Raw genomic sequence first — 144,179 nt, 5'->3', positions numbered from 1 at the left:
GCAGCAGCATGGACTATCGGCTCGGAGACTATGACTACGGTTACCCATGACGCTGCATCACAGACAAGAGCGCCTGCGATGGTGTACTCAACGACGAACGTGGGTGCACGAATGGCAAACCGCCATTTTTTCCGATGAATCCAGGTTCTGTTTACAGCATCATGATGGTCGCATCCGTGTTTGGCGACTTCGAGGTGAACGCACATTGGAAGCGTGTATTCGTCATCGCCATACTGGCGTATGACCCGGCGTGATGGTATGGGATGACATTGGTTACACGTCTCGGTTACCTATTGTTCGCATTGACGGCACTTTGAACTGTGTTCGTTACATTTCAGATGTGTTACGACCCGTGGCTCTACCCTTAATTCGATGCCTGCGAAACCCTACATTTCAGCAGGATAATTCACGACCGCATGTTGCATGTCCTTGCGGGCCTTTCTGGATACAGAAAATGTTCGACTGCTGCCCTGGCCAGCACATCCTCCAGATCTCTCACCAACTGAAAACGTCTGGTCAATGGTGGCCGAACAACTGTCTCGTCACAATACGCCAGTCACTACTCTTGATGAATTGTGGTGTCGTGTTGATGCTGCCGTTATTACGGCCAGAAGTGGTTGTTCTGAGGTACTGATTTCTCAGGATCTATGCACTCAAATTCTGTGAAAATGTAATCACATGTCAGTTCTAGTATAATATATTTGTCCAATGAATACCCGTTTATCATCTACATTTCTTCTTGGTGTAGCACTTCGTTATGCTTTACCGCGTGGATTTAGTTTCAAAAAAAAAATGTTGAAATGTGTGTGAATTCCTAGGGGACAAACCTGTTTAGGTCATCGGTCCCTAGGCTTACACCCTACATAAAGTAACTTAAAGTAACTTAACCTAAGAACACACACACACACACACACACACACACACATACGCACCCATGCCCAAGGGAGAACTCGAACCTCCGACGGGAGGGGCCGTCAATCCGTGACATGGCGCCTCAAACCACGCGGACACTACGGGTGGCGATAAAGTTTTCGCAGCGAACTAGGTGGTTATAATACTGAGAAGTAGCTATGTGGGAGATATTAACGTCACTACTTACAGTTTCAAATTATTATGTCTTTTCCGTAGTTATGACCATACTTAAATTCTAGCTACTGTGCAATATCTAGGCATAGGTTTTAGGTAGAGGTTTATAATCCCGTTTACGTCGAGGTCACATGGGATGTAATTTATGTAACGTCGTGAACACACAGTGACAGTCTTCACGCTTTCACCTAATATTTTGCGCGATTAAGGCTTTAGTACCTACATTCGCTTACACTACTTACTTTAAGAGGTCCATAAAATAATGGACAATGTATTTTCGTAACCTTTTGAATCACAGCTGTAAAGACATGGACGTGGCCAAAAGAAACTGTGAGGCTGAAGCTCTATGACAGCAGTTGTCTACGTGACTAGTCCAATGACTGAGCTAATTTTCCATCTGACAAGAAATTACGGAATAAATTTATATTTAATATCGGGATCTGTCGGGTGAAATTCGGATATACTATTTCAGGAAAGCACAAAATGTGGGACATACCAACGCGTAAGCAGCGGAAGAATTTTCTTTCAGCTGCTGCAGGAATGCAAACAGACATTAGTATCAACTAATAAAATTTTTGTGTTTCTCTCACGCATTAATACGATCTTCTTGCGTTACAGTGCATAGAATGTTAGAAAGAAGTGATGTACAATATCGTTTAGAGCTGAGGCATTCATTTTATGGACCCAATACCGTTAACCAATAACATTGCTTCACTACGGGGAAAGTAATTCGAATGGCCTTTGTTGACATTGTCAGACGTGCAGTCCACAGTTAATCCTCGCTACGTGTTTCGTTTGAGAGCTACATAAGCCAAATCAATACGCTTGGGACAGCATGCGCAATTTAATATGTACCGAAACGCCGCTAATAAAAACAAGATTGTTCCAATTCTCATACCTCGGCTTCTGTTCGTGATACAAAGGTAGGTTCAAGCGTCTGCAATATTCATTGAACTGGGGACCATTTGTATGTATAACAGAAGGATTGTCTTATTGTAACTACAGTACAGCGTCAGAGTTTTAATTTTACTCGTTTCCAACCGGTTAGTAGAATGAAGCAAATTAGTTGGTTCTTTTTGCAAAAGATGTGGTCTACGCTGCGCCTTAAGGGCTCATGGAGGCACCGTTTAGTTAATGGTCGGTTTGAGGGGAAACCCGAAAAACATTGATTTCAGATAGCAAATTCGAGCCGCGTATTCAAAAACGGCTATGCACAGCGAATGGCTGACATTTTTACGATATATTAGTAATCTCGAATAATCTTGAAAGTTTTGTTAATACCTTTATCCGCTTCAGAGACACTCAAATTCAGTGTTACCCTACTTGTATACGTAAAACAGCCACGAATATCCCGTGTGACGCGAAAACTTACTTTATAAAGTGACATAGCACGGTGAAATATCGTGTAAACTGTATCCGTTGTCATCAGAAGGTTCTTGGAACGCCACGTTGTAGTATTGAAGCACATGGAAAATTGTTTTCTGCGTAAAATCCGGACTTAGGTGTAAAATCAGTTTGGCGTTATTTCAGCTTCACATAAGTAAATTATCAAATTATTGGTCATTAAGTTCTTTTCATATGAGTTACATGCCCTGCCGTAGAAGGGAAGAGACGAGAACAGGCGGAAAAATGCTCCTGTCGGAACACAAAAAAGGCGAATACACTCCTGTATACGAAAAGAGTGACTGAAATGTGATGAACCAGCTGCCTCTTTCTATTTTCCTCAGCAACTTCAAAATGTTCCCAAAAATTTTCGCGTGTCAACGTATTCGCGCTTTATGCGGAGAGAAAAGGAAACAGAAAGAGACGCAAAATTACTACATAGGGTGGTCCGTCGATAGTGACCGGGCCAAATTTCTCACGAAATAAGCATCAAACGAAAAAACTACAAAGAACGAAAGTCGTCTAACTTGAAGGGGGAAACCAGATGGCGCTATGGTTGGCGCGCTAGGTGGCGCTGCCATAGGTCAAACGGATATCAAATGCGTTTTTTTAATAGGAACCCCCATTTTTTATTACATATTCGTGTAGTACGTAAAGAAACATGAATGTTTTCGTTGGACCACTTTTTTCGCTTTTTGATAGATGGAACTGTAATAGTCACAAACGTATAAGTACGTGGTATCACGTAACATTTCGCCAGTGCGGACGGTATTTGCCTCGTGATACATTACCCGTGTTAAAATGGACCGTTTACCAACTGCAGAAAAGGTCGATATCGTGTTGATGTATGGCTATTGTGATCAAAATGCCCAACGGGAGTGTGCTATGTAGGCTGCTCGGTATCCTGGACGACATCATCCAAATGTCCGGACCGTTCGCCGGATAGTTACATTATTTAAGAAAACAGAAAGTGTTCAGCCACATGTGAAACGTCAACCACGGCCTGCAACAAATGATGATGCCCAAGTAGGTGTTTTAGCTGCTGTCGTGGCTAATCCGCACATAAGTAGCAGACAAATTGCGCGAGAAACGGGAATTTCGAAAACGTCGGTGTTGAGAATGCTACAGCAACATCGATTGCACCCGTACCATATTTCTATGCACCAGGAATTGCATGGCGACGACTTTGAACGTCGTATACAGTTCTGCCACTGGGCACAAGAGAAATTACGGGACGATGACATATTTTTTGCACACGTTCTATTTAGCGACGAAGCGTCATTCACCAACAGCGGTAACGTAAACCGGCATAATATGCACTATTGGGCAACGGAAAATCCACGATGGCGGCGACAAGTGGAACATTAGCGACCTTGGCGGATTTATGTATGGTGCGGCATTATGGGAGGAAGGATAATTGGCCCCCATTTTATCCATGGCAGTCTAAATGGTGCAATGTATGCTGATTCCCTACGTAATGTTATACCGATGTTACTACAAGATGTTTCACTGCATGACAGAATGGCGATGTACCTCCAACATGATGGACGTCAAGCACATAGCTCGCGTGCGGTTGAAGCGGTATTGAATAGCATATTTCATGAAAGGTGGATTGGTCGTCGAAATACCATACCATGGCCGGACGTTCACCGGATCTGACGTCTGTGGGGAAAGTTGAAGGATATTTGCCATCGTGATCCACCGACAACGCCTGACAACATGCGTCAGCGCATTGTCAATGCATGTGCGAACATTAAGTAAGGCGAACTATTCGCTGTTGAGAGGAATGTCGTTACACGTATTACCAAAAGCACTGAGTCTGACGGACATCATTTTGAGCATTTGTTGCATTAATGTGGTATTTACAGTTAATGACGCTGTACCAGCATGCGTTCTCAGAAATGATAAGTTCACAAAGGTACATGTATCACATTGGAACAACCGAAATAAAATGTTCAAACGTACCTACGTTCTGTATTTTAATTTAAAAAACCTACCTGTTACCAACTGTTCGTCTTCAATTGTAAGCCATATCTTTGTGACTATTACAGCGCCATCTATCACAAAGCGAAAAAAGTGGTCCAATTAAAACATTCATATTTCTTTATGTGCTACACGGATATGTAATAGAAAATGGGAGCTCCTATTTTAAAAAAAAGCAGTTGATATCCGTTTGACCTATGGCAGCGCCATCTAGCGAGCCAACCATAGCGCCATCTGGTTTCCCCCGACAAGCTAGACAAGTTTCGTTCTTTGTAGTTTTTTTCGCTTGACGCTTATTTCGTGAGATATTTGTCCCAGTCACGATCAATGGACCACCCTGTAGTGGACAGCGGTTACGGTACAGAGAGAGCGGAAGGGACAGTAATACTGTGAGAGAAAGAGAGGGAGACAGTGGTAGTGGAAAACGACTGACAGTGACAGAACAATGATACGAAAAGAGTGAAGGAGGAAGTGCCATTGGAAGAGGAATACAGGAAGGAGAAAGCGGAAGTTGGTGAGAGCAAGTGATAATGACAGAAAGAGTCTGTGACGATGACGACGCGGAAGAGAGAGATAATGACTGTGAAGAGACAGCAGCAGTGGGAAGGAGTGAAGGAGACAGTGCTGTAAGAGAGAGCAAGAGGGAGACGGTGACATGGAGAGGAGACAGTATTAAGTAGGAAAGAACGAAAAGGGCTCTGACTGTGAGACAGGAGACGTTACAATTAGAGAGACACAAAGGGATAATGACAATGAGTAGGGCTGAATGAATGAGTGAGTGACAATAGGCGAGTGGGAGTGGCTGGGTATGAGCGACTTACAGCGATGGACTAGTGGGCGTGAGCGAGTTACAGTTTGGGCAGCTTGTGACAGTGAGAGCGGAGTTACATATTAAAACAAGTGTGAATATGTTCGTTCGCTGAAATTTTAGGGAAAATTTTTGAAGTTCTGAGGAAGGTAGACCGAGGCAGCTACAAACACACTATCCCGTCAGAGTCATTCAAAGCAGGATCGTATTATCCTTCTTAAGATCCGATAGGAGAATTTTTCCGCTAGTTTAAATGTACCATTAATTCGCAACTTCTCGTCAGTCCAACGAAACAGTCTAATGGTAGAATTTGTCCAACTGAAAACTTTATTCCGTGGAGACTGACACCGTCAACAGAACAAGTTACCACTTGATGTCTTCATATTGGCGAGTAACAGATGTACAAAATTTGTTTTGACGTAATTCCATCAGTACTTTGTCACAATTCGTCTAGATGAAAACAGATCACCAATATCTATAAAATGTTATCACGAATTTGAATTGAAAACATTCAATGCCCCGCGTAGCTATCGTCTGCAATAACTTATAAACACATAAATCTGAAATGTCAGTCTGTATCTTTCAAATCATTGAAGTGCTTCTTCAGCTAATATATCACCCGATTCCTGTTTATGCATGTGGTGGAAATGGAAATGGTGTTATACAGACAAATATACTGCACGATCTGGCAACAAAATGTAGGACGGAAATCCATATTCATTTTCCGTTAGTTAAAATTCAAGTTTGTGTTTCTGCTGTCTTGACTGCGCGCAACGGAAAGCTCTTGCGTTGAAAATACACGAGAGCAAAGAACGATGAAAACACGGGTAGTAAAAACGCGCTTCGTAAACACTCATAGAAGATCACCGTATACAGAAGGTCACGTGAAATCTCGTGAAAGAAAATCAAATGGCTCTGAGCACTATGGGACTCAACATCTGTGGTCATAAGTCCTCTAGGTCTTAGAACTACTTAAACCTAACTAACCTAAGGACATCACACACATCCATGCCCGAGGCAGGATTCGAACCTGCGACCGTAGCAGTCGCGCGGTTCCTGACTGAGCGCCTAGAACCGCTAGACCACCGCGGCCGGCTCTCGTGAAAGAATTACTTCTGTGTACGATATGCGAAAAACAGAATACAAATGTGAGATTTCTTAGTTTATTTTGTAAGAAGAATAAGCATCAATTTGCGACTCTTCTTTCACCGTCCATCGTCTTTATAAACAAAGTTCCGTTAAAACGTCGTGGCCTGATGGGTCAGAAGGTAAGATTTAAATGGTTCAAATGGCTCCAAGCACTATGGGACTTAACATATGAGGTCATCAGTCCCCTAGACTTAGAACTACGTAAACCTAAGTAATCTAAGGACATCACACACATCCATGCCCGAGGCAGGATTCGAACCTGCGACCGTAGCAGTCGCGCTGTTCCAGACTGAAGCGCTTAGAACCGCTCGGCCACACCGGCCGGCCAGAAGGTAAGAATCAGTCTACAGATCCGCAGGTGCGGCATTCGATCCGTCAGTGGGCCCTGGGTTCTGTCCACCAGTTTTCGTTCCTCTGTCCTCTGCTAATGATTCACTGTGACAAACGGCAAGATGAGCGATAGTTTGAAGTCTACGTTGAAAAGTAAGTCGTTCTGTAGTGGGTCTGGTAAGTAATATCGGAAGTCTGAGGAAGGTAACGGCACACCACCTCAAAATGGACATTGATTACAATGTGTTGTTCGTAGCAGACTTTCGGCTGGAGGTAGCTCTGATGCTTCAGATGGTGAATGGCATAGGGTATAAGTTACACACTAGCAAAGGACCCAAGTCTCACCATTTAGGTAGAGACCTGCAGTGCTTTACGAGTGAAGAATCAGTACACGAGAGTTCTCTTCTCATTTTGTCAGCTTTCCTCGCCAGCTTGTTAGCATAGCACATTTACATCTTAGGCCACTCCACTTTAGCGCAAGCCAATCACGAGCTGGAGTGCTGCATTCGAATCTGGGAGTGCACCCCTTGCTCTGCATCCACAGATTTGACCAACCAGCGACTTTAAAAATTAACTTGGAGAAAAGGAAAGAAGATTCAGCTTCACAGCCACTTTCCCACATGTTTACGCCGTATCTTTGCTAAAAGCATGACCTGGATGGAACCATAGCCCTCCATAAAAATATTGTTATCTCCCCTGTTGTGCCCATTTCGAACTTTCCAAAGAATGGCCGTTAACTGCCTAAAAGCCTCGTTCCTTCACAAATATGTTTTCTAGCGGAGCCCGGACGTCTGGGCGCCACTGACCAGGCCCACGGAAATTCGCAGAAACTAACAGTCGTCTTATCAGCTTCCTCACTAACAAGAACCCATTCTCTGCTTTATTGCCAGACATCAACGCTTTGCCCATAGCAGAAGCGACTCCTCAGCACTACTCAGCTGACGTGGACGCGGCCGTCGACCGACCGGCGTCATCCAACGTGTCTGCACAATGAGAGCGTGGATGTGGGCAGTCTGCAAATGTTTTCACCCAGGTTCTGCGGAAAAAAACGCTCCCCTCGGCCCTCAGCAGCCTTACGCTTTTACTGCAGTCGTTTAAATCGGCACCCTCTTCCTTTGAATGCAGATAAAGTTTGGCGCTGCTCCTTCACTAGAGCACACAAGCAAGATCATTAACTACTCAAAAATGGTTCAAATGGCTCTGAGTACTATGGGACTGAGGTCATAAGTCCCCTAGAACTTAGAACTACTTAAACCTAACTAACCTAAGGACATCACACACATCCATGCCCGAGGCAGGATTCGAACCTGCGACCGCAGCAGTCGCGCGGCTCCGGACTGAGCGCCTAGAACCGCTAGACCACCGCGGCCGGCTCATTAACTACTGCCTACCATTTCATCATGATGTATGAAGTCAGACCACATCCAGGTATAGCAACCAAGTAATAAAGATCGTCTTCCCTAAGAACATTAAGTGGCATGACATCAAATCAGAAATAAGAGTGCCCTGCTATCTCCCACGATTATCGGTAATTGTTCTTAAATGTTTGCATAGGTTTGTTATAATGTGTCAAGGTCCTGTTGACCAACCTTATCTGGCCCAGTCCTACCACTCCGAGGCAATATTACGCCAGTAGTAGGTACCACACCCCAATAATGCTAATAACAGTCAAGGGTTAGCCGTTCCTCATGTGTCTGTATGGCTTCTTTTCTCACGGCTTGTTTGTTCAAATAATACGGGATTTAACTGCTACTGCGACGGATTTTTACGTGCGTGCGTGCGATACACCAATTGCGACGGATTATACGTTGCTGATGGAGTTGCAATTTCTTTTATAATTTTTGTTCACCTACCTCTTTACAGCGGTAGGTCTTCACACGTAAAATTCCTGACTGCAGCTACTTGCGAGATCACAGAAAAGCAGTGTTGAGGAAACTGTAACCTCATAGCTACACACCGGAGGTCGCTATAAGTAAAATTTGCTGAAAATTTTCTATGTACTTTAAAGAAATTATTCGGAAAGGGGATGTCACTCGTACTTTAAACATGAAGTTCAAATTTAAACCTTCAATAGATCTTTATTGCCGTTAAGCAAGATCATCAGCCCACATTTACGAAAATTACTAAAGTTTCTGCTCACAGTTATCACCATACCAAAAACAGCCAGAACTTTTACCTTCCCAAATTCCGAAACCAATTACTTGTAACACAGTCAATGATCGGCCAAATACTTCTGCACACGATATTCAGTGGTTGTCTTTAGTTAAAGTTTCTGCTCGCAATAAAATACTCAGTAAGAATATACTCAGTACTGCCACGCTATATAATTCAAAGTTCACTCGCGATTTTCGTCGGAACGAATTATCACAACACTCTAAAGTTTTCATAAACAGTTTCTGGTCGCAACCAGATACCATTAACACTGGACCATAACGCGGAAGTCATCCCAAGACTTCATCTCACACATAATGCGAGAAGTCATATCCAGCATAACCGCCTCCAATCAAAGCTACCTCGCGACTCCCCTCTCACTCTCCCACTACTCAAAACTATATCTCCTCGCTAGGGGGCCAACTGTATCGCTTCTAATTGGCTGTCAGCACGACCAATGAGAACTCACTTCTAGGGCGCGGCTCGCGCCAAAATCTTGCAAGCACCAACCACTTCTCTAGGCTCATTGACGTCATCAAATTAAGTAACACAAAACTCTCTAATTAAATAAACAAAACAAAATGAACTATAAGCTTTACTCTACATCTGAAAATTTATTACGTAGCCGCGAATGTTCTGGCTGTCTTATACATAAGCATACATACTTGGACATCCGACATTCACTAGTAGGGGAACCACTAGTGGATTCGTTCCCACGTTATAGAGTTGGAACACTTGCCAGTTCCTGTAGAGAATTACATGAATTATTTTTAATAATGCCGAACGTCCCACATACTCTCACGCACGCATTCTCATTCACAAGCATCCTAACACACAATACACATATTTACTTAGAATTCTTGAAATTATTATTATAGAAAAGTCACAGAGGTTTTCTGAAACTAAAAACTTTCCAAATTTATATATGAACACTGAAAGTGTTATCAGATCATCGTACATAGTCACTGAAGGGGAACTATTACATCACTGTCTTTATTTAAATTCTTGACTGTCGGAAAATTAGGTTTTTCTTATGGAATTTTACTAACTTCCAAAATACAACTATTTTTGATCTCAGACTTTGACATATTGTTTGTTTTCACAACAGAAGGATGTACATCAAATATGACGTTCCTCAGGTTATTCCTTTATTAGTTATTAATATTTTTAGTTTCGTATAATGTAAGTGGCCTGCCAGCGCTACTCCACTGCTTTCACACGCGCAGCTGCAACAGATGGTCGTGACGTCAGTCTGCAGGACACAACTCGTCCGTTACTGACCGTATAATACTCTACCGGCTTACATTGCAGCCCACACACATTCTGAAGTAAAGCTTTTAATAGACAAATGGCCGATCGCGCACTAGTTGCGACGCCACACCTTTCTAAGAACGTTTTCGATGTCCTCCATCAGTCCTACCTGGTGAGAATCCCACACCACACAGTAGTATTCTAAAAGAGGACGGACAAGCATAGTGTAGGCAGTCTCCTTAGTAGGTCTCTTACATTTTCTAAGTATCCTGCAAATAAAACACAGCCTTTGGTTAGCCTTCCCCACAACATTTTCCATGTGTTCTTTCCAATTTAAGTTGTTCGTAATTGTAACACCTAGGTATTTAGTTGAATATACGGCTTTTAGATTAGACTGATTTATCATGTAACCGAAGTTTAACGAATTCCTTTTAGCACTCATGTGGATGACCTCACACTTTTCGTTATTTAGGGTCAACTGCCAATTTTAGCACCATTCAGATATCTTTTCTAAATCGTTTTGCAATTTGTTTTGATCTTCTGATGACTTTATTAGTCGATAAACGACAACGTCATCTGCAAACAACCAAAGACAGCTGCTCAGATTGTCTCCTAAATCTTTTATATAGATAAGGAAGACCAAAGGGCCTATAACACTACCTTGGGAACGCTAAAATCACTTCTGTTTTACTCGCTGACTTTCCGTCAATTACTACGAACTGTGGCCTCTCTGACAGGAAATCGCAAATCCAGTCACATAACTGAGACGATATTCCATAAGGCCTTGTAGTCAGGCAAACATCTCAGGGCGCTTATCACAAATGTTTCTACCGCTTATCAATGATCAGTGCGAAACGTTAGTCTGAATTACGATACAGTATAATAAATTGCGATAATGCACGTAAGAACCCAGTATAATTCTGCTACGTCAGCGAATGGCAACGGCCTTGCAGCAGTGGATACACCGGTTCCCGTGAGATCACCGAAGTTAACCGCTGTCGGGCGTGGCCGGCCCTTGGACAGGTGACCATCCAGACCGACATGCGCTGTTGCAATTTTTCGGGGTGCACTCAGCCTCGTGATGCCAATTGAGGAGCTACTCGACCGAATAGTATCGGCTTCGGTCAAGAATACCATATTACGACCGGGAGAGCGATGTGCTGACCACGGAGCCTCCACCGAGGATGACACGGCGGTCGGATGGTCCCGGTAGGCCATTCGTGACCTGAAGACGGCGTGCTTCTTTTTGTTTTTACGTCAGCGAATACTGACTGTGGCTGCTGTTACTGGGCTTCTGCCAAAATTACCCATTCTGCATATTTCAGTCCTATGGGAAACAAGCATCGCTGATTACGAGCACTCCATAAACTTCGTGCTACTCAACGTAAAATCTCAATTACTTCACAATGTTTGGACAAGAAGAAACCAATCCCGAAAAAGTTTATGGGATGATTACACTGGTCAACTACTCTCTTGTTTGAAGTGAAGAGGTACAACATGATGGACCTAAGTAATTTGCATATGCTAATGCAGAAAATGCAATTCTCATGGAAATTTAGTTTGCTGTTATTAACTTATTATAATACCTATGTCTAAGGGGCTGTGCAAGGAAATCCACTTGAAGGCAGTATTACAGGAAGAAAAGAGGAAATCGATGAAAATGAAATGGGAGGTACGATACTACGTGAATAATTTCAAAGAGCACTGAAAGACGTAAGTCGAAACAACACCCTGGAATGAAAGACATTTGCTCAGAGCTATTTCCTTGAGAGAGCCTGTCACAACAAAACTATTTCACTTGGAGTGCAAGAGTTATGACACAGGCACTTTCAGATGAATTTAATAATTCCAGTTCCACTGGTCAGGCATATTACCGAAATATCAGATTTATAGGCCACAGCTGGATAACACTGACTCGAATTCCATACAGAAGAATGGGGAAACTAGTGGAAGCCGACCACAGGGAAGGTCAGTTTGGCTTCTGGAGAAATGAAGGAACATCTACATCTACATCTACATCTACATCTATACTCCGCGAGCCACCTTACGGTGTGTGGCGGAGGGTACTTATTGTACCACTATCTGATCCCCCCTTCCCTGTTCCATTCACGAATTGTGCGTGGGAAGAACGACTGCTTGTAAGTCTCCGTATTTGCTCTAATTTCTTGGATCTTTTTGTTGTGATCATTACGCGAGATATATGTGGGCGGTAGTAATATGTTGCCCATCTCTTCCCGGAATGTGTTCTCTCGTAATTTCGATAATAAACCTCTCCGTATTGCGTAACGCCTTTCTTGAAGTGTCCGCCACTGGAGCTTGTTCAGCATCTCCGTAACGCTCTCGCGCTGACTAAATGTCCCCATGACGAATCGCGCTGCTTTTCGCTGGATCATGTCTATCTCTTCTATTAATCCAACCTGGTAAGGGTCCCATACTGATGAGCAATACTCAAGAATCGGACGAACAAGCGTTTTGTAAGCTACTTCTTTCGTCGATGTGTCACATTTTCTTAGAATTCTTCCTATGAATCTCAACCTGGCGCCTGCTTTTCCCACTATTTCTTTTATGTGATCATTCCACTTCAGATCGCTCCGGATAGTAACTCCTAAGTATTTTACGGTCGTTACCGCTTCCAATGATTTACCACCTATGGCATAATCGTACTGGAATGGATTTCTGCCCCTATGTATGCGCATTATATTACATTTATCTACGTTTAGGGAAAGCTGCCAGCTGTCGCACCATTCATTAATCCTCTGCAGGTCTTCCTGGAGTACGTACGAGTCTTCTGATGTTGCTACTTTCTTGTAGACAACCGTGTCATCTGCAAATAGCCTCACGGAGCTACCGATGTTGTCAACTAAGTCATTTATGTATATTGTAAACAATAAAGCTCCTATCACGCTTCCTTGCGGTACTCCCGAAATTACCTCTACATCTGCAGATTTTGAACCGTTAAGAATGACATGTTGTGTTCTTTCTTCTAGGAAATCCTGAATCCAATCACAAACCTGGTCCGATATTCCGTAAGCTCGTATTTTTTTCACTAAACGTAAGAGCGGAACCGTATCAAATGCCTTCCTGAAGTCCAGGAATACGGCATCAATCTGCTCGCCAGTGTCTACGGCACTGTGAATTTCTTGGACAAATAGGGCGAGCTGAGTTTCACATGTGCCTGCGTCCTGAATTATTTTCTTGATGTATCAGAATCTCTGCCTTCCTCTACAGTTATTACCCTCTACAGCTCCCTCTAGTGCCATGGAAGTTATTCCCTCATGTCTTAACAGAAGTGCTGCCAACCTGCCCCTCCTTCTTGTCAGTGTTTTCCATATATTCATTTCCTCGCTGATTATACGGTAAACCTAATCATTCCTTACTTTATCTGTCCAACAAATTTTCGACATTCTTCTGTAGCATCAATTCTCAAATTTCAGTTTCTCTTCTGTTTCGGTTTTCCCACACTCCATGTTTCACTGCCATACAATTCTGTGCTTCAGACACACATTCTAAGAAATTTCTTCCTCCAGTTAAGACATACCTGACACTAACAGACTTCTCTTGGCCAGGAATGCCTTTTTTGCCACTGGCAGTGTGCTCTTTATTTCCTCCTTCCTCCGTCCGTCATGGGTCATTTTGCTTCCTAGGTAGCAGACTTCATTAACTTCATTTACTGCGTGATCACCAAACATGATGTTAACTTAGTCGATGTTTTCGTTTCTTCTGCCTCTCACTACTTTCGTCTTTCTTGGATTTACTCTCAGCCTATATTCTGTACTTATTTGACTGCTCAACATTATTCAATAGATCCCGTAATTCTTCTTCACAATCAGTGAGGATAGCAATGTCATCAGCGAATTTTAACATTGACATAATTTCATCTTGAATTTTAATCTCGTTCTTGACTTTTTCTTTTATTTTGGTCGCCATCCATTATGGATGTTTTACAGTCCGTGACTGTTTATAGAGTGTAAATACATGAAACAAAAACGAATCACTTTTTTTGAAATAGTTACTTATTGATTGCATGAACCGGCTATCGAATCTTTTCAGGCTCACCTTCAGATGGTTTATACACTCCTGGAAATGGAAAAAAGAACACATTGACACCGGTGTGTCAGACCCACCATACTTGCTCCGGACACTGCGAGAGGGCTGTACAAGCAATGATCACACGCACGGCACAGCGGACACACCAGGAACCGCGGTGTTGGCCGTCGAATGGAGCTAGCTGCGCAGCATTTGTGCACCGCCGCCGTCAGTGTCAGCCAGTTTGCCGTGGCATACGGAGCTCCATCGCAGTCTTTAACACTAGTAGCATGCCGCGACAGCGTGGAGGTGAACCGTATGTGCAGTTGACGGACTTTGAGCGAGGGCGTATAGTGGGCATGCGGGAGGCCGGGTGGACGTACCGCCGAATTGCTCAACACGTGGGGCGTGAGGTCTCCACAGTACATCGATGTTGTCGCCAGTGGTCGGCGGAAGGTGCACGTGCCCGTCGACCTGGGACCAGACCGCAGCGACGCACGGATGCACGCCAAGACCGTAGGATCCTACGCAGTGCCTTAGGGGACCGCACCGCCACTTCCCAGCAAATTAGGGACACTGTTGCTCCTGGGGTATCGGCGAGGACCATTCGCAACCGTCTCCATGAAGCTGGGCTACGGTCCCGTACACCGTTAGGCCGTCTTCCGCTCACGCCCCAACATCGTGCAGCCCGCCTCCAGTGGTGTCGCGACAGGCGTGAATGGAGGGACGAATGGAGACGTGTCGTCTTCAGCGATGAGAGTCGCTTCTGCCTTGGTGCCAATGATGGTCGTATGCGTGTTTGGCGCCGTGCAGGTGAGCGCCACAATCAGGACTGCATACGACCGAGGCACACAGGGCCAACACCCGGCTTCATGGTGTGGGGAGCGATCTCCTACACTGGCCGTACACCACTGGTGATCGTCGAGGGGACACTGAATAGTGCACGGTACATCCAAACCGTCATCGAACCCATCGTTCTACCATTCCTAGACCGGCAAGGGAACTTGCTGTTCCAACAGGACAATGCACGTCCGCATGTATCCCGTGCCACCCAACGTGCTCTAGAAGGTGTAAGTCAACTACCCTGGCCAGCAAGATCTCCGGATCTGTCCCCCATTGAGCATGTTTGGGACTGGATGAAGCGTCGTCTCACGCGGTCTGCACGTCCAGCACGAACGCTGGTCCAACTGAGGCGCCAGGTGGAAATGGCATGGCAAGCCGTTCCACAGGACTACATCCAGCATCTCTACGATCGTCTCCATGGGAGAATAGCAGCCTGCATTGCTGCGAAAGGTGGATATACACTGTACTAGTGCCGACATTGTGCATGCTCTGTTGCCTGTGTCTATGTGCCTGTGGTTCTGTCAGTGTGATCATGTGATGTATGTGACCCCAGGAATGTGTCAATAAAGTTTCCCCTTCCTGGGACAATGAATTCACGGTGTTCTTATTTCAATTTCCAGGAGTGTAGTAAGCTACACACCTATGTAAGACTTAATGCTGGGTGGTGGCTCTGTGAAAGAAGATGCATTGCTATGAGTGTTGTTTATCTGCCGATTTGGATCCAAAAGTTAGTTTTGTACTTACTGTGACAGTATGGGTGACTCTTGTTCTCAGTAACAATGTCTGCTTCCATTGTGATGGCCAGTTGGTACCGTATCACTCACTTTTACAGAATGTGTATATGTATACACATACACTGTGACAACGACTCTTTGGCAGCATCTAGCAGTTGGTGTAGAACTGTTACTTGTTACAAAGATGTTGACATGAAGATATGACATGGCCTACTTTGCTCACAGACATTACTTATTTACATTTGCATGTATTAACGTCGATGTACGGGAAAATACTTCAATCAAAAGTGGGGTTAAGTACTTGCCTATTCATCGACTTTAATCCATGCAAACCGAAACAAATAATATCTCCGTGCACAGCAGGCCTATTGCATATCTTTGTACCAAGATATTTGTAACAAATAACAATTGTCTACCACATTCTGGATGCTGGAAAATTTTCCAAGTCACAGTGTATACGCCTACATATTCTGTGAAAGTGAGCGATGTGGTACCAACTAGCCATCACGATGGAAACAGACAGATGAATACTAACAACAAAACCCACCCATACTGTCGCAGTAAGTACAAAACTAAATTTTGGATCCAAATCGGCAGATAAACAATACTCATAGCTTTAAAGCAAGGTTCAAATGGCTCTGAGCACTATGGGACTTAACACCTGAGGTCATCAGTCCCCTAGAACTTAGAACTACTTAAACCTAACTAACCTAAGGACATCACATACATCCATGCCCGAGGCTGGATTCGAACCTGCGACCGTAGCGGTCGCGCGGTTCCAGACTGAAGCGCCAAGAACCGCTCAGCCACTCCGGCCGGCGTTAAAGCATGTTTCACCTTCTTGTCAGAGAGCCAGAACACAGCTTTAACCTTGAAGTATCTATGTAACTTCCTGTCCACTATGTGAAGATGAGCCTGAAAAGGTTCAAAAACCGGTTCATGGAATGAGTAAATCAGTATTCCAAAAAAAGTGACTGGTTGCAGTTTTATGCATTTACATTTCCGTCAGTGCTTCTTCGACGTAGACATCTAACAGCAGCGGCGAAAGACTACTTGTCTGTCTTACACCCTTTATAATTCGTGTATTTCAATCTTGATCTTCCGCTCTCATAATTCCCTCTTCGATTCTACGTATTGCATATTACTCGCTAACGATATAGCTGACTGCTATTTTTCTTCGGATTTCGAACATCTTGCAGCATTTTACAATGTCGAACGCTTTCTCCCGGTCAACGAATCCTACGATAGTGTCTCGATTTTTCTTCAGTCTTGAATTCATTATCAACCGCAACGTCTGAACTGCCTGTCTGATGCCAATACCTTTGCTAAACGTGTAATCATCATCATCTAACTAATGCTAAGTTTTCTTTTTCACTTCTGTATATTATTCTTGTCAGAAGCTTTGATTCATGAGCTGTTAAGCTGATCGTGCGATAACACATGCACTTGTCGGCTCTTGAAATCTTGGAAATTATGTAGATGACGTTATTCCGAAACCCTGATGGTGTATCGCAATTCTCATACATTCTACAAATCAACGGTAAAAATTGTTTTGTTCCTACTTCCCCCCAAGGTGGGAATTTAAGGAGATGGGTCCTGGATAAACTGAAAGAACCAGAGGTTCTACTGAGTTTCAGGGAGAGCATAAGGGAACAATTGACAGGAATGGGGGAAAGAAATACAGTAGAAGAAGAATGGGTAGCTTTGAGGGATGAAATAGTGAAGGCAGCAGAGGATCAAATAGGTAAAAAGACGAGGGCTAGTAGAAACCCTTGGGTAACAGAAGAAATATCGAATTTAATAGATGAAAGGAGAAAATGTAAAAATGCAGTAAATGAAGCAGGCAAAAAGGAATACAAACGTCTCAAAAATGATATCGACAGGAAGCGCAGAATGGCTAAACAAGGATGGCTAGAGGACAAATGTATAGATGTAGAGGCTTATCTCACTAGTGGTAAGATAGATGCTGCCTACAGGAAAATTAAAGAGACCTTTGGAGAAAGGAGAACCAATTGCATGAATATCAAGAGCTTTGATGGAAACCCAGTTCTAAGCAAAGAAGGGAAAGCAGAAAGGTGGAAGGAGTATACAGAGGGTCTATACAAGGGCGATGTTCTTGAGGACGATATTATGGAAATGGAAGAGGTTGTAGATGAAGATAAAATGGGAGATATGATACTGCGTGAAGAGTTTGACAGAGCACTGAAAGACCTGAGTCGAAACAAGGCCCCCGGAGTAGACAACGTTCCATTAGAACTACTGACAGCCTTGGGAGAGCCAGTTCTGACAAAACTCTACCATCTGGTGAGCAAGATGTATGAGACAGGCGAAATAGCCTCAGACTTCAAGAAGAATGTAATAATACCAATCCCAAAGAAAGCAGGTGTTGAGAGATGTGAAAATTACCGAACTATCGGTTTAATAAGCCATGGCTGGAAAATAATAACGCGAATTCTTTACAGACGAATGGAAAAACTGATAGAAGCCGATCTCGGGGAAGATCAGTTTGGATTCCGTACAAATGTTGGAACACGTGAGGCAATACTGACCCTATGACTTATCTTAGAAAATAGATTAAGGAAATTCAAACCTACGTTTCTATCATTTGTAGCCTTAGAGAAAACTTTTGACAGTGTTGATTGGAATACTTTCTTTCAAATACTGAAGGTGGCAGGGGTAAAATACAGGGAGCGAAAAGCTGTTCACAATTTGTGCAGAAAGCAGATGGCAGTCACACGAGTCGAGGGGTATGAAAGGGAAGTAGTAGTTGGGAAGGGAGTGAGGCAGGGTTGTAACCTATCCGCGTTGTTATTCAATCTATATATTGAGCAAGCAATGAAGGAAACAAAAGAAAAGTTCGGACTAGGTATTAAAATCTATGGAGAAGAATTAAAACCTTTGAAGTTCGCCGATGACATTGTAATTCTGTCACAGACAGGAAAGGACTTGGAAGAGCAGTTGAACGGAATGGTCAGTGTCTTGAAAGGAGTGTATAAGATGAACATGAACAAAAGCAAAACGAGGACAATGGAATGTAGTCGAATTGGATTAGGAAATGAGACACTTAAAGTAGTGACGGAGTTTTGCTATTTGGGGAGCAAAATAACTGATGATGGTCGAAGTAGAGAGGATATAAAATGTAGACTGGCAATGGCAAGGAAAGCGTTTCTGAAGAAGAGAAATTTGTTAACATCGAGTATAGATTTAAATGTCAGGAAGTCGTTTCTGAAAGTATTTGTATGGAGTCTAGCCATGTATGGAAGTGAAACGTTGACGTTAAATAGTTGAGACAACAAGAGAGTAGAAGCTTTCGAAATGTGGTGCTACTACAGAAGAATGCTGAAGGTCATATGGGTAGATCACATAACTAATGAGGAGGTATTGAATAGAACTGGGGAGAATAGGAGCTTGTGGCACAACTTGACAACAAGAAGGGATCGGTTGGTAGGACATGTTCTGAGACATCGAGGGATCACCAATTTAGTATTGTAGGGCAGCGTGGAGGGTAAAAATCGTAGAGGGAGACCAAGAGACGAATACACTAAGCAGAATCAGAAGGATGTAGGCTGCAGTAGGTACCGGGAGATGAAGAGGCTTGCACAGGATAGAGTAGCATGGAGAGCTGCATCAAACCAGTCTCAGGACTGAAGACAACAACAACAACTCCCCCCAACGATATTAGAAATTTCGATGGAATGTTATCTTTCCCTTCTGCTTTACTTGAGTTTAAGTCTTCCAAAGTTATTCTATATTTTGAATCTAATACTTGATCCACTATGTCTTTATTGTCGATTCCTATTTCAAACATGTCTTCTCCACAGAGAGGAGCTCAGTGTACTCTTTCCACCTACCCGTTCTCTCCTCTATTTTTACACTACTGGCCATTAAAATTGCTACACCACGAAAATGACGTGCTACAGACGCAAAATTTAACCGACAGGTAGAAGATGCTATGATATGCCAATGATTCACACAAGGTTGGCGCCGGTGACGACACCTACAACGTGCTGACATGAGGAAAGTTTCCAACCGATTTCTCATACACAAACAGCGGTTGACCGACGTTGTCTGGTGAAACGTTGTTGTGATGCCTCGTGTAAGGAGGAGAAAAGCGTACCTTTACGTTTCCGACTTTGATAAAGGTCGGATTGTAGCCTCTCGCGATTACCGTTTATCGTATCGCGACACTGCTGCTCGCATTGGTCGAGATCAAATGACTGTTAGCAGAATATGGAATCGGTGGGTTCAGGAGGGTAATACGGAACGCCGTGCTGGATTCCAACGGCCTCGTATCACTAGCAGTCGAGATGACAGGCATCTTATCCGCATGGCTGTAACGGATTGTGCAGCCACGTCTCGGTCCCTGAGTCAACAGATGGGGACGTTTGGAAGACAACAACCATCTGCACGAACAGTTCGACGACGTTTGCAGCAGCAGGGATTATCACCTCGGAGACCATGGCTGCGGTTACCCTTGACCCTGCACCACAGACAGGAGCGCCTGCGATGGTGTACTCAGTCACGAACCTGGGTGCACGAATGGCAAAACGTCACTTTTTCGGATGAATCCAGGTTCTGTTTGCAGCATCATGATAGTCGCATCCGTGTTTGGCGTCATCGCGGTGAACGCACATTGGAAGCGTGTATTCGCCATCGCCATACTGGCGTATCACCCGGCGTGATGGTATGGGGTGCCATTGGTTACACGTCTCGGCTACTTCTTGTTCGCATTGACGGCACTTTGAACAGTGGACGTTACATTTCAGATGTGTTACGACTTGTGGCTCTACCCTTCATTCGGTCCCTGCGAAACCCTACATTTCAGCACGACCGCATGTTGCAGGTCCTGTACGGGCCTTTCTGGATACAGAAAATGTTCGACTGCTGCCCTGGCCAACACATTCTACAGATCTCTCATCAACTGAAACCGTCTTGTCAATGGTGGCCGAGCATCTGTCTCGTCACAATACGCCAGTCACTACTCTTGATGATCTGTGATATCGTGTTGAAGCTGCATGGGCTGTACCTGTACACGCCATCCTAGCTCTGTTTGACTCAATGCCCAGGCGTATCAATGCCGTTATTACGGCCAGAGGTGGTTGATCTGGGTACTGAATTTCAGGATCTATGCATCCTGTAACCTCCCAACAGAAAAGTTCCGAAACCTCCCAACAGAAAAAACAACATAATTATTTATTTCATTTAGTGTAACTGCCCAACAGATAAATTCCGTAACCTACCAATAATACAATATGACTAACCTCTCAATTAAATTGCGACTCACTTATAGACTTTCAATAACTGACTGTGAATTTAAACTGGTAAATTTTCGACGTCAGCAGTGCTGCGTCATGGCCCTGAAAATTCATTATGAATAAATTGAAAAATCTTACCCATTTAGGTCGCCGGACAACGCGTATATATCTGCTCCTATAAGAAATTTTTAGGCGCAGCTCAGTGCAACGCTGGCCGATAGATACGTCATGTATAAAAAAGAAAGAACTGAATTTTCTTTTCAATAATCGGGATGACCAAGGATTCGAGAAATTAGTAAGTTCTTTAAATTCAAATGAATGATTGTCAAAAGTTACTTTTTTTGAGAAAAATTATTTTAAGAGATTTTTTTTAAAACATTTACATGGGACTTGATATAACAATACTACATATGCGCGAGGCTGCTTTTATCTTATACTACAACGCTCAGGCTCCGCCATCGCTCCCCAAGATCGGCCCAGCCAACTCCACACACACAACTGCATGCTACTACAACTACATCTGCTACACAGTTCCTACTGCATACAACACTGCTCTCTGGTCTGAGATTCTCTTACACCTTACATATCGCAGGCAGCACATGAGCAATCCATCGAAATTACATCTGCTCGAGTGCGCTAGCAACAAATTCCTTAATCATGGACCTCTTACAATCCAAACTGCGTGAAAAGGTAATCACATGTCAGTTCTAGTATAATATATTTGTCCAACGAATACCCGTTTATCATCTGCATTTCTTCTTGATGTAGCAATTTTAATGGCCAGTAGTGTACACATTAACAAGAATAGCTGGGCTTCAAGAACTAACTAATTTTATTCCAGGTTCTTGTGCCGTGTGCCGAAACCATCCGCAAAGTTTTGGTATTTTCCGAGTTTGTGCCTCTCTGGTGATATCGCTGATCGTGTAGAATCTCTTATCAGACAGGCCTGTGGTGTGAATGTGGTCCGTGAGGTGGCGTGTGACGGGCAGCAAGGGGGGTGTTGAGTTAGTAGCGGCACGAGGAAGGTGGTGTGTGGAGCCCTATGTTGGGAGCAACCCATGTATGTGCCGGAAAACGACTTGGCCGCACCTAGAGTGATAGCGCGGCCAAGATATAGTTGGGAGCCTTTGTTTGAAAAGCTGTAATTTGGAAAGGAACTCCCCTTTTGCTTGCAAGAGCGCTTCAGTTGCACAATACCGTAGTTGTCATAAGGAGACCGGTGGGTAAAGCAGCGGTTGAGGTCTGTACAGCTGTCAGTGCAATTTCGCTGCATCCTGGTTGCAGTTACACAAGAGTACTGAATAACTTCAAGTGAAACTGAGTAACTTTATTGTTGAAATGTTCAAATGTGTGTGAAATCGTATGGGACTTAACTGCTAAGGTCATCAGTCCCTGAACTTACACACAATCTAAATTATCCTAAGGACAAACACACACACACCCAAGCCCGAGGGAGGACTCGAACCTCCGCCGGACCAGCCGCACAGTCCAGGTCTGTAGCGCCTCAGACCGCTCGGCTAATCCCGCGTGGCAGTAACTTTATTATTGAGTATTTGCCCATCGGTGTGTTTTAGTTATTTGTCTTGAGAAATTGTTATTGATCTGCCCTTGTGGGGAGCCATCAGTTCCATTATTTCGTGACTGGTCATTTGTTTGTTTTAACTGTTCAAGCTGCGGGGTTGTCATTGTGTTTGCCCTTTTGGGTGCCAGTTCTTCGTATACATGTGTGGGCCCACCAATGGTAACAGATTTATGTTTCAGGTTTAATGACGAAGGTTTAATGATGTGTGGTATACTGACAGGAAGAGTGCGCAAGACTGACGTGAGAAACGAAATACGATTGCAAGATTACGGCTCTGTAAACCCACCAAGGTAGCAGCAGATGAATTCTAATGCTGCAGATTTATTCTTGAGTTAAGTAATTACCTTTTGTAACTAAGCAGTTCACGTCTCTTAATTTGGCGGTAATATGAAGGGGTTTTGCCTCTAATCTTGTTTCGATATCGTCCGGTACTCCTGTACAGTAAAAGACAAACATTTTAATTGTAACACGAGAAAAACTGGTGTGTAGAGAACTTGCGATAAGGGAGCCCTGCTGTAATTTGTTGTATATCTCAAGGGCTTTTGCTAAATTGGATTTATCTGAGTATCGTTTTAAGGTTTAATTGCTGTCAGTTTGTTTACTATAAATTTGTTATGGGTTACTACAGGAGTTTTTAAGATATAATTGGGGATTTTATATTTTTTATCGCAAGTAGTTATCGGGCTTGAGTTGAAACTTTTAACTGTTATTATAAATGGTTTGGGCTCAAGTTAGATAATAATGTATCGCCGGTACTTTACCCCTGATATTGTGTCCGTGTAAATATTATCAATTTAGACTAAGCCTTGCAATGGCTACCCTTTCAAAGAAGAAAAAAAGGGGTAGCACAATATGTTTTTTAATAACTGTTGAGTAAGAATTGTGTGTTAATAAATTTGTTTTAAAGGATGTCTGAAATAATGTTGGCCGAGCACCTTACCATTCCAAGACAGCGCCTACCATACCAGTTCTTATAATGGATTAGCTTCCAAATCCGTATACCTATAGAAATCCTTTCTCTCTATTTTGAATCATGTAATTCAGGGAACAGTTCATGTAAAAGCGCCATTGGCACTTCTGTCAAACCACTTTACAAAAGTCTTGATAATATCGAGTTTTATATGCAGTGGCGGGGGGGAAAGAAGGCATTTTGGAAATCCGCCAATGGTATATATTTCACATTATCTTTCACAATCTCAAATTCTCTCGTGTCAGTCACTGTTTAAAAGCATAATGTTGTCTGTTGGATGGGTATGTCAAAAACGAATGAAGCAACAATACTTTGTGAAGCCATTATCGAGACCAGTTAATATACCAGTTACCTTAAGATCACCACAGATTTTCCATTTGTGTATTTTGGAATTAATAGCTTCAAGAATGTCCGAAAAATTTACGGAATTCTCTTTGTCTCTAACGGAATATCCAGCTGGTACAGGTGGAAACTTGGAAACAATATTGTTATTATGCAATAGCGCAGCCTTCGGGCTTGTCTTGCAAGCGTCTGTAAACCCGTGCCAGTCTGCAGCGCGATATGGTATATTTAACTGTTTCATTAAGTCTACTATATGACTAAAATTAAAAATGTTATGTTTGAGGAGTTGCTCACATTAACTGATAGTTCACATTAAAAAACAATGAACGCATTTCAGTTTTTCCCCACACTGCTTTTAAACACAACGATTGTAACTTTTAATCCTGAGGGGATGCTCGTTATCTGATTTCACATTTATGTAACAATACGAAATAGAATTAATTTTAATATATACGTTGTATGTACGAAAACCACTGCTGACTAGTGTTACAAATGAACAGATTTTAAAATAGGCAGTAACTTGCTCAGTGAGCTGCAGTCTTAATGAGACTGATGTGAACAAGAGGCCGATGTATACCCTTCAAACAGCACATTACAGTAATATACTCAGTATATATTACTTCAAGACATACAAATTTCTTTTGGGGACTATGTTGGTGTGTTCTAAGTAAAACTACAGCTGCCAGAAGGAACGTCCTATTCTTGAATAAACGGCTAGCCTTAACCAAAGAAAAAATAAAGGTAATACCTCATTCTTGATAATCCTAAAGAACAACAACGTTCCAAGTTCAGTTAATGCACTCTGGGTATAGGTATGGAACATAATAGTTGTTGTTGTCGTAGTCTTCAGTCCTGAGACTGGTTAGATGCAGCTCTTCATGCTACTCTATCCTGTGCAAGCTTCTTCATCTACCAGTACCTACTGCAACCTACATCCCTCTGAATCTGTTTAGTGTATTCATCTCTTGGTCTCCCTCTACGATTTTTACCCTCTTCGCTGCCCTCCAGTACTAAATTAATGATCCCTTGATGCCCCAGAATATGCCCTATCAACAAATCCCTTCTTCTAGTCAAACTGTGCCACAAATTTCTCTTCTCTCCAATTCTCTTCAATACCTCCTTACTGGTTATGTGATCTACCCATCTAATCTTCAGCATTCTTCTGTAGCACCACATTTCGAAAGCTTCTATTGTCTTCTTGTCTAAACTATTTATCGTCCATGTTGCACTTCCATACACGGCGACCCTCCATACAAATGCATTCAGAAACGACTTCCTGACACTTAAATCTATACTCGATGTTAACAAATTTCTTTTCTGCAGAAACGCTTTCCTTGCCATTGCCAGTCTCCATTTTATATCCTCTCTACTTCGACCATCATCAGTTATTTTGCTCCCCAAGTAGCAAAACTCGTTTACTACTTTAAGTGTCTCATTTCCTAATATAATTCCCGCAGCATCACCCGATTTAATTCGACTACATTCCATTAACCTCGTTCTGCTTTCGTTGCTGTCCATCTTATATCCTCCTTTCAAGATACAGTCCATTCCGTCAGCTGCTCTTCCAGGTCCTTTGCTGTCTCTGACAGAATTACTATGTCATCGGCGAACTTCAAAGTTTTTATTTCTTCTCCACGGATTTTAATTCCAACTCCGAGTTTTTCTTTTGTTTCCTTTACTGCTTGCTTAAAATACAGATTGAATAACATCGGGGACAGGCTACAACCATGTCTCACTTCCCTCCCAACCACTGCTTTCCTTTCATGTCACTCGACTCTTGTAACTGCCATCTGGTTTCTGTACAAATTGTAAATAGCCTTTCGCTCCCTGTATTTTACCCCTGCCACCTTCAGAATTTGGAAGAGAGTATTCCAATCAACATTTTCAAAAGCTTTCTCTAAGTCTACAAATACTAGAAACGTAGGTTTGCATTAACTTAATATATTTTTTTAAGATAAGTGGTAGGGTCAATATTGCCGCAGGTGTTCCAACATTTCTATGGAATCCAAACTGATCTTCCCCGAGTTCGGCTTCTACCAGTTTTTCCATTCGTCTATGTAGAATTCGTGTTAGTATTTTGCAGCCATGGCTTATTAAACTGATAGTTCTGCAATTTTCACATCTGTCAACCCCTGCTTTCTTTGGGATTGGAATTATTATATTCTTCTTTAAGTCTGAGAGTATTTCGCCCGTCTAATACATCTTGCTCACTAGATGGTAGAGTTTTGTTAGGTTGGCTCTCCCAAGGCTGTCAGTAGTTCTAACGGAATGTTGTCTACTCCCGGGGCCTTGTTTCGACTTAGGTCTTTCAGTGCTCTGTCAAACTCTTCACGCAGCATCATATCTCCTATTTCATCTTCATCTACATTCTCTTCCATTTCTATAATATTGCGCTAAAGAAAGTCGCCCTTGTATAGACCCTCTATATACTCCTTCCATCTTTCTGCTTTTCCTTCTTTGTTTAGAACTGGGTATCCATCTGAGCTCTTGATATTCATACAAGTGAGTCTCTTTTCTCCAAAGGTTTCTTTAATTTTTCTGTAGGCAGTATCTATCTTATCCTAGTGAGATAATCGTCTACATCCTTGCATTTGTCCTTTAGCCATCCATGCTTAGCCATTTTGCACTTCCTGTCGATCTCATTTTTGAGACGTTTGTATTCCTTTTTGCCTGCTTCATTTACAGTATTTTTATATACCTCATTCTTGATAATCCTAATGAACAACAACGTGCCAAGTTTAGTGAATGTACTCTGGGTATAGGTATGGAACATAACAGTTATAAAGTGCAAATGGTAAACGCTGAGACTAAAATGGCAAAATATAAGGAAACAGAAAATGACCATCACAGACTGATAGTACAAGAATTTCATTCAAAGGAAGGCAAATGTTAGTTTGACAACTTTGCAACGTCTGGTAAGTAAGTATTGCGAAAGTGCAGTAAGTGTAGACGCCATATTTCACTTCTAAGGAACCAGTGAATGTGCACTGTATCACTTCACCTGTTTTTTAGCAGTAACAAGGAACGTAGTGCGGATGTTATCCTGAGATAAGATAAAGGTAATGTGTTATAACGAAACACTTGCGTATAACAGTAACTTTTTCGTAATCGACACAGACGAATACACGTGTAAGTTCACGGCAGGCATGAAGCTCACTGAATCACAGTTCCTTAGATATTCCACACCAGGTCACTGTCTCTGGTCAGGGAGTCTCCACTCTGTGGCAGCCATTATCGCTGGTGTAATCCTCCCTGACAGTATTAATGACACTGATAGAACGATAAATAATATCACTGCAAGTATTTGGCTTCAAGGGAATAGACAAAGGGTAGTTGGTCCTTCTTTTTTTTCAGAACCTGATTTGTTGATCACTGAAAGGCGAGGAATATTTCCATGATGGGAAGACCAAGCAGTGTAAACCGCAAAATTACACGATTCATTGATCTATTTCGTTCTGCTGTACAGTACTCAACGTACATCGCGTTGTAATGTTTGTTTCTGAGCAATACCTGTCCCTTTGTTTGTTACTACTACTTTCCTTGAATTACTAGCTTGGTGTTATTCTTTATGTTGCTAATCTTGCGTTTCCTTTCCATAATGAAGAGAAGGGCATAGAAGATTTGCGTCGAAAATAATTGAAATGAAGCAAAATGTACTATTACTTGTTGCTTACAGGAAAGCGCTCGAGAAACATGTTACAACTTGTTAATAACTGCAGTCACACACGTCCGGCACAAAGGGTGTTGCTCACGTCACGAACACTCAGACACCTCTATTGGAGGTGTTGTGAAGTACAGGGAGGCTTCCCTGGCCTTTCAATCCTATGTCAAGTTATTAGCCATGGCAGATAAAGCGGTTCGTAGGAAAAAAAAGAAATCACCCTTTGGCACTTTTAGCGTTTTCAGTGTCCAGTTTCCTTTCACTTTTGATGTTTAGTGATTTGACTACGTTTCATTTAAATGAAGAGTGCGCGCCACCACTTAATAATATGGGGAACACGGCAGCCTCTAACCATAGTCAACCACGAGGGATACTCGCGAAAGTCTAAAGTGTCCGTTTTACTGCCCTATTTTTGCGGGAAGGTCGGTTACAGGAATGAAGGACCTATATATGTCGGAGTCTGGCTTTTCCCACACTTGCGAGAGTATATTGAAGGTTTAAGTTTTTAGCAGGACGAAGCACTACCGATTTGGCACCTGCATGGAAAAGCCTTTCTTAACAAGGGGTTGCCTCATTCTAAGATATCACATTGCGCCATTGTCCTCGAAGCGCCTGACCTCACGGTATGGACTTGCATGTGGGGCTTTTCGAAATACACAGAAGATTTAGCAACTTTCGATGAACTCCGATGCCGCATAACAGTAGCAATCAATGCAAGAAGTCCCGAGTAGTGATGAGAATAAAATACCGAAGTACCCAAACACAGATGCTTAACCAAACACCGATGCTTTCATTAAATAATATCGATATATGTCTTATAAATGTACGTTTTTATACCTAGATTAGTCTATATTAGTTACTGACTATCGAAAGCGATACTTTTTATTGTCTGCCTTTACTTGACTCATAGGCAGTGTAGTTCTCAACGACAGATTTCTTGCTCTTGCAGCTACTACCAGTCTTTGCAATATGATGTAATCTGACTGCAAATGTCTTACAACGGGCGTAGTCCAGTTACATATTCAGTACAACAAACTAGCACCAAATTTCAACATGAATGTATCTATATTGCATATTTATCAAACTGGTTACCTCAGTGTGGCGTGGTAATTGCAGGAAATTCCAAGCTTAGATTCTGTGCCCAACGAGATAAAACATACCTCCATCAACCACATTTAGGCATAACTGTGATCCTGAAAAGTTCTGTGTTCTTAGTCGTCGTTTCTCATCTGTTTTGTCAAAAATAGGTAAAAAATACATAATATGCCAAGCTTCTTCTGCTTCGCGCTAAAGAGTTGCTACCATAATAAACCCGGTTGCGCCAAATATCAGAAACAGTCTGACAGGGGACACAGCAAACAAAGAGTTCTGTTAATGTCTATCACTGTGGATTATTGGTTTCATTAATTAGTTTCTCTGGTAAATTAATGGTATTTTAGTGTGTCTTTTATTGATTATTGTTGAAAATAATAAAGTTTCGTCGATTTTTATTCTCTGTTAATCTTAACAGTGGCGTTGATCAATTTTTTTGAAATTCCTGCAAATATTAAAAATGTCAACCGATATATTGAAATCACTTTCTTTGCTTCTATGTTATCGACACATTTTATAAATATCGATACAATACATGTCGAGATTTTTAAAAATTTGCCCGTCCGTGCTGCACCTATGCTCGCTGCAGTATGGAGCACGTTGACTATTACCATCCAGTGACGGAGGCATCGAGCGTTTATGAAACGTAAATAAAGGCTATAATCCTCAATGCGATTGTAAGAAGTGCTACAAGGTTATATATGCGTGCGTATTAAATACGTACCCAAGTAAAATCGGACAGTTCTTTTGAAAATAGCATGTTTGGAGTCCCCCAAGTTCCATTTAAATTTTTTACAACTTTAGTTATCTTTTTTCGTATAGAATATATTTTCTGGAGGAATGTGGATGACATTGTGTTGAGGAATCTCGTGAACACTTTTGTACACCCTGCATTGTGAAGAGAATTATTGAACATTCTGGCTGAAGCTATCAATCATTTTTCATAACGTTGTGACTTCATTAATCGCTAGCGAACTCGTCAATGCTTCGCAACTGATAAATATGAATGGTAACTGGATATACGCCATAATCTGGGCTATCCCTGGAAAGTGTGGCAGGAAAAAAAATTTCTTCTCCCCGCTGAGACTTCGCAGACTATGAAGGTATAGAACTCGGAGCTATACTAAACCATATAGAATACGAATGAAAAGGACTCCTTTCTATTGTGTTTGGTTTGTATTCTTTTTAAGTCTTATTTTTTTAAAAATACTATACAGTAAAATTACGAAACTGCAAGATATACAATACTGTGCGGTAAGAATATAAACCGGTTTTCCAGACAACCAGTTAGTGACGCGGCACTACACAATTGATCATGAGAAACATTTGTCTAGTTCTTTAAATGACATGCTCCAGTAGTTAAAACGAACTGCGAGGAAGAAAACAAAACTGCACATTTTCACATCACAGCACAAAATTTTGTGTCTCACAGTCGGTTATAATATAAACCCGGTATGTTGTCCTCTTAAAAAATATGTAGCTCATGTTCGTCCATTGTCTGTTACAATACAGTTTAAAGATTAATCTAAATCGGTTAAGAACTTTTCGAGATATTTGCTGACATCCTTTCCCGTTTGTAATATTATGCATGGCGATTCCGTTACAATGTTACAAACTTTCGTGGTTGGTGGAGATGGATAAATGTATCAATTCAACTTAAGGGGACTATGGTCTGGGAAGGATGGAGTCGAAATCTACAAGCGAGTAATTATAAGTCTTTCTGATACCTCTGAAAAAGGGATACATGTACCGGTACTGTTGTTGCCAAAACTGTAGGATAGGTAGCTTTCAGAAGTGGTTGTACGAACCAAAAAAAGAAAAAAAATGTCTAGTAAACAAGGGCTCTAAAATACATACGAGTAATGAGCACGTATTCAGTATACGAAAGTTTTTTCACAGCAGGGAAGATGATGAAGTTCTCATAGCTCTTAAGATGTGCATTTTAGAGCCTATATTTAGAAGACATTTTATACTTGTTTTGGTCCACACTACCTCCTCTAAAAATGTGGAAACCAAAGATTGTTTTGTATTAAAGATGTGTCTCGAAATACCGACGATGACCAGTTGTGATAACTCTAAAGGTATCAATCTAGACCCCATGTTTACCAGACTTTTGTTTTTGTTTTTTGGTCCATACTACCACCTCTTGAAGTTGTCTAACCTACAATCTCAGCAACAACCCTACCGGTGCTTGTATTTGACTGTCAGATATATCTGAACGAATTTTGCTTATAACTTTCGAGTCGGTCGTTTCTGGTCCAGCGTCCCTTACATAAAATTGAAAAATTTACCTTTCTCCATCATCCCTGAAAGTTTGTAATGTCTTTACGGAATCACGCTGCATATAGAGTAACCCAGAACTCCAGCGACGCACTTCCCAAGGTTGTCCAGGTATTCCTCTAGGGTGTTTCGATATAAGGGACCCACTGTCTCCAGCGGCACGTAAAAGAGTAATAATGCAGTTATGATTTATTCTTTTTGTTACCGCAGTCACCCTTTTTACTGTGCAAATATTTTCACAACAATGAAGAAGCCTGTAATAAGCAATAGCCAAGATGCACACCAGTAACACGGTAATCCACCAACCAGAAGCAGTAATCTGTACATGGTAGCTAGCGGCGCGGGAACAGCTCACCATAGCGACGTTGTGTCGCTCTTCCACTGAATTCAATAAACACACAGAGGCGGTCCACATCTGCAAACTCTTCATCAGAAAATGTATCCCATACAGTTGTGTTTCACTGTTAACGTGCAGCTAATTTTTCCGGAAAAAGAAACCTGACGCAGAATCGAGCAGTACCGAGAGCAAGCTCGAAGGCAAGGGGTAAAAGAAGGAACAACCGTTAACAGTAGCTACTGTCAGCGAATGGGAATCGATACACACAGCCTATACCTTCGATATTAGCACTGTTGTGCAGTATTCTCAGTGTAGTACAGACATAGAGCTAACTGGTTCAAGAAACCAAACGAAGGGCAATATCTCCGTAAGGAGCTGCCGGAAGCCGCAGGTCTCTTATAACAAAATACGCGTAATGTATATCTGAAAAACCTCTGAAATCTTGTCGGTAGAGTTCTGGTTCATACTTGCAGAGAGTGATTCCGTGATGATGTTACAAACTTTCAGGGATGATGAAGAAAATAAACGTATCATTTTGAGGGGAGATCCTTGATCAGGGAACGACCGATTCCGAAGGCACAAAGCCTTGCTCTGCGCTCAAACTAAGGGCCCCAGTTTCAAAACCCAGATCATACGGTACAGACTTACCTCTGAATACTGCCGAGTCCCCTCAGGCAATTTCCCTTATTGATGGACTAGCAACGGCGCACTTGGTATCAGAGCGACCGAAAATCCTAGGACGGCCGTACAGTAATAAAGGTCTCTGTTTACCTTCACAAGTGTCACAAGCTGCTACATTTACAGCAGTTCTTCAAAACAACGTCCCCCAGCGTCAATGCAGGAGTAGCATCGTGGCAAAAACTTCTGTCGTACCCGTTCTAATGTCCCAGGTGCCATTTGAATCGTGTCGGAGGCAGCGAGAATTCCTTCCAGGAAACTCTCATCAGGCGCGACAGGTGTCTCTTAGACCAAACTTTTCACTATCCCTTGCGTGCCTCAGCGATACAGATGGCCGTACCGTATGTGCAACCACAACGGAGGGGTATCTGTTGAGAGGCCAGACAAACATGTGGTTCCTGAAGAGGGGCAGCAGCCTTTTCAGTAGTTGCAGGGGCAACAGTCTGGATGATTGACTGATCTGGCCTTGCAACACTAACCAAAACGGCCTTGCTGTGCTGGTACTGCGAACGGCTGAAAGCAAGGGGAAACTACAGCCGTAATTTTTCCCGAGGACATGCAGCTTTACTGTATGATTAAATGATGATGGCGTCCTCTTGGGTAAAATATTCCGGAGGTAAAATAGTCCCCCACTCGGATCTCCGGGCGGGGACTACTCAAGAGGACGTCGTTATCAGGAGAAAGAAAACTGGCATTCTACGGATCGGAGCGTGGAATGTCAGATCCCTTAATCGGGCAGGTAGGTTAGAAAATTTAAAAAGGGAAATGGATAGGTTAAAGTTAGATATAGTGGGAATTAGTGAAGTTCGGTGGCAGGAGGAACAAGACTTTTGGTCAGGTGATTACAGGGTTATAAATACAAAATCAAATAGGGGTAATGCAGGAGTAGGTTTAATAATGAATAAAAAAATAGGAGTGCGGGTTAGCTACTACAAACAGCATAGTGAACGCATTATTGTAGCCAAGATAGACACAAAGCCCATGCCTACTACAGTAGTACAAGTTTATATGCCAACTAGCTCTGCAGATCATGAAGAAATTGATGAAATGTATGACGAGATAAATGAAATTATTCAGGTAGTGAACGGAGACGAAAATTTAATAGTCACAGGTGACTGGAATTCGTCAGTAGGAAAAGGGAGAGACGGAAACATAGTAGGTGAATATGGATTGGGGGGGAAGAAATGAAAGAGGAAGCCACCTTGTAGAATTTTGCACAGAGCATAACTTAATCATAGCTAACACTTGGTTCAAGAATCATAAAAGAAGGTTGTATACCTGGAAGAATCCTGGAGATACTAAAAGGTATCAGATAGATTATATAATGGTAAGGGAGAGATTTAGGTACCAGGTTTTAAATTGTACGACATTTCCAGGGGCAGATGTGGATTCTGACCACAATCTATTGGTTATGAACTGCAGATTGAAACTGAAGAAACTGCAAAAAGGTGGGAATTTAAGGAGATGGGACCTGGATAAACTGAAAGAACCAGAGGTTGTAGAGAGTTTCAGGGAGAGCATAAGGGAACAATTGACAGGAATGGGTGAAAGAAATACAGTAGAAAAAGAATGGGTAGCTCTGAGGGATGAAGTAGTGAAGGCAGCAGAGGATCAAGTAGGTAAAAATACGAGGGATAATAGAAATCCTTGGGTAACAGAAGAAATATTGAATTTAATTGATGAAAGGAGAAAATATAAAAATGCAGTAAATGAAGCAGGCAAAAAGGAATACAAACGTCTCAAAAATGAGATCGACAGGAAGTGCAAAATGGCTAAGCAGGGATGGCTAGAGGACAAATGTAAGGATGTAGAGGGTTGTCTCACTAGGGGTAAGATAGATATTGCCTACAGGAAAATTAAAGAGACCTTTGGAGAGAAGAGAACCACTTGTATGAATATCAAGAGCTCAGATGGCAACCCAGTTCTAAGCAAAGAAGGGAAGGCAGAAAGGTGGAAGGAGTATATAGAGGGTTTATACAAGGGCGATGTACTTGAAGACAATATCATGGAAATGGAAGAGCATGTAGATGAAGATGAAATGGGAGATACGATACTGCGTGAAGAGTTTGACAGAGCACTGAGAGACCTGAGTCGAAACAAGGCCCCAGGAGTAGACAACATTCCATTAGAACAACTGACAGCTTTGGGAGAGCCAGTCCTGACAAAACTCTACGATCTGGTGAGCAAGATGTATGAGACAGGCGAAATACCCTCAGACTTCAAGAAGAATATAATAATTCCAATCCCAAAGAAAGCAGGTGTTGACATATGTGAAAATTACCGAACTATCAGTTTAATAAGTCACAGCTGCAAAATACTAACGCGAATTCTTTACAGACGAATGGAAAAACTGGTAGAAGCCGACCTCGGGGAAGATCAGTTTGGATTCCGTAGAAATGTTGGAACACGTGAGGCAATACTAACCTTACGACTTATCTTAGAAGAAAGATTAAGAAAAGGCAAACCTACGTTTCTAGCATTTGTAGACTTAGAGAAAGCTTTTGACAATGTTAACTGGAATACTCTCTTTCAAATTCTGAAGTTGACAGGGGTAAAATACAGGGAGCGAAAGGCTATTTACAATTTGTACAGAAACCAGATGGCAGTTATAAGAGTCGAGGGTCATGAAAGGGAAGCAGTGGTTGGGAAAGGAGTGAGACAGGGTTGTAGTCTCTCCCCGATGTTATGTAATCTGTATATTGAGCAAGCAGTAAAGGAAACAATAGAAAAATTCGGAGTAGGTATTAAAAATCAAGGAGAAGAAGTAAAAACTTTGAGGTTCGCCGATGACATTGTAATTCTGTCAGAGACAGCAAAGGACTTGGAAGAGCAGTTGAACGGAATGGACAGTGTCTTGAAAGGAGGATATAAGATGAACATCAACAAAAGCAAAACGAGGATAATGGAATGTAGTCAAATTAAATCGGGTGATGCTGAGGGGATTAGATTAGGAAATGAGACACTTAAAGTAGTAAAGGAGTTTTGCTATTTAGGGAGTAAAATAACTGAAGATGGTCGAAGTAGAGAGGATATAAAATGTAGACTGGCAATGGCAAGGAAATCGTTTCTGAAGAAGAGAAATTTGTTAACATCGAGTATAGATTTAAGTGTCAGGAAGTCGTTTCTGAAAGTATTTGTATGGAGTGTAGCCATGTATAGAAGTGAAATATGGACGATAACCAGTTTGGACAAGAAGAGAATAGAAGCTTTCGAAATGTGGTGCTACAGAAGAATGCTGAAGATAAGGTGGGTAGATCAGGTAACTAATGAGGAGGTATTGAATAGGATTGGGGGGAAGAGAAGTTTGTGGCACAACTTGACTAGAAGAAGGGATCGGTTGGTAGGACATGTTTTGAGGCATCAAGGGATCACAAATTTAGCATTGGAGGGTAGCGTGGAGGGTAAAAATCGTAGAGGGAGACCAAGAGAAGAATACACTAAGCAGATTCAGTAGGATGTAGGTTGCAGTAGGTACTGGGAGATGAAGATACTTGCACAGGATAGAGTAGCATGGAGAGCTGCATCAAACCAGTCTCAGGACTGAAGACCACAACAACAACAACAACATGACCCTTAAGAAGAAATCAAATGGGGTGAGATCAAGTGAACGTGTTGACCACTGTACAGGACCTCCTCTACCTATCGAGGTTTCAGGAAATTTCTGACCTATGTGTTCACAAAATTCAGTCCAAAGCGAGATGGGGTTCCATCATGTTAGAACCACATCCGTTAACGTATAGCAAGTGGGATATGTTCCACGAACTTGCTTCTAAGTAACAATAGTAGCATTACATGTATTCTAATATCGTCACGGAATCACCCTGTATCTGTCCGAATGTATATTAAGAGCTACGTGCAATTATTTGAAGTAAACCAACACAACGATTCTCTTTTATACATTATTATATATTACTCGGCCAATATGTAAAATTTCGTACTACCTCTACATCTACATGGATAATCTGCAAATCACATTTAAGTGAATGGCAGATGGTTCATCGAACCACCTTCATAATTCTCTTTCCTCCCGTTCTCGTACTGCGCGCGTAATATAAAAGCTTATCCTGTTGCTAAAACTGTAAAAACACTTTTCTTGGATTATTTGGTAAGTTTACACTATTCATCTTAGCACTATTTCGCACATATTTTCCGCGTCTGACTTCCAAAATTCGTAACCTAACATCAATCCGTTTCGTGACAGGAATATGAATTTCATCTCATTCAACAGAACAAATAAAGCCTGTATTAAGGCGAATTAAACCTGAAGATGGACTCACAGGATCCGAAATGCATCGTGTACTGAATAAAACACCAAAAATTGTGTCTGAAGGCGTTTTCTAGTTCATACCTCGAGTGTATTAAGTACAGTCATGTTTGAAGCTGCAAAATGTGAGTAAAATGAAACTTTTTACCTTATATCGCGATAATACAAAAACTGCTGTCCTTCTTTGAACTTTACCAATGCACTCTGTCAATCATATCTAGTAAGGATCCCACACCGCGCAGCAGTATTAGAAAAGAGGACGGACAAGCTTAGTGTAGGCAGTCCCGTTAGTAGATCTGTTACACTCTGTAAGTGTCCTGCCAATGAAACGCGGTCTTTGGTTAGCCTTCCCCTCAACATTTTCTGTGTGTTCCTTCCAATCTAAGTTGTTCGTAATTGTAATTCCTAGGTATGTAGTTGAATTTACGGCTTTTAGATTTCACTGATTTATCGTGTAACCGAAGTTTAACGGATTCCCTTTAGCACTCATGAGGATGACTTCACACTTTTCGTTATTTATGGTCAACTGCCAATTTCGCACCATACTGATATCTCATTTTGTTTTGATCCGCTCATTACTTTACTGGTCGATAACGACAACGTGGTCTGTAAACAACCAAAGACGGCTGCTCAGATACTCTCCCAACTAGTTTATATAGATAAAGACCTGTAACACTATCTTAGGGAACGCCAGAAAACATTTCTGTTTGACTCGATGACTTTGCGTCATTTACTACGAACTGTGACCTCCCTGACAGGAAATCACGAATCCAGTCACATAACTTTGACGATATCCTACAAGCACGCAATTTCACCACAACCCGCTTGTGCGGTACAGTGACAAAAGCCTTCTGGAAATCCAGAAATGTGGAATAAATTTAATATCCCTTATCAATAGCACTCAACACTTCGTAAGAGTAAAGAGCTAGTTGTGTTTCACAAGAACGATGTCTTCTAAATTCGTGTTGACTGTGTGTATTCGAGGTAGTTCATAATATTCGAACATAATATATCTTCCCAAATCCTGCTGCATGTGGACGTTAATGGTCTTGACAAGCGTGCTGTTAGAATCACATGGACGAATGTTGTGTTCCTTTCATGAGCTTCCTCTGCACATGCAAGGGCATTTATGATCCCCTTGTTATCACTGAGTTGCCGCCATCACTAGGCCAAGAACTTTAGTGTGACAAGGACCTGTAGTTTACAGCCTTTTGGTATTATTATGCCTACGCATGGAACAAAACTTTGGATGAACCTAATATCTGCATCTTACATCATTCTACGATATTAGTACAGAAGATATAAAGCCTTATAAACTGAGATGAGTGTGAAACTGTTGTTGTTGTTGTTGTGGTCTTCAGTCCTGAGACTGGTTTGATGCAGCTCTCCATGCTACTCTATCCTGTGCAAGCTTCTTCATCTCCCAGTACTTACTGCAACCTACATCTCTTGGTCTCCCTCTACGATCTTTACCCTTCAAATTGCCCTCCAATGCTAAATTTGTGATCGCTTGATGCCTCAGATCATGTCCTACCAACCGGTCCCTTCGTCTACTCAAGTTGTGCCACAAACTCCTCTTCTCTCCAATTCTATTCAATACCTCCTCATTAGTTATGTGATCTACCCATCTAATCTTAAGCACTCTTCTGTAGCACCACATTTCGAAAGTTTCTATTCTCTTCATGTCTAAACTATTTATTGTCCATGTTTCACTTCCATACATGGCTACACTCCACACAAATACTTTCAGAAACGACTTCCTGACACTTAAATCTATACACGAGGTTAACAAATTTTTCTTCTTCAGAAACGCTTTCCTTGCCTTGCCAGTCTACATTTCATATCATCTATACTTCGACCATCATCAGTTATTTTACTCCTCAAATAGCAAAACCCATTTACTACTTTAAGTGTCTCATTTCCTAATCGAATTCCCTCAGCATCACCCATCTTAATTCGACTACATTCCATTATCCTCCATTTGATTTTGTTGATGTTTATCTTATATCCTCCTTTCAAGACAATGTCCATTCCGTTCAACTGCTCGTCCAAGTCCTTTGCTGTCTCTGACAGAATTACAATGTCATCGGCGAACCTCAAGGTTTTTATTTCTTCTGCATGGTTTTCAATACCTACTCCGATTTTTTCTATTGTTTCCTTTACCGCTTGCTCAATATACAGATTGAATAACATCGGAGAGAGGCTACAACCCTGTCCCACTCCCCTCCCAACCGCTTCTTACCTTTCATGCACCTCAACTAATATAACTGACATCTGGTTTCTGTTCAAAGAGTAAATAGCCTACCGCTCCCTGTATTGTACCCCTGCCACCTTAAAAATTGAAAGAGAGTATTCCAGTCAACATTGTCAAAAGCTTTATCCAAGTCTACAAATGCTAGAAACGCAGGTTTGCCTTTTCTTAATCTGTTTTCTAAGATAAGTCGTAGGGTCAGTATTGCCTCACGTGTTCCAACATTCCTACGGAATCCTAACTGATCTTCCCCCTGTCGGCTTCTACCAGTTTCTCCATTCGCCTGTTAAGAATTCGGGTTAGTATTTTGCAGCTGTCACTTATTAAACTGATAGTTCGGTAATTTTCACATCTGTCAACACCTGCTTTCTTTGGGATTGGAATTATTATATTCTTCATGAAGTCTGAGGGTATTTCGCCTGTCTCATACATCTTGCTCAACAGATGGTAGAGTTTCCTCAGGACTGGCACTCTGAAGACCGTCAGTAGTTCCAATGGAATGTTGTCTACTTCTGGGGCCTTGTTTTGACGCAGGTCATTCAGTGCTCTGTCAAACTCTTCACACAGTATTGTATCTCCCATTTCATATTCATCTACATCCTCTTCCATTTCCATAATATTGTCCTCATGTTGAAACGTCCCATTAGAGAAATTAATCAATTACTGTGCTGGTAAACCTTTTACGTTATTTGATTTTCAAACAGCTGAGCAAAACTGAACGTACTCAGACATTTCTTTGTTTACTTATTCTGATCAACACTAAACTGACACACAATATTTTTAGCGCAAAGCAATCTGACTTTCAATAATCCCTACAAAAGAATGGCCCTGACTAACAATAACCTATACCTTTCATGAATCACTTACCTCACAAAAATCTTCGTTACTCGAACTACTGCAATACTGCCAGCTAAATAAAAGATTATAACTACTGAAAGCACTAACTACTGATAGGCATAGTTACCAAATGAAAAATTTTTGATAGAGAGCAAACAATGTATTTACCTTAATAATGTTCAAAAGTCATCATAAATACATCAGTTCATGACATCCAGTCTTACAAATTTACTCTTTCTGATTTACATACATCCAGATCGTCCGCTCTCAAAATTCTGCCATGTCTCTCCCCACATCCACCACTGCTGGTGGCGGCTCACCTCCAACTGCGCAACGCTACGCACTGTGCACATCCATCTGCCCAACACTACAATAGCGAATTCCAACAATGCTAACCAGCCACAGACCGCACACAGCACCGTCAGTGATTTTCATACAGAGTGCTACGTGACGTTACCAACATAAAAACCTAAACAGCCTACTTGCATAGCCCCCATGCTCCCCACAAAAAATTTTACAAATTGTTTTGGGCAGTGGCCACTACAGATTTGAAAAATTTTGTCATAATTACAATAACAAAGAAATAAATGCAGATACTTATTGATACAATGTTTGTCAAAAGCTAAAACGTTCTCGCAGTCCATAAAGACAGTCCTAATCATTCATCACAGTATTAATTACAATTTTATGCAAAAAGTCTGAGCAGTAAAAGAAAATGCACACGGAAGTAGTGGATTTCCATGCAGTCTTGAAGAAGTATTGTTGTCCTTCCAACAGAAAAAGAGTGCTAACTCTTGACATGCAGACAGGTAATGGGCCACAACTGAGCAAACCCACAGCAGAGTCAGTAGAAGTTGAAGAATATTGTTAGGTAGGTCATCACGGAGCAGACCCACTGTAGCCCTGGTAGAGATTATGGTATTGGTGAGCCACCAGAGGTGCAGACCCACTACAGTCATTGAAGAAATAATGGTATTGGTGGGCCATCAAAGATGCAGACCCACTGAAGTCCTTGCAGAGACGGCCAGCAGCCATGTTGCAACTGTGCAGGTGCACAATCACCATCGCAGAGTCTTGCGGACAATATAGCAAGTCCATAAACCACCACTTGTGCACTCACAAAGTTTTTGGAATTGTCCTTAGAACCAGCAATGCTGTTAACCAGTCCCTTGTTGAATTATTAACACACGTGCAAACACTAACAGTCTCAGCTTCTCACATATTGTGCATATACTATGACCAACAGAAATGTGTGCAGTGAAATGAATGCATACAAGTTACTTAATTTGATGAACTTGTGTCAGTTACAATTTAATAACACGAGAATACAATTACAAAGTTATAAAATACGTCATTAAAGAACATAACAATAGAGATAACATTTGTAGTAATACGGGCTTTGCGAAAGAATCGAAATAACATATACATCAGTGTTATATGAATTATGACATAAGTACATACATAAAAGATCAGAATACGTTTCGAAACATCAACTTCACACATTAGCATTAAAACAAAACAGAACAAATAATGTCTAAACATCTTTACAAAGTAAATAACATATTATTAGAAAAATTCTACAACATAACTCTTATAAGCTAAACACATAAAGACAGGAGAAACACAAATACACAAGGGTACACAAACACAAAGCGGAATAACACAAAAGGAAAGGACAGGGTTTGTTTCAGTGAGACATCTGGTACTGCAGTCCATAGATCTTCTCTCTTATCTCAACATTTGTTCCTGCCAAAAAAAAAATATCCTATCTAAGCCTGTTTTCCTTAAACCCTACTGTTTTGTTCACATCCTCTTTCAAAATAAATATTTCTCATTGTACAATACTCATTTTTGCCCAAATCGTTTTCATACAACTTCTCAATGAATTCTTTCCCTATTCTTCATAGTTAGTTTCTTATATAGTCTACCCCTTCTTAAGCTAACTTAAATCTACTGAACTCAGATACATAAACTAAGGGACGAGGCAATGCAACAGCACAAAACAATGAACACAAACAGAAATGAAAAAAAAATGCAAATTGGCAAAGCAAGCAGCAGTATATCTAAATTAGCAAAGCAAATGCAACATTACAACTAATATGAGCCATTGTGCAGCAACAAGAAAAATAAATCAGTAGTAAAATGGCTTAATACAATGTAAAATTCAGTAGAACTATGCCTGGCAAACAGCAGCAGCAAATGCAGTAACTTATACCTAAATATGACATAGCTCAAGCAGAAAAAATAGTACACTAAAGACAACAATGTGGATAAGGAAATGTCTAATCACATCTTAATGTCCATCTCATTAAAGTGGTGCACCACAACTTATTCTACAAAAGAAATTACCAAGTACTTGAAAAGAAAATTATGTATTCACTTACTGTTATTAGTCCCTTCTTACTGTTCTTTCCTTTCCAAGTGCTCCTTTTTCGAAGAATGTGGATAGTAAAATTATAATTTAATGGATCTGTTGACAGAAAGTGTTCACATTAGCAAATGCATTTAATTTTATTTTATAAAACCAATGCTGCAACACAGCTGGAAACCAGATATCAAACAAAATAGGCAAATATATGCATAAAGCAAGGCATGAAACGTCATTCACTAGCCATATGGCATTTCGTAAGGCAGTAAGAAAATCTCTCAACTAGAAAGACAGCAGTCATAATCAGATGTACAGACATAAAATATTTCTCATCATTTCATAAGGCTTTTCAGTAAGTAGCAAAAGGTACGAGCTCCACAGTATAATTATATGTTTCTAAGTAATAGCGTGTCATATTTGCGATGCTTTCTATGAAGAAAAGTCAATAGAGAGGTTCATGGCCTCTTTTTTCTCCACCTAATGGCTTTTTCTCCAGGCGACTGGCACAGCTGGGCGCCCATAACACATTATGTCAAGGTCACTTAGCTTTCGTACCGAAATATTTACGACAGCGGTTTGCGATACAGTGACAGTATCATATAAAAAATTTCACAGGTCGAGAATTTGCGTTACAAATGTTTAAAACAAAATCCCATAAATATAACAGTGTCCAAAAAGTTTTCGCCAGCAGTGTGATACATTCACGCATTTACACACATTTCATAACTCTGAAAGTACGATTCTTGGTTTCCAACATCATTTTTCACAAATCAGAGTCCCTAACCACTACTCATTATTCCTTATCTTATTACACATATACATATTCGTCGACACTTCTTCAATATTTCATCATAATAAATATGTAGCATAATCAAATTCCTCATATAGCATCAGATTATTGATCATAAACCTACCTCAACAGCATAATACACATCGTCGTCGTAATAATAATGACATCATAATCAGTCAAATCTCAAAAACGTTGTAGATTTCTGCAATAATTTCAAAACCTAAAAAAATTCTCTGCTCATTTCACTAGTGTCATCTACCTCAAACGTACTTTGAAAATCATGATCCCATACCAAATACATCATTCAAAGCTCTCATAGTATCACAATGGTTCCGAAAAAGAGGACAGTTCACAAAATACAGACAAAATACAGTTTCATAGGTGTGAAGTTATCCAACTGTGTAATTAAACCATATTAGCTAGGGCTCCTTGTGTTTGCCAAACACATGGCACACAAAGTAGGCGTGTACCCCCCTGAGGATTAATGTAATTATACCCTCAGGTGTTACAGATTACAGCAATGGAATGAAATGTATCGCGGGAAACTTTCTTCGTAATTCAAAAATCTTGAAAAATAAATGGTTTAAGTACAAAATTAATCACTCAAATGCGTGTCCTGTAGCGCTAAATGTGCGTCTTGCTGTAAGATAAGTCTGTGGAAGTGCCTTAGTTATCGTCCTCTGTAAGCAAAGTTCTGCTGATTTCAAAGTACTTACCTCATGATAAACAAAAGTCAAATGCTATGCGTATAGATATCGTAGTTATTACGTACATTACCATGATAAAGAAAGTACTATACTGTAACGTATTGTTGTGCTACGAAAAATGCTGTCTCATTGTAGCTATACCACAAAAGTTACTACTAAAACATGTTTTACTTTCCAGAAGAATTCAGAAAACTGTGCAGATATAAAAAAAGATACACCGAAAAAGCAACAATGTAAATTGTGTCACATATTAGTAGCATCGTGATATAATCGTGTAGCTGTCAAAGAAACCAAATTCTAAGTCATCTTTAATCTCACAGAATGTACTTCAAATAAAGAATATCTTTTCAAGTAAACAAAAATGTTGCATTAAAATCTCATTAGCAGTACCGGTATATGTTCTAAGTATGTAAGCCTTATAGCCGTTACATAATCGTGCAATTAATAAGCAAGAATGTACACACACAGTAACACTGTGTCGCCTGTTCACTATAAAAATTCATTCGTAATTACTGTCTAAATAAGTTGCCTAGGTTCTTGACTGGATAGTTAACTTACGACATGGTTGCACGTTAACAGTTTCTAAGTGTGACAAAGCGTACTAGTAACGTGAAGTGAAAATTTTTATAGCAAATACTAAGTTAGAAAGCAAATTATCTCTCAATAAACAGTTTTACATGTGAAATGTGGTGTAATCCATTACCTTTCCTCAGTACGCAGCAAATAAACTTGAACGCAATTATCATGCGGTATATGTCGGTAAAGGCTGCTAAAATTTTTCGCAAGGTTGGCGTCTATGTTATTTTTCTCTGAGTCAGCCGGCGAACGTGGCTGCCTGCAGTGCGAATCATTGTCTGTCTCTTTGTTGGCGCGCGTCGTTATTAGGATTAGCAGACCTAACCTCTACAAATTCACCTTGTCGAGAGTGACCTGCTCTGTTTGAACCACACCAGTTCTGATTACATTCTGGTCTGTTGTTACGATTATATTGTCTGTCATCATGTCGGTAGATTCCATAGTTTCTTGTTTGTCGGTCATGTGGAGAATTTCTTTCGGAATCGTAACTGCGCGGTGGACCGTTGCGTCTGAAGTTATTCGGTCTCCCTTGATAATAATTATTTTGGCTCCCATATTGTCTGTTTCGTTGATTGTCTCTGTCATAGTCATTACCGGGGAGAGATGATCTTTCCCTGTAATTATTACTACTCTGCCAACGGTCGTCATATGGGTGGTGTCTGTTTAGGTCACGATTTGCGTTGTAAGAATAGCCTTGTCGTGTCCAGTTATTATTTCTGTTATCGCGGAATTGTGACGAATGTGACCTGTAATTTATGTGTTCCTGTTTTCGTTTCCCGCGATTGTCAGTGTCAATTTCCAATTCTTGTAAAAATCCCTAAAAAGCTTCAATGTCGTGTTTGCAACGTCCTGCCAAAATAATATGTCGTAAATGTTCAGACAATTTGACTAAGCAAATGCAGATGAGTTCTGAGGGGCTGTATGGGTACTGATTCTCGTGCAACATGTCTTCAAAATATTTCACCACACTGGAAAATTCAGATTCGAAATGTTTCATCATTATGATTCTATGTTTTACTCGGTCTTGTGTAGTTTGAGACCAATATGCTGAGAGGAAGGCATGATAAAATTCTCCTTCACTGTGACAAGCGTGAATGACCGATCGCCTTCTTACAGCTGGTTCATTCTCTAAATAGCCACACATAAATTCTAACCTGTGCTCCAATGACCAGTTGGAGGAAAACAATGAGAAAATTGATGATTCCAGAATTCTTAAATGTTTTGAATTTACGTGCAGTAATGAACAGCTTATAGTCAAAATCATCATGTCGGCGAGTTGCATATCGGTCATTGTTACTTCGTTTCGGCGGTTCCATCTCAAAATTCAGTGCGCCTTTGCCAATTTCTTTCATAATTTCCGAAATGCCCCGTGTTATTATTTTGTGACTTTCCCGTGTTTCTAAGTTCCTCTTCCCGTGTTGGAGCGCGAGTCTCCTCTGAAATATGTAATTCTTGTATTACCTGTATCAATGATCTTGTGCTTCCTGGATTTCTCTTTTGTATTGTGTATTGATTTGATTTTGATTTTGTCTGAATTTTCTATTTTGTTCATACTCGTCTGTGTCAGTGAAGTCTACGGGTCTTGTATCACTTAGATCATCTACCTTCGTAGATAACTTAGTGAACTGATCCGGAAGTTCGGCTACTTTCTCCGATAGTGAACTGATTTCCTCAGTGTGTGTTTTTTTTTTTTTTAACCAAGTTTCAGAGAGTCCATTTGTGTTGAAATCGTATGTACTGTGTCCTTTAAGTTTTCCTGAGTTTTTGCAAGTTGCGTAACCGAATCAGTAGATGCAATTGAGTCAGTTTTAGCTTGCAAGGAGTCGTGATTTTCATGAACAATAGTTTGCAGTTCTTTTATGGCTGCTACGTGATTCTGTAATGCATTTTCATGGCGCGAAAAAATAGGTTGAAACTGCCCACAAATTTGTGTTTTTACGTCATTACAGACTTTCTGACATTTCGATTCGATTTTAAATAACTCAGCAGTTAAACCTTCATTTGTTCGTTCAAGTGTTTGTTCCATTGAGTCTAACTTTGGCTGTGTTTGTCTCTAATTTTTTTCTATTGTGTCTAACTTTTGAAGCTTTGTCCCATTTGTTGCATTAATCATAATAACAATGCACTGATATCTGAAACATGTTCCTCAGTGCTATTCGGCAGTGCATTTGAACCGGCAATATTCGCATTTTGAAAAGCAGAAAATGTGTCTTGACTTATTTGAGAAAACGGTGAGGACGCAAAACCTAATTCTACAGTATTTACAAGATTGTGTCCTGTCATTTCCGATTCTTGAGGCGAGCTGTTGCCGACCGATCGATCGATAATGCTTCCCTGTTCACTAATTGTTTCACTGTCTACACCAATATTTGCCGCCCGCTCCATTTCCCTATGCAAAATTACCAAATTACTACTTTCAATGTCTGTTAATTCATTACACAGTGGTGCTGATAAGCTACGCTCGTCGTCACTATCAGTTCTCAATTTACTTTGGAGCCTAGTGTTACGTTTTTCACACGCCATAATTATCACTCATTTCACACGATAAGAAGAAAAGCACAATTTGAAGAGCAAAAATAAGAAAACACATTAACATGGCACTGAAAATAATATCTCGTTAATGGCAAGCGCAGCTGCGAAATACTTAGTGCAAATCTACATGCATGCCACAACTGTTTTACTGTACAACAATGAAAAACTACAATTACAAAGGAAATTCTCTCTATAAGCGCTAGCAAGAAACAATAGCTACACTAATTACACAAACTACAAGAAAAGATCAGAAGATTCCAGTGAGGTATCCACAGCTAAGGGTCGACATATGAAACGTCCCCTTAGACAAATTAATGAATTACTGTGCTGATAAACCTCTTACGTTATTTGATTTTCAAACAGCTGAGCTAAACTGAACGTACTCAGACATTTCTCTCTTTACTTATTCTGATCAACACTAAACTGACACACGATATTTTTAGCGCAACGCAATCTGACTTTCAATAATCCCTACAAAAGAATGGCCCTGACTAACAATAACCTATACCTTTCATGAATCACTTACCTCACAAAAATCTTCGTTACTCGAACTACTGCAAAACTGCCAGCTAAATAAAAGATTATAACTACTGAAAGCACTAACTACTGATAGGCATAGTTAGCAAATGAAAATTTTTGATAGAGAACAAACAATGTATTTACCTTAATAATGTTCAAAAGTCATCATATATATATCAGTTCGTGACATCCAGTCTTACAAATTTACTCTTTCTGATGGACACACGTCCAGATCAACCGCTCTCAAAATTCTGCCATCTCTCTCTCTCCCCCCACATCCACCAGTGCTGGAGGCTCACCTCCAACTGCGCAACGCTACGCGCTATTCACGTCCAACTGCCCAACACTACAATAGCGAATTCCAACAATTCTAACCAGCCACAGACTGCACACAGCACCGTCAGTGATTTTCATACAGAGCGCTATGTGGCGTTACCAACATAAAAACCTAAACAGCCTACTTACAAAGTACATCGCCCTTGTGTGAAACTGGGTTCTACTAAAATGGAGCGCAAACTATCGAGGCTGTAGTTTTCCAGTGTTTGATAATGAGAGCACTTACAGATTTCCAACGGACTTTAAACATAATTTCGTATCTTTTCTGAACTTCTTACCGCTTATGTCCTTAACGTCAAATACTTAACACATTAACTCATTTGTAGACTAATCAGAAGTTCACAACTGGTTTGTAGAGTAGAATTCTATTCTTTAAAGGACGGGATGTTACTGGTTACTTACGAGTACTATCAGGAAAGAAGCACTGTGGGACTGAGAAACACCTACATTCAGTAGCGGTGGGAATGGAAAGCGGGGACATTCAAGCGTAGCTCCGGATCACCCGGGGCAATTTCAGCCAGGTTTTTAGGTGCATGACTTACTGCTGGTATAAATGTACTGTAGCAGTAAGATTGCCCCTGCCACTAGAGGTGGGATGCGGATAGGAAGGGATGATGTAAAAATGTTCGAAAACGAACTGTTGGTATTTATTTCCTGCATGTAATTGATATGGACTACTTTTAAAAGTGTGAAATTCAATTTGTCTATTATTTGTGCTATTCACTACGTCAACCAGGTCGCGAGGATGAGCGCTTCAGCGACCCAATAATTTTGTGATCGTGTTTCGGAGCCTAAGATCAAGCCACGTGGTTGAATACCACAGATATGCTGTAAAATAGCAGGGAATCAGGCGTATATGTACGCAATACATTTTATATAAGCGTATGTTCAACATCCACTAAGTATCTGGAACTATTTCAACCAATCTTGGTGCACATATTAATTACTGGCTGGGAAGAAATACTGCGGTCATAAGAACCACAAACGTCCAATTTCCGACGGAGTGATAAAGGGTTATGTACAGGGATGGGATTCGGGGGGTGGGGAGGAGGTGGTGTACAGAGAGCTGGAGGAGGAGGTAATCGACTGTGAGAAAGGGGAGGAGACAATTGACGGAAAGAGCGGTGGATAGATAGCACGAGAAGGAATAGATGGAAAGGAAGAAGGAGAGGACAGACAGAGGGGTGAAATGGCGAGGGACAAGGAGGGAGAAAGAGACAGGTGGAGGAAGTGGAGATAAACCGAACCAGGGCTGGTGTGGGAGTGGATGAAAGAGTGGGGACGAGGGAATGGATAGAGAGAGGGTAGAGAAGGAGACGGTAGAGAGGGAGGAGGATTAGATGGTCGAATAGAAGATTGGAACAAATAAATGCCCAGGCAAAGCCAAGTTTCTCTGCTAGTTATGAAAATGGTCAGTATCACAGGCCAACGATGGAAAACATTTTTTTCTGAAAGTACCTTATTTTTATGCTTTTTAGGGTGGGAAATTCCAATATGATACTTAAAAAACTATATCACCCACCATTTGTTTACATTTTACAGCTAAATTTATTAAATTAAGCAATTTTTTAAGAATTTAACAGATTTTATATAGTTAAAATAATTTAAAAAGGAGATGTAATGAATGAAGATGACGTTGGTAGCACTGGTGAAAAGCATTTGCTGGCAGAAAACCGGTCGATTCTATTTTTGTCTTAACAGATGGTGTTTTGTGTACTGTCAACCTAGCCTCACTTTCCCGTTTCCTGTACATTAGCTCAGTACAATGTCAAATCGTGTTGTATAATCGATACCGACAGTTTTTGTTATATTTGTGGTGAATTTGTGGAAAAGGTTTATCAATCATACTTTTCATCCAAACATGGTGATCAAGATAAATCTTGGGCACCACGTAAGGTATGTTATGTGTGTGCTAAAGATCTGAGAAAATGGTCCAAAAAGGAGAAAAAAGCCTTTAGATTTAATTTTCCTATGATATAGAGGCATTCAAGAAATCATTCTGGTGATTGCTACTTTTGCAGTGTTGATATTACTGGCCATAATTCGAAAAACAAGAAGGTTATATGCTACCCCTACCTTCCGTCCGCCATCCGACCAGGAGGACATGGTGTAGATTTGCCAGGTCCTGTCTCACCATATGATTTAAATTCTATTCCAACGGAAGTATTTTCGGATGTACAATGTGATGTAGATGAACCATGATGATGATGAATTTCTTTGTAATACAGAAAGTATAGAGCTCAAATGGTTTACTCAGACCGAGCTTAACGATTTCGTTAGGGATCTAGGCTTAACGAAAGAAAAAGCTGAACTGCTTGGCTCTAGATTAAAAGAAAAGAACTTATTGGCAGTTGGAACCAGCATATACATGTACAGAAAGAGAGAACAGCTATTTTCCAAAGTTTTTCAACAAGAAGGTGATTTAGTGTACTGCTCAGTCATTCTTGGCCTGATGAATAAGTTTGGTATTGAATACAAAAAGGAACACTGGAGGTTGTTTATTGATTCATCCAAAACTAGTTTAAAGATTGTTTTATTACACAATGGGAACATGTATGCATCTATACCTGTTGGAAGTTCTGTACATATGAAAGAAAGCTAAATGAAATAGGCTATTCTGCTCATGGTTGGATGATATGCGACGATCTAAAAGTAACAAGCATGCCCCTTGGTCAGCAAGGTGGCTTTACCAAATTTCCATGTTTCTTTTGTGAGTGGGACAGTAGAGCTAGGGATCAATGGTGGTGCAGAAAGAACTGGCCTGTGAGGGAGTCTTTAAAAGCTGGTGAGAAGAACATTCTACACAAAAACCTGGTAGATCCAGAAAACTTACTCCTACTACCTCTACACATAAAGTTAGGCCTAATGAAATAGTTTGTAAACGCTTTGCCTAAAGATGAGCCACGTTTTAAGTACCTCTTCCAAATGTTTCCACACCTTTCAGAAGCTAAACTAAAAGAAGGCGTCTTTGTCGGACCTGACATTAGAAAATTGATGTTTGATGTTAACTTTGAACCCACAATGGCCTTAAATGAGAAAGAAGCATGGGTATCATTCAAGCAAGTCGTTACAAAGTTCTTAGGACATGAGAAAGACCCAGGATATGTTTCTATTATAGCTACAATGTTAAAGAAGTTTAAAAGTCTACGATGTTTAATGAACCTCGATGTTCACTTCTTGAACAGTCACCTCGATTACTTCCCGGACAATATGGGAGATGTTAGTGAGGAGCAAGGTGAGCGTTTTCGCCAGGACATGAAAGTGAGGGAGACAACGCTACCAAGGCCGCTCGAACACCAACATGATGGGGCACTACTGTTCGTCACTTCACCGAGAAGTTCAGCAAGCGACTCATAGTAGAAAAAGCTACACAAGAAGCTTCGAAGAAGAAAGAGAAAGAAAATACAAACCATTTCTAGCTGACTATATAGTAAGAAGCATCATGAAAGAAGGTTGTATAAATGGAATAACCCTAGAGGTACTAAAAGGTATCAGATAGATTATATCCTGGTAAGACAGAGATTTAGGAACCAGGGGAAGATGTGGACACTGACCACAATCAATTGGTTATGAACTGTGGATTAAAACTGAAGAAACTGCAATGAGGTGGGAATTTAAGGAGATGCGACCTGGATAAACTGAAAGAACCAGAGGTTGTACAGAGTTTCAGGGAGAGCATAGGGGAACAAATGGCAGGAATGGGGGAAAGAAATACAGTAGAAGATGAATGGGTAGCTTTGAGGGATGAGGTAGCGAAGGCAGCAGAGGATCAAGAAGGTAAAAAGACGAGGGCTAGTAGAAATCCTTGGGTGACAGAGGAAATACTGAATTTAAGTGACGAAAGGAGAAAATATAAAAATCCAGTAGATGAAGTAGGCAAAAAGGAATACAAACATCTCAAAAATGAAATCGACAGGAAGTGCAAAATGGCTAAGCAGGGATGGCTAGAGGACAAATGTAAGGATGTAGAGGCTTATCTCACTAGGGATAAGATAGATACTGCCTACAGGAAAATTAAAGAGACCTTTGAAGAAAAGAAAACCACTTGTATGAATATCAAGAGCTCAGATGGAAACCCAGTTCTAAGCAAAGAAGTGAAAGCAGATAGGTCGAAGGAGTATATAGAGGGTCTATACAAGGGCGATATACTTGAGGACAATATTATGGAAATGGAAGAGGATGTAAATGAAGGTGAAATGGGAGATATGATACTGCGTGAAGAGTTCGACAGAGCACTGAAAGACCTGAGTCAAAGCAAGGCCCCGGGAGTAGACAACATTCCATTAGAACTATTGACGGCCTTGGGAGAGCCAGTCCTGACAAAACTCTATCATCTGGTGAGCAAGATGTATGAGACAGGTGAAATACCCTCAGACTTCAAGAAAAATATAATAATCCCAATCCCAAAGAAAGCAGGTGTTGACAGATGTGAAAATTACCGAACTATCAGTTTAATAAGTCACGGCTGCAAAATACTAACACGAATTCTTTACAGACGAATGGAAAAACTGGTAGAAGCGGACCTCGGGGAAGATCAGTTTGGATTCCGTAGAAATATTGGAACACGTGAGGCAATACTGACCCTACGGCTTATCTTAGAAGCTAGATTAAGGAAAGGCAAACCTACGTCTCTAGCATTTGTTGACATAGAGAAAGATTTTTGACAACGTTGACTGGCATACTCTCTTTGAAATTCTGAACGTGGCAGGGGTAAAATATAGGGAGCGAAAGGCTATTTACAATTTGTATAGAAACCAGATGGCAGTTATATGAGTCGAGGGGCAGTGGTTGGGAAGGCAGTGAGACAGGGTTGTAGCCTGTCCCCGATGTTATTCAATCTGTATATTGAGCAAGCAGTGAAGGAAACAAAAGAAAAATTCGGAGTAGGTATTAAAATCCATGGAGTAGAAATAAAAACTTTGAGGTTCGCCGATGACATTGTAATTCTGTCAGAGACAGCAAAGGACTTGGAAGAGCAGTTGAACGGAATGGACAGTGTCTTGAAAGGAGGACATAAGATGAACATGAACAAAAGTAAAACGAAGATAATGGAATGTAGTCGAATTAATTCGGGTGATGCTGAGGGCTTTAGATTAGGAAATGAGTCACTTAAAGTAGTAAAGGAGTTTTGCTATTTGGGGAGCAAAATAACTGATGATGGTCGAAGTAGAGAGGATATAAAATGTACACTTGCAATGGCAAGGAAAGCGTTTCTGAAGAAGAGAAATTTGTTAACATCGAATATAGATTTAAGTGTCAGGAAGTCGTTTCTGAAAGTATTTGTATGGAGTGTAGCCATGTATGGAAGTGAAAGATGGACGATAAATACTTTGAACAAGAAGAAAATAGAAACTTTCGAAATGTGGTGCTACAGAAGAATGCTGAAGATTAGAGGGGCAGATCACATAACTAATGAGGAGGTATTGAATAGGACTGGGGGGAAGAGAGGTTTGTGGCACAACTTGACTAGAAGAAGGGATCGGTTGGTAGGACATGTTCTGAGGCATCAAGGGATCACGAATTTAGTATTGGAGGGCAGCGTGGAGGGTAAAAATCGTAGAGGGAGACCAAGAGATGAATACTCCAAGCAGATTCAGAAGGATGTAGGTTGCAGTAGGTACTGGGAGATGAAGAAGCTTGCACAGGATAGAGTAGCATGGAGAGCTGCATCAAACCAGTCTCAGGACTGAAGAGCACAACAACAACAACAGTAAGAAGCATATTGCTTGAAAACTATGGGTGATATATATATATATATATATATATATATATTCAGCTCATAAAAATCTATAAAGATCAGCTATCAATGCAAAAAAAAGTTTTAAAAAAAGTTTTTTCGTCGGCCTGTGTATTCAGGGATATGGCAGTAACGATAATTCGAAGCAAAAAAAATTGATAAATGTAGACTCTAAAACACATACCTTAAAAGCTGTGAGCACTTCTTCATCTTCGACACTGTGCAACAAATTTCTTGTGCTGCAAGCCTTTTTGCTTTCCTTATTTTGAAAGCTGACAATATCGACCAAAACAAGAAGAAAACCCCAATTAAACACGGGCTCTGAAGTGCGCAACTTAAGGGCTATGAGCACTTATTCATCTTCGCTACTGAGAAACGTATCTCAATCAGACAGTGAAGGCGTAAGGAACGTCGACCGGCCGCCGTGTCATCGTCTACCTTGCGGCGTCACGTGGATGCGGTATGAGGAGGGATGTGCTCAGCACACCGCTGTCCCGGCGGTTTTATCGAGTTTCCATCAAAAAGTCCCCACTTGGCATCAAGTGGCTGACTGCACCCCGTACCAATACTTCCCCCCCCCCCCCCAAAGGAAACCGGGAATCGAACCTAACTCTTCTTTATTGGCAGCCATCTACGCTGACCACTCAGTTTTATTTAAGTTTGTTTCATTTCGTCTTTCGGCATTGATAAGTCCCCCCCCCCCCATTCCCACAAAAATGTTTCATAGAATTTAAACTCGTATATCCTGCTGCTTCTGAAGCCACTTTTGTCAGAAACCCGATCTCAGAAGCCTACTGCGTTAGTACCGGTTCACTTACAGGTACACATTGGTGATTTCATAGGGCTTATCAATTATGTGTGACGTAGTATAGTGAAAGTACAGAATAATGTAACACTTCTAAAACGGAAAAATAAGGCACAAAACAAACGTAGGAAAATAGTAACTCACTAGTAGGAAAAATGTTTGAAAGAAAACTACGAGTATCAAATGTTTTGTGAAATGAAGTACTTAATAAGTATATAGATTAATGAAATATTTGACGCATGAGCAATCTGGTAGAAAACGGAGGGGCTCATATGACAAGTTAGGTTCTCATATGTTGATGTAAATATAACTTCCTGGCCAACTATATTAATCCATAAGTCGCAGCAGGAAAATTCTTCAAACTTGTGATGTTATATTCATTCCAATTATTATTATTTGCCAATAAGCCCATTAGCAATATGCAAAGTACTTAGAGTTCAGCAAATGCTTTCCATTATGCCCACATTTCTTTCACACTGTTCCAGCGGAATTCAAACCATGTTGTTCCAGTCTTCTTCTTCGGTTTTTTCCCTTGGTTAATTTTCGTTTTGAACAAGATCTCGCGGATTTGGACTTCTTCTGGATTAATACCTGCCAGTTTCAGGTCAGTTTTAATCGTGCCAACATAGTTCATCTCTCTTTGTTGATGTTGCTCCTGTTATCAAACTTAGCGACCATTAGTTTTTTTAAGGATTTTTATGTGCCCATCGAATCTTTGCGTTCGTTTTCCAGTGTTACTATATATATATATATATATATATATATATATATATATATATATATATATATATATATATATATATATGTGTGTGTGTGTGTGTGTGTGTGTGTGTGTGTGTGTGTGTGTGTGTGTATTGTTTGATTTAATCGTGATTATTGAGTAGATATTGTCTACCCAACAATTATTTTTGGCCTAGAACTATTCTTACGATTTATCGTTACTTCTAATCAGTGTTTTCAACGTTTGATTTCTTGTTCAGAAATTAGTGTTTCTGATCCATAGAGGCATCCTGGATTAATTACTGTATTGGTATCTCTTAGTTTTGTATGTTTGGAGATACATCTCTTGTAATAGATAGTTTGGGTAGGTCGGTATCCAGTTCCCAAATTTTGGCATATAATTTGTACTGAAAACCTAGACACCAAAAAGAGATGAAAACTCAGTCAGACGTACTACAGACTTCATGGCAGTGCTGGTTTGCTGTGGGATCTCGATGCACCTAAAATCTCTTGCCTAGTACTTGAGCATTTCAGGCACAAATGTCAGAAATCTGCCACAGTCAATCACACTCATAAGAGTTGTTGAGTTTAGCCCCTGTAAACGTCGCGCAAATGTTTGGTGCGTGCACCCTTTGCATCACGTCGTACTTCACTAGAGCAGACTACGTGACCGAACTTCCCTCGCCTTTCCATACCGTTCTCGCCTTACCCATCGCATCACGTGCCATAGGCCAAAGCGAAATCCCATTACCCGCCATTTACTGGTCATAGACGTCAGAGAGACTCACGAACTAATGCGGCTCACATTCTGCACATCAATTGCAATACTATGGACGCCTTATAAATGCCGAAGCGCCACAAGTTTCACAAGCGAATGCCAGCGCCGACTAATTGAATCACAGACAAGATTATTAACGTTGCGTCAAAAACGGCGCTGTTACGATGTTATCGCTGGCGGCATGGACGATGTCACCGGTAATTTCATTACCGGGAATTTCCGGCCGAACTAAAGGCAATATCCGGCGACGTTGTGTTGGTCCCTAGAATATTCCTGGCGCCCGTAGCTTGATAATATCCGAGGGTGCAACGCCAGTAAAGTGTCGGCTAATCCCATCGAGTAATTAGCTTATTAGCGCATGCTCTCGCATCATGCGATGGGAGCGAGCAAGCGTCCTCAAATGAGACACGCACCGGTGCTTGCGGAAGCCCGTGACTCCCCCGCTACCCCCTCGTTCCTCCCCCTAGCCCCACGCCCCTTACCCCTGCCGCCCTTTCCACCAACTCTCAACCATCCCCGCAACAAAGTGATACTCCACGCGCATTACACATACTTGCTCTCTGTACACTTGTCGCTTCTAATGAACAGCTTGTCTCTTCAGTCCTGCGAAATTGCCGCTCGGTGGAAGTAGATCGCTGTGAACAAGGCGGTGCCGGGAGCTGCAGGGTGAATGGGTGTGCGGGCTTTAGCGGCGGAGACACACGTGCCGGAATAAATGAGTAACGGCTGGCGAGGTGAGGGAATCAGTGACTATGTTAGAAGCACTGAAATGCGCTGCCCCGCCTGGGCCATTGCCGATAACAGCAGACAACAGGAGCTCCGGTAATGGAACTGATCGCGAGAAAAGAGAGAGCTGCAGGGAGAAAGCGAAGTGGTAGACGAAGAGATGGCGATATACTCGTACATGACAAAGAGTTATTAACTATTTTTGGTCCGCAGCTCATGGTCGTGCGGTAGCGTTCTCGCTTCCCACGCCCGGGTTCCGGGGTTCGATTCCCGGCGGGGTCAGGGATTTTCTCTGCCTCGTGATGACTGGGTGTTGCGTGCTGTCCTTAGGTTAGTTAGGTTTAAGTAGTTCTAAGTTTTAGGGGACTGATGACCATAGATGTTAAGTCCCATATCGCTCAGAGCCATTGGAACCATTTGAACTATTTTTCTAATTTACTGCAACGAAATTGTTGTTGTTGTTGTTGTTGTGGTGGTCTTCAGTCCTGAGACTGGTTTGATGCAGCTCTCCATGCTAATCTATCCAGTGCAAGCTTCTTCATCTCTCAGTACCTACTGCAACCTACATCCTTCTGAATCTGCTTAGTGTATTTATCTCTTGGTCTCCCTCTACGATTTTTACCCTCCACGCTGCCCTCCAATGCTAAATTTGTGATCCCTTGATGCCTCAAAACATATCCTACCAACCGATCCCTTCTTATAGTCAAGTTGTGCCACAAACTTCTCTTCTCCCCAATCCTATTCAATACCTCCTCATTAGTTACGTGATCTACCCATCTTATCTTCAGCATTCTTCTGTAGCACCACATTTCGAAAGCTTCTATTCCCTTCTTGTCCAAACTGGTTATCGTCCATGTTTCACTTCCATACATGGCTACACTCCATACAAATACTTTTAGAAACGACTTCCTGACACTTAAATCTATACTCGATGTTAACAAATTTCTCTTCTTCAGAAACGCTTTCCTTCCCATTGCCAGTCTACATTTTATATCCTCTCTACTTCGACCATCATCAGTTATTTTGCTCCCCAAATAGTAAAACTCCTTTGCTACTTTAAGTGTCTCATTTCCTAATCTAATTCCCCCAGCATCACCCGACTTAATTCGACTACATTCCATTATCCTCGTTTTGCTTTTGTTGATGTTCATCTTATATCCTCCTTTCAAGACACTGTCCGTTCCGTTCAACTGCTCTTCCAAGTCCTTTGCTGTTTCTGACAGAATTACAATGTCATCGGCGAACCTCCAAGTTTTTATTTGTTCTGCATGGATTTTAATACCTACTGCGAATTTTTCTTTTGTTTCCTTTACTGCTTGCTCAATATACAGATTGAATAACATCGGGGAGGGGCTACAACCCTGTCTCACTCCTTTCCCAACCACTGCTTCCCCTTCATGCCCCTCGACTCTTACAACTGCCATCTGGTTTCTGTACAAATTGTAAATAGCCTTTCGCTCCCTGTATTTTACCCCTGCCACCTTCAGAATTTGAAAGAGAGTATTCCAGTCAACATTGTCAAAAGCTTTCTCTAAGTCTACAAATGCTAGAAATGTAGGTTTGCCTTTTCTTAATCTTAATAAGTCGTAAGGTCAGTATTGCCTCACGTGTTCCAACATTCCTACGGAATCCAAACTGATCTTCCCCGAGGTCGGCTTCTACCAGTTTTTCCATTCGTCTGTAAGTAATTCGCGTTAGTATTTTGCAGCTGTGGCTTATTAAACTGATAGTTCGGTAATTTTCACATCTGATAACACCTGCTTTCTTTGGGATTGGAATTGTTATATTCTTCTTGAAGTCTGAGGGTATTTCGCCTGTTTCATACATCTTGCTCACCAGATGGTAGAGTTTTGTCAGGACTGGCTCTCCCAAAGCTGTCAGTAGTTCTAATGGAATGTTTTCTACTCCCGGGGCCTTGTTTTGACTCAGGTCTTTCAGTGCTCTGCCAAACTCTTCAAGCAGTATCGTATCTCCCATTTCATCTTCATCTACATCCTCTTCCATTTCCATAATATTGTCCTCAAGTACATTGCCCTTGTATAAACCCTCTATATACTACTTCCACCTTTCTGCTTTCCCCTCTTTGCTTAGAACTGGGTTTCCATCTGAGCTCTTGATATTCATACAAGTGGCTGTCTTTTCTCCAAAGGTCTCTTTAATTTTCCTGTAGGGTGTATCTATGTTACCCCTAGTGAGATAAGCCTCTACATCCTTACATTTGTCCTCTAGCCGTGCCTGCTTAGCCATTTGCACTTCCTGTCGATCTCATTTTTGAGACGTTTGTATTCCTTTTTGCCTGCTTCATTTACTGCATTTTTATATTTTCTCCTTTCATCAATTAAATTCAATATTTCTTCTGCAACGAAATTAGAAATTGAAATTTCTTTGTATTCAGAAGTTTGAGTTTACTGACGCCTCCGTAGATGTTTTTATACAGGAGAAAGCAGCTAAGTGAGGCCACGCAAAATACATCAGAACTCCCCAGGGAAGCGTCCTGGGACCTCTGCTGTTCCTGATCTATATAAACTGGGTGACAATCTGAGCAGTTGTCTTAGGTTGTTCGCAGATGATGCTGTAATTTACGGTCTAGTAAGGTCATCCGAAGACCAGAATCAGTTGCAAAGCGATTTAGAAAAGATTGCTGTATTGTGTGGCAGGTGGCAGTTGATGCTAAATAACGAAAAGTGTGAGGTGATCCACATGAGTTCCAAAAGAAATCCGTTGGAATTCGATTACTCGATAAATAGTGCAATTCTCGAGGCTGTCAATTCAACTAAGTACCTGGGTGTTAAAATTACGAACAACTTCAGTTGGAAAGACCACATAGATAATATTGTCGGGAAGGTGAGCCAAAGGTTGCGTTTTATTGGCAGGACACTTAGAAGATGCAACAAGTCCACTAAAGAGACAGCTTACACTACACTCGTTCGTCCTCTGTTAGAATATTGCTGCGGGGTGTGGGATCCTTACCAGGTGGGATTGACGGAGGACATCGAAAGGGTGCAAAAAGGGGCAGCTCGTTTTGTATTATCACGTAATAGGGGAGAGAGTGTGGCAGATATGATACGCGAGTTGGGATGGAAGTCATTAAAGCAAAGACGTTTTTCGTCGCGGCGAGATCTATTTACGAAATTTCAGTCAGCAACTTTCTCTTTCGAATACGAAAATATTTTGTTGAGCCCAACTTACATAGGTAGGAATGATCATCAAAATAAAATAAGAGAAATCAGAGCTCGAACTGAAAGGTTTAGGTGTTCGTTTTTCCCGCGCGCTGTTCGGGAGTGGAATGGTAGAGAGATAGTATGATTGTGGTTTGATGAACCCTCTGCCAAGCACTTATATGTGAATTGCAGAGTAATCATGTAGATGTAGATGTAGTACAGATACCGGGATGTGCTTTTCGGCAAGATACAGCTGACAATGTGGCAAAACTCCAGACTATTATATGTAATATTAAACATTTAGAGATGACGAGTGATAACACAGATTTACATCTACATCTACATCTTAAATGCCTGGCAGAGGGTTCATCGGACCACCTTCACAATAATTCCGTTATTCCACTCTAGAGCAACGTGCGGAAAAAACTAACACTTGTATGTCAACATGCGATGTCTGATTCCTCTTCCTTTATTATGATAATTGTTTCTCCCTATGTAGGTCGGCGTCAACAAAATATTTTGACGTTCGTAGGAGAAAGTTGGTCATTGAAATGTAGTGTGAAGATCCTGCTGCAACGAGAAACGCCTCTGTTTTAATGATGTCCACTCCAAATCCTGCATAATTCCCGTGACACTTTCTCCCTTGTTTCTCGACAATTCAAAACGTGATTCTCTTCTTTGAACTTTTTCGATGTAACCTGTTAATTCTGTCTGGTAGGGATCCCACTCCGCGCAGCAGTACACCAAATGACGACAGACAATCATAGTGTAGGCGTCTTTTTTGTAGATCTGTTGCGTCTTCTAAGTGATATGCCAATTAAAACGCAGTGTTTGGTTCACATTCCCGAAACATTTTTAGTGTGTTTTGTCCAATTTAAGTTATTCGTAATTGTAATTCCTGGGTACTTAGTTTACGGCCTTTACATTAGACTGATTATCGTGTAACCGAAGTTTAATGGATTCCTTTCAGCACTCATGTGGGTAACGTCAAACTTTTCATCATTTAGATTCAGTTGCCAATTTCCGCACGATACAGATATCTTATCTAAATCATTTTGCATTTCGTTTTGATCTTCTGATGACTGTATAGACGATAAATGACAGCATCACCTGGCTCCTTAGGTTGTCTCCTGAAGCCTTTATGTATACTACTGGCCATTAAAATTGCTACGCCACGAAGATGACGTGCTACAGATGCGAAATTTCACCGACAGGAAGAAGATGCTGTAATATGCAAACGATTAGCTTTTCAGAGCATTCACACAAGGTTGGTGCCGGTGGCGACACCTACAACGTGCTGACATGAGGAAAGTTTCCAACCGATTTCTCATACACAAACAGCAGCTGACCGGCGTTGCCTGGTGAAACGTCGTTGTGATCCTTCGTGTAAGGAGGAGAAATGCGTACCATCACGATTCCGACTTTGATAAAGGTCCAATTGTAGCCCAACTCGATTGCGGTTTATCGTATCGCTACATTGCTGCTCGCGTTGGTCGCGATCCAATGACTGTTAGAAGAATATGGAATCGGTGGGTTCAGGAGGGTAATACGGAACGCCGTGCTGAATCCCAAAGGCCTCGTATCACTAGCAGTCGAGATGACAGGCATCTTATCCGCATAGCTGTAACGGATCGTGCAGCCACGTCTCGATCAATGAGTCAACATGTGGGGACGTTTGCAAGACAACAACCATCTGCACGAACAGTTTGCAGCAGCATGGACTATCAGCTCGGAGACCATGGCTGCGCATACCCCTGACGCTGCATCACAGACAGGAGCGCCTGCGATGGTGTACTCAACGACGAACCCGGGTGCACGAATGGCTAAACGTCATTTTTGCAGGTGAATCCAGGTTCTGTTTACAGCATCATGATGGTTGCATCCGTGTTTGGCGACATCGCGGTGAACACACATTGGAAGCGTGTATTGGTCATGGCCATACTGGCGTATCACCCGGCGTGATGGTATGGGGTGTCATTGGTTACACGTCTCAAAAAATGGTTCAAATGGCTCTGAGCACTATGGGACTCAACTGCTGAGGTCATAAGTCCCCTAGAAATTAAAGCTACTTTAACCTAACTAACCTAAGGATAACACACACATCCATGCCCGAGGCAGGATTCGAACCTGCTACCGTAGTGGTCGCGCGGTTCCAGACTGTAGCGCCAGAACCGCTCGGCCACCAGCGGCCGGCTTACACGTCTCGGTCGGTATGGGGTGCCATTGGTTACACTTCTCGGTCACCTCTTGTTCGCATTGACGGCGCTTTGAACAGTGGACGTTACATTTCAGATGACCCGTGGCTATACCCTTCATTCGATCCCTGCGAAACCCTACATTTCAGCAGGATAATGCACGACCGCATGTTGCAGGTCCTGTACGGGCCTTTCTGGATACAGAAAATATTCGACTGCTGCCCTTGCCAGCACATTCTCCTGATCACTCACCAATTGAAAACGTCTTGTCAATGGAGGCCGAGCAACTGGCTCGTCACAAGACGCCAGTCACTACTCTTGATGAACTGTGGTATCGTGTTGAAGCTACATGAGTAGCTGCACCTGTACACGCCATCCAAGCTCTGTTTGACTCAATGCCCAGGCGTATCAAGGTCGTTATTAAGGCCAGAGGTGGTCGTTCTGGGTACTGATTTCTCAGGATGTATGCACCCAAATTGCGTGAAAATGTAATCACGTGTCAGTTCTAGTATAACATATTTGTCCAATGAATACCCGTTTATCATCTGCATTTCTTCTTGGTGTAGCGATTTTAATGGCCAGTAGTGTAGGTAAGGAACAGTAGAGGGCCTTCAACGCTATCTTGGGGATTGCCAGGAATCACTTCTGTTTTACTCGATGACTTACCGTCAATTACTACGATCTGTGGGCTCTCTGACGGGAAATCATGAATCAAGTCGCATAACTGAGACAATATTCCATAAACACGCAATCTGATTACCAGTCGCTTGTTAAGTACGGTGGCAAAGAGCCCATTATCGACATAGGACTTCTTGTTGATTCCAGAATCTAGAAATGTGAAATCAGTATCAAGTCATATGTCGATAATACTCATCACTTTGTGTGAGTGAAGAGCTAATGGTCTTTCACAAAAACGATGTTTACTATCTCTGTGTCGACCATGTGTCAATAGACCGTTCTCTTCTAGATAATCCATAATAGTCGAACACAATATATGTTCCAAAATTTTGCTGCCTATCGACATTAATGGTATCGGCCTGTAATTTAGTGGATTACTCTTATTGCCTTTCTTGAATGTTGGTGTGACCTGCGCAACTTTCCGGTCCTTGGGTACGAATCGTTCGCCGAGCGAGCTGTTGTATATGATTGTTAAGTACGAAGCTATTGCATCAGCATAGTCTGAGAGGAACCTAACTGGTGCACAGTCTGTATTGGAACACTTGCTGTTATCAAGTGATTTCAGTCGCTTCAATACCCAGATGATATCTGCTTCTTAAGTTTCCCATGTTGGCAGTTGTCCTTGAATCGGATTCTGGAATATTTACTTCGCTTTCTTAGGTGAAAGAAGTTCGGAAGGCTGTGTTTAGTAACTCTGCTTTAGAAGCACTGACGTAAACAGTATTTCCACTGCTATCGCGCAGAAAAGGCACTGTGTCTTGCCGCTAGCACACTTTACGTATGACCAGAATCTCTTTTTCTTTTAATAGAATTGGTACGGTGTCTGAACAACGAAGATTTCTGCTTTTATTTTACACTGCAACACTTGTGGGTGACTTACGTTTCACATAAAGGTTGCCTTTCCTGCGATTTAATGTCGCCCCTGGCAAAATCGGGCCCAGGGATTTTGCCACCCAGTGCGACATTTTCTAGTGCCACTTCTCCACCCCCCACCCCCTCTCCGCTCATTAATCCTCTCCTTACATTTGCAGACAGTCGCAATTTCATACAGCCATGGCGTCTTATTTTGTCTTATCACGCTAACTTATATGTATTTTTAACGTGAACCCGTGTTTAAAGCAGAGCCAAATGTATGGTTCCAGACAGTCAAACAGAAATGGAACGTTTACAGTATAAAACATTTTGAGCTATGACCCTCCAAATTAATTGTGCATCCAAAATTAAGTTACTTCACTCAGAGAGAATGTAACTAAATTCTATTCACTTGTCATTCCGTGAACAGAGGGGAGCGTGCGGTCCGAAACCAGCAACTAACGGAGCTGAGTTCTGCGTTGTCTACCGCACTGTCGTCGCTTCTGCTCGACGAAGTGGAGAGTCACAGGACACCGAGGGACTTACACACAAACCTTTCTTCTTTTTTTTTCAGAAAATGTGAAAATCACCTCTTCCTGTATAGTGTCTATGGTCGAATATTGAGTTGGCGCTCTTTCTGACAAGCTAAAAACGTGATTTGTGGCTCAGACTAAGTAGTTTTGAAAGCACTTCAATTTCTTCTAACGAAAATTAACTTGTATGCTAAATAGAGTTGTTGGAACGCAAACGACTTGAAATACGACAAATATGGATAAACAATTCGTGCAGTTCATTGTAGTTGCTTCAGCTCCAAAATGAGGACTGATACGTTTTTGCTTAATATCTTAAATGTTACTGCGTACTGATATTAACAATAATTTCAACACCGAGAGAAAGAGGGAAGAGTTAAAAGATGTCACAGACAAAGCAGAAATATTAATTTACTGCACCGAGGCGGAAAAAAGAGCTATGTAAATTGTGAACGTATGGAAAGGAAGAAGTATGAACAGTTCTCCGTCTGCAGTGATCTGAGCGAACCCTGTGACACCGAAGGCTTGTTTGCAGCGAATGACCGTGTCATTATGGCTGCTGAACACTGGTCTCATAAGGCATTAAATTCCGTGTAATTAAAATTATATTGCGGTTTTAAGTTATTATATTGTGATTTATTATTCTTCGGACTCGGATAAATACGAGGTGCGGCTAGAAAAAAACCGGACTGATGCTGGAAAAAACATTTATTTACAATTATTTACAATTTCATATTATCTCCTTCAATGTACTCTCCTCCTTGGTCTCTACACCGCTCCATACGAATTTTCCACTGTTCATAGCAACGCTGCAGATCATTTTCGGTAAGTCCATACATTAATTCCGTCGCTTTTTCTTTTACTGCTTCAACAGTCTCAAATCTAGTTCCTTTCAAAGCTGACTTGACTTTAGGGAAAAGAAAAGAGTCACACGGGGCCAAATCAGGTGAGTAGGGTGGATGATCTAAGATGGGAATGTTGTGTTTTGCCAAAAACGTCATCACTGACAACGCACTGTGAGCTGGGGCATTGTCTTGGTGAAGGATCCATGACTTTTTTCTCCACAAATCGTTCCGTTTTCTCCGTACTCGCTCACGTAGGGTAGCCAGGACGCTAATGTAGTAATGCTGATTCACTGTTTGTCCCTCTGGTACCCAACCAATGTGCACAATCCCTTTGATGTAAAAAAAAAAAAAAAAAAAAAAAAAAACAATCATCATTGCCTTGAATTTCGATTTTGACATTCGTGCTTTTTTTTGTCGTGGAGAACCAGGAGTTTTCCAATGCATCGATTGGCGTTTACTTTCGGGATCGTAAGTAAAAAACCACGATTCATCGCAAGTAATAACATTTTGTAAGAAGGTCGGATCACTTTCGATGTTTTCCAGGATGTCAGAACAAATCATTCTTCGGCGTTCCTTCTGTTCAATTGTGAGACACTTTGGAACCATTTTTGAACACACTTTGTTCATGTTGAAACTTTCATGAAGAATCTGCCTAACACTTTCCTTGTCAACTCCTGTTAACTCAGACACTGCTCTGATTGTTAAACGGCGATCTTGTCGAACAAGTTTACCAATTTTTTCAATGTTTGCATCAGTTTTTGCTGACAATGGTCTGCCAGTTCGAGTGTCATCACTGGTGTCTTCGCGGCCATCTTTAAATCGTTTAAACCACTCAAACACTTGTGTTCGCGATAAACAATCATCGCCGTACACTTGTTGTAACATTACAAACGTTTCACTTGCAGATTTTCCTAGTTTGAAACAAAATTTGATGTTAACACGCTGTTCTTTCTGTACACTCAACATTTTCCGACGCACAGACAAAACGTCAACTACTTAAAACAGACGCCACGGGCAGACTGAGTGCAGGAGGCAGATGAAACTCGAGCAGTAGGCGGAGCGAGAGTCACGTGACAGGCCACGCGACTTTCAGCCTTATTGCATTCGTTTTATTGTTTCACCAGTACTAGTCCGGTTTTTTTCTAGCCACACCTTGTACATAAATACAATGGTAATAATGGCATTTACAAAGAAGAGGGAGCTGTGGAGAGGGATACCATGCATCTTTCCACGTGTAAACGCTCCTTAATCACAACGTCTGGATTCCAAAGACTGTGGCATGTGACAGGCAGTGCGTATATTACTAATAATTTCTCTGTTTATAACAAAACGTTTTCCTCAGCAATACTCCTATTGGTATTTAAGGAATTTTTAGGCCATCTTAGGCTACCGTTTACCTTTATTTCTTTATTATAAAGTTTTTCGCTATTGTAGGGGCTTTCAAGCTGACTTAGGTACATTCCCACTGCTGTGTACCCGTAGGACAGAAACAGAGGTGTCGCCACTGCCAGTGGATGTCTTTGATATTTTCAAAGATACAACGGGTGCGACCAACTAGTTGCATCGGGTTACTCGTGAAGGTTTTCGTAGCAACGGGCAGTTATCGACAGCCAAGAGTAACAATCATTCGTTGCGTATGCAGAGAAAATTCTTTAAAGTTGTTAATATATGCAACACTATTTGCAAGTAAGTCGCGTGCCCAATGCTACTAATCGCAGAGCGTAATAAGCACCATGTTTTGCCCGGCATCGGGAGAAAGCACCAGTACAACACATCTACGTAACTGAAGAAATTTGTAGGGAACGTATGCTAACCTTTGACTGAAAATACTGCTTTGTGCTTTCAGATTGGTCATTAATCCATTAGTTTATCATATAGGTTCGATCAGAGATTATTTTACAAATTTATTTCGTTGCAAGGCTAACCAGAGCAGAGCATCGCGTATACTCATCGAAGAAACTATTTTTGTTAATACCCTGTCACAAAACTATCTGCAAAGTTTTCTCTCTTAAAGAAACATAAGTAGTGGTTCCTTTCCTATCGGGTGAAGCCAGTAATATTTGAAATTAAGTTGTTCTGGCGTAATAGCTGCTGATGGCCGCTAACTAACAATGCTTTAACGGCAGAGCTTTGCAAAGCTATAAGAATGTTAGAAATCTGCAGAGGACAGTATTTCTACTTAGGTCATGTGTCGGTTAGAAAAATGCACCGATGATGACTGATATCAGTCCACATCGATTTACAACAAGATAAATAAATTATGTTTCCGCGACTGGTCGCTACATTCTTTATAATTTTATTTTCCACGGTCGCTACACGGAAAGGGAACCTTATGGAGCCCAACACTCTTATTAAATGTGGTACTATAGAAGAATGTTGAAGGTTATGGATTTAAAATTAGGGAAGGGAATGACATGTATTACTGTTTCTGCTGTATTACAGCTAACTGAATAGCATAGGTGAGTCATTCTGGTTACTCGTGTAATATGGAAAAGATCGTCATCTAACTGAACAACAAACTTATAATCCCTCATGAATTATTTTCCTAGTCAATAATAAAATACTGGTTGGTCAGCAGTTAAGTCATCGTATTTACGTCCACAGGTGAGGTAGTGTGTTGAAGCGCTTTAACTGACATACAAGTCAGTTAATATGCCAGGACACAGTGATCTGGAGATGTGAACCACATGGAAGTGCATAACCAAGTGCAATTGGAATGGCGTGAGGGCAAAGATACCTGATGAAGCAGCATACTGGCTTCGAAATCGATGGCTTATAGGATTTTGAAACAAAAATACAGCAGAAGGAAGATTTATTTTTACTGTTATTTTCATATTCCTGCAGCAAGGGAAATAGAGTAAACATCTGATTGGTTACGGTAACCTATGCATTTCATTGTCTTTCCTTGACTTATCCCTAATTATCTCAATGTCGAAGGAATGTTGTATCCTAATCTAATTTCGCAAGGACCAAGGTGTGCAAAGCCCATCGACGTTAGTGGTTGGTCCTCAACCAGAAAAAGATTGTTGTTTTAACGAAATCATATTAATCCATCGCTAGGTTTTATATTCCGTCTCGTTATCTTAATCTTGATTTAATTAGATGTAGCGTCAATGTAATGGGAGGATTAACGGTTTAATCCTTCTTCGAGAAATTACTACTGTCCCGCAAAGCTTGGAACGTTGCCGGGTTGCCGCGTCGGGTAATGGCAGGCGTTGCGCTGCTATCTGACAAGATATGTGTCACACGAATACTGTAAACTAAATTTTTCCTACCATAAAATTATAAACACGTGCTAATGTATTTGTACAACCTCCTGGTTCCCCATAATGTGAAAATGAAGTTTGCTCGCGAGTAATAGCATGTTCCATTGCGCGCACAGTTCATACAAACTGCTTGGGAACTACTGATTAGTTGGCCTTGAATACATGCTAATACAAATGTCAACAAAAAAAGTTTTGCAACACCCCGGTTCCCAGAACTCCCGAAGATGGACGTTGACTGTAAATATTGTATAACAGACGCAGCACCTGTGACTGTTCAAAGATGTCACTAAACCGGCCCAATGATGTAAACAACAATGCATGAGTAGCTCCTTATAGACGGAGAGCGTCGGATAGCCGATCGGTTCGTCATTCCACCAGGAACGATGTACACGGGTCGTATTGTCTGTAGTTCAACCATGCCTAGACGGTCAATACCGCGGTTCGATCGCGTTAGTATTGTTACTTCGTGCCAGGAAGGGCTGTCAACAAGGGAAGTGTCCAGGCGTCTCCTAGGGAACCAAAACGGTGTTGTTCGCACATGGAGGAGATACAGAGACACAGGAGCTGTCGATGACATGCCTCGCTCAGGCCGCCCAAGGCTGTTACTGCAGTGGATGACGCTACCTACGGATTAAGGCTCGCAGAAACCCTGACAGCAACGCTACCATGTTCAAAAATGCTTTTCGTGCAGCCACAGGACATCGTGTTACGACTCAAGCAGAGCGCGATAGGCTGCATGATCCTCAACTTCACTTGCGACGTTCATGGCGAGGTCAATCTTTGCAACCACGACACCGTGCAGCGCCGTACACATGGGCTCAACAACTTGCCGAATGGACCGCTCAGGATTGGCATCAAGTTCTCTTCACCGATGAGTGTCGCATATGCCTTCAACTAGACATTCGTCGGAAACGTGTTTGAAGGCAACCCGATCAGGCTGAACGCCTTAGACACACTGTCCAGCGAGTGCAGCAAGGTGGAGGTTCCCTGTGGTTTTTGGGTAGCATTACGTGGGGCCGGCCGATCGACGCCGCTGGTGGTCATGATAGGCGCCGTAACGGCTGTACGATAAGCGAATGCCGTCCTCCGACCGATAGTACAACTACATCGGCAGCATATTGGCGAGGCAGTTGTCTTCATGGACGAAAATTCGCGCCCCCATCGTGACCATCTTGTGAATTTCTTCCTTCAGGATAACGACATCGCTCGACAAGAGTGGCCAGCATGTACTCCAGAAATGAACTTAATTCGAACGTGGAAAATTTGTTTTTTCTCTTATAGTAGGTGCTTACGGAACCTAGGGAGCCGATGAGTTAGGTACGTCAAGAGGTACCATATCGAAGATTTGTGCTGCTTACAGGGCAAAAAAAAAAAACATCATGTGCTGTGTCACAAGGTGGACGAAAGAGTGTGTGGAGAAGCGTGTGTTGAGAGATAGTGACAGACAGTCATTTGAAAGCACTCTGACAAGAAACGAAGAGCACGGTGGCTTCAAAAGTCACAGCACAACTGAATGTCGCACTCGCGAAGCCTGTCGGCACCAAAATAACAGGAAGGGAGCTTCATAAACTGGGAATTTTAGGGTGAAGCAAGTGCCCTTCATAGGAAAACGTTGTGCCGAAGCCATGAAACGTGGACTACAGAGCAACAGAAGAAAGTCATTTGGTCGGACGAATATTATTTCGCACTGTTTCCAACTTCTGGCTGAGTTTGCGTCCCTAGAGTGAAACACGGTGGTGGTTCTGTGATGATTTGGCCAGCCGGATCGTGATATTTCATTGGCGTCTTGGTTACTCTGCAAGACCGCATTACTTCCAATGATTATGTGACAATTTTACCCGATCACGCCCTTCCCATGGTACCTCATATACTGCATAATAGCGACGCTCGCATCGCCCAGGAGTGGTTTTGTGAGTATTGGGATGAATAGTTGCCTTCCCCCTGATCATCACAGTCGCCAGACCTCAATATTATTGAGATTTTGTGCCCTAGTTTCGAGAGAAATGAGCGTAATTATTATCTATCTCCGTCCCCAAACCTACTACTGTTTTGGAGGAAGAATGGTATAACAAACACTCTAAAACCTTACAGGATCTGTGTTTCGCCAATTCCGAGGATATTTGAAAGTTGTTTCGAATGCCAAGGGTTTACTACAGCGTATTAGGCATGGTGATCCGTTATGTTTTTCGTATATCCATATTTTTTCCAATCCCTTATAACGTAAGCTTAGTCAGTGAACAGTTTCTCAAAGACCGTTGGTACCAGTTTTGTTGAAATTCAGCCAAAACGTTTCCCAAAATCTTGACTCCGATACGAAGAGGTAATTCCGTTTCATTGTTACATTTTGTCTACTGCAACACTCAGCAAGAAGCTGTAGCTCGGACGTACACATTCTTTGCGTAGGTAGAACGAAGTTTATGACCACTCGTACTCGTTAACGCAGCGACAGGGGGAACTAAAAGGTGGTTCCCGTGTTAAATAACGGCGGGTTTTCACAATGTGAAATGCTACAGAAAAACAAAGTCTACACAGTCATGAAGTCGTCGTCAGCGTCCACAAATAGTCCGGGGAGGATTCCGAATCAAATATTAATACAGCCAAGATCAGTGGCTCTATTAGTCTATGGCACTTATCAACGTTTCGAATGAAGTAGCGAGACTGATTGGCAAGCGTGGGTCCATTGTATTTAAAGGCGCAGTCTCACGTGACTTGCTCGCAGGTGGGACGGAACCTCGCACGGAAGCAAGCTGGCCGAGTACCTCTAGGCTGTCCTCTATATCGATACTTGGTCCGGGAATCCGGATCGCTGTCGGATGCTAAACCTATGAAGACTAAATGAATAGCTGAGCATCTTACTAAAGTGTATTATTGCTTTAGTTTTTTGAGTCCTTCTACACTCCTTTGTTATCGACTACTACAAGATGTTCTAGTTTGTCTTCTGTCGCAGAGATTCTGCAAATATTGCAAAAAATATTGGTAGCTCCTCTTTCTGTTATTTATCTTCCAAGGTATATGCAATCTTTTTTCAACATCATCATCTACACGATTCATCATTTCGGTTCCTTCCGCTTATTTCGGATGCCTTCACAAATCTTGTAACGTACAAGTGGGGATTATATTTGGCGTAGAATTGGGGGTGTTAGGCCGGGCTCATAAAGTGTGCCACTGCAACATCGGATGCCACATACTGAAGCGGTCTTCTACTTGGCTCGATCAAGTATGGGAGCGTGCGCCAGTGATTTAAAGTCGTGTCCTTCCACGTCCTTAGTCATCCATCTTGTAGCGTAGGGAACACTGGCACGCTGTTAAGCGACGGTACGGTGCAGTTGCGCCGGATTCCTGGCTACTGCCGGTTAACAGTCTTTCCGCATGAGTGGGCTAAATTTCGTGTGCTGAGGTCCACGCAAATGTGCGGGAAATTATACAAAATCAGTAGCTATTTTTCTACAACTCTTTTACATCTTTGCGAGATACAGCTACGGCACGCAGAGTTCTAGGGGACAGAGATAATCAAGTAAACAGCTGAACTCTCAGAACCACCGTTGCAATAATTCAGCTGCTTGTAATGTCGCATGTAACAGAGTTGTTGCTTGGCACTAATTTTATTCAGCCTGTACACCGAACAAAGGAGACCAAAGAAAATTTTGGCAGTGAAATTAAAATTCAGGAGGGAGAATTAAAAATTCTTATGGTTTGTCGATGGCATTTTAATTCAGTAGCTAAATCAGTTGAAAGAACAGATTGTGTCTTCCAAAGATGTTATAACGTGAATGTCAATAAAAGTGAACCAAGAGTAATGGAGCGCAGTCGAGATAAATAAAGCGATGATGAGAGATTTAGATTCGGAAATGAGACAACTGATTGTGGTATGTGAAGTACGCTATCTTTTTAGGGCAACAAAACAACCTATTACGGCCCAGGTAGAAAGTATGTAAAATGAAGACCGGTGACAGCAAAAAAAGCGTTTCTGAAAAAAGAATTGGTAACATAAAAATAAATGTGACATGATAGGAAGTTTGAAAGATTGTGGCACTGAATTGTAGAAGGAGACCAAAGGTTGAGTATAGTAAGTAAGTCTAAGTGCATATACATTATAGCACTTATGTAACTACGAAGAGACTTGCACAGGATCGAATATCATGGAGAGATGCACCAGTCGGGTCTTCTCAGTGAAGACAACAACAACAAGACAGTTTATGTTAAGGAGCACAACAATAGCAACAAACTAGTGTCCACATGAAACAATGACAAGGCACGGTCTTCATGTGACAGTTACAGCACATTTTCCACCCTGTTCTTAATCTGATGTATTACGACGTGCAACGCGGTAATGCAAGTTTTGTGTGCTTCACAATTGGTTGTTGTTGTTGTGGTCCTCAGTCCTGAGAGTGGTTTGATGCAGCTCTCCATGCTACTCTATCCTGTGCAAGCTTCTTCATCTCCCACTACTACTGCAGCCTACATCCTTCTGAATCTGCTTCGTGTATTCATTTCTTGGTCTCCCTCTACGATTTTTACCCTCCACGCTGCCCTCCAATTCTAAATTGGTGATCCCTCGATGTCTCAGAACATGTCCTATCAACCGATCCCTTCTTCTGGTCAAGTTGTGCCAGAAACTCTTCTTCTCCCCAGTTCTATTGAATACCTCCTCATTAGTTATGTGATCTACCCATCTAATCTTAAACATTCTTCTGTAGCACCATATTTCGAAAGCTTCTATTCTCTTCTTGTCCAAACTATTTATTGTCCATGTTTCACTTCCATACATCGCTACACTCCATACAAATACGTTCAGAAACGACTTCCTGACACTTAAATCTATACTCGATGTTAACAAATTTCTCTTCTTCAGAAACGCTTTCCATGCCTTTGCCAGCCTACGTTTTATATCCTCTCTACTTCGACCATCATCAGTTATTTTGCTCCCCAGATAGTAAAACTCCTTTACTACTTTAAGTGTCTCATTTCCTAATCTAATTCCCACAGCATCACCCGACTTAATTCGACTACATTCCATTATCTTCGTTTTGCTTTTGTTGATGTTCATCTTATATCCTCTTTCCAAGACACTGTCCATTCCGTTCAACTGCTCTTCCAAGTCCTTTGCTGTCTCTGACAGAATTACAATGTTATCGGCGAACCTCAAAGTTTTTATTTCTTCTCCGTGGATTTTAATACCTACTCCGAACTTTTCTTTTGTTTCCTTTATTGCTTGCTCAATATACAGATTGAATAACATCGGGGATAGGCTACAACCCTGTCTTACTCCCTTCCCAACCACTACTTCCCTTTCATACCCCTCGACTATTATGACTGCCATCTGCTTTCTGTACAAATTGTAAATAGCATTTCGCTCCCTGTATTTTACTCCTGCCATCTTCAGAAATTGAAATACAGTATTCCAATCAACATGGTCAAAAGCTTACTTTAAGTCTAAAAATGGTAGAAACGTAGGTTTGCCTTCACTTAATCTTTCTTCTAAGATACGTCGTAGTGCCAGTATTGCCTCACGTGTTCCAACACTTCTACGGAATCCAAACAGACTCTCACTAAAGTTAAATATTCTTCTTGCATTTTACAGATTTGTAAATAATCAAAAACAGTAATTGCAAGGATATAAAGAAATGGCGAATGCTGTACAATATTCTTGAATTCATGTAATTTGAGTGCAGGCGCAGATCACCAACGTATTTGATACTGATGCAAAATATATACCTAACGTTAATGATCTGAAAATGAAAAGTAACAAAACGTAAAATCAGTAACTAGTATGACAAATATTAATTCAAGATTTAGTTTGCTAAAATGGTGTATCGCGTTTTCTACTAAAAATGAATGTGAAGTTTTGTCTAGTTTCATTTCGCTCTTTACAGTAACTTCTATGGATTCAGTAGAAAATATGCCTGTATTTTCTACTTGAACTGTATTGAAAGAAAACTGTCCTCAGTCAGGAAGGCTATAATGCTTTACTAGGCATGATTTTACCAGAGGTGTTATTCACTTGCATTATATCGGTCTTTGACTCGGCTTAGACATCCTGTCATTAGGGTACAAACATTTTGAAGTCGAGCCCGAATCACGCTACATCTTGGAATTTTCACATTAACAGACCACTGACAAATGTAAAAGAGACTATAGGTGACATAGATAAGTTCAGTGTTCGTGTTGGTCCTGCTCAATATTTTAGGATTAGTCGCACGAGTTCTTTTGCAAATAGTCTACTTTGTAGATAGGTTGCATTTTCCAGCTGTCCTACTAACTAACTGAAGTTGCTTCGTTGCTTCAATTCAGTTGTAGTTCATTGACAATGGCGTTATGAGATACCGCGTCTCTTGTTTTTTGTTGTTTTTTTTTTTTTTTTTTTGTTTTGCGCAGTGCTTAATTAACTTCTTGCGGATGTTTAAAAGAATATGCCAACCTTTGTACTATTTTGAAATCTTATCAACAAATGCGTTTTAGTATTTGTGCAGCATTTTTTAGTTAGTATTTCATAAAAAAAACATTTACACGAACTACAGGATATGCGTCAAAATGAAACTCATAAAATTGTGAAAGTAAAACTATTCGAAAAGTTTAGAACTACTCGTCAGAGGCACCGTTCCGTTACTGAAGTAGATCCACAAGACAGGGTGCTCTGAATAGCAAGTAAGGCTTCTTTGATCTGGTTAAGAGCAGAAGGAGGTTGCAGAATTACGAAGCTTACCTCAACCAGACGGAAGAGCTAATACTATAGGTACTATACGTAATACTATAGAGAAATTCGTTGTTAACGTGAAGACGAAGCTTCTTGTTATATCGTAAAATGCTACATATAAATTCAGTGAACAAGGTTTGGTGCAAACTGCACATTATCATTTAGAGCTTTTGCAATCAATGAATGCTGTGTCACATTCGTTTATATCAATGCCATTGATTAATATCAGTAGATTACTGCTTCTGAAGCTTAATATCTATCTTCATGAACATCAAGGAAAACAAGGACAAAAAATTAAGAAAGACAGACTGTTGTTGTTGTTGTGGTCTTCAGTCCTGAGACTGGTTTGATGCAGCTCTCCATGCTAATCTATCCTGTGCAAGCTTCTTCATCTCCCAGTACCTACTGCAACCTACATCCTTCTGAATCTGCTTAGTGTATTCATCTCTTGGTCTCCCTCTACGATTTTTACCCTCCACGCTGCCCTCCAATGCTAAATTTTTGATCCCTTGATGCCTCAGAACATGTCCTACCAACCGATCCCTTCTTCTAGTCAAGTTGTGCCACAAACTTCTCTTCTCCCCAATCCTATTCAGTACCTCCTCATTAGTTACGTGATCAACCCACCTAATCTTCAGCATTCTTCTGTAGCACCACATTTCGAAAGCTTCTATTCTCTTCTTGTCCAAACTAGCTATCGTCCATGTTTCACTTCCATACATGGCTACACTCCATACAAATACTTTCAGAAACGACTTCCTGACACTTAAATCTATACTCGATGTTAACAAATTTCTCTTCTTCAGAAACGATTTCCTTGCCATTGCCAGTCTACATTTTATATCCTCTCTACTTCGACCATCATCAGTTATTTTACTCCCTAAATAGCAAAACTCCTTTACTACTTTAAGCGTCTCATTTCCTAATCTAAATCCCTCAGCATCACCAGATTTAATTTGACTACATTCCATTATCCTCGTTTTGCTTTTGTTGATGTTCATCTTATATCCTCCTTTCAAGACACTGTCCATTCCGTTCAACTGCTCTTCCAAGTCCATTGCTGTCTCTGATAGAATTACAGTGTCATCGGCAAACCTCAAAGTTTTTATTTCTTCTCCATGAATTTTAATACCTACTCCGAATTTTTATTTTGTTTCCTTTACTGCTTGCTCAATATACAGATTGAATAACATCGGGGAGAGGCTACAACCCTGTCTCACTACTTTCCCAACCACTGCTTCCCTTTCATGCCCCTCGACTCTTATAACTGCCATCTGGTTTCTGTACAAATTGTAAATAGCCTTCCGCTCCCTGTATTTTACCCCTTCCACCTTCAGAATTTGAAAGAGAGTATTCCAGTTAACATTGTCAAAAGCTTTCTCTAAGTCTACAAATGCTAGAAACGTAGGTTTGTCTTTTCTTAATCTAGTTTCTAAGATAAGTCGTAAGATTAGTATTGCCTCACGTGTTCCAACATTTCTACGGAATCCAAACTGATCTTCCCCGAGGTCCGCTTCTACCAGTTTTTCCATTCGTCTGTAAGTAATTCGCGTTAGTATTTTGCAACTGTGACTTATTAAACTGATAGTTCGGTAATTTTCACATCTGTCAACATCTGCTTTCTTTGGAATTGGAATTATTATATTCTTCTTGAAGTCTGAGGGTATTTCGCCAGTCTCATACATCTTGCTCACCAGATGGTAGAGTTTTGTCATGACTGGCTCTCCCAAGGCCATCAGTAGTTCTAGTGGAATGTTGTCTACTCCCGGGGCCTTGTTTCGACTCATGTCTCTCAGTGCTCTGTCAAACTCTTCACGCAGTATCTTATCTCCCATTTCGTCTTCATCTACATCCTCTTCCAATTTCCGTAATATTGTCCTCAAGTACATCGCCCTTGTATAAACCCTCTATATACTCCTTCCACCTTTCTGCCTTCCCTTCTTTGCTTAGAACTGCGTTGCCATCTGAGCTCTTGATATTCATACAAGTGGTTCTCTTCTCTCCATAGGTCTCTTTAATTTTCCTGTAGGCAGTATCTATCTTGCCCCTAGTGAGACAGGCCTCTACATTCTTACATTTGTCCTCTAGCCATCCCTGCTTAGCCATTTTGCACTTCCTGTCGATCACATTTTTGAGATGTTTGTAATCCTTTTTGCCTGCTTCATTTACTGCATTTTTATATTTTCTCCTTTCATCGATTAAATTCAATATTTCTTCTGTTACCCAAGGATTTCTATTAGCCCTCGTCTTTTTACCTACTTGATCCTCTGCTGCCTTCACTACTTCATCCCTCAGAGCTACCCATTCTTCTTCTACTGTATTTCTTTCCCCCATTCCTGTCAATTGTTCCCTTATGCTCTCCCTGAAACTCTCTACATCTTCTGGTTCTTTCAGTTTATCCAGGTCCCATCTCCTTAAATTCCCACCTTTTTGCAGTTACTTCAGTTTCAATCTGTAGTTCATAACCAATAGATTGTGGTCAGAATCCACATCTGCCCCTGGAAATGTCTTACAATTTAAAACCTGGTACCTAAATCTCTGTCTTACCATTATATAATCTATCTGATACCTTTTAGTATCTCCAGGATTCTTCCAGGTATACAACCTTCTTTTATGATTCTTGAGCCAAGTGTTAGCTATGATTAAGTTATGCTCTGTGCAAAATTCTACCATGCGGCTTCCTCTTTCATTTCTTCCCCCCAATCCATATTCACCTACTATGTTTCCTTCTCTCCCTTTTCCTACTGACGAATTCCAGTCACCCATGACTATTAAATTTTCGTCTCCCTTCACTACCTGAATAATTTCTTTTATCTCGTCATACATTTCATCAATTTCTTCATCATCTGCAGAGCTAGTTGGCATATAAACTTGTACGCTTTGTGTCTATCTTGGCCACAATAATGCGTTCACTATGCTGTTTGTAGAAGCTAACCCGCACTCCAATTTTTTATTCATTATTAAACCTACTCCTGCATTACCCCTATTTGATTTTGTATTTATAACCCTGTAATCACCTGACCAAAAGTATTGTTCCTCCTGCCACCGAACTTCACTAATTCCCACTATATCTAACTTTAACCTATCCATTTCCCTTTTTAGATTTTCTAATCTACCTGCCCGATTAAGGGATCTGACATTCCACGCTCCGATCCGTAGAACGCCAGTTTTCTTTCTCCTGATAACGACGTCCTCTTGAGTAGTCCCCGCCCGGAGATCCGAATGGGGGACTATTTTACCTCCGGAATATTTTACCCAAGAGGACGCCATCATCATTTAATCATACAGTAGAGCTGCATGTCCTCGGGAAAAATTACGGCTGTAGTTTCCCCTTGCTTTCAGCCATTCGCAGTACCAGCACAGCAAGGCCGTTTTGGTTAATGTTACAAGGCCAGATCAGTCAATCATCCAGACTGTTGCCCCTGCAACTACTGAAAAGGTTGCTGCCCCTCTTCAGGAACCACACGTTTGTCCGGCCTCTCAACAGATACCCCTCCGTTGTGGTTGCACCTACGGTACGGCCATCTGTATCGCTGAGGCACGCAAGCCTCCCCACCAACGGCAAGGTCCATGGTTCATGGGGCGGACTATTCACTTCCAAATATTTTGCAATCGTCAAAGAAAAATCTAGAAATAAGGGAAACAATAATTTTCAGTGTTACATCTGAAACCTCTTCTTACAGTCGCACAGAATACCATGGCCAGTAGATGCGCAGAGAGCAGGACAAGCGTGGGGAGAAAGGCAGTGTTGGGGGCTGTGGGCAGGCCCTGTAGAGGAAATGCCAAGAGGTGCAGAGGAAATGTCGTTCTAAACTGAACACAACACTCACATTTTTTGTAAATATTAGGAGGGGAAGCTCGACGGCCACGTTTGGATATTGACCATTCAAAAAGATCCGTCACCCCTGCTTTGATTTGTATCTAAAAGTAATTCCGCCGAAAGCGCAGCGATTTATTTTCGCCTGGCTTATTAATCACTTGTAACTTTCATAGCAGTGTCGCGAGTGAACACATTTCTCTTGTTGCCGTGTAAAAATTGGCTTCTTTTGCTAAAACACAGATAAGTTTACATAGTCTCTCCTCACTAACATTTTGTGCAGATGCAATTGCGAAAGAATTCAGAAATAGTGGTTTATCAAGTTTATTAAGTGAGGGACTGAGGAATAGTAAGGCCACTGTATTACGATAAAGAACAATCCCGGTACAAAATAAACGTATAATGATAGATTCCTTTTGTTCCATAACCTATAGCATTTTTCGTTTGACCAGCTATCGTCGTCCATTAGATATTACTTTTTTTCATCGAAAAAGTCCGTAGTTAATGTTACAACACGGTAGATAATCAAGTTTTACGTAGTAACCAGACGGAAAAATTATCTCAAACGCAAAATCATAGCGACCCCTATTTTTCATTGAAAACGTTTTCAAAATTGGCGCAGTATCTTCATCATCATCATCAGTTTTCTGCTATATTTAGCAGGTCCTGTGCCTCTCCATTTTCTGCGATCCATCGCTTCCTTCTTAAGGCTGCTGTATGTTGCACCGTCCATCACGTCATCCAGTATCTGAAATCTCTTCCTTCTTTACTTCCATTTCCCTTCTACATAACCTTCTAAAACTGTTTTTATCAGTTCGTCATTCTTTCTTAATATATGCCCAATCCAATTTCTTTTTCTTCTTTTCATTACTTCTAGAAACGGTCTTTTCTCTCCCACTCTTCTCAGTACCTCTTCATTTTTTACTCTGTCCATCCAACTTATTCTTTCCATCCTCTGCCATGTCCACATCTCAAAAGCCTTCAGCCTTTTTATGTCTTTCTTCCTCAAAGTCAATGTTTCAGCGCCATACAGAAGAACAGTCCATACAAAACATTTTGTCAATCATTTCCTCAGTTCTCTGTCCAGACTGCTGCAGAAAATTCTCCTTTTCTTATAAAATGTCTATTTTGCCATTGCTATCCTTGTTTTAGTTTCTGTGCTACACGTCCAGTCGGTGCTATCCTGCTACCAAGATATTTAAAATGTTGAACCTGTTCTAATATTTCTCCATTCAGCATAATTTTTATTTATTTATTTCCTCCTAGTGCCAATACTTTTATTTTCTTCATGTTAATTTTTATTCCATAATTTTTTTCCGTTAGCCTCAGTGGTATCCACTAAATCCTCTAATTCTTTTTCTCCTCTGCCTAGAAGGACCATGTCATCAGCAAACCCAAGCATCCTACTCTTCTCCCTCCAATTTCTACTCCTTTGTCATCTAATTAGCATTGGTCAATCATATTTTCCAAGTAGAGGTTAAAAAGTGTAGGTGATAGAGAGCATCCTTGTCTTACTCCTTTTCCTAGTCCGATCCAGTTTGTACTTTCTTCTCTCACTTTAAATGAGGCTTTTTGATTCAGATATAAATAGTTTACATATCTGCTGGTATTCCAGTCCACTCTCTTCTCCCTTATTATAGTCGCCAGCTTGTCCCAAGCCACATTGTCAAATGCTTTTTCTAGATCGATGAAGCACATATTGAGGTCTCTTCCTTTTTCAATAAACCTTTCTCCCAAGATTTGTAGGAGCCCTATTGCATCTCTGGTGCCCGTATTCGTCTAAAGCCAAACTACTACTCGCCAAGATTCTCTTCCATTAGTATTTCCAAGTCTCTTATTAATCATTCTTAACATCACTTTGACTGCGTGTGAAATGAGGCTGATTGTCCTGTGCTCACTGCAACTCTTGGTTCCTTGTTTTTACGTTAATGGAATCATTACTGTTATCAGAAACTCCTTAGGCCATTCACCATTGCCATATATTTATTCCATAACCTCAATATTTCTCTTATTCCATCTTGGTTCAAGGATTTTAACATTTCTCCCGGTATCGTATCTGTACCTACTGCTTTGCCATCTTTCATTGCAGCTACGGCAGACTTTACTCCTTCCATTATGATGGTCGGTCCTTTCTCGTCATCAATTACACTGCTGTGTGATTCAAGTTACAGAGTTTCTGGTTTGCTATTTGTGTCATATAGCTCTTTTATATATTCTTCCCATCTCTGGAGGACATCGTCACTATCTTTGTACGCTACCTCTTCGTCTTTACTCAAAATTTCCGTAGTAGCACTTCCTGCTGTTTTGATCCCATGTCATAATCTTTACTCTGTTGTATAGTAAGTTGTATCTTCCCTTCCTGACCAGTTCTTCAATTGCACCACTTTCCTCTTCTAGCCACTTTTTCCTAGCCTGCTCTGTTTCTCTTCGCAGTTCATTATTTAACCTTCGGTATATCTTTCTTGCACCTTCAGTGTTCTTTTTTTTAATTTTATTCTCTCCTCCTTCTTGGAAATCATTTCTTGTGTGAGCCATGGTTTTTTTGCCCTTTTCCCTTTTACATATCCTATTTTTTGCTGTCTTACTTTAATTATTCCTTCTTTCAGCGTATTCCAGTACTCGCTGACATTATCAGGTGGTTCTTTGTCCCGTAATGTGTTTAGAAGCTCAAGTGACAACATTTCTGTAATTTGTTCTTTCTTGGATCTTATGTTCTCTAGATCCCACTTCTTCACCATGGCCGCCTTCTTCAGTTTTTTCATTCTTATTTCTATTTCTGCCATAAGTAAGTTGTGGTCGCTATTAATATCTGCACCTGGTAATGTGTGCACCTTTTTGATTCCATTCCTGTATCTTTCTTCTACCAATATAAAATCGATTTGGTTTCTATATTTATCCCCTGGTGATTTCCAAGTGTAGAGTCTCTTCTTGTGGTTCTTGAACCACGTATTTGCCACTATCAGCTGCGTTTCCCTGTAGAAGTCAATTAGCCATTCACCTCAATCATTTCTCTTTCCAAGACCGTGACTGCCTACTATGTTTCCAAAATGGTTCAAATGGCTCTGAGCACTATGGGACTTACCATCTATGGTCATCAGTCCCCTAGAACTTAGAACTACTTAAACCTAACTAACCTAAGAACATCACACAACACCCAGTCATCACGAGGCAGAGAAAATCCCTGACCCCTACTATGTTTCCCTCTTTCCCTTTTCTCACAATGCCGTTCCAGTCTCCCATTACTATTTTGCAGCTTTTTTTTATTTTCGTCCATTATTCTCCCTATTGCATTGTATATTTCCTCTACAATTTGGTCATCATGTTCTGAAGTTGGCATATACGCCTGGACAATCAGTAAATCTTTTTGTGCTGCTTTCGGCCTTACATCAACAACCCGGTCATTTGCATAGTCCACATATTCCGCACATTTAGCCAATTCATTTGTCATAATCATTCCTATTCCATTCATTCCTTTTACTTCTCCTCCTGAGTAGTACAATACATACTCATCTGATTGAAACTCTCCACATCCATTCCATCTTACCTCAGCAACTCCTACAAGGTCCGTATGATTCTTTAGCATCTCTCTTTTACGGTTTTCTTGTTTTCCTGCTTGTGGCAGAGTTCTAACAATCCAGGTACCGATTCTCGTTTTGATTTTTTGCCTCCTTTCAATTGTCCCGCCCGGAGATCCGAATGGTGGACTATCTTGCCTCCGGATACTGATTTAACGAGAGAGGAAGCCATTTTTGTGCATAAAATGGAAACTGAATTATTCAGGAAAAATAATCTGCGGTGGTACTCCATAGCCTTCCGCAGTTCTGGAGGCCGGCCCTAACATGGGATACAGGCGCCTTTCGCATCCGCCCGTTTTGGGTCTGACGCTGCATGAGAAGTTTAGGTTGGAAAATGTATGACCCCTAGCCCTCGAAACCTAATAGCGTCAGGGTCACAAAAGAAGAATAGTTGGTCAAGGGTGGCCAGATAGGAAAGATAAAAGTGAGGAGCCTGGCGTGAGTAAGTGGAAGCAATGCCAGGACTCAGCTCGGGACCCCGTGGTTGCCAGCCACGTACTCACTAGGTGTTACTCCCTGAGACAGTATCTCATTTCCACGTAAATATTACCATGGCCGTTAACGAAACGATGGGCATATCATAATGAACCTGATATGTAAAGCTACAAGTCAAGCAAAAATGAAATTTTTTACCGCTTAGATTCCGTAAATTGTTTGCGAAAGATTGCAGGGAGTATGCCTCGACTTTTCCATCGCCGTCCTGCCGAAATGTGGAAGACAGAGACGTCCTCCCCTTCTGAACAAAGAATGAACTCGCCCGGTGCTTTGGGCGAAAATTGGTCACTGCACTAGCCACCGTATACTGTGTGGACTCGTACCACTTGCACAAAATAATTCGCTGCCTCTGTTGGATTCTCTATCTGGAAACACCAGCACCTCAATGGAGGACGGCGAAAAGACTTTTGATATAAATAGGATTCCATTTAGAACCAACAGTATGATTGAGCCTCCCAATAAAAACATTTCAACAGTCTATAAAATTGTCGGGCAATGTAATTGCCTTTAGATCCTTTTCTCGTTTGAGGGTTTTCAGCAGAACAGTATTGTTAAACTTTAGTTATTTCTGCGTTGTCAGTCTGCATCACCACATTTTACGAATTTGGTCAAGTATATCCGGTACGCACCAGGATATGCACAACAAAGGCCACTGCCATTTCTTAGTCCTCCTACAGTTCTGTCGTAGTAAGACTAGTAATTACTGTGAAGCCCCTGAATCAGTTAATTTTTCTTTTATAAGGTGTAAGAAAAATGTTTGTTTTCATCATCCAATTGACACTTCGCATTTTTGTGATGACAACAGGGAACAAACAAGGAAATTTTCATTGTTAGAAAAGTATATACTATTCTAAATTTCATCGTAAGAACTGTGCAACATGAATTGTTATAAAACATTTGCTGTCCACAAATTAAAGTCTCGAGTGGTGTAAGTCGCTTCGTTGATTGTCTCTCCTGTGCTAGTAACTGTAACAACTACATTTGCAAACATTAACAGCCGATATGAACTGCAAGTTATTAAAAACATTTATGATCTGAGACGTTTCCGGTATGATTAAGAGCTCAAAATTCGCGAGTGTGCACTTTAAACTTCGCACTATGCGTCGCTACCTCCTCCTGCCATGGCTGTGTTTCCTATCCACTGACTCGACGTTAGGCAGAAGAAAGGACACAAACGGCTGTTATAAGCGGTTCTCAGGGCGGCAAAATGAGTAACTGTAAGTTTTTTTTAGAAATACTTGCAGTACGCCTTAGCAGCTAAAATTCTGACACTACATTTATTTCGGTGTATTCTTGTGAGGTATGCTTATTATTTTGGTCACTGTAAATTCTGCGTCTAACGTAAATATCGATCTGCATAGCTCACAGAGGAAAATTCATGTAGCTGAGTAATCCTTGACTACTGTTAGAATATCTTTGTGCTGCTACACTGTGTCAGCCTGAAGCCTGATGAGTAACAGACGTATTTTGAAGAATGGCCAGGAAATTTTCTTTATATGTATGATATGAGACTAATGGAAGTGGTGCGTGAATATTTTTGATGCAGTTGTAGAGAGACAAGCTAAGGAGTTTCTATGGAATGCTGAGAGCTTGAGTTAAGCATACAAGCACGTAGCATTATTTCGTGTTACTGAGGTTGTAGTAATGAAGCTGCGATAGTAGTTTTGTTATATCGATTGCTCTGATAGGAAGATGAGATTCCCGTCAATTAAACTTATTTCGTAAAGTCATATTATTTAAATACCATTATGAACATTCAGTTGATATTTAAAGGATTACTTTTGAATAAAAAGTTTCATTTTTATTTTGTCAAAGTCATTTCTTACCAGTTAAAACTCCCTGCCTTAATTCATTTTATTATGTATGTACGCTCATTGCACTGTGTGGAACGCACTTCCCATTCGTAGTTTTTTAATGTTGTTTTGCAGCTGTATGCTGCTTTCGGGACACCTGCAAGAATTTTTGACAGGATACGATGTAAGTGAAAGTACGGTTAGGGTCAGGAACTCCTTTCTAAGCTCAGTTGCACATTTATTTCAGCAGTCAGGTTACATTCAGGGTAACGCTGCATTTTTATAGAAACTATTAGTTTTAAATTGTAGATAGTACTGGACAAATTACACGAAGCCTTTGTATGGTTCAGTAGAGTGAGAGTTTTGGACATTGCACAAGCTTCAGTCAGCGACTAGGTTTAGTTTGTTTGGAAATAATTTTTGAGAAGTTTTGATAGACAGTTCTACGAAGATTGACTCAGATAGAGAGAAGAAAACCAGCAGTTAAAATAAACTTGTCCACCTTTCTGATAGGATAGCTCACTTATCTTTTGAAAATATATAGCCAGTGTTATATTTCTCGTAAGCGAAAATAGCGCTTGTGCCAATTTTTGCTACTGTTGTACTTCGTTTTCAAGCATTGTAATACATTTAAAATTTTAGAATTTAACTGTAGCTCAATCGGTAAAAACGGAACCCTTAAAGAATCACTTCGGTGTCCGTCTGTTTGACTGTTAAAAATCCTTTCTCTCAGGGACGGCTACTCATATCCCATTGTAATTAATGTCACATGCTGTGTTCTGTGGTCCGTTGGTGGTGTAAAAAGTTGAAGCTTCTAAGTCGACACACGCAAAAAAGAAGCCCATTGCATGGGGGCTTAATTATTTTTTGAATGCAAATATTTTTTAATTTTAGTCGCTGTCTGTCCGATTACGAGTCTCGTACCGGTTGGCCCTGATTAGTATTACTCCGCAATCTGACTGCATAGAACAACAACAAAGAATGAAACGAAAATTTCCGTTAACACAATTAATTAATTAAGTCCCCAGCAACTATAAAAGCTACGAAACAACAAGGCACAAGTGTAGCTGTTCTGTGTGTGGAAGTGTGATTCAACGTACACATCTGGCACGGTTCTTCCTCAATACGACAGATATTTTAAACACCATTTATACTGAACTAATTAAAAAAAAACAGAAATACCATGATTGCACATAGAAACCAGAAATACAGTCTAATACAAGAACACGAGCCAGATGCTTTGTTGACTGAACCTGTAACCAATAGGCATTATTGTTTAAGACATTGAAATAATACAAAAAAAGGAATTTTTTTACCTTCATATATATTGACGAAAAGCACACTCAGATCATCACAGCATCCACAATCCAACAATATCTGGTGTCTAGCCCATCAAAACAATGTAACAACATCTGAAGAAGCACTCTCCATGGAAACTTCTCAACAACGACTCACCACTGCTACATCTCAATAGCACTCTCCACCACGACTTCTCGACAAGAACTCTCCACTACCACATCTCAACAAGCACTCTCCACCACGACTTCTCGATAAGAACTGCCAGTGGAAGCGGCTGAATAATACTCTTTGGCGCAATCTCTGGCGCTGTGGCTCAGTGTAGCCACCTGTCACCATTTACGTCACATGTTTCCATACTCGTAAACTCACCCATCATCACCTATTGGGTACTTCCCGTTGAGCAAGAATCATGAGAATTGGCAAGAAGCTAGGATTCTCAATAAATATAAAGGGAAAAATTCGAAAATGCTAGTTTGCAATTATATTACATGAAAAATATTTCCTTTGTCATTTTTTTATCCGACGCCGAACTTAAAACAGTCAGTTGAAGTTACAACAACCAGTAGTACTGCATTCGACAAATATTCGCACACTAGTATAGTCTGGATTTGTTCGTCTTACATACAACTTGAAACGAAATCTCTATGTGCGGAAATCGTTCCTGGAGATGAGATGATGGGCAAATTGCGAAACGCTTCATATGTGCAATAAAGACATTTCTTGCCTGATGTTTGAGTTTTACCATTGCGACACAGTCAGCCTACATGTATAACTACGGATTACTATAATAATGGTGGTCGGCTGACTCCTGCATGACGTTATGTTACATTTATACTGCGGAGATTAAAACATTCTCGAAAATCACGGAATCTCCTTCTACAGACGTTAAAGTAGCCTCTGACGTACCACAGGGGAGTGTTATGGGACCATTGCTTTTCACAATATATATAAATGACCTAGTAGATAGTGTTGGAAGTAACATGCGGCTTTTCGCGGATGATGCTGTAGTATACAGAGAAGTTGCAGAATTAGAAAATTGCAGCGAAATGCAGGAAGGTTTGCAGCGGATACGCACTTGGTGCAAGGAGTGGCAACTGACCCTTATCATAGACAAATGTAGTGTATTGCGAATACATAGCAAGAAGGATCCTTTATTGTATGACTTTTTGTGTCATATCCTTACAGCGGACGACTCCAGAAGATATTTATTGCCGAAAGTTTTTCAGGCATTTCTCTTTAGAACATTAGGAGCGTCTGTCTGACTTCTGTAGTAGTGTGGCGGTGGAAATTGCATCTTGCAGGAGCCACAGGGTAAAGGGTACATCTCAGATTAATCCGTTGCGCAGAATAACAGAATGATAGCGGAACAAACAATGGTATCAGTTCTGCAAGATATCTGGGACTATGCGTACGGAACGATTTGAAGTGGAATGATCATATAAAATTAATTGTTGGTAAGATGGGTACCAGGTTGAGGTTCATGGGGAGAGTCCTTCGAATATATAGTCCAGCAACAAAGGAGGTGGCTTACAAAACACTCGTTCGACCTATACTTGAGTATTGCTCATCAGTGTGGGATCCATACCAGATTGGGTTGATGGAGGAGATAGAGAAGATCCAAAGAAGAGCGGCGCGTTTCGTCACAGGGTTATTTGGTAAGCGTGATAGCGTTACGGAGATGTTTAGTAAACTCAAGTGGCAGACTCTGCAAGAGAGGCACTCTGCAGTGCGGTGTAGCTTGCTGTCCACGTTTCGAGAGGGTGCATTTCTCCTCCCGAGGAGATCCCGAATGTAAAATTAGAGAGATTCGAGCGCACACGGGAGCTTACCGGCAGTCGTTCATGCCAAGAACCATACGCGACTGGAACAGGAAACGGAGGTAATGACAGTGGCACGTAAGGTGCCCTCCGGCACACACCATTCGGTGGCTTGTGGAGTGTAAATGTAGATGTAGATCGATATCTTACCAGCAGTAATGTCGAAAACAAACTATAATGGTCGAGATTTTCGATTCTCAGAATGTATTAAATGCTCACACACATAAATAAGTTTTGACTGGAGGAACGGACTGCGCGCTAGATCAGTTCCATCGACGAACCTCTCCCTATGGAAGATACTATCAACAATCAGCATTTTATTGTCGATTTACGTGCGCTTGATGCGAAATACTGAACCCCTGAAACTCAGGTACTCAAGTGTTGACAGGTCGTCTGTACGGAAGACGTGGCCACACTCTCTCCAACGCGGTCATCTGTGGAAATTCGCCCGGCGAGATATTTCCAGAGTAACGCTTGCCGAAGCCGTCAAAAAGTGCTTGGTTATACCGAGTGAGGGGGTGGTGGGGTGGGAGTGGGCGCGGTGGAAGCAGGCTGGCTTCTGTTCCACGCTCAATATAAATGTTTCTCGCTCATGGAGAACCAAGTGAAACTCGGGCCGGGAGGGGAAAAAGGAAGGAGACGCGAATGGAAGTAGCTGGCAGACAGGCGGACTGAAACGCGACGTGTAGCGGCGATGGCTGCCACAGTGGGCGCCTAGAGAGAATAGCGCAAGAAAAAAAAAAAAAAAAAAAAAAGGAATGCCGTGAGGGAAGCGGGAGGGAAGCAGCACAGGTGGTGCGGTGTGTGAGGTTGGCGGGCGTGACGTAGCCGGCGTCGGCGTCGCCGCTGGTGGCCGCGTTCAGGCAGCTGGAGAACTGGGATCTGGTGGACGGTGTAAAGATCACTGGCGCCACTCGCCCTGGCCAATAGGCGATGCACCAAACTTGAAAAGAGAAACATTAAAAATTCACCTCTATACTGCATACGATGGCCACAGTTTACTGGAAAACTGTTCTATGCCTTGTGAGCGTGAGGTTGATCTATTCTGTTATTCTGCGCAACGGATTAATCTGAGATGTACCCTTTACCCTGTGGCTCCTGCAAGATGCAATTTCCACCGCCACACTACTACAGAAGTCAGACAGACGCTCCTAATGTTCTAAAGAGAAATGCCTGAAAAACTTTCGGCAATAAATATCTTCTGGAGTCGTCCGCTGTAAGGATATGACACAAAAAGTCACAAAATTTCTTACGTAACTAGTGGCGTACTTGGGTACTGGCGTAGTGCTAGTTAGTGTAAGAAAAACATGAAGCTAACGAAAGTTATTATTTATTTTGCAAAAATTCCGAGAAATCACAATGGCACTTTTAGTTATGAATTGAACAAGTTATATCCTGGTGCTTTTTGGAATGTGAAGTTACCTCTCAGGGATAGGATTCGCTAATGAAATTTCTATACAAAGTTTAAGATTGTTATTGACTTGGCAGTATGGCTGAGAGGCGCGCCTACTCAACTTGAATACTTATACGAAGACAGTAACTTGTTCTCGAAAGAACAGTTACTGTTGATGACCGTGCAGCTTTTCCTTGGAATAAATGATGACTAACTGACAACCTAAGCTGCCGACAGGTGTTGTTGAGATACCTCGATGTGGACAGCTGAAAATGTGTGCCCCGACCGGGACTCGAACCCGGGATCTCCTGCTTACATGGCAGACGCTCTATCCATCTGAGCCACCGAGGACACACACGAATAGCGCGACTGCAGGGACTTATCCCTTGCACGCTTCCCGTGAGACTCACATTCCCAACAGTCCACAATTCTACATATGTATTGTACCTTATAGACATTTTCCCACCCACTCATTACTCGCGCACGCTTTCGCGATTCCCGTAAGAGTTCGGGCAACCTGTGCGCATTTACACAGACGAAGGTCAATGGCTGGGTAGCCTTTAACTATATATACGAAGACAGTAACTTGTTCTCGAAAGAACAGTTACTGTTGATCACCGTGCAGCTTTTCCCTGGAATAAATGATGACTGACAACCTAAGCTGCCGACAGGTGTTGTTGATATACCTCGATGTGGACAGCTGAAAATGTGTGCCCCGACCGGGACTCGAACCCGGGATCTCCTACTTACATTATTTAGAATGTTGCTAGTTACGGTCGAGGCTGTCGCGTGTGAAATGCAGTGAAGTGTACTGTTGTGGAGGAAATATGGGGCTCACAATAGCTGTAGTGCACAATACCGTAAGCTGCAAAGACTGCTGTCTGCGCCACTCGTTGCTGACAAATAAGATAACTCTTGTCCTATCTACATTGACCTTCATCAATCAAACTCTCCCTACACCTTGATGAAGTCAAAGATTCCTATTCGCCCCTAGTCTAACTATTGGCGTGGTACACAGGTCAGATAACCAGTCCACAGCGATGCCACTAAAAATTCGTTCTCAGGGCTCTAACTATAACTGTCCGTTCACACCACACAATAAGTGATTGGCCAACTCAGTGAACAATGCTTAATCGCAAGGACTCAATATACAGTCGCACTTCGATTCGCTCTCGACAGAGGTGCTCTCCCTGTGAAGTACTGAGGAGAGACTTGTTCCTCGCTCCAAGAGCGACAACAGAACGGCGCCTCTCCACGCCAGACATGAAGGGGTATATCTTTCGGTCTCTTCCATTACTCCTCCATCTCAAGGCATCAGAAATATCGTCTACCAATCAGCATTGCTCGTCTAAAACGGAAGAATGACGTTTCGTTTAAGGCGACCAATCCGGAAATCTGTAGTATCGGCTTTTGGCGTTTGCTGTCTCCCTGTGAAAATCTCTGAATCTGCATGCTATGTGTAAAGAATGCGTAGGTTAGATGCTCCCACACGATGTAGCGGAATTTGCTTTTAAGCCGAACACAGGATCGTTCCCCCTTTCACTCGGGCACACGCTGTCTGCTCCACGGGCGGCCGAGGTTGACTCGTCCTCTTGAACTAAAAGCTCCTATGACCGTCATGTCTGGAATGTATCTGTGTACGCCAGCCTCAAGTATTTCAACCCCGGTGCGCACTTATTATTTGCATATCGTTTACATGAATTCATAAAACATTTATCTTATCGAGTTCGGGTTCGGGTTCGAATGAAGCGTCTTGATATGCAGAATATGATTGTGAGGGCGGAATATGTAAGCAATGAAGGTCAGGAGACCACAATGTCTTACAGCCTTATCCACCAGGAGCTAAGAAGTTTTATATGCAGTTTTCTCTGGAGCAACAAATTAATTTAGTACCTGTGTTCATAGATCCCACCAACAAATTGTGAGAAACACGACTAATGGATGATATCTTTTGTGCGGCCCATGTAATTCGAAGCCGTCGAAGCTGTCATTGAAAGAGGAATACCTACACAGTACTCTTAGTGTTAGGTTACAAGTTAATAACGACTTAAGATCAGCCACAAATTTCCCTTGTTTTGTTGAGGACAGAATCATAGGTGCAATTTCTTTCTCAGTGTATTACTTGTCTTATTTCCTCAGCTTCCTTTTAACTGGACCAAATTCCCCGTCACATGTCAAATAACAATAGCCTCTCTTTGGTAGCCTGTGGATTTTTAAATCTATCACTGGGAGTATGATAACACAATTATTGTTCTACCCATTACAGTTATCACTGTACATCAATAGTAGAGCGAAAATGGTCACTTGTGAATCTCACTAGAAAGGTGCATACTCCATTACTTCCCATTTGTGCTGCCCTCTCGTGATACAGATAGAGAGTTACATTCTCGTTACTGGCATTATATACGCCACAAGGAAGAATGGATAGCTGTCTGAGATAATATGATGTACATGTGTTAAACAGGGAGTGTTGGTAACGAGATATTTTGCATGTCGTCAACACATAAAAACATTACATTTTTATGTGTAATACAGTACTCTTTAGTACTCAGTAAACTGCTATAACATTTATTATTCCTCCTTTCATGGACAAGGAGCTATGCACCTGCCACTCTCTTTGCAATATCATTGATCTGTGGGTTTTTAACCCCTCACACTCACAGCACGTATCCATTGGAGGTCTTTCAAAACCATAAATGGAATATTCCTTGTACATTTTTGTAACAATAACTGTATTTACAATCAGAATCAGTTAAACTTTACTTTTCCTTGAAAACAGAAAGTATCATGTTATTGTCAATCTTTGCGTCTAAGTACTTGATTTCCTTCGAAGCATAGTGACTAGCTTTCGCAGGAAATGAATTAACGTGATCCTTAGTCGTGCCTGTAAAGTCCTTTGTAGACTTCTTGCGACTGTTTTGATGTCACCAAGATCTCTACGGCCCTTACCCATCAGTAACAGCTCTTTTAGCCATCTTATTATATTCACCAATTTCTTTATTTTGCTGCCGCGCGGAGTAGCCATGCGGTCTTAGGCGCCTTGCCACGGTTCGTGCTGCTACCCCCATTGGAGGTTCGAGTCCTCCCTCAGGCATGGTTGTGTGTGTTGTCCTTAGCGTATGTTAGTTTAAGTTAGATTAAGTACTGTGTAAGCCTAGGAACCGATGACTGCAGAAGTTTCGACTCATAGGAACTTGCCCCCAATTTCCAAAAATTTATTTTGCTGATGCCTTTGTCCCGAAGTTTACGGGGTCAGCATGGCTAGAATCAGATTTGGCAAGGTTAATTTTAAGTGGTGGCTGGATACCCTTCCTGCAGACACTCTGTAGCCCCCGGCACGGAATTAGTGTATCACAGCTGTCTGCGTCTAGTGTAATCCGTGGAATCGTGCAAATGTGTCCAGATGTCTGCGAGTCGTGTAACTGAGACCGAACGTGGGGACCAGCCCAGTATTCACCTACTGCGATGTGGAAAACCGCCTTAAAACCACATCCGAGCTGTCTGGCACACCGGCCGACGTCGGTAATCCGCTGCAGCTGATTCGATCTGGGGCCAGCGTGCCTGCCCGAGTCCAGGAAGCAGCGCATTAGCGCTATCCGCTAACGTGGCGGGTCAGTTTTTTTACAAATACCATGCACACTTAAAAGCTCTGTTTAACATCCCTAAAGTCTTGCTTGTCGAACTATTACGAAAAATTAAATGAACTTGCGTGGACCACAGATTGAATGGGCTGGGCTTGTATTTCAGCTTCCCAATTGTCTTCTGTAGGCCTAAGCCTAGAGCGTTTGGTCTTCATAGGAAGTGCTTCTAATAAGGACTGAAAAAACTTGTATCGCTCACCTTTGTTGCTAAAATCTCTAATTTTTGGGGGATTTCAGTTTTGTCATATTCAGTTATGTTATTGAAAATTTTCAGTCCTCATGTGAAAGAACTAAAATTAGCCTATGTTATGAGTAGATTACTGTCAGAGACTATTTAATTACAGCAATAATCTACTTGCGTGGAAGGCATCCTGTTTTGCAGCTTCCGCAATGTTTTGGAAATTTGGAAATTTGTGGTAAGGTCTTATGGGACGAAACTGCCGAGGTCATTGGTCCCTAAGCTTACACACTAATTAATCTAACTTAAACTAACTTACGCTAAGGGTGACACACACACCTATGCCCCAGGGAGGACTCGAACCTGCGAGGGGGGCAGCCACGCGAACCGTGACAAGACGCCCTTGACCGGGCGGCTACCCCGCGCGGCCCACAATGTTTCCTTTATAGTTAACATACACATACCCAAGAATTCTTGCTTTCTTTATTCGATTGACTTTGTAGCCAACAGACCTGCGGGCACAGTTCTTACATTTTTCACGTACTTGTCAATCAGATTCATTAGAATTTTCACTCTCAATTTCTGACACTGTACACGTCACTAAGACAACAAAATATCTTAAAGTCAGTGTTTCATGTAACACTAAATGAAACTTGATTTGTACAACCATATTGTAGATGAGAAGAAAATTCTCAGGAAGTGTGACAGAGAATGAATGTGACCAACACAACAGAAATAGGCTACTAAAACCAGCTGGTTCCCAGGGCAGCCACAACACCTATAGTTATGAAAAGTCGCTTGTCCGTAACAAGAGGCCTTTCCTTACTAAACACTTATTTCATGAGGTCTAATTTCAGTACTGGAGCAACGGGAGAAGCAACCTTTCACACACAAACAATATACGGAAGCACTAAGATTCTGTTTTCACACAGAAATGGCCTTTTATAAATATGCGATTCAAGTAGGTGCGCGGGACCATACACCTTTCATTGTTTAGGGTCAGTTTATATCACTGTCCCGCAGTCTACAGTCTACAGTTAACGAAGTCTTTCCCCGGCTTACAAGGCAGGCAAATTTAACATGGCACTGGAATGTTCAGCGTGTCCATAATTAAAGTCCCATTTTCGAAACACTGTAGAAAAATAGCCGCTCCTCATAATGAGGACAAATTGAACAGCGTACTATTGACGCAGGATTAAAAGTCATGGAACAAAAAGAAAAAAAAACGAAAATTTGACCAATAGATGATGCTGTAAGTGTCATAATTTGCACACCGACAGACGCGCGGCACACGGCTGTTAATCAATTTGCGTTCGAAACGCCCAGCATGGCTTTGACCATGAAGGATCGAGCGCTGCTGGTGAAGGTCTTTACAAGAAAGATAACTGCACCAATAGTCCGGGAGAAGTTCCGGAAGCGGAAGGGTATGAACAGAGGCACTGGTCCGATGTCTGCTAAGAATAAGGAGAAAATGATTTCAAAATTCGAAAAGACACGTGGCACAGTGAGGAAAGAAATTGATCCGACATCTTCCGAAGATGTAGCCCCTGCAATGGAGGGAGGTCTAACGGTGGTGCATATACATGCAATACACGGGGAATTGGCCAAGCGTTGGACATACCTGCGAGAACGGTGCAAAAAAGTCCTACGAAATACCCTACATTGCTATCCATACAAAATCATCCGCGTCCAGAAGTTGCTTCCTACTGACCTCTCAGAAAGACACACGTTCACTCTCGTATTACCTATTCACCTGGAAGTGGACAATGAATGGCCATGGGACATTCTGGGGGCAGACGAAACCCATTTACATTTCCAAGGAAACGTCACTAGCCAAAATTTCTGAATATGGGCAACGGAAAACCTACACACAATTCGGGCGGCGCCACTTCAGTATGCAAACGTGGCTGTGTGGTGTGGGTTGATGACATCGTTTATCATAGGGCCGTATCTTTTCTAGGGGACGTGCCCTGAGGGACCATTTACCAGTATCAAAAAAAAAAAAAATGGTTCAAATGGCTCTGAGCACTATGGGACTTAACATTTATGGACACCAGTCCCCTAGAACTTAGAACTACTTAAACCTAACTAACCTAAGGACAGCACACAACACCCAGCCATCACGAGGCAGAGAAAATCCATGACCCCGCCGGGAATCGAACCCGGGAACCCGGGCGTGGGAAGCGAGAACGCTACCGCACGACCACGAGATGCGGGCATTTACCAGTATCACCACTTGTAAAAGCTATGAGAGTCTTTTGCACAACAACCACATTTCAACCCTTCAAAAGGATTGGTATGTGGGTAGAATCTTTTTTTACGCAAGATGGTTCTTCTCCGCACATTGCACAGCCACTGAATCGGGCGTTACCCAGGAATTTTGGAAATGCTATACTTATCAGCGGTCATTCCCCTGCAGCCTGGTCATCCAGATCACCTGATAGCAATCCATCAGGTTTCCTGCTGTGGGATTACCTGAAATACTTTGCATTCAGTGCTCCAAATACGAAAACACCTGGATTGAAGGCACTCACTGTGAAATGCAAGCTGAACGTGACCCCAGAGACACTCAGATTTGTTGTGGAGCATGCTGTTCCTCGATTTCAACTTGTGGCAGAAAACGATGGACAACACACTGAACATGCCTGAGAACAATTGAAACCGATTTTTCACACCCGATAAGTTGCGAAACTTAGCAGCACAGAGAAACACAGGGACCACTGAGGGACCTTAAGCAGAGGTTAATAGGAGGGCGGAGGGTTGAACTGTGGAACACTTTTCAGACATTTTCCCTCTTGCCATCCCTGTAATGTATGTTTAATATATGATGTTAACTTTTTTATGTGCTGCAGTCTTGTTCTGAAATCGCAAGAATTACTTCGTAAAATGAAGACTTTATCAAATTAGAAAATATATTCCTTGGTGCAACAACGTCTTGAACCTAGGAACGAATATTCCATTGAAGTTTATAAGCCATACAATCGAGAAAATCTTGTCATCACAGTATTTAGTCGTCTACATTCTCACCAACTCCTGAAATGAGAAATATTTTATCCTGCTGCTCCTTCACTAGACACTTTTCGAGGCTAGGAAACGAAAAAAATTCATTTTGTGAAAATTGGTGGCTGAACATAACCATTTTAATACACAGAGCATTCCTTTTTGTCACAGAACTTCTGGAGAGCACTTTGTTAACGTCACTCAGGAAATTAATTTATTTAACTATAAATTTGCAGTTATTTGGCTTGATAAGGTCAATTGCATCAATTATAAAAGGAACAGAGCGTACCATTTGCAAATAACTACGCGTGTCCGCCGCAGAAATGTGCTTAAAGTTGTGCCATGTCAGCACTTATCAATACCCGCATCAAGGGGCAATGACATCTCTTTGATCTGGGAAGCTCCGGAGGTTGTCTGGCGCGGTATTCGGCTGGTTAGGGATGAGGTTGTCGAGTGGAAGTGGGGCGAGAAGGAGTAGTGGCGAGCGAGGAGTGGCTGGTAGATTGAGAGAACTTGCTGGGAACAAGTGGACTGCTTGGTGTCCTGCTCAAACAGAGTTGCGGCACAAGTTTCAGGGCATGAAAGTGCGTTTGTGGTGATATAAGCACGGATGGAGCCAATGTTTGCATTAAGGTATATCTCTTGTGAAAAACCGAGTACCATTTGCGTTTCAGATAATACGTGCTAAAGTTTATAATGGACAGTCCTTGCCATGTGTCAATGGTACTTTAAAAGGAACACTAAAAGCCATCCTTAAAAGGCGCCAGAGTAACAGTCTGGTGTTTCTCTAATAGCTTTCATAGCAGTCTGATGCTACTGATCTTGTTGCGGGTGCCTGCAATTACACTCCTGGAAATGGAAAAAAGAACACATTGACACCGGTGTGTCAGACCCACCATACTTGCTCCGGACACTGCGAGAGGGCTGTACAAGCAATGATCACACGCACGGCACAGCGGACACACCAGGAACCGCGGTGTTGGCCGTCGAATGGCGCTAGCTGCGCAGCATTTGTGCACCGCCGCCGTCAGTGTCAGCCAGTTTGTCGTGGCATACGGAGCTCCATCGCAGTCTTTAACACTGGTAGCATGCCGCGACAGCGTGGACGTGAACCGTATGTGCAGTTGACGGACTTTGAGCGAGGGCGTATAGTGGGCATGCGGGAGGCCGGGTGGACGTACCGCCGAATTGCTCAACACGTGGGGCGTGAGGTCTCCACAGTACATCGAAGTTGTCGCCAGTGGTCGGCGGAAGGTGCACGTGCCCGTCGACCTGGGACCGGACCGCAGCGACGCACGGATGCACGCCAAGACCGTAGGATCCTACGCAGTGCCGTAGGGGACCGCACCGCCACTTCCCAGCAAATTAGGGACACTGTTGCTCCTGGGGTATCGGCGAGGACCATTCGCAACCGTCTCCATGAAGCTGGGCTACGGTCCCGCACACCGTTAGGCCGTCTTCCGCTCACGCCCCAACATCGTGCAGCCCGCCTCCAGTGGTGTCGCGACAGGCGTGAATGGAGGGACGAATGGAGACGTGTCGTCTTCAGCGATGAGAGTCGCTTCTGCCTTGGTGCCAATGATGGTCGTATGCGTGTTTGGCGCCGTGCAGGTGAGCGCCACAATCAGGACTGCATACGACCGAGGCACACAGGGCCAACACCCGGCATCATGGTGTGGGGAGCGATCTCCTACACTGGCCGTACACCACTGGTGATCGTCGAGGGGACACTGAATAGTGCACGGTACATCCAAACCGTCATCGAACCCGTCGTTCTACCATTCCTAGACCGGCAAGGGAACTTGCTGTTCCAACAGGACAATGCACGTCCGCATGTATCCCGTGCCACCCAACGTGCTCTAGAAGGTGTAAGTCAACTACCCTGGCCAGCAAGATCTCCGGATCTGTCCCCCATTGAGCATGTTTGGGACTGGATGAAGCGTCGTCTCACGCGGTCTGCACGTCCAGCACGAACGCTGGTCCAACTGAGGCGCCAGGTGGAAATGGCATGGCAAGCCGTTCCACAGGACTACATCCAGCATCTCTACGATCGTCTCCATGGGAGAATAGCAGCCTGCATTGCTGCGAAAGGTGGATATACACTGTACTAGTGCCGACATTGTGCATGCTCTGTTGCCTGTGTCTATGTGACTGTGGTTCTGTCAGTGTGATCATGTGATGTATCTGACCCCAGGAATGTGTCAATAAAGTTTCCCCTTCCTGTGACAATGAATTCACGGTGTTCTTATTTCAATTTCCAGGAGTGTATTTGTTAAGCCGATCAAATGTTATTATTCCCAACGTGTACCACATGTCTGTAGCAGGTTAATGAAACCAGTGTCTAATCTATGTATATGAGGGGCACCGTCTGTGCCAGTGAACTATCGGTTAACTGTAGCTATTTTATTTATTTTGGTTAGAGATCACCGCAGCTGTTTTCGTAAGTTACGCTGTAAGAAACACTACAACCAGCCATAAGCTTTCTTGAAGTGATTTTACTGTAGCATTACTAGTTTTTAAGCTAAACCCATCGTCAGACGATAGCGCTGACTTCTTTGGAAGTTTCATGTTTTCGTCCTAAAATTTATGAAAGATGGCGGATGCAGTTGTTTACATCGGCTGCTGAGCTGGCTGTGTCAAAGAACGTTCATTGGCACATCAGATCAGCAGCCGATGTAGACAGCTGTGTCCGCCATCTTGTGCTTAGTTCATTTCAGTGATCAGAATGGATCGCAAAAGAAAATCAAAGCCATGGATTGTAAAATAAAAGGGAAAGTTTTTCGTGAGTTTAAGTAGAATCTATGATATCGTAGTGTCTGTGTTATGCCGAATTACGACGCAAAGTTCCTTCGGACACGCATGCTTGCACTGCAGTGACTAAAGCCGTTATGGAGCACATTAAATGTAGTCGCAGTTGCGATAAGCGAGAAATCAGGCTTAAATTCCCGGTCCGGCACAAATTTTCATCGTCGTGATTCCATTATATAGCTGATGGTTGACCATATTCGCAACTGCTAATACCTTTAATGGAAATACAATGTGTAGAGCATATATGAGTAGAACTATATAATCACAGAAACTTTGATTTATTTTAGGACGCAAGTGTGAAACTTTAGGTAAACTATGCCATCACAAAAACTTCACACAAAAGTAAGACTAGTAAAGAAGTCAACGCTACCGTCTGACGACGTCCACCGGCCCGAAACTAGTAACGGTACAATGAAATCATTTCTAAAAGAACTTGTGGCTGGTTGCAATAGTTCCTACAGTGTTATTGTAGTTAGTTGCTATATGAGGTGATTCATTGAGGAAGTAGCTAACTTATGCTATCTTCATACTACACGCAGCTTATGGAGGATTCACGCGTGTCCCACATTTATATACGTAAATTATTAAATTGTCTGTAACTTCCCATAGACGCAGGTTTTGAAATGTTAGCCTATTACGGTGTTTGGTGTCGTCGTCAATTTTCATTTCATGCTTCATCCACATCTACATGATTGCCCTACAATTCACAGTTGAGTGCCTGGCAGAGGGTCCATCGAACCACTTTCAATTTACTCCTCCACCATTGGCGACTAGCGCGAGGGAAAAGACGAACACTTCAGTCTTTCCGTGCGACTTATGATTTCTCTTACTTTATTATTATGATCTTTTCCTTTTCTGTAGATGCGTGCCAGCAAAATATTATTACACTCTGAGTAGAAAGTTGGTGACTGAAATTTCTTGAGAAAGTTCAAATGGTTCAAATGGCTCTGAAGACTATGGGACTTAACATCTGCGGTCATCAGTCCCCTAGAACTTAGAACAACTTAAACCTAACGAACTTAAGGACATCACACACATCCTTGCCCGAGGCAGGATTCGAACCTGCGACCGTAGCGGTCACGCGGTTCCAGACTGAAGCGCCTAGAACCGCACGGCCACACTGGCCGGCTGAGAAAGTTCCACACCAAATACAAACGGCTGTGTTTTAATGATTTTTCCAGTGGTTTTAATGATTGTTCCAGAGGTTTATTGGCCGGAATAATATTGATAAATAAAACCAGTTTTAGCATTTTTAACTCTGATAGTAGAATCATACTTACAGCTGCAATGAGCTCATCACATCACTGCAATTTTTGTGACATATTTGGTTTTATTGTGCCACGTCTTTATAGTTTTTACCGTAGTTGCCCGCAAATGCAACATGCCTTTTATATTTCGTTCGCTGTCTTCTCCAACCGCCTCAGCAGCCCCTAAGTTAACCTGTCAGCGAAAATCCCTCATCGACGGCTCACTGCCCGACCGCCGTAATGGCAGGCTATGCCCGTTTAGCCGTCTCCCACTATGCTACCTGCATATTCGCAAAGTCACATAGGTCCTCGCAATTTTCGGGCAATCAGATCTCTAATATATCCATGAATGTGACTTCAGTAATCATCACTACAAAAAAAAAAAATAAATAAAATAAAATAAAAAATAAAAAAAACCTGCTATGAATCTGTTCTTCGGATACGGTCCGATACACAAGAGGCTTTGTTGAGACACTCATTACTCGACTATACTGTGAGAAACTGTGTTCCTCATATTCTTACGTTGCGACGGTTCACTTTTTCATTTAAATTTAATGTAGGCTCCGTAGATGACACTGCGCGTGGAAGACACAATGAACTCTACACGTTCATCTTCCTTTTCCACCATGAACGGCCATCCTGATTTAGGTTTTCCGTGATGTCACTAAATCGCTCCAGGCAAATGCTGGGATGGTTCTTTCGAAAGGGCACGGCCGACTTCATTCCCCATCCTTCCCTAATCCGATGAGACCGATGACCTTGCTGTTTGGTCTCTTCCCCGAAACAACCCAAAAACCCACCATGAAGGTAGTGTGCCAACAGCAAGGCATCTGACGAACGGCTAACTCTCAGCTAGAACGAAGAGTAGACCTGTGCACCACTCCTAAATGCCCGTTGAATGTTGGCAGGAGATTTTGGATTAGTCTCGCCGCGCCCTTGAATCTCTGGCAGGAGCTGTAAAGGTGGAGCCGACCGTGGGAAAGATACTGAATAAGCAACGAAAGGGTAACATTTTACGAAAAGCATCGTGGAATATGGTAGGAAACTAGAAAATCTGCAAAGGGAAATAGAAAGATTTAGTCATGATACAATGGGGCCAGCGCAGTGAAATGAACAGAAGAAAAGGTTTCCTGGTCAGACGAATGTAGAGTAATAAAAGCAGCAGAAAATAATGTTGTAATGGAAGTAGGATTCGTCGTAAATAGGAAGAGAGAGCTGGGAGTGGGTTATTGTGAACAGTTCAGTGATAGATTTAGTCTCCTCAGAATCGAAAGCAAACCATTGTCAATAACAATAGTTCATGGGTATATGCCGACGGCACAAGCAGACGATGAAGAGATATGAGTGTAAGAGGGCACTACACGGGTAATACAGGATACAGATACAGTGAAAGTCTAATAATCACGCTGAATTGGAACGCTGTAGCAGGGAGTGAATAGAAGAGACAGTACGGGGAGAATACGGACTCGGCAGTAGGAATGAGAGAGCAAGACGATTAATTAAGTTTTGCAATAAATTTCAGCTACTAATAACGGGTAAACTATTCAAAGATCACAAGAGGAGGATGTTCAATGGAAATCGGCCTGTAAATAGTGGAAATTGGAAATTTGTGGTGAGGTTCTACTGGACCAAACTGCTGCGGGCATTGGTCCCTAGGCTTACACACAAATTAAACTAACTTACGCTAAGGACAACACACACACCCACGCCCGAGGGAGGACTCGAATTTCCGACGGGGGGGTGGGGCGGGGAGGGTAGCTGTGCGAACCGTGACAAGGCGCCCCAGATCACGCGGCTGCCCCTCGAGGCTGGAAATAGTGCAATTATTACAGTCAGCTTACGTAATGGCGAGACAGAGATTTTGAAATTATATAGTGTGCTCTATGAGCTGATTTAGTCTGAGATCGCAATTTAGTAATGATGAAGAAGTTGTTTGAAATTTAACAGAATAGTCAGGAAGAATCATTGTGTAATACAGTACTACTGAGCAGTGGCAGTGCGAATTTGAAGTTCTCTAAGGTTGTAGTCATCGCAGTAAAGAATAAGACAGTAGGCAGACAAGTTGAAGAGAAATGTACATCTCTAAAAAGGGAAGTCACTAAAATTGGACCGACTGATATAGATACCGCGTTGTTATGATTAAAGTGTGGGCTGTAATTATCGTATGGTAGCGAAACCTGGTAGATATTCTGCTGCATTAGTGCCGAACCTATTAACGCTGGGAAAAAAATAGTTCCAATTTTGGCCATCAGTTGCAAATCTGATCCTGTGAATATAAGAAGGAAGTATAGAAATTTTTCCATATGTAACGTGTAACACCTCCGTTTATTTATCCCGACCTGATCTGATCGAATAGCAGCCCAATAATTATTATTAATGTGACCGTGTACGTAATGGGGCTGGCAATCGGAATTGACTGCTACGGAAGTTGTTACTTTCCAGTTCGTCCTTCTCAATGCTGTAATAATGAAATGTCTGGTAACAAGAAAAACACCAACACAGTTTCACTAATTACGAACCTATATTCGTCTCAAAAACACAAAAAGGAGGAGACAGCCACTGCCTTCGTCATACATATCTAATTACGGCTAATCTCAGCACAGGCTTCTTCAAAAATGGTTCAAATGGCTCTGAGCACTATGGGACTCAACTGCTGTGGTTATCAGTCCCCTATAACTTAGAACTACTTAAACCTAACTAACCTAAGGACATCACACACATCCATGCCCGAGGCAGGATTCGAACCTGCGACCGTAGCAGTCCCACGGTTCCGGACTGCGTGCCTAGAACCGCGAGACCACCGCGGCCGGCACAGGCTTCTTCATTTTCCATTATCATCACTGCATCCAACACTGCAATCCAACACTGCAATCCAAAGAGACGCCGGCGCGGTAGACACGAAAGCAAAATATCGGCACTAGAATATCACTAATCACTTTCGTAACAATACTTATTCACTTTCCCGGTATTATTCTAACACAAAGGGGTTAAACCGCGGCGATGGCAACTCCCTTGGTCGATAAAGCCTCGCATTACAACAACTGGCCTCCACCCTCGCTGTACCCGCAACATGGCACTGACTCAACTCCACACTCGCTCTCGCAACACGACACAATCGATTGTTCGCCCTATCGACCTGTGCCGAGTGCAAATTTATAGTAAGGGCCTACGGACCCCTTACAAGCGGACAAGGAACGGGACATGGGCAGAAAAAGTAAGACAAGCGGTGATGTCGTAACGCAGATTTTATAACTAACTGGCGATTACACAATTTGTTCAGTATGAGCACCGGATACGTCGACGAAATACGCCATCTGACGATGAGTAATCTGTGCTTACCATGGGTGGAAATTTTGCCATTACCCTGCGAGTTGTGCTTATCAAAGAATTGATAGCTGGTGTAGAATAGGGTATTCGTAGTATGGACACGGTTGCAACTGAAGAAATCCGTATATCACCTGTGGGAGTATTCTCTTACGCAAAGCCTGGGAAAAGTAATTTAACTGTGTGAGACGCCCGTTATATCCGCTGGGCAGAACAGGTAATAGGACTGTGGAAAGGGCCAAGGGTTGAGGTCAGTTTCTGCTTCTAATTGTCATTTATTGTAATTTAATAACCTTTACAAACCAAAGCGGCACATAGCCGAGTCTACAGAAAGCTAGTCTTTCTCGGCTGAAGGCCTCCAACAAGAAACCTTAACAAGATAAAAATCGAGTTAAGATAGCAATAAAATAATTCAAAAATAACATACGCAAGGTGCAATACAAATGGCTGAGGGCCGCAATTAAATTCTAAAATTTTAGAATATATTACCATAGACCTTTAAAGGCAGAAGGCCAACAAGAAAACTTAAAAAAATCAAAATTGAATTAATATAGCAATAAAATAATTTAAAACCCAAAAGCAATATATGAAAGGTGCAACATAAATGGCTGAGGGCCACAATTAAATTTTAAAACTTCAGAATATATTACCATAGACCTTTAAAGGCAGAAGGCCAACATGTTTAACAACAAGAAATCTTAAAAGTCAAGGAGATAAAAATCCAATTAAGATCGCAATAAAATAGTTTAAAGAAGCAACATATGGAAGGTGCAATACCAAAGGCTGAGGGCCACAATTCAAAATACACTCCTGGAAATTGAAATAAGAACACCGTGAATTCATTGTCCCAGGAAGGGGAAACTTTATTGACACATTCCTGGGGTCAGATACATCACATGATCACACTGACAGAACCACAGGCACATAGACACAGGCAACAGAGCATGCACAATGTCGGCACTAGTACAGTGTATATCCACCTTTCGCAGCAATGCAGGCTGCTATTCTCCCATGGAGACGATCGTAGAGATGCTGGATGTAGTCCTGTGGAACGGCTTGCCATGCCATTTCCACCTGGCGCCTCAGTTGGACCAGCGTTCGTGCTGGACGTGCAGACCGCGTGAGACGACGCTTCATCCAGTCCCAAACATGCTCAATGGGGGACAGATCCGGAGATCTTGCTGGCCAGGGTAGTTGACTTACACCTTCTAGAGCACGTTGGGTGGCACGGAAGACATGCGGACGTGCATTGTCCTGTTGGAACAGCAAGTTCCCTTGCCGGTCTAGGAATGGTAGAACGATGGGTTCGATGACGGTTTGGATGTACCGTACACTATTCAGTGTCCCCTCGACGATCACCAGTGGTGTACGGCCAGTGTAGGAGATCGCTCCCCACACCATGATGCCGGGTGTTGGCCCTGTGTGCCTCGGTCGTATGCAGTCCTGATTGTGGCGCTCACCTGCACGGCGCCAAACACGCATACGACCATCATTGGCACCAAGGCAGAAGTGACTCTCATCGCTGAAGACGACACGTCTCCATTCGTCCCTCCATTCATGCCTGTCGCGACACCACTGGAGGCGGGCTGCACGATGTTGGGGCGTGAGCGGAAGACGGCCTAACGGTGTGCGGGACCGTAGCCCAGCTTCATGGAGACGGTTGCGAATGGTCCTCGCCGATACCCCAGGAGCAACAGTGTCCCTAATTTGCTGGGAAGTGGCGGTGCGGTCCCCTACGGCACTGCGTAGGATCCTACGGTCTTGGCGTGCATCCGTGCGTCGCTGCGGTCCGGTCCCAGGTCGACGGGCACGTGCACCTTCCGCCGACCACTGGCGACAACATCGATGTACTGTGGAGACCTCACGCCCCACGTGTTGAGCAATTCGGCGGTACGTCCACCCGGCCTCCCGCATGCCCACTATACGCCCTCGCTCAAAGTCCGTCAACTGCACATACGGTTCACGTCCACGCTGTCGCGGCATGCTACCAGTGTTAAAGACTGCGATGGAGCTCCGTATGCCACGGCAAACTGGCTGACACTGACGGCGGCGGTGCACAAATGCTGCGCAGCTAGCGCCATTCGACGGCCAACACCGCGGTTCCTGGTGTGTCCGCTGCGTGTGATCATTGCTTGTACAGCCCTCTCGCAGTGTCCGGAGCAAGTGTGGTGGGTCTGACACACCGGTGTCAATGTGTTCTTTTCTCCATTTCCAGGAGTGTATATGCACCAAACCAAAGATGGCACATGGCGCAAATGTCGATACATGTCACTGCTGCCACACGTAGAAGGAAGAAGAACCACGACGTAACCGCTACAAGGGCGGGAAACCAAACACAGATAGACAGCGAAGTTCACGAAAGCGCATAGTTGGTAGAGAGCACAGCTCACTGTGGGTGAGAGGAATGTCATAAAACGCCCGAATGAGGACTATAATAGAACCGTGATATATTTTCAAAGAATATTCTTAAGAATTTATTTTATTTACCAGCGATTTATCAGGCACATTAACACATTTAATTACACTGTGTAAACATGGAAGTTGTTGCCAGGGAGTAACTGATGAAATCATAACCAAATTCCTTTTAAAAAATGGGAATTTTATTCACTTTAATAGTGCGTAAAAGAATTTTTTAAAAGAAACAGATTTAAAATTATAATCAGAAAGCACCCTCTAAATATCAAAGTTACAATTTATTCAGAGGCAGAAAGAAACAAATTTTGACTGGATGAGCTTTCGGGCAGAAAACCTTGCCGCTCCCTTTTGACACGGCCGTAGTTACGACCGCTCACAACAGCATCTGAAAGACTACACTGGTGCAAATCTGCAACACACCAGATAACTTTAAACTAAGAGTTTTAACAATTTACACAAGCACACAAACAATGCACCCCCCTGTAGGAGGGATGGAAATGGTAAAAAACACTAACAATTAAAATATTAACCTTGCCACCGAAGGTGCAACTTAATTTTAACTTCTAATAAGAGTCTTACGGTGAAAGGGTGACAACTTTATATACAAAAATGATCATTTAAATAAAAGCCCATGAAATGCAATCTTATATAAAATTCTTCAGGGTTGGCCAAACAATAGTTAAGATGCTCTACAGTACACAGATACCGCCTCTCAACATCATAGGCAATAATATCAAAGTTTCCAAAGATCAAAACCTATTTCACGTATTAGGCCGTTACACTCCAAGCAATAAATTCGTTAACACACCAAATACGACAAACATGACAGAGGCAGATACTAACGTACGGTAGATTGATAGGGAGACTACCGAACAACCCGAACCGCAGGTTGCTCTAATCCGCCCCTACTCCACAAGGGAAAAACGGACGACCCAATTTATAAACAACCACCTTCCCGCAGGTGGGCAAACGGAGAAGAATGGTGGGACGACCCCAAAGGAAAACCGCTGGTGACCTCACCAAGAAAACAAGTAGAGTTTAGCAAGAGTAAATCAAACAACAATATCCTTTCTTTCAGGAGTGCTAGTTCTGCTAGGTTCGCAGGACAGCTTCTGTAAAGTTTGGAAGGTAGGAGATGAGGTACTGGCAGAAGTAAAGCTGTGAGTACCGGGCGTGAGTCGTGCTTCGGTAGCTCAGTTGGTAGAGCACTTGCCCGCGAAAGGCAAAGGTCCCGAGTTCGAGTCTCGGTCGGGCACACAGTTTTAATCTACCAGGAAGTTTCATATCAGCGCACACTCCGCTGCAGAGTGAAAATCTCATTCTGGAAACATCCCCCAGGCTGTGGCTAAGCCATGTCTCCGCAATATCCTTTCTTTCAGGAGTACTAGTTCTGTTAGGTTCGCAGGAGAGCTTCTGTAAAGTTTGGAAGGTAGGAGACGAGGTACTGGCAGAAGTAAAGCTGTGAGTACCGGGCGTGAGTCGTGCTTCGGTAGCTCAGTTGGTAGAGCACTTGCCCGCGAAAGGCAAAGGTCCCGAGTTCGAGTCTCGGTCGGGCACACAGTTTTAATCTGCCAGGAAGTTTCATATCACCAATCACTTAACTTCTAATAAACTGCGATTTCTCGAGAAGACCTGGCGCAGTACCCCCAAATCCGCACTCTCGAACCATCCGCTGCCAGCCACTTCAACCGACGCAGGAAGGCGCGCCGATCTTCCGTCACACAGCGTCGCAGCTCGCACCGGCCAGACTGATGTCGTGGGTTGACTCCTGTTGCTCTCGTGTCGACCGCGAAGTCACTACCCATCGCTATACGCCGCGGCCCACTGGACTCACGTGGCGACCTCACATGCGCCGACGCTCAAGACCAGGGCCGGCCAGAAATTCTGCACGCGTGCGGTGTCCCTGCACATGTGCAACTTCCGGGTCACAGCGTGCACGCCGCAGCCGTCAGCGCTCATGCAGTGCATGTTTCTACGCACAGATGTCGCTTTATCCACTTGCTGGGATACAGTGTACCGACGCATTCTAGTGCTCTTTCCACAGCTTGCAAGCCAACCATGGGAAGGTATTTCGCGTATTAAACATTTAAAATACTGTTACAGTCTACTCATTGAGACGTCTACTTTTATGTTAACAGTTTAACCCAGTAAGACAAGTAATACAGTTAACAACCGTGGGTTTTTATTAAGGCAGCTTGACTGACGGCACGTAAATACGCGTAATGTTTTTGATCTAGCATTTAAGAAAGAGAGCACTTAGCGACTTCCAACGAACCTTATTCATGATTTCTAATAACATTAAACTAATGCAAGGTTTCCTATAACTAATTCTCGGTGCCCTCAGTTACACCCACATAATTTGTGTCTCACTGACCTCTGAACACAATGATAACCGCAGACCTCTCGATGATCACCTGTTATTTCAGTACCATTATTGCTATATCTTTCATCAGTTCCGTCTGAAATCTGCATAATAACCGACAATTAGATGAGTGTTATGCTTTATCGACTTCAGCTGAGCGTAGCGCTTCACACATTTAAAAAAAAAAAACCCTAAATGTAAGCATACATTGGAAAAATTGGTTTAATGACCAACTTTCCTGATAATAATGTAACATGGAGCAGAATGAGGCAATAATGCACAGTTAGTAAACAGTAATTTTTAATTATGAAGGGAATAAGTCCAAACACGTTTATCACTGGTAATCGAGTTGATGTGTCTCATCCATTTTCTCCATTTTCTTAAGGACATTTAATTTTGCTTATCGTTCTTCACTGTTGAGTACACTACACTCGTCTCTGTGATATGTATTGTAGTGTCTTTCAATTGAAAACTTACGCTGGCCGCCTATTATTCGGCGGCACAGCAAACATTCTGAGTTTTCACCAACGGCTACAAAAAAGAATTGCAGTTCCCAGTCAGTTTTAAGCGACTGAGAACATAGATCTCCGTCCTCTGCTTTTTCACAGTACCTGCCATTTCTCTGTACTTCTCTGTTAAGGTTGCGGTTACCAGGGGTAAACGAGACTGGGTGTGTTGCGCTCTTGCTTGTACCACATAAACCGGGAAGTGGAGCCGCCGCCGTTCATTTAGGACACATGTCTAATAACAGATGTCGCTGTCGCTCGCTGTCGCACACGTGCGCACATGTGCAGCACTTGCGCACGTCTGCACACTGTGCAGCGTTTGGCCGGCCCTGCTCAAGACGAACAAGTCATCTTGTGTCTTAGTGCGCGACCGAACAACCGATCGATCCAACCGCCAATGACCATTGCCTGAGCAAACTCGAGCAGACTGGCGGCCTAACGCACAGACTCAGACGCAGCAACTAAGCCCCGACCGGGCGACCACTCGCTGAGTTCTCTTACTGGCGGAGTGGAAAGACTCTCATTTTGCCGGCTTCAAAGGTTGATCTGAACGACAGACATACTAGTTCTCCGAACGAGAGACAGACACCAACTGCCTAACAAATGCGGACGAGAGACAGACAAGCAAGCTGGGGACGAGAGACTGACCCAGACTGACCGATTGGCGAGCTCATAGCGCCCCTTAAATGCACGTGAACAGGCAACCTTTCCCCTTTCCCACCAGAGGGAGACACCAAAGCTGTGATTGCCACAGCGGAGCCACCGCCAGAAACGGAGGGCGACTGCTGCACATTAGGCGCTGCGGCGAGCTCTTCAAAACAGTAATTTTTACCACGGTTCAATAATGTTTTCGTCGTCCCCCCCCCACACACACACAAGGGAAATACAATGGTTGTTTTGAATGTGACTGACTATGATAGTAAGAAACGACTTATTTGATCCGCAAACGTGTCGGAAAATGAGTAAAACCACACTGACAAATTTCCTAAAACTGTTAAGCGCTTGATAAAGAAGTTCAGTATCGAACAGAGCATTCACAAAAGTCTGTTCAGTTCAGATGCGCTCCCACCAAGAGTTTATGGATTGTCGAAGGTGCACAAAGAACTTTTTCTTCTGAGGCCTATAGTGAGTGCTATTGGTTTTCGCACCCACTCGATTGAGAGTTCCTCACAACATTATTACCACAGTATGTGGGCCGATCGGATTCGTATATCAAAATTTCGGCAAATTTTATCTGTAAATCAAGCGGCATAATGGTATAGCCGGAAGACATATTAGTTAGTTTTGATGTGGTATCGCTATTCATTATGGTTCCACTCAATGAAGTGTTGCAACAACTAAATCGTACTATTCCTCTCCATATTACAGAACTGTTTAAATAGTGCCTCACAACCACGTGTTTCAAATGGAACGATGAGTTCTGTGAACAGACGCAAGGTGTTCCTATTGGGAGCCTCTTACGCCCAATCATAGCGAATTTCTTTATGGAAAAATACGCGAACCAAAGCTGCTCAACGCAGGATTAAAACATCTCACCAACGCATCGCTCAAGAATAGTTGTTCGTGCGCTGCGGTGAAAAAGCGTTAAGACCACCGCGTAGAAATCATAGCGATGCTCAAGCGCTGATGAAATCGAAAGTTCTCCTGTCATCCATTAAGGACTTAACTGACCGCATAGGAAAAATCTTGAAGAAAGGGGACATCGCGGTAATCTACAAACATACACGGTCACGGATGCTCGCCAACAGCTAGAAAAATGAGGAACTTATAGGATTTTATGTAGTTGTGGGGAGATGTACGTGGGTGCTACAAAAATAATGGTCATAAAACGACTAGAAGATAACAAAGGAAATTGCACAAGATGGGAGACTGACATGTCAGCTGTGGCGGAACATACTTTGTAGCCAGGAGACCAAGACATTGTGATGACTGGGTGTTGTGTGCTGTCCTTAGGTTAGTTAGGTTTAAGTAGTTCTACGAGGACAGTTCAATAAGTAATGCAACACATTTTTTTTCTGAAACAGGGGTTGTTTTATTCAGCATTGAAATACACCAGGTTATTCCTCAATCTTTTAGCTACACAACACTATTTTTCAACGTAATCTCCATTCAATGCTACGGCCTTACGTCACCTTGCAGTGAGGGCCTGTATGCCTGCACGGTACCATTCCACTGGTCGATGTCGGAGCCAACGTCGTACTGCATCAATAACTTCTTCATCATCCGCGTAGTGCGTCCCACGGATTGCGTCCTTCATTGGGCCAAACATATGGAAATTCGACGGTGCGAGATCGGGGCTGTAGGGTGCATGAGGAAGAACAGTCCACTGTAGTTTTGTGAGCTCCTCTCGGGTGCGAAGACTTGTGTGAGGTCTTGCGTTGTCATGAAGAAGAAGAAGTTCGTTCTGATTTTTGTGCCTACGAACACGCTGAAGTCGTTTCTTCAATTTCTGAAGAGTAGCACAATACACTTCAGAGTTGATCGTTTGACCATGGGGAAGGACATCGAACAGAATAACCCCTTCAGCGTCCCAGAAGACTGTAACCATGACTTTACCGGCTGAGGGTATGGCTTTAAACTTTTTCTTGGTAGGGGAGTGGGTGTGGCGCCACTCCATTGATTGCCGTTTTGTTTCAGGTTCGAAGTGATGAACCCATGTTTCATCGCCTGTAACAATCTTTGACAAGAAATTGTCACCCTCAGCCACATGACGAGCAAGCAATTCCGCACAGATGGTTCTCCTTTGCTCTTTATGGTGTTCGGTTAGACAACGAGGGACCCAGCGGGAACAAACCTTTGAATATCCCAACTGGTGAACAATTGTGACAGCACTACCAACAGAGATGTCAAGTTGAGCACTGAGTTGTTTGATGGTGATCCGTCGATCATCTCGAACGAGTGTGTTCGCACGCTCCGCCATTGCAGGAGTCACAGCTGTGCACGGCCGGCCCGCACGCGGGAGATCAGACAGTCTTGCTTGACCTTGCGGCGATGATGACACACGCTGTGCCCAACGACTCACCGTGCTTTTGTCCACTGCCAGATCACCGTAGACATTCTGCAAGCGCCTATGAATATCTGAGATGCCCTGGTTTTCCGCCAAAAGAAACTCGATCACTGCCCGTTGTTTGCAACGCACATCCATTACAGACGCCATTTTAACAGCTCCGTACAGCGCTGCCACGTGTCGGAAGTCAATGAAACTATACGAGACGAAGCGGGAATGTTTGAAAATATTCCACAAGAAATTTCCGGTTTTTTCAACCAAAATTGGCCGAGAAAAAAAAATGTGTTGCATTACTTACTGAACTGCCCTCGTAAGTTCTAGGGGACTGATGATCATAGATGTTAAGTCCCATAGTGCTCAGAGCCAGCCACCAAGACATTAATTTTGATAGGACTCAAGTACTAGCAATCAGAAAGATGTACGGAGAGGCCACAGACATTTAACGCACCCCAGGAATTACAGTATGAAGGAGGAGGGAGTGAAACTGAATGACGTCTGGACTTCGGTGTTGAAGAAGATGTCTACCCACCTTCCACCATGGGGTGACAGCAACTTGCTTTTGTCAGCAGCGAGCCAGGGTGTGATCCGGACATTCAAAGAAGCTGTGACGTCCCTTGAAAACGTCCTCAGCGGGTGGGGACGAAACGTTGAGTTTTTAGGTGGAATCCATTCGACCACGGCGTAATAGCCCGGAACTTTTTATTAATTGTAAGGAATCATAACATGTAAGCTTTCACGGCCGGCGTCTTCATTAATTAAAACTTCCGGGCAGAATTGCCGTGGTCTATATATAAAACTTCTTCTCCTTCCTGACGTTTCGTTGCCCACTGCGGGCAACATCTTCTGAGGTGAGTCGGCGACTGGCTGCTAGGCGCTGGAGGTCCCACTTATATAGAGCGCTTAGATGGCACCACCACTCGTCACGTGCTTTCGACTTTAAAACTATCTCTCGATAGTGTCATCTCTCTCGATTACAGGTAATCGATTGTCACTTCGTTGGTACAAAGTCGACCGCCAAATCTTGTCTAGTTTTAATCCTTCTTCTTTTCTATTAAAATTATTTCCGTGCTTGTAGATCTCTATAGCTTCTCTATACATGCGAGTATAATAATGTGAGGTCCTAGCTATCACGTTTGTCTCACTACATTTTCTTTCGTGATCACCGTCTTTGAAAACGTGTTCCGCTACAGCTGATTTGTCAATCTGTCCCAGTCTACAGTTCCTTTTGTGTTCCGTTAGGCGGGTATTAACACTCCTTTTAGTTGTTCCTATATAAACCATGCCACAGCTAGACGGGATTTTATACACACCTGGGGTAGCTAAGGGATGTCGTGCGTTTTTCACCGATCTTAAACTTTCACTAATTTTCTTAGTAGGTCGAAATATTGTCTCCACTTGAAACTTGGCCAAAACATTACCAATACGGTCCGTGATCTTATGAATAAATGGAAGAAAAACTTTTCCAGCCGACGGTTGTTGTGGTCGTGTATTTACGGACACTTTTCTTCTAGGGTGGAGTGCTCGATCTATTTCCTTGTCAGTGTACCCATTTCTCTTGAAAGCTGTTCGCAAATGGCTTAATTCATCTTGCAAGTAGATTGGCTCACAGATGTTATTAGCTCTGGCCACTAAAATTTTTATGACTCCTCTCTTCTGCCTAGGATGATGATTCGAATTCTTATGTAGGTAAGGAAAGGAGTGAGACAGGGTTGTAGCCTCTCCCCGATGTTATTCAATCTGTATATTGAGCAAGCAGTAAAGGAAACAAAAATTCGGAGTAGGTATTAAAATTCATGGAGAAGAAGTAAAAACTTTGAGGTTCGCCGATGACATTGTAATTCTGTCAGAGACAGCAAAGGACTTGGAAGAGCAGTTGAACGGAATGGACAGTGTCTTGAAAGGAGGATATAAGATGAACATCAACAAAAGCAAAACGAGGATAATGGAATGTAGTCGAATTAAGTCGGGTGATGCTGATGGAATTAGATTAGGAAATGAGACACTTACTGTAGTAAAGGAGTTTTGCTATTTGGGGAGCAAAATAACTGATGATGGTCGAAGTAGAGAGAATATAAAATGTAGACTGGCAATGGCAAGGAAAGTGTTTCTGAAGAAGAGAAATTTGTTAACATCGAGTATAGATTTAAGTGTCAGGAAGTCGTTTCTGAAAGTATTTGTATGGAAAGTAGCCATGTATGGAAGTGAAACATGGACGATAACTAGTTTGGACAAGAAGAGAATAGAAGCTTTCGAAATGTGGTGCTACAGAAGAATGCTGAAGATAAGGTGGGTAGATCACGTAACTAATGTGGAGGTATTGAATAGGATTGGGGAGAAGAGAAGTTTGTGGCACAACTTGACTAGAAGAAGGGATCGGTTGGCAGGACATGTTTTGAGGCATCAAGGGATCACAAATTTAGCATTGGAGGGCAGCGTGGAGGGTAAAAATCGTAGAGGGAGATCAAGAGATCAATACACTAAGCAGATTCAGAAGGATGTAAGTTGCAGTAGCTACTGGGAGATGAAGAAGTTTGCACAGGATAGAGTAGCATGGAGGGCTGCATCAAACCAGTCTCAGGACTGAGGACCACAACAACAACAACAACAACAACATGTAGGTAGCGATTGGTGTGCGTGTCTTTCCTATATACCTTGTGCCCTAAAGTCCCATCTGCCCGTTTAATAACCAATACATCAAAAAAATTTTGTTGTCCATTACTCCCTTTCTCCATGGTGAATTGTATCTTTGGACTGAAACCGTTTATGTGCACCAAAAAATCACTCTGTTCCTCTTCAGCATAATTCCATATCACAAAGGCGTCATCCACGTATCGATACCATTTCAAAGGGCTTTTTTTGGCCGACTGCAGCACCTGTTGTTCGAAAAATTCCATAAATAGATTAGCGATAGCAGGGCTTAGAGGGCTACCCATGGCCACCCCATCAATTTGTTCATAAAACTCGTTGTTATACTGAAAATAAGTCGAGGATAGACAATGTCGAAACAAAGCTATTATATCAGTGGGAAACATATCAGCTATGTAAGAAAGAGCTTCGTCAACAGGGACCATGGTGAACAGGGATACTACATCGAAACTGACAAGGATGTCACTAGGACTAACTGTGATCTCCCTCAGTTTTTCGATAAAAAGAATGGAATTTTTAATATGAGCGCTCCATATAAGTGGGACCACCAGCGCGTAGCAGCCAGTCGCCGACTCACCTCAGAAGATGTTGCCCTCAGTAGGCAACGAAACGTCAGGAAGGAGAAGAAGTTTTCTATATGGACCACGGCAATTCAGCCCGGAAGTTTTAATTAATGAAGTGTAAGGAAGATTATGTTTTAAAGTTCCATCCACACCGAAGCCGTTAGAGACGGAGTTCAAGCTAGGATCATTACAAGAATGGTGAAGAAAATCGGCTGTGTCGTTTCAAAGGAACCATCTGGAGTGATTTAGGAACATTAAAGAAAAACGAAGTCTGTTTGGTCGGACGCGGATTTGAACAGTCGTCGTCCTGAATACCAGAGTAGTGCCTTAACCATTGCGCCAAGCCAGTCGGTGGGCAGAATGATAAGATATTTGTTACGACATAAAGGAATAATTTGCATGATTCTTGAAGGACCTTAAGAGGTTGAAAATTGTAGTTGAAGAAAAATATTGGAAAAAAGACGCACCACGAAGGAATTATCCGAATGGAACGGAAATCGGTAGATGTGACGTACACGTACAGATGTATGATCACAATTTCAAGAAAATTGGATGATTTATTCAAGAGAAAAAACTTCACAAATTAAACAAGTTAGTATTGCTTTGGTCCACCTCTGGCACTTGCGCAAGCAGTTATTCGGCATATCATTGATTGATACACTTGTTGGATGTCCTCCTCAGGAATGAAGTGCCAGAATTTTTCGGATGAATCCAGGTTCTTTTTACGGCATCATGATGGCGACCTCGCGGTGAACGCACATTGGAAGCGTGTATTCGTCATCGCCATACTGGCGTATAACCCGGTGTGATTGTATGGTGTGCCATTGGTTACACGTCTCAGTCACCTCTTGTTCGCATTGACGGCACTTTGAACAGTGGACGTTACAATTCAGATGTGTTACGACCCGTTGCTCTACCCTTCAATCGATCCCTGCGAAATCCTACATTTCAGCAGGATAATGCACGACCGCATGTTGCAGGTTCTTTACGGACCTTTCTCGATACAGAAAATGTTCGACTGCTGCCCTGGCCAGCACATTCTCCAGATCTCTCACCAATTGAAAACGTGTGGTCAATGGTGGCCGAGCAACAGGCTCATCACAATACGCCAGTCTCTGCTCTTGATGAACTGTGGTATCGTATTGAAACTGCATGGGCAGCTGTACCTGTACACGCCATCCAAGCTCTGTGTGGCTCAATGCCCAGGCGTATCAATGCCGTTATTACGGCCAGAGGTGGTTGTTCTGGGTACTGATTTCTCAGGATATATTCACCCAAACTGTGTGAAAATGTAATCAAATGGTTCAAATGGCTCTGAGCACTATGGGACTCAACTGCTGTGGTCATAAGTCCCCTAGAACTTAGAACTACTTAAACCTAACTAACCTAAGGACAGCACACAACACCCAGCCATCACGAGGCAGAGAAAATCCCTGACCCCGCCGGGAATCGAACCCGGGAACCCGGGCGTGGGAAGCGAGAACGCTACCGCACGACCACGAGATGCGGGCTAAATGTAATCACATGTCAGTTCTAGTATAATATATTTGTCCAATGAATACCCGTTTATCATCTGCATTTGTTCTTGGAGTAGCAATTTTAATGGACAGTAGTATACTTTTGTCATTCAAACGCGTGGTGTGCGTGGATGACATTCCTATTTTTTATGTGTAGTCAGTGCAGTCAGACGAATCATTAACAATGAAACTATGATAAAATCTAATAAAGTTTTACCGGGCTTCCCGCTGCATCAAGTGATTTAATATCCACGAGCTTTCGGCCGAGTACTCCTCGGCCATTGTCAATGGCCATGGAGTATTCGGCCGAAAGCTTGTGGATTTTAAACCACTTGACGCAGTTGGAAGACCAAGAAACATTTATGAATACAAAGCTCCGCGAAACTATGCACTCCCATATTATGATAAAATCCATACAAAGTGTCACCCTTTTTATTTTACTAAGCCCTTCCAATGAACTTCGTGTTACTGACAAAGTTGACCAGCCAAGAAGCAAGACGACCAGCTTCACAGCTTTTCATTTTGGGAGCCAAGTGGCGCAGAGCCAGCTGCTAAGTGTGTTTTGAAGCCGGCTCGACAGCTAAAATTACAGTCAGTAGAGCACTTACTCGCTAAAGGCAAAGTTCCCGTGTTCGAGACCCTGTCCGGGATACAAGTTTAATGCAGCAGTGAGTTTCAAATGAGCGCACACTCCTCTGCAGAATGAAAATTAATGCTGGAAGTCCTCGGTTGTTGCTAAACGATTTCTCCACTTTTCTTCGTGAAGCAATAGTTCAGCTTAGTGTGCAGGTGAATTTCCGCGGAGCTTGGAAGGTACGAGAAGAGGTATTGGTGGGAGCAAAGTTGTGTGTGGCGTTCGACAATTGTGCATTGCTCAGTCCGTTGAGCGTCCGTTGAGCGCTTTCCCACTAAAGGCATAGGTCCGATGTTCGAGAACCCGATCTGGCGCACACTTTTAATCTGCAAGTAAGATGCATGACAAGTGAACTGAGAGCTTTACATATAGGTTCGGACAAGGAATTGTCTAAGACGGTGGATCAAATTTACATCCGTGGTTGCGGTTTATATGGAATATACTCGTAATTCGTCCAAAATCCGCTTAAGAATTCTAGTTTCCCATAGAAGCCGATAGCAACTGTGTACCAGAAGGCTGAGCTATCACCCGTCATAAAACCTGCGTTAAGAGGAATATCTCCACTAAAGACAGTGTTTGTATGTAGTGTAGTACATCTTTATCTGTGTGCACGTCATCGAGGTCACTGCAAGGGTAAATGTGACTGCACAGACCTGTAGAAATGTCATCTTTAATACTTACATTGGTCTTATGCCCCTGTAAAGGGGTTGTGATTTAATCCCATACGAAATAAAAAAACTCGCCAGAACACGGCTTTGTTTAGAGGACGAATATTTTCATCGGCGAAAAGATTCCTGGCATTCCGAGGCCGGAGCACGTACGTTTTGGATGCTCTCACTGAGAGAGGCGATGCAGTAGTTAGCATACTAAATTCTCTTTCGAAATAAGTGAGTTTCAATTTACCATGCGACCACATGCGGGTTGACGGAGGAGATAGAGATGATCCAAAGAAGAGCGGCGCGTTTCGTCACAGGGTTATTTGGTAACCGTGATAGCGTTACGGAGATGTTTAGCAAACTCAAGTGGCAGACTCAGCAAGAGAGGCGCTCTGCATCACAGTGTAGCTTGCTCGTCAGGTTTCGAGAGGGTGCGTTTCTGGATAAGGTATCGAATATGTTGCTTCCCCCTACTTATACCTCCCGAGAAGATCACGAATGTAAAATTAGAGAGATTCGAGCGCGCACGGAGGCTTTCAGACAGTCGTTCTTCCCGCGAACCATACGCGACTGGAACAGAAAAGGGAGGTAACGACAGTGGCACGTAAAGTGCCCTGCGCCACACACCGTTGCGTGGCTTGTGGAGTATAAATGTAAATGTAGATGTTGATTTAAGGTTTCTGTGATTTCCAAAAGTTGCCGCTAAACACTGGATGTTCCCTTTGAAAATGACAAGGCTGAATTGGTTCTATATATTTGTCCATTCTGAGATCAAGCCCCATCATTAATGATCGTAGTATATTTGTAAACCTTAAATTTCTTTCTTTTGGAGGGGGGCTGTGAATATTTATTTCCACTAAAACTCCTCTTTTTCAGGCCTCTCTGTTTCCGACATGTCTGTTCTGTGTAGTGTACATATAAACACCACCATACTATGCCGTATTTAGAGTATTTTTGTTAGGAAGATTACGCCACATACATAAACATTCATTCGTTCTTTTATAGTGTTTACTAAGTTAGGACATGGTTTGTTTTTGTCGAACTGTTTGTACGTTTTATTTACTCCGAACAGCACAATCTACACGTAGGCTAAGCTTCATCAGATTTGAAACACCATATTTTAATGTATCGTTGCTTTCTACATATGGTAAGGAAATCAGTCTACATTTACTTCTATATATTAGCTCCTGTGCTGCAGTGAAAACAAAAACAAGATAAGTTGACGTAAGACCAGTAAGAGTCATACTAAGATTGATTTACTTAAAAACGGTTTTACCTCCGTCAGTTACCACAAGCACACTCTTTACATGACTACATTTCGCCTGTATATTCCTTTTACAAATCAGAAGAGACAGCGAAATGGTCTTTTTCCGATTTACCTTTCAGAAATAGTATCAAACGTCAGCCACTTTTCAGCTTGTCACTAGTACAAATAATATATTTAACGACATACTTTGAACTCCACAAAATTGCGCTGGTTCACATCTCTACACAAAAGACTTCACATTATACTTTTGCAAAAGTTGCGTAGCTGAATAACGAGAATAGAAATCGCGATAAGAAAACTTCCGATTGTTGAGCAAAATTTGAAACCTGATTGGTAGGTACTCAGGATAAGGTTACGATTGTGGATGGTGCCCTAAACAGTTACTGTGAGTTGCACAATCAAACACACAACTTTATTTCCTAAGAACAATTTATTTACACATTGCTTTAAAAGATCGCAATTATACAATACAGCTGAAGGCCCACTTAAAGAAAACTTGAGATGCTTTCTTGCTGAAAGCCCAAGACCACACCAAAAAGAAGAACGGCTGAATGCCTGGCTTAGAAATCAAAAGCAATTAAAAATAGAAGGTACAATTAAAAAAAAACACGCAATTGAAAACAATTACCCGCTGAAGTCCTACACTGCACTTATGAAGGACAACTATAATTAAAACACATTAATAAACAATTTTTTAACCAAGAGATTACTTTTAAAACTTACAACAGAATGGCCGGAGGTCTAATTAAAGAAATATTAACTTATTGCATGGCTGAAGGCCACAAACAAATTTGAAACAACGGCTGAAGACCTGAACAACAAGCCAGACAAACAATTTAAAATAAACCCCTTCCTTCTTATAAAATTTTCCATTAAAGAATACACACGGCTGAAGGCCTTATTAAAAGGTGTTCACGTAAATCCTTGGCTGAAGGCCACGCATGACACATCGAACAACTAACGTTTGAGGCCTGGATTACAAACAGTTTCTGATAGAACAAATTTTAAGAAAAAAATATTTTTTTAAATAAAATGAATCTTCAAAATTTTAATTTAACACGGCTGAAGGCCTTTGTGTAAAATTCAAAAAGAACTGAATTAATACACAGCCGAAGGCCTCTCACAATACTTCAAACTAAAATGAAAATCACAATCTAAAACAAACAGAACAAGTGACGCTCAGAAGTGTTCCCAGGGTCGGCCTGAGAAGGTAGCTCAAACGTAAGGTGAGGTGAGACAGGTAGCCAAGAGTTGAAGTTAAATAGTCGGATGGCAACCCAAAATAGGGATGGCCCATGGACCGACCACCCATTTAACCAATTCCCTTCTGTCCAACCAACGGCGCAACGATGGAAAATATCGGCTGAGGACGAGGATACGAACAGCACTACGTCTTCAGAAATTTGCTTTTGAAAACAGCTAAGGGAACAATAACCACTATAAGCCAATATGAACCAAACAACTTAAAAGGCTGTCGAACTACAACACGTGCCGGACAGCATCAACACGACGAGGAAAGGCAAAGTGCCGGAAAAGTACCCTAACGACCAGGGCAGGTAACTGGGGCGTTAACGGCCACAGGGCAGGAAATACCGATAGTGCACTTCACTGGTAAGTAACGGTCAATTTAATAATCAATCACAGTATAGGAAGACGGCTGCAAGACTTCGCTGACCCCAACAATTCATACGTTGCTGCTAGCCCGAACGGCCCAGGAAGCAACAATCCGCAAATGAACGAAGAGATGTCACAGTAGTTGAGGCTTCATACCAGGTTCGGTGCGCAACGAACTTAGTCGCTCTCGCATCTAGCACCTCACGATCCGACAGCGCACGCACGCCTCCAGCGGTCCCGGCCTGGCTTCGTGCCACGGAGAGTTCCTCTCTGCTCCGTCGCAACCGACTGACTACCTCAATCTAGCACGCAGACAGCATTAAAATAACTGCTCAGTCAAAACCACACAAGCTACACACGGTTCTGCAAAAACACTTCCACAAACAACTCGAAAAATACTAAAACCAGTCACTGTGGAACAACTCGGAGGAATCACAAGTCGACTCACACAGAGAAGCCGGAAGAGGTCGGCGACCAAATACACGGCGTCCGATGAGATGACCGATCAAACGACCAACGAAGGTCTTCCCCACTTAAGTCATGTGGTAGATATCGAAATAGACGACAGAGGGATAGAGAAACAATTAAAATCGCTCAAAACAGGAAAGGCCGCTGGACATGATGGGATACCAGTTCGATTTTACACAGAGTACGTGAAGGAACTTGCCCACCTTCTTGCAGCGATATACCGTAGGTCTCTAGAAGAGCGTAGCGTTCCAAAGGATTGGAAAACGGCGCAGGTCATCCCCGTTTTCAAGAAGGGACGTCGAACAGATGTGCAGAACTATAGACCTATATCTCTACCGTCGATCAGTTGTAGACTTTTGGAACACGTATTATGTTCGAGTATAATGACTTTTATGGAGACTAGAAATCTACTCTGTAGGAATCAGCATGGGTTTCGAAAAAGACGATCGTGTGAAACCCAGCTCGCGCTATTCGTCCACGAGACTCAGAGGGCCATAGACACGGGTTCAAAGGTAGATGCCGTGTTTCTTGACTTCCGCAAGGCGTTCGATACAGTTCCCCACAGTCGTTTAATGAACAAAGTAAGAGCATATGGACGATCAGACCAATTGCGTGATTGGATTGAAGAGTTCCTAGATAACAGAACACAGCATGTCATTCTCAATGGAGAGAAGTCTTCCGAAGTAAGAGTGATTTCAGGTGTGCCGCGGGGGAGTGTCGTAGGACTGTTGCTATTCACAATATTCATAAATGACCTTGTGGATGACATCGGAAGTTCACTGAGGCTCTTTGCGGATGGTGCTGTGGAATATCGAGAGGTTGTAACAATGGAAAATGGTACTGAAATGCAGGAGGATCTGCAGCGAATTGACGCATGGTGCACGGAATGGCAATTGAATTTCAATGTAGACAAGTGTAATATGCTGCGAATACACAGAAAGAAAGATCCCTTATGATTTAGCTACGATATAGCAGGTCAGCAACTGGAATCAGTTAATTCCATAAATTATCTGGGAGTACGCATTATGAGTGATTTAAAATGGAATGATCATATAAAGTTTATCGTCGGTAAAGGAGATGCCTGACTGAGATTCATTGGAAGAATCCTAAGGAAATGCAATCCGAAAGCAAAGGAAGTAGGTTACAGTACGCTTGTTCGCCCACTGCTTGAATACTGCTCAGCAGTGTGGGATCCGTACCAGATAGGGTTGATAGAAGAGATAGAGAAGATCCAAGGGAGAGAAGCGCGCTTCGTTACAGGATCATTTAGTAATCGTAAAAGTTTTACGGAGATGATAGATAAACTCCAGTAGTAGGCTCTGCAGGAGAGACGCTCAGTAGCTCGGTACGGGCTTTGTTAAAGTTTCGGGAACATACCTTCACCGAGGAGTCAAGCAGTATATTGCTCCCTCCTACGTATATCTCGCGATGAGACCATGAGGATAAAATCAGAGAGATTAGAGCCCACACAGAGGCATACCGACAATCCTTCTTTCCACGAACAATACGAGACTGAAATACACTCCTGGAAATTGAAATAAGAACACCATGAATTCATCGTCCCAGGAAGGGGAAACTGTATTGACACATTCCTGGGGTCAGATACATCACATGATCACACTGACAGAACCACAGGCACATAGACACAGGCAACAGAGCATGCACAATGTCGGCACTAGTACAGTGTATATCCACCTTTCGCAGCAATGCAGGCTGCTATTCTCCCATGGAGACGATCGTAGAGATGCTGGATGTAGTCCTGTGGAACGGCTTGCCATGCCATTTCCACCTGGCGCCTCAGTTGGACCAGCGTTCGTGCTGGACGTGCAGACCGCGTGAGACGACGCTTCATCCAGTCCCAAACATGCTCAATGGGGGACAGATCCGGAGATCTTGCTGGCCAGGGTAGTTGACTTACACCTTCTAGAGCACGTTGGGTGGCACGGGATACATGCGGACGTGGATTGTCCTGTTGGAACAGCAAGTTCCCTTGCCGGTCTAGGAATGGTAGAACGATGGGTTCGATGACGGTTTGGATGTACCGTGCACTATTCAGTGTCCCCTCGACGATCACCAGTGGTGTACGGCCAGTGTAGGAGATCGCTCCCCACACCATGATGCCGGGTGTTGGCCCTGTGTGCCTCGGTCGTATGCAGTCCTGATTGTGGCGCTCACCTGCACGGCGCCAAACACGCATACGACCATCATTGGCACCAAGGCAGAAGCGACTCTCATCGCTGAAGACGACACGTCTCCATTCGTCCCTCCATTCACGCCAGTCGCGACACCACTGGAGGCGGGCTGCACGATGTTGGGGCGTGAGCGGAAGACGGCCTAACGGTGTGCGGGACCGTAGCCCAGCTTCATGGACACGGTTGCGAATGGTCCTCGCCGATACCCCAGGAGCAACAGTGTCCCTAATTTGCTGGGAAGTGGCGGTGCGGTCCCCTACGGCACTGCGTAGGATCCTACGGTCTTGGCGTGCATCCGTGCGTCGCTGCGGTCCGGTCCCAGGTCGACGGGCACGTGCACCTTCCGCCGACCACTGGCGACAACATCGATGTACTGTGGAGACCTCACGCCCCACGTGTTGAGCAATTCGGCGGTACGTCCACCCGGCCTCCCGCATGCGCACTATACGCCCTCGCTCAAAGTCCGTCAACTGCAAATACGGTTCACGTCCACGCTGTCGCGGCATGCTACCAGTGTTAAAGACTGCCATTGAGCTCCGTATGCTACGGCAAACTGGCTGACACTGACGGCGGCGGTGCACAAATGCTGCGCAGCTAGCGCCATTCGACGGCCAACACCGCGGTTCCTGGTGTGTCCGCTGTGCCGTGCGTGTGATCATTGCTTGTACAGCCCTCTCGCAGTGTCCGGAGCAAGTATGGTGGGTCTGACACACCGGTGTCAATGTGTTCTTTTTTCCATTTCCAGGGGTGTAGAAGGGAGGACCGATAGAGGTACTCAAGGTACCCTCCGCCACACACCGTCAGGTGGCTTGCGGAGTATGGATGTAGATGTAGATGTAGATGTGTGCCGGTAACGGTCGGGTGAGTCATGGCTGCCCGGACCTCACTGCTGCTCAGTCCCCACTGAACTCCCGGCACACTTTGACCCAGATATACTAACGGTCGCTCCAAAGATAGTACAACGACAGTGCTCTTATCGATAAGTGCTGCTGCTGCCACTCCCGGGCAGGCCAGCAAGCAACTTAGTGACGTCAGTAAATCGAATAAGAAACGAAACGGCAGTACCGCCAAGACAAGCTGTCTAGCAATAACGGCATGAACACGAGCCACCCACGGCTTGTAACACCATATCTCTAATACTCTACTGATTTATTTTGCTTTCGTTTTATTTAATGTAACATCGTTGAGCTTCTGTAAAGGTTGTTTGACTGAATCGATAACACAAAATTGTATACTCCTTTCTTTGTAAAAACTTTGATGTCACGGTTTGATTCTATGCAATGTAGCATATCTGTCATATAAATTATTTGTTCAATTGGAGGGAGGCAAAAATTACTGTATACATTTGGAATTTGGGTGAATAATTTTTTGTAGAAACACTAATATGTGCAAAGGTTCTGTTTTATTTAAAATATTTGTTTGCTGTTATGTAAACTGCTGAACTACACTTAGGCTTTTTAATTATGACATATGTAAAAGGTGTTGTCGTTCCCCTCGGGAACGGAACTTAGTAACGAGCGCATATTGTGGTTGGCATAGGTATAAAAGGTGGAACAAAGAGTCAGTCGGAGACGAGCTACCAAACTGTGCACTGCCCATGTAAAAGTTGTGTATTGTGCTGGTTCCGAGAGAGGCTTTTCCTGCCGCTTACCAATGCCTCGGATGGATGGATAAATAGCTGGAACTGTTCTGGAATTGGTATCTATCATCGCCACCAAGAAGGGACAGAGTCCAGCAATTCTGCCTGCAAATGCACCTACCAACATGCAGTTGCCACCACATTGTGCAATCACTGTAACGGAATACTGTAATAATGTACAGTGAAGGATCAACTCATTGGATGTTTTAGTGTGCACAAATATAAGGTAACATAACTGAATTTATAAACCTACCTTGATTTTTTTCCTTATCATAACACCTCTCAGGTTCCTCTCCGTTTGAAGTAAAGTGATTACCGAGTGTCCCTACTGAGAGAACATTAAAGACCAGTGTTTTGCTAATTAATGCCTCTTGAATATAGTAAAAAGAAAGTTAAAGTTAATGTGGCAAGAGAGTGACTTAAAGCAAATGATGCTAACTGAAAATAATTTTTCTATTAAAACTGCTTATTAAAGTGTTGTTGCCAACTTCAAAATTAAAAGTTCTTAAGACTGAGGCTTATAAAGTTTTGCTTAGTAAATGATCACATTGCTGCCTGTTGTAAATCGCAGAAGGTGAGTCAGTATCTTGCAAATTTGTCAACATTGTGTCTCACTGCAGTAAAAGTTGTGAATTACAGTTGTGGAAAGTTATATACTCATGCTTCCTAAGCACTTGTTTCTTTTGGGTATTGAAAGTGCATACTAATAGTGTGATAAGATCCACAGGTTATCCTTTACCACTCTTTATGAAAACAATAATTTCCTTATTCAAATGACAGTGAGAAGTAACCTGTTAGTGAATTCCATTTAACTTTCATTCTAAATAGAATAATATTTAGTTGAGAGATATTTAACCTGTGACCAGTTCATAATTTTGCAGCGAACTACATTTATAATTTTATGTCAGCTAGAAAAATATTTGAACAATAATACTGAACCTATGTCCAATTAATGATTCTGCAGTGAATATTAATAGTAATGTTATAAAGACCATGTAGTTTGAATAAGCCCTGAAAGTAATAGTGTGTTTCGTTATCTGTTATATTTATGCAAATAGTTTGTTCTGCTCTGTTAGCTTCCAATCTTAATCGTGAGCATATGCAGGTGGCAGTGTTCGTTGCACTCGCGTGTGGCAAAATATAGGTTGTGTTTGTCCGTTAATGTTACTCATACTTAATTTCTTGAACAAGAATGTCAATCATCCTCTTGCCCAATTAAGCTGGCGACCGTTTTCCTTGTTCTTTGAACAGTGTAGATAGGTAAAATAATGTTTGTACTGTTCAAATATTTAGGTAATTCTGACTTTCATTTCCGAGAAGCCACCCCCGTTAGGTACAACACAGTCAACATAACAAAATTCCTCTCAGAGGGTAACACTTCTCTGCTGCTTTGTACCATAATTGCTTTAACTAGACAGTTTTATTTCACGACCTGCCTCCTACTTTAAGGTTATGGTATAGCAGCAGCAGACGGTAGTGTTATAGGCTCAAAACTCTTTTTCAAAGATGACCATTGTTAGTCGGATAATTAGTACTGCTTGACCGATAAACAAGCAAAAGTCACTACAGTTATGTTTTATTATAGTAAATAAAAACATAGAGTTTGTAATTAAACTGTAAGAGTATTTAATGAGAGGCCAAAACATAGGTCACGGCAAACTGGCGTTCCTGTGTACGTTATGCTGTGTCCATGTGTGAGAAAGATATACTCAGCCGTATGAGTCGAATAGCTGGTAGCTATTTAATAACTTGGATTTTAATTTCAGTTCTGTACTGTGAAGCTGCCGGTACGCCAACCGGAATCGTGGAAACGAACAATAATTCTCAAAATTTTTCCCAATTCGGATGAGTGGGTGGAGGGTGTTTCGTACCGTATTCAAGGCACGCTATGAATGCTGAATGTGTGACATTCCAGTGCGTTTTAGAATATTTATTGACTATGTACATTCACTCCATTTCGTTTTAGCATTTTGAAACACGCAGTGAAGTCGGCAGTTAGATGTACAAGGTTCACTAAAATAAACAATAGCTCGCTGAGTTATACTGTTGCTCCATCAGCCATAAAACGTGTTACCTGAATAAATATTCAGATATCAGACAGGCTGCGTCATCATTCATTCAACAGCAGGGATCCGAGCCATGTTCCATTAAAGGTAACCGACGCTCGTTCACGATGAAAGAGTAAAATGTAAAATGCCCCTGCTCCGTTGGACTCTTTTGCATGTGGACGTTTTTGCATTCGCTATGTGAATCGGCTTTAGAGGTAAGTGCATTTGTCTCGCTTCAAAAATAATCGGTCAATCACACTGCAGAGTTGCCAGAATCAGACAGGCTTTTTGCTATGGTACAATTATAAAATCAGGTGCAGTATGTCTGTCTCCTATGTATTTAGATTGCAACTGAAGTACGAGACATACATTTCCTGTTGATTTCACCTGAAACACGAACCATATTTTTGTAAACATATCTTTACGCTAGTATTAAATGCGTGATACGAAGTAATCAATTTAGGGACTGACAAGTTGCAAGTACGATGAAGGTCTTTACTCTGCAATTGGTCAACATTCATATTATACGTCTCTCCCAGGTACGGCATACTGTGAACCAGTGGTTTTCGCGATTTAAAGTTGTGTCATAGAGTTTTATTTTCGTTCTGTATCTTTTATAGTTAATTACGTGCTTGGCGGAGCTAACTGCATCTCTGCGGCGAAGTCATTTTCACTGGCCGCCCACGAAGAGTGAAATAAACGAGAGCAGGAAAATTCATTCTCTCGTCCTCTATCGGTATTGCAGCGTCAATGAAAGTGAAGAACCGCACTTACGTTTGTAAAAGAGTGGCGAAAAAGTATCGGTTGTTATTAGATTTGTGTTTCCAACAGTAATTAGAATCCAAGTTATCGGTTATATGTTTGTTTAAAGGGACCGGCTGGTGAAAAACGACCAAAAATTTGAACAAAAAGTGTATCTGGTCTACAGAAAAGAGATTGTCGTGGCGACTAGAACAAATGTGTAGTTTGTGGGCATTTTCATTTTGTGTTTCTTCGTAAATGTAGTTTAAATGTACTGTGCCCCTCTGTCATTTCAAGAGCGTCGGAGTACGTGTTGTATTCTTCTTTCCCATAATTTGTTCATCTTTTGTATATGGGTTGTAAATACAAGTGTACTCTACAAGACTCTGACTACTGGAACCTAAGAACAGGCAGATCTAGAAGGCTGTGGCTTAGCAGCAGACAAAGGTCTTATGATCTGTTTGTTTGTTTCTGGCTTTCGCAATTTGAAACCCATGGACTTTGTAGTTATTGCTGTGTTGATATATTTCAGAGCATGTGATCTCCACGTTAAAAATTTAACTCCGAACAGAGATTACGAGGTGACCAGTTGAAAGCAACATCGAGTAGTACACATCATTTGGCTCAACTGTCAGTTGCTGGATTTTTCAGTAACAAAACTGCGGAAGTATTTTGCTCAGCGGTTCTATATATTTATGGCATGCTGAATACGAATTTCATATTTGTTTCTTTATAGGAGGCGGGCTTCACAACAAAACATACAACAAAGCCCATTATTTTCGCCATTTCTTCTGTTTCTCGCTTATATCTCGAAAACTATGAGTGTCTCCAAGAAGAGCGCTGTAACAAAATTAAAGTACACGATATTTCCCACAAAATGCTATATGGTCAGGTCTGGTTTTCTGCCGAGCAGTACCGGCGATACAGTGCAGTGAAACGCAGCGGCCCTTAACCGCTTCTGCGACAACGGCTAAAAAGTGCACTAGCTGTCCCTGGCACTCGAAAAATATACATATTATCAATAAAATCACATACACGATGCTAAACTACCCTTAATTTCCCTGTAACGTTCAATTATTTCATAACGAGCGAGGTAAAAAAGCGGAAATTACGAAATATTCTTTGCGCCCTACAGCCAAACCACACTTTCTTTGTATAACACTTAAAAGACGTTGTTTTGAATGAATTGATGGAAATTTATATTAATAACATATTACGCACGTAACACTGAATAGAAAGATGAATATGAAATCCATGGGTGGCAAGGTACATGTTTCATGAAATGAGTCAAAGCCCGGTCCAGAACGTCATTACGTGCAATAGGTTCTCCACCCAGAAAATCAAGAAGGCATTTAGAGACAAAACATCGATACAAAGACTGATAATTTGTGTATCGACAATCGATGTATGAAGAAATACCTGTCCTGATGTCATGTGGGCAGTACGTTTACTCTTGTCTGTTTGGCTTTTGGTATTCCAGACAATGCTTTTTGGGCAATAGAAGGTCCAGATGAATAGTATTAGGCAAACGAAGGTCACGGAATAGCGTCAAGGGCTGTGGAAGGCCCAGACTGAACAATGAGTTGTTGCGGCTCTTCAACAGAAAAAAAAAATTGTAATTAAATGATTTCTGTTATAATAGAGAAAAACTGAAGATGAATAATGTTGCACATAATACACGAATCAATATCTTCTGCCGCTTCGGCTGTTTCAGACAGCGGCAAAGCAAGGGGATCGTCCATTTTGTCAGCAGGTTCAGGCTTCCTCAGAGCCGGCCGCTGTGGCCGAGCGGTTCTAGGCGCTTCAGCCAGGAACCGCAGTGCTGCTACGGTCGCAAGTTCGAATCCTGCCACGGCCGTGGACGTCTGTGATGTCCTTAGGTTTGTTAGGTTTAAGTAGTTCTAAATCTAGGCGACTGATGACCTCAGATGTTAAGTCCCATAGTGCTTAGAGCCATTTGAACCATTTTTTAGCTTCCTCAAATTACAGTTTCTAAATGCAAGACAGATTAGAAAGGTTTGTGTTGATGTAGGCGACTAGAACTGTTCTCCAAGAAACTGTACCAGCAATGAGGAAGGTCGTGCTCCAAAATAGACGACAATTTTGATGCAGAAGATGAAGAAGACCTGGACGAGCCCCTTTTGGTGCAATTCTCTGAAACAATCGAAACGATTAAAGGTATTAATTCGGGTAATATTTTGCAGCATTATTCATCTTCAGTTTCTTTCTATCAAAACAGTAATCATTCAATTACAATTTTTTCAGTTGAAGAAAAGTAACAACTCACCGTTCAGCCTGGACCTACCACAGTAGCTGACGCTTTGCCTAGACCTTTCATTGTCCAGATCCTTCATCTATACCTTCTACTGCACGGCCATCAACACCCAGAACCTACTGGAAGTGATGGAGAACCTACTGGAAGTGATGACCCAATCCTGGGCTGGACGTTCATTCTACTGTCGGTCAAAGAAGACCCACATGGTACTACTAGGGGTAGGGAGAAGTCCGGTACTTCTAGTGTTCAGCGGTGCTCTTTTCTTTTTTTTTTGTCATTCATAAATATTGTTGACAATATCACAATGTAATAAATATCTGACAGCTTTTCTGAGTAACGCTTTGACGAATCATCCTAATTGTTTGTACAGATTTTGAGCTACCTCTTTCTTGTAGATCAGTAATACTGTGAAGGCGAAGGCAATGCAAAGAAAGGAGCCAGCTCATGGTTGTGGACTCTTACGCACCGTAGCAGCAGGTAGCAATACGAAGGAGGAGGTTTATCATGGCAGAAATGTAACTTCAAGTTACTGTTTTTTTTCTGAGTCACCAGTCTTCTGACTGGTTTGATGCGGCCCGCCACGAATTCCTCCCCTGTGCCAACCTCTTCATCTCAGAGTAGCACTTGGGACCTAGGTCCTCAATTATTTGCTGAATATATTCCAATCTCTGTATTCCTCTAGAGTTTTCGCTCCCTACAACTCCCTCTACTACCATGAAAGTCATTCCCTGACAGCTTAACAGATGTCCTATCATCCTGTCCCCACCTCTTGTCAGTGTTTTCCATATATTCCTCTCTTCTCCCATCCTGCGAAAAACCTCCTCATTCTTTATCTTACCACTCCACCTAACCTTCAACATCATCCTGTAGGATCACATCTCAAATGCTTCGATTCTCTTCTGTTCCGGTTTCCCATCAGTCCATGCTTCACTATCATATTGCCCTGCTGCAGACGTAGGTTCTCAGTAATTTCTTCCTCAAAGTATGGCCTATGGTTGTCACTAGTGAACTTCTCTTAGCCAGAAATGCCCTTTTTTGCCAGTGCTAGTCTGCTTTTTATGTCTTTTTTGCTCGGTCCATCATTGGTTAATTTGATGCTTCTACTTTGTGAGCATCAATTCTGGTGTTAAGTTTCTCGCTGTTCTCGTTTTTGCTACTTCTCACTACTTTCGTCCTCCCTCGATTTACTCTCACTCCATATTCTTTACTCATTAGATTATTCATTCCGTTCAGCATATCATGTAATTCTTCTGCACTTTAACTCAGGATAGCAATGTCATCAGCTAATGATTTCATTGGTATCCTTTCACCTTGAATTTTAATTCCACTCTTTTATTTCCATCATTGCTTCTTTGATGTACAGTTTTTCTTAATCCGAGCGCTTCGTTCTTGATCGGCCACTTTTATTATTCCCTCTAGGCTCTTGTACATATTGTACATTACCCTATCGCTTAATCCTCAAAATTTCGAACATCTTTCACCATTTTACATTGTCGAACGCTTTTTTGAGGTCGACAAATCCTATGAACGTGTCTTGATTTTTCATTACTCTTCCTTCCATTATCAACCGCAACGTTAGAATTGCCTCTCTGTTGCCTTCCCCTTTTCTAAAGCCAAAATAATCGTCATCTAAAACATCATCAATTTTCTTTCCCATTCTTCTATATACAGGGTGATTCAAAAAGAATACCACAACTTTAGGAATTTAAAACTCTGCAACGACAAAAGGCAGAGCTAAGCACTATCTGTCGACGAATTAAGCGAGCTATAAAGTTTCATTTAGTTGTACATTTGTTCGCTTGAGGCGCTGTTGACTAGGCGTCAGCGTCAGTTGATGCTAAGATGGCGACCGCTCGACAGAAAGCTTTTTGTGTTATTGAGTACGGCAGAAGTGAATCGACGACAGTTGTTCAGCGTGCATTTCGAACGAAGTATGGTGTTAAACCTCCTGATAGGTGGTGTATTAAACGTTGGTATAAACAGTTTACAGAGAATGGGTGTTTGCGCAAAGGGAAAAGTTCTGGACCTCCGAGAACGAGTGATGAAAATGTAGCACGTTAGAGACTTGGCTGTTCCCTCAGCTCGAACAAGAAGCACAACAATTCATATTTCAGCAGGATGGAGCGCCACCACATTGGCACTTATCTGTCCGTAACTACCTGAACGTCAACTACCCGAGGCGATGGATCGGCCGCCAGGCAGCCCGTGACAGAGCACTTCATCACTGGCCTCCAAGAAGCCCTGATCTTACCCCCTGCGATTTTTTCTTATGGAGGTATGTTAAGGATATGGTGTTTCGGCCACCTCTCCCAGCCACCATTGATTTAGAACGAAAAATAACAGCACCTATCCAAACTGTTACGCCTGATATGCTACAGAGAGTGTGGAACGAGTTGGAGTATCGGGTTGATATTGCTCGTGTGTCTGGAGGGGGCCATATTGAACATCTCTGAACTTGTTTTTGAGTGAAAAAAAACCTTTTTAAATACTCTTTGTAATGACGTATAACAGAAGATTATATTATGTTTCTTTCATTAAATACACATTTTTAAAGTTGTGGTATTCTTTTTGAATCACCCTGTATTATTCTTAACGGCGACTTGGATGCATGAGCTGTTAACCTGACTGTGCGATAATTCCCAGACTTGACAGCTCTTACTGTCTTCGAAATTGTGTGGATGACATTTTTTCGAAGGTCAGATGGTATGTCGCTGGACTCATACATTCTACAGACCAACGTAAATGTTGCCACTTCCTCCAATGATTTTAGAAATTCTGCAGGGATCTTATCTATTCGCTGTGCCGTATTTGATCTTAAGTTTTCCGAAGCCTTCTTAAATTCTTATTATAATTCTAGATCCCCCCTCCCTACCAAATTGACTCCTGTTTCTTCTTCTATCAGACAAATCATCCCCCTCATAAAGGCCTTCAATATTCTCTTTCCACCTATCCGCTGTCTCCTCTGAATGGAATTCCCGTTGCACTCTTAATGTTACCACCCTTGAATTTAATTTCACCGAAGACTGTTTTCACTTTCCTATGTGCTGAGTCTTTCCTTTCTACAATCATTCCTTTTTCGATTTCTTCACATTTTTCATGTAGCTATTTCGTTTTGGCTTTTCTGCACTTCCTATTTATTTCATGCCTCAGCGACTTGTATTTCTGTATTCCTGAATTTCCCTGAACATTTTTGCCCGTCTTTCTTTCATCGATAAATTGAAGTATTTCCCCTGTTACCCATGGTTTCTTCGCAGTTACCTTCTTTGTACGTATGTTTTTCTCTCCAACTACTGTGTTTTCCCCTTTTGGAGGTGTCCATTCCTCTTCAACTGTACTGCCTACTGAGCTATTCGTTATTGCTGTATCTCTATCCTTATAGGACTTCAAGCGTATCTCGTCATCCCTGAGTACTTCCCTATTCCACTTGTTTGCGTATTTATTCTTCCTGACCAATGTCTTAAACTTCAGCCTACTCTTCATCACTGCTAAACTGTGATCTGGGTCTATATCTGCACCTGGGTAGGCCTTACCATCCAGTATCTGAATCAGGAATCTCTGTCTGACCATGATGTAGTCTGACTGATATCCGGTCTTCTCCAAGTATACCTCCTTCTCTTGTGATACTTGAACAGAGTATTCGCTATTACTAGCTGAAATTTATTGCAGAATTAAATTAGTCTTCCTCCTCTCTCGTTCCTTGTCCCAAGCGCATATTCTCCTGTAACCTTTTCTTCTACTCATTCCCCTATATCTGCATTCCAGTCCCCCATTAGACTGTTATTGAAGTAGTCTACGTTAAACCCACACCAAAATTAATCAAAACGTTTGGACGCAAAGAGAATCCCTCGCTAGACTACTTCTATTGTAAGCCTCCATTTGTCAACTTGATTTAGGTGTTTGAAGAAAACTTGAACTTTCTTTCGTTCCATGTTCTAATACCAGAAACGAGATGGTCACCAATCAAAAGAGAAACATTGAATCGAAATTAGTAACCTAAGTGTGCCAACCTCAACGACATTCAAGTGTTAGTTGGGCACAAAAGGTGCTGACACCCTCTACCTGGTTGATTCGTTTATAAAATGTTCTACTGAAAAAGAATAGTGAATGTGATTCTTAAATGACCATGGACTCTTTAGGAAATCGGGGTCATAGAATTCAGACTCAACACTTGAGATGTACATGCAACCCAGCACTAACCAATCAAAAAAAGAAGGAAACGACAAGATGCTTCTACGTGAGAGATGGAAGAGTATTTGAATATATGTTTGGTGACGTCACTGTCAGTTGGCGTGGTCTCTATTTCCTCTTTGTCGGCAGCTCAGTGAATCTCATCAGGAGGGGCGAAGGTCCACTGGCAGTTGGTTGTTTCCACAGAATTAAGGCTGCAACACCCCCCCCCTCCCCAGACCTGAGTGGATGGGGCTCTGGTGCCACTGTCTTCTCCTGAGCATAGCTAAGCGCGCCATTTTTGCCTTTTTCTGTTCCGACATCTCAAGACGAGACACCAAGGCGCCGCCCAATCAGCGTGGAAAGGTCCGCTGCGTTCGCTTCAAAATTTAATGTATTCAATGGAAGTGAGTCGCCCCGCAACCGTGCATGGGGCGATGAAGCCGATCAATCGACGGATACTGCTGGAGTCCAGTACCACCCTCTTGTTTATTAACGTGTGCGTTTTGTTCGCCGAAAGTGGGAAGCCTCTGCAGCAGTTTCCAGCTTTTCGGTAAAAGAAGAATATTCTAATCCGTCACATTGGTAAGAGCATTGAGTCCTAGGCTACATGTACAGTTTTTTGATATCAGAGAGAGTTGTGGAAGGAAGGCCAACTTTCTTGGTCATTCGCTTGCTGCCCAGCATGAGGGTCATTTGTCTGCTAGTAGCCATTTCGTGCTAGTGGGCACACGGTATGCAGATTTTTGATGAAACTTAGCCAAGCAACAGGTGTTGCTTAATTTGGTCATAATTTGTGACTCCTCGTTGTATCGTCACTTTTGATTTTGCATTCTGTCCAGATGAGAAGATCCTGTTCCAGCTTAGCCACACAACCCTTCAACACTTCTTGGTACCTCCACACAGCGTTTGTGTCATTTCCAGTTTCATCTGAGTTTTAGAGAACTTCGGTCTCTGTTACTTTTTATAGTTACTTTTTTCACTCATTAAAGAAATTATCTGTCGATCTCAGTCTTGACTTGTGTCCTTTACATTGTCCTATAACTTTTCCGCGGTTAGACGACCCAGTAATAACAATCTGGTGGACACCTATGCTTGTTGTTTTCACTGTGGTGACATTATCGTTGTGCACAACAGCCAAACTCAGCTACTGGTTATTTAGGAATTTACAGAAGACTCTCTTTGTGTGCTGAAAGATTTGTTTTGTAGCGAGCGTTGCATTTACTCTTCTCTACACAAATCTGGGTCTCAACTCTCAAAGTAATTTAGAAAATTTATGCTTCAATTACTAAAATTTTTGAAATATTTTATTTCATGAAAACTGCTGATGTGATAGAACAAAATAACGAGTAGAGTAATTTTCAAAATTAGAATTACAGATTCATGCTGTAACGCAAAGTTGTCAACAACGAAAGGTTGTTGGTTTTTATAAATGAACAAATTTGTTGTAGACGTGCTTCCCACACAGACAAAGCAGAGATAACTGTCAGCATCATGTAGACGTGACACGGGCATCGGAGACTCGTAGAGCAGACAAGGTGTCAGCACCCAGACGGAACAGACAGGACCATGAGAGCTGTCTGCCTCAGCCCGCGCTTCACAGAACCACAGCAGTCCATGCGTCGTGATTATCCCGACTTCCGCCTCCGACCAGCTCCAACATTTCTTTTCTCCTTTTTTTTCACTCTCAGCTGCCGATTGTTTCTGCTACGAGGTGGAATGATGCCATCTCCACGTTGTCTTATATCATCTATTGAATACTTCGTATTTTTGCCAGCACCCCTCAAAAAGCGATTACGATTTACGTAGAGAGCGTCATGTTTCTGCAGCACATGAGGGTGTTTCAACGAAAAAAAATCAGTTTGTTTAATGAGGGTACTCGAAAAAGGCAGAAAATTATCAATGACAAACATTGGTTACCTGGGAAACGCAACTGAAGAATATAGTTGTAATGATACATATATAAGGGAAAGCAGAAAGGTGGAAGGAATATATAGAGGGACTATAAAAGGGCGATGTGCTTGAGGACAATATTATGAAAATGGAAGAGGATGTAGATGAAGATGAAAAGGGAGATATAATACTGCGTGAAGAGTTTGACAGAGCACTGAAAGACCAGAGTCGAAACAAGGCCCCGGGAGTAGATAACATTCCATTAGAACTACTGACAGCCTTGGGAGAGCCAGTCCTGACAAAACTCTACCATCGGTGAGCAAGATGTATGAGACAAGCGAAATACCCTCAGACTTCAAGAAGAATATAGTAATTCCAATCCCAAAGAAAGCAGGTGTTGACAGATGTGAAAATTACCGAACTATCAGTTTAATAAGTCACGGATGCAAAATATTAACGTGGATGTGTGTGTTGTCCTTAGGTTAGTTAGGTTTAAGTAGTTCTAAGTTCTAGGGGACTTATGACCTCAGCAGTTGAGTCCCATAGTGCTCAGAGCCATTTGAACCAAAGTACTAACGTGAATTATTTACAGACGAATGGAAAAACTAGTTGAAGCCGATCTCGGGGAAGATCAGTTTGGATTCCGTAGAAATGTTGGAACACGTGAGGCAATACTTTACCCTACGACTTATCTTGGAAGCTAGATTAAGGAAAGGCAAACCTACGTTTCTAGCATTTGTAGACTTAGAGAAAGCTTTTGACAATGTTGACTGTAATACTCTCTTTCAGATTCTGAAGGTGGCAGGGGTAAAATACAGAGACCGAAAGGCTATTTACAATTTGTACAGAAACCAAATGGCAGTTATAAGAGTTGAGGGGCATGAGAGGGAAGCAGTGGTTGGGAAGGGAGTGAGACAGGGTTGTAGCCTCTCCCCGATGTTATTAAATCTCTATATTCAGCAAGCAGTAAAGGAAACAAAAGAAAAATTTGAAGTAGGTATTAAAATCCATGCAGAGGAAATAAAAACATTGAGGTTCGCCGATGACATTGTAATTCTGTGTGAGACAGCAAAGGACTTGGAAGAGCAGTTGAACGGAATGGATAGCGTCTTGAAAGGAGGATATAAGATGAACATCAACAAAAGCAAAACGAGGATAATGGAATGTAGTCGAATTAAGGCGGGTGATGCTGAAGGAATTAGATTAGGAAATGTGACACTTGAAGTCGTAAAGGGGCTTTCCTATTTGGGGAGCAAAATAACTGATGATGGTCGAAGTAGAGAGGATATAAAATGTAGACTGGTAATAGCAAGGCAAGCGTTTCTGAAGAAGAGAAATTTGTTAACATCGAGTATAGATTTAAGTGTCAGGAAGTCATTTGTGAAAGTATTTGTATGGAGTGTAGCCATGTATGGAAGTGAAACATGGACGATAAATAGTTTGAACAAGAAGAGAATAGAAGCTTTCGAAATGTCGTGCTACAGAAGAATGCTGAAGATTAGAGGGGTACATCACATAACTAATGAGGAGGTATTGAATAGAATTGGGGAAAAGAGGAGTTTGTGGCACAACTTGACTAGAAGAAGGGATCGATTGGTAGGACATGTTCTGAAGCATCAAGGGATCATCAATTTAGCATTGGAGGGCAGCGTGGGGGGGGGGGGGGTAAAAATCGTAGAGGGAGACCAAGAGATGAATACACCAAGCAGATTCAGAAGGATGTAGGTTGCAGTAGGTACTGGGAGATGAAGAAGCTTGCACGGGATAGAGTGGCATGGAGAGCTGCATGAAACCAGTCTCAGGACTGAAGACCACAAGAACAACACGATACATATAGCCGTGCGGGATTAGCCGAGCGGTCTAAGGCGCTGCAGTCATGGACTGTGCGGCTGGTCCCGGCGGAGGTTCCAGTCCTCCCTCGGGCATGGATGTGTATGTTTGTCCTTAGGATAATTTAGGTTAAGTAGTGTGTAAGCTTAGGGACTGATGACCTTATCAGTTATGTCCCATAAGATTTCACACACATTTGAACATTTTGATACATACAGGCTGCAACAAGATCTTTTTGATATGATGTGTTACATTTGCTACAGTTTCCAACAGCCGGGGAACACAAACAGTTAAACCACCGCCACGCTATAGCATGGAGAAGGAAAACAAAGAAGGCATTTCTATGTCAAAATGTGGTATATCGTAGAACCCATGCATCATGTTTTAAATGTGTCAAGAGCATTCTCAAAGGAAATGTCAGTAGTTGGGTTAGTGTGACGTCAATCCATTTATAGTAAACCAGACAGCGAATACATCTATACCACATATCCTTAAGTGCTCCTTGCATCCACTGTCGAAGATGTGTCATGTCGCTAACCGAACAGGTACCGCGACGAAATCCAATACTAAACTATTTTTGGCACACAAGACATTACTCGGCGTATGTGGGCCATGTTTACATGGCACAGTTAAAACCAGACCGCAAATGCATGAAAGTCACCTATCCTTAAGTGTTCCTTACATCACCTGTAGAAGAAGCGGCATGGCAGTAAGCACAATCTTCATCAATTTACAGCGAATAAGGAATACTACGTGACATACGTAAACCGCCTACCCTTAAATGCTCCTTACATCGGCTGTCGAAATAGGTGGCACGGCGCTATGCCCCAATCCCCATCGTGACAACGATCCAGCCCTAAATGATTTGTGAGGCATGAGACGTATGTGAGCTGTAATAACCTGGCGCTCGAAGAAGCTCCACTCCGCGCTGAAGTTGGCTCCTAGACTGGTGGTGACTTCCCGCTGTGGCAGACGGCATGCAGAGCATCGAAGCAGTCGAGCGCAGGGCCACCAGAGCTGAAGAGTCGGTGAACGCAGCTGTGTTCAGGAGGTTAAGGAGTCTTGTGTCGGGCAGTGGATGGATCGGAGCGTGAAGCCTGCGCCTGGGAAGAGGGTGGACATTTACTCGTCACCAACACAAGGATGGTGGCGTGAAATGCTCCAGAGATGTGCAAGCCGTTTCTGTCTGGGCCAAGTTTGCTCTCCTCCTGCAAGTCTGCGCAGGCACTGGAACGACAGGAGCGTGTATCGTGTTCCATGGATGGCTGCTGGCTCACCCACGGGACGAGCTGCTTGGTGTTTCCTGGTTACAAGAAGGCTCTCCTGGAGTCTGTTGGGGTGCAGCGGCATAGGCCTGTCTGGAAACGCGCCCTAGAGCAGTTTGATGGAAGCTGGAGGCTTTCGAAGCCAAGAGGGCAGCACCAAATACATGGAGAGTGGTCCTGATGATGTTCCTTTGGCTGTCAGTAAGATTGCGACTACTCCTGTGTGATCAGTACACAGTATTGCTCAAGTTAAGTTCGAGGCCTTGAACTGCTATATTGACAGTCCTTGATTCCTGTTGTAGATTCCATGGCGTGCCACATTGATTTTGTTCAAATGGCTCTGAGCACTATGGGACTCAACTGCTGAGGTCATTAGTCCCCTAGAACTTAGAACTAGTTAAACCTAACTAACCTAAAGACATCACACACATCCATGCCCGAAGCAGGATTCGAACCTGCGACCGTAGCGGTCTCGCGGTTCCAGACTGCAGCGCCAGAACCGCGCGGCCACTTCGGCCGGCTTATTTTGTTTAGTTGGGTCCCAGTCGTACAGGGTGTCTATAATTGAAGTTCCAATAAAACGCCCATTATTTGAATCTACATTACACCACCCGCAGTGTTCAATGTGCTCGACTCTGCACAACTTCCGAAGTCAACTGTCGTGGCACAGTTAGTGACGTAAGCCCGCACACCACAGCAAGGTCGTACCTAATCGGATGGGCCCAAAACCACTTACAAAGCAAAATGACATCGGTTTTAAATTTTCCTGAGACCAAAATGTCTTATAAAAAGGAAAATGACATCGGTTTCTAATTGTCCTGAGACCTAAATCCGCATAAAAATCAAAATGACATCTGTTTCTAACTGTTGTGAGACTGGCGCACGATGTATTCAGTATTCTGTCCACCGTTTGCCGCCACAAGTTGAAATCGAGAAACAGCATGTTCCGCAACAGGTCGCAGTGTCTCGGGTTCCACGCTCAGGATGCAATGCGCAATGCGTGCCCTCAAGTCATCTACGTTCATAATTGGAGCACTGAACACATATTTCAGATAACCCCAAAGCCTTGAATTACACGGATTAAAATCAGTTGATGTGTAATGCCAGGCCGCAGGGAAATGACAGCTGACAATTGGAACATTTCCTAAATTCCATTGTACCAGCCGCCTCATTGGCTGTGCAACATGAGTCATGTTGTATAAAAATGATCCTATTGACATAACCACAATCTTGAATTAATGGATTGACGTTGGTGTGCAAGAGACTCACATAGCGATTACCAGTGACGGTACAAGTAAGAGGAGCCGCAGGACGCATCTACTCGAAAAAATACGGCCCTAAGGTAACCGATACCGTCAACCTGCACCACATAATCACCTTTGCAGCATGAAGTGGTACCGGTTGACATGCTTACCGATATTCTGCAATTCTGTGTATTGATACCTCTTTGGAGATGGAAACGGGATTTCTGTCCACAGAGTATGCCTTGGCCAATAACTGTTCACTTCTGTGTGAGCATGAAATTCCAGAGTGAACGTTCGTCTTGCTGGCAGGTCAGCAGGAAGCAACTCCTTAAAGTGGGAGATTCTGTATGGGGAATACAGGGAGTTCCGAAGGATTTTATGCACCGTGCCGGCAGGCCTGTCCAACATTCTGGCAATACCTCGTGGAATACATGTTTCCACAACACCCACAGTCGACAGACGACGGATCAACTGCTTTCTTTCCTCTGCCACATTGCACTTCAAAAGATCGTGTCTTTTCGAATTTTATAATCATTTTCTGCAGACAGCAGACAGCGGACCATTGCCTTTTTTACATACCCTTGAGTGACCAGGACTTCTGCAGGGATGTTGGCGCACAGTCACCGTTACTATAACGATTTACCAACAGCGCTTCATCCTTCAAGGAGACAGTCATATTGGAGAGTCTTCTGCCGTGCGTCTATTGGTTGGCAGATTCTGACGCTTACAGTGCCATCTGCTGGTCAAATTTTCGTTACTTTTTTGTTCTATACCGTTTCCCCCGAGTCAATAATATGCTATTAAAATTGATATCATTCTGAGCAGTGGTTCTTTCTACAGCGTTTTGAAACTGAAACTTCAATTATGGACCCCCCTCCATTTTGCGACTGTGTACCTTCTTGCTCACTATCTGCTGATAAGAGCTTAAAAGCGCACAATCCTTAACACGCAGTGGCCCCTCCTACTTTATTCTCTCTCATTGTAACTTATTTGAGAGAAAGCTTCTGGTCAATTTGATACTATTAAGACGTTGTTTCTTGAATAGCCAAGTTTTGGGTAGGTATCACGATACCTTTCCTGATTTGTGTTTAACTGAGAAGTGTTTGTTATATGCTTATTATCTGATGCTCTTTATAACGTGGGATGTATCTGTATGCATGTGAGGAAGGTACTGAAATGAGTGTAATAATTGGCTAAAGCTAGCATTGCCATGTGCTTTGTTGACAGTTATTGCACATGGTATTATTGGGTCTAATAGAAGTTTTAAGCAAGATATTGTTGTATGACTTTTAGGTCAGTATTTTAGTGTTAACTTTTTGAGTTATTCCCTGGTTTGGGATTTATAGTAGCATTAATTTAGAACGAAATTACGGACTGCGAGACTTTGTCAGATGTTCGAAGACTGATGAAGTTCCACTATAGGTAACGCTGTTACCCTCACTGAAGATTTCTTGGGGTTATTGTTTTGTGTATTATGAATAATACACTGAAGAGCCAAAGAAATTAGTACACCTGCCTGATATTGTGTAGGGCACCGGAAGCACGCAGAAGTGCCGCACCACGGCGTGTCATGGACTCGACTAATGTCTGCAATAGTGCTGGATCTCTTCTGAACAGCACACTGCAAGGCATCGAAGATATACTAAATAATGTTCATGTCTGGGGAGTTCGGTAGCCAGCTGAAGTGTTTAAACTCAGAAGAGTGTTCATGGAGCCACTCTGCAGCAATTCTGGATGTGTGGGGCGTCGCATTGTCCTGATGGAATGGCCAAAGTCCGTCGGTATGCACAATGGACACGAATGGATGCAGGTGATCAGGCAGGATTCTCAAGTACGTGTCACATGTCAGAGTTGTACCTAGACGCATCAGGGCTCCCATATCACTCCAACTTCACACGCCCCACACCATTACAGAGTCTCCACTAGCATCAACAATCCTCTACCGATATGCAGGGTCCGTGGATTCTTGAGGTTGTCCCTGTACCCGTACACGTCCATCCGCTCTATAAAATTTGAAACGAGACTCGTTCGACCAGACAACTTGTTTTCTGACATCAACAGTCCAATGTCAATGTTGGCAGGTAAAGACGAGGCGTAAAGCGTTGAGTTGTGCGGTCATCAAGGGTACAAGAATGGGCCTTCGGCTCCGAAAGCCCATATCGATGATGTTTCGTTGAATGGTTCGCACGCTGACACTTGTCGATGGTGCAGCAATGAAATCTGCAGCATTTTGCGAAAGGTTTGCACTTCTGTCGCGTTGAACGATTCTCTTCAGTCGTCGTTGGTCCCGAACTTGCAGGATCTTTCTCCAGTCGCAGCGATGTCGTAGATTTGATCTTTTACCGGATTCCTGATACTCACGGTACACTTGTGAAATGATCGTACGGTAAAATCCCCACTTCATCGCTACCTCGGAAGTGCTTTGTCCCATCGCTCGTGCGTCGATTATAACATCACGTTCTAAATCACTTAAATCGTGATAACCTACCATTGTAGCAGCAGTAACCGATCTAACAATTGCGCCAGACACTTATTGTCCTACACAGGCGACGCCGACCGCAGCGCAGTATTCTGCCTGTTTACATATCTGTGTATTTGAAAACGCGTGCTGTTCCAGTTTCTTTGTCTCTTCAGTGTATAATAATAACAACCGAAAAATTTTTACCCAGCGTAGATGATCCAAGGAATGGATGAATTTGGAAACAAAAATTAAGAATGATATCATACAAACAGATGATAAAATTTTAGAGCAGATGAATTCAGTGAATGTACGGACTGGGAAAGAAATTGACAAGAGGATTACACCAGTCTCGAGCACTTTCCGTAAACTGAACATAGACTGCAAACCTTAGCTTTTTATATATTTGAAACGGAAAGCTTACAGTCGGGGGTGGTCTAACTGGAACTTGTGGCAGAGAGACATGCAAGTTTTGTGTGCAAACCGTTCTAGAGATGAACTGATTCGGCGCGCAATGATAATATGCTTGCCGGGAAATTAGTAAAGAGGCGGAGTGCAGACAAATGGATCAAGGAAGTAGTTGCATAGAAGTACGTTATCATGACTTCAATGGAAATGAAGGTTAGTAGAGCCTGCAGTGAGGTGAATGCGAGATAGTGACCAGCGGAAGTCCCTTGCTGAACGGCAACACATGGCTAAATCGAATGGACGACCTAATGGAATATGCTGGATGACATTAGAAAAAGGTGCAGGAGGAACAGGGATACATCAGATACATCTAGTTGGAATCTGTAATGCATGGCCAAGACTGGAGAAGGTATTTATCCAGCAGTAGATGATGAAATTTTTGAGTGTCGTGTGTGTATGTGTTTGTGTGTGTGTGTGTATGTGTGTGTGTTTGTGTTTGTGTGTGGACATCTCACCTTCTGCAGAAATTCGGAAGCAATACGTGACATGTGTCTGGCTTCCGTCACGAGTCAGCAGTTCACGGAGTTTCGAGGGACGCTGTTACAATTCAGGGCTCAAACAGAAAGAACTACCTCGTGGTTACTGTCGATTCGATCTTCAGTCCGAGCACCAATCTGATGCAGATGTTCATGCCAGTCTATCCGGTGCAAACGTCTTCATCTCTGCATGACTACCGCAACCTACACCCACTTGAACTTCATTACTGTAGTCAAACCTTCGTCTTTCTCTGTAGTTGTTACACCCCACACTACACTCCATTATCCTGTTGCCAATTCCTTGATGCCTTACAGTGTGTCATAGCCATAGGTTCCTTCCTTTACTCAACCTTTTTCGGAAATTTCTTTGCTCCCCAAGTCTATTCATTTCCTCCTGGTTTGTTATTCGATTTACCCATCTAATCTTCAGTATTCTTGAAATGGTTATCGTCCTCCTTTCACTTCCGTAAGCGGCAACACATCAGATAAATACCTTCAGAAAAGACTTTTAGACACATTAATTGACATTAGAGATTAGCAAATCGCCCTTTTTCTGAAATTATTTTCTTGCTATTGCCAGTCTGCATTTTATATCCCCTCTCGTTTGGGTAGCTTCGAGTAGCAAAACTATCTACTACTTTTAATTTCTGATATCCTAATCCCCTCAGCATCACCTCATTCAAGCAGTTTACACTCACATACTCTTATTTTACTTTTGATGTTTATCTTAGAATGTCTTTTTCAAGAGGTTGTCCATTCCGTTCAACTGTTCTTCCAAATTCTTTGCTTACAAAGTCATCGGCAAACCTCTAAGTTTTTACATCCCGCTCATGAACTTTAATTCAATTTCCAGATTTCTGGGAGGTTTTCCTTACTGCTTGCTCATTGTATAGATTGAATAACATCGGGGACAGGCTACAAATCTGAATCATTCCTTTCTCAAATAGGGACATCTATCTTTGTTCTTCCACTCCACTCTTAAAATTGCAGTGTGGTTTTTGTAAAAGTTGTAAATCGCCAACGACTCCCCGTATTTTATCCATGGTACGTTCAAAATTTCAGAGTGTAGGCCAGCCAACGTTGTGAAAAGCTTTCTCTAAATCGACATATGCTTGAAACTTTGGCACAGATCTTTCAGACTAATTTATAGGATAGATCATGAGGTCAATCTTGCTTACCACGTTCTTATATTTGAAACGAAGCGCCGCTGGCCTTCCCCGAGGTCGGATTCTATCAGTTTTTCCATTTTTTGTAAATGAGTCGTTTCAGTATTTTGATTGTTCGGTAATACTGACACCTCACAGCAACCGCTTTCTTTGAAATTGGTATAATT

This window comes from Schistocerca nitens, chromosome 9, assembly GCF_023898315.1.
Source record: "Schistocerca nitens isolate TAMUIC-IGC-003100 chromosome 9, iqSchNite1.1, whole genome shotgun sequence".
Classification (NCBI taxonomy): domain Eukaryota; kingdom Metazoa; phylum Arthropoda; class Insecta; order Orthoptera; family Acrididae; genus Schistocerca; species Schistocerca nitens.
The sequence above is the reverse complement of the archived record's forward strand: the minus strand, read 5'-3'. Positions refer to the sequence as shown.